This window comes from Dermacentor variabilis, chromosome 4 (assembly GCF_050947875.1).
Source record: "Dermacentor variabilis isolate Ectoservices chromosome 4, ASM5094787v1, whole genome shotgun sequence".
NCBI lineage: Eukaryota > Metazoa > Arthropoda > Arachnida > Ixodida > Ixodidae > Dermacentor > Dermacentor variabilis.
The window spans coordinates 190,641,983-190,786,161 of NC_134571.1; the positions used below are offsets into that span (position 1 = coordinate 190,641,983).

A 144,179-nucleotide genomic window follows, 5' to 3' on the forward strand; every position below is an offset into this window, starting at 1 on the left:
ACGTGCTAACGATTGTTTAGTATTGCTGCGGAGCGCGCGAGTCCGAGTAGCACGGTTCCGCGCAGCGCGGCGTGGTTTCGCGAGAAATGTAAAAAAGAGAGGGAGAGCTGGCCCGATAAGCGGAGCAACGCCATGAGCAACGCCAACTTCCGGCTTCACTTTCGCTTTGCAAAGAGTGACGTCAGGGCCTCTCCTGAGTTTCCTTCCTCCGTGCTAAGGACCCTAAAATAATGTACCGCCATTTTGCAGCGACAGTCGTTGCTCCCGTATGTATGACTAATGTGTCGTTTTCAGTTGATAAAGCGGGGGGCCTTAATAGCCTAGTGAAGCGCCTGCCATGAACAGCCGTACCGTGGCGCTGCGTTTCTATTCTCCTAATAGAGAAAGAGTGGTCATGACCCTCTATGGATCATGAATGGCTTTATCCGTGGACTTTATTGAGAATAGCACAGCAGCGCCCCTAGGCGACTTCTCACCGTATGAACTCCTTCGTGCGTGCGACCCTCTTCAATGTATTCGCTTCTAAGCTTTCGCCTCACTGTCGTCACTCGCGGAAAGAAGTGCAAAATTTAATAATTTGCTCGATCTCCGTTTGTCATCAGAAATTTCTAGCATTCAAAACGAAAACAGATACTTAAAGAAATAAAAATGTTCGTTATTCTATTGTGGTGTTTTAACGTATTCGTTTGAGTCAAAGTGTAGGTGCAAGAATGCGCCGCATGTACCCTGTTCGCATTCGATGGAGGATAGAAAGATTGTGCCCGAAAGAGGAGGAACGCCCTTGACGCGCCCGGGAAAGGCGTGGCAAGCGGCTCACGGCAAGTCTCTAGACAGACAGCGGGACAGTCACGGTATTGCTAAGTTGTGATAATCCGTTGATAACAATACGCGGCGCTGGCGCGTTTCGTTGTGCAGCGTTCTGCGCTTGAAACGTGGAAGCAGCGTGCAGTGCAGGATGCGCTCATGTTGTCACACGCGGCTTTTTGTCTACATATTTTTTTGCCTCTAGCTTTTGCGCATTCCGCGCTATCACCGTTCACTGACTGCCGTCGAGCAAACTCGGGTAAAACTAAGGTGAACGAGAAACTCGGCGCATCCTACATAGCATGTGAAGGGGTGAGATATTGTCAGGTGGTTATGACGTTGAAGAACACAGTAGCAATACTGTGAAAGACAAAAGTAACTTTTATTGGGCGAACCTGTGACCACAAAAACATGCTACACTTATAGCTCAACGATAGCGGCGAACACGGTCAGCGATCGTCTAAAATCTGACCAGCGGGTCAAGCGCGTCGGCTTTTATACATCAGTCGTCGAATGTTCCAGAGTAATCACTGGGACCCACGTGCCTTCCACAAAGTTCTACATTATTCGCGTCGCGCACACATGCGATCAGATTACGCAAGGTTCGGTCAGAGACAGCGGATATAGAAGCATCGATAACATTCAAGAAACTTCCGATACGTGCAGGCACGTCCTGCGCTGTGCAATAACATTTGTTAGGCGGTAAAACGTGTCGCCCGATAAAGACAAACAAGTATACGTGTCAATATGATGACCCTAGATAGAAGTACTGGAGTCCGAACTAACTGGAAAGCGCGAGAGGACATCGGCGTCAGAGTGTCTGCGCCCAGAGCGATAGACCACACGATTATCATATTCCTGGATTCGGAGGGCCCAGCAAGCGACGCGGCTCGACGGGTCTTGGACGCTAGACAACCAGCGAAGGCCGTGATGATCCGTCACCATGCGAAAGGGTCGACGATAGAGATATGGGCGAAATTTTTAAGAGCCCATACGATGGCCAGGCACACTTTCTGTTACTGAGTAATTGGCCTAAGGTTATGTGAGGGCACGACGGGCATAAGCGAGCATGTATTCGACGTTAGTGTTCTTATGTTGTGCGAGCACTGCACGAAGTCCGACACCACTGTCCTCAGTATCAAGTTTGGCAGTAGCGCTTGGATCAAAATGGCGGAAGATTGGCAGACATGTAAGTAGGCGGAGAAGGGTTGTGAAGACGTCTTCAGAAGCTTCCAACCAAGTAGAAACATTATTGTCGCCTTGGAGAAGTTGGTTTAGGGACGCGGTCACAGTATCAAAATTCCGAACGAATCGTCGAAAATAGGAGCATAGGCCAATAAAGCTGCGTAGTGCTTTCAAGTTAGTGGGCTTCGGAAATTCGGAAACTGGCCGAAGTTTAGGAGGGTCAGGAAGAATGCCTTATTTAGAGACAACGTGGCCTAATATAGTCAGTTTTTGAGCTGCAAATAAGCACTGTTTCAAGTAAAGCTGGAGACCAGCATTCGGAGACAGGTCGAAACTTGATGTAAGCGGAGAAGATCGATCGGAAAGTCTGGGGAAAAAACGACAACGTCATCCAGGTAGCAGCTACAAGCAGTGCCATAACGCAAAGCTGTTACAAACTTTTATATTCTAATTCTGCAATCATTCCTCACATCAGTGCTTGGTCAGAAAATTTTTGGGCCAGCCACACTCCGCCTGTCTCCCACGCGACGTGATGAAACCGCGAAACACATCTGAAATAATTTGTGCACACTGATTATGCATGATTAAATTGAATGAAAGAAGAACAATTATTTCTGATTCGACGCGTTCTTCGCCATATGACTCCGCCATTGGTAAAACGTTTTCGGGCTGCCCCCACTTCGCCTGTGTGTCCTGCGACGTCACAAAACCGCGAAAACTCACCAAATGACGTGTACGCCCAAAAGATGCATCAATATGCCGAACAAAACTGGATTTTTTACCGAATAGCTGGAGACTACCCCGTACCGAAAGGAATAGAAGATGACTGCCCGCCGATCACTCTGGCACTAGCTACTCGGACCGGCCGGGGAGCCTAGATCTATTTGCGCATAATAAACATTTTTCTGAGGCTGAATAACGTTATCGAACTCTTTCTGCACTTGTACGACATCACTTTGCCAACTCATTTGCGCATTTTGTCACGAAAAGACAATTGAAGATGTACCCGGCGTCGGCGAGACAGACAGTTGTACAAGATGGCGTACACAAAACTCAAGCTGGCGTCCTCAGCCTCTGCTTCTTCTTCTTTAGCCCCCACCTCGTGCCGAGCGCGCGTTCAAGTCACTTCTTTTTCAGCGCTGGCGCGTGACAACTAGCGGCAATATAAACATTTTTCCGAGGCTGAATAACGTTATCGAACTCTTTCTGCACTTATAAGACATCACTGTGCCAACTCTTTTTTGCAGATGGTCCGTGTGGTGGCTGTTTGAACGTTCCGTTGCACGGCGCCGCGATTTTATATCGGCAATCGCAAGCTAAATGAGGAGAAGCGGGCAAATCACAGACGCTGGTACCGCCATACTCATCCAGTCATCTACTTTCACTGTGCTGGCTCGGCCCTATCGAGCACCTCTCCACTTAAGCGTGCTCCTCGCCTCTTTTCAGCCCATTGTATAAGAAAGTCTGCTCAATGCAGGCAACGCTATTCGCTTTGCAAGGAAAAAAAAGCGACTTCCTATAAACGAGGAGCGCGTCCGATTGGGCTTTCCAAACAACGCTGCGGGTTACCGTCCGGTGCTTGCGTCGGTGCTTACATAAATTTGACGTCAGGAGATTGGAATAAAAACAGACTGGAATAGTTTTACTTTATAGGGCCTAAGTATGCGACTTCAGGCCGCGCAGGATGTCGTCCATGTTGTGTTCAAAGGTGGCGGGCGCGTTGCACAGACGGAAGAATTACAGTTAATTCATACAAGCCATCTGGTGTTACAAACACGGTTTCGGAACAGTCAGCGTCAGCCATGGGAACCTACCAGTAGCCATAGCGGAGATCTAAGGAGGAAAAACATTCAGCTCCTTGCAAACATTCAAGTGCGTCATCGATATGTGGCAACAGGTGTGCATCCTTTCGGGTAACCTTGTTAAGTCTTCGATAATCAACGCAAAATCGTATGGCTCCGTAATTTTTTTTAAACTAGGATGACTGGAGATGCCGAGGGACTACTAGAAGGCTGGATGACACCATGTTTGAGCACATCGTTCACCTGATCATCGATAACGCGTCCTTAGGTCGCCGATACTAAGTAGGAACGCTGTCGAATGGGTGCATGGCGCCCAGTGTCGATAGTGTGAGAAACAGTCGTTGTGCAGCCGAGTGATGTTGCTTGGTAGCCAAAAGAGGAAGAGAAGCCTTAGAGCAAGTCAAGAAGTTCGTCCCACTGCGTCGTCATAAGGTCACTGGCAATAGCTGGTGTAAAAGAATGTGGCAGTGACTGAGAAGGCGATGCCTTGAAAGTGGCAAGATGAGTGGACTTGCCCATCGTGTCAAAAATATAAGGTGACGCCAGTAGTTTTCTCTGCCAAGGCCCTCACGGCGGCGTAAAGGTAATCGAACCATCGGTTCGGCCGATGGTTTTACACGCGCATAAAAGGGGCACCAGTTTTGAACTCGAGGACGGCGAACGGCAGTGGTAGTGATCGGTGGCGAACTAAGAGTTCAAACGGTGCGAAGAGTGCTGTGGCGTCATCTACAGAGTCACAACAGATACTGACAAGAACAGAAGACCAGGCAGGTATAATGGCGTCTTCTGAAACGGCGATGTTGCGACGGCTTTGCGACGATATTGAAACGGCGATTTTGGACCCTGTGGTTAGCGATAATTACTGCCGAAAACGGAAAGAGTTAGATTTCGGCGGGGGCACAGTCGATGATCGCACGATGTGTGGTGAGAAAGACCCAACCTATTATGACGTTGTGTGAACATGATGACAAAACGGTGAATTCAATGACCTAAAGGACCTCCTGAATGACGACACGAGCGGTGCAGGCACCGGATGGCTCGTCGTGCTGCGCGCTGTCAGTCCGAAGGGATAGTCCAGACAGCGGCGTCGTCCCTTTTCCTATTGTGCAGCAAATAAGAGCATCTATTGCTGAAAGTGCAGCGCCGACGTCAACAAGTGGTATCGTCAATGTTGCGTCTATTGTGACTTCAATAACGTTTTTCGGGGAACTGTTAAATCTTATACATTTCGCCGACACCGCAGTTGTCGCCTGCTGAACTGCGATTTTTAATTTTCGTGGCGCAGAGGGCTCCGCCGACGGCACATGGGGAAAAGAGAGCGGCGGCGAAGAGAATGTGAACGGCGAACGAAGAATGCGGCCTTGACGGTAGGAGGAGCTTCCAAGCTGACCGAATAGTTGCGGGGTTGTTGGAAACGTAGCGCATATGAACGCACATTGGTGGAGACGTTCAGTGTAAGTGGGCGAAATTTATGTGCCACGTGTCTAGCACGGCCACATTGAAAACAAATCGGACGGATGTTTTCCGTGTTCTAATGGTCTTGAGGTCGTGCATACTGCACCCCCGGCGGGGTGGGAGGGGCTACGGGCGGGGGCGAAGGAGACCATAGGTCTGTGGTGCAGGTCTCATAGCGACTTCGGCGTACGTCATGGGGAGCGGCAGTCGGAGCCTGCTGGAGAGAAAGCGGAACGTGGTCGCCTACCTGCTCCTTGATGACGTATTGGAGAACTCGACTGGCCATGTGTAAGCAGTATCAGAGAAAGCTCACGAGCAGCCTCTTCACGGATAAACGCGTTAATCAGTAGCAGCAGCGAAGGTTTATCTGGTGCAACAGCCAAGCTCGACATTGAAGAGGCCTGAGGAGGTGATTGGCGGGTGGCTACGCGTTGTTTGCGTAGTCCATCAACACTTTGATAGAGACTGACGAGTTCAGACACTGTTGCTGGATTTTTCGCCTACATCTTAGGCGTCGTCTTCAATGCCTTTTAAAATATGCCTGATCTTCTCGGCATCGACCATTGTGACGTCAACGCGATTACAGAGGTCTACAACATCTGCTAAGGGTCTGCCCGCTCGATTGCGCACGACCACGCAACCGTAGCTCGGCGCGAAGCGTACGAACGGCGGGGCGCCCTAATACCTCCATCACGTTAGTTTTGAAGGCTGCCCACGTCGTGAGATCACGCTCCTGATTGTGGTGCAACACGCTCGCGACAGCGCTCAAATAAAACGACACGTAATTGAGTATTTTGGTGTCATCCGAGTGGTTGTGGATGCTCATCTGGTCGTAGTCAGCAAGCCAGTCTTTTACGTCACGGCCTTCTGTACCGCTGAAGATGGAATGGTCGCGTTGACGCAACGGGTCAGGCCAGACCACGGTAATCAACGGGGCAGCGGGCTGTGGTGGTCTTACTTCCGGCATTATGAAGACGGGTTGAGGTGTCCGATTGCGAAGTGACATATTTTCTGTTGTACCGAGCAGCTCCACCAATTGTTAAGGGGGTTTATTCGGGTCGTAGAGTAGCAGTGATAAATGTAGCACCAGCAGGTAGGGTGCAGCGAGGGAGCGAACTGGGTACGAGCACTCGATGGCAAAGGGACTTTTCAGCGTGCCGATCTTCGACATATGGTATTTTAGAGCGCAGCTCTTTGGCGTCCGTTCCTGGGTTTCGCGTCGTCGTCGGCCTCGTAACCAGCTCCGCCCCCCTTTCATCCCCCCAGCGCTAGCAGCGACCGACTGATACCGCTGGATGCCGCTGACGCCGCTAGAGAGTCAAGATAACGTGACTGCATAGAACACCGTCGCCGCCATGCAGAAAGAGGAGGAAAGGGTCCCCCCCCCCCCCTGTTCTTGTGTGGCGGATAGGGTGCTCTTCAGTTGCCGACGCGCCGGTTATTCGTTGTCCCTGAAACCAACTCCGCAGCTGGGGTTGACTCACTATCGGCGTCAGCGGCATCAGTCAGTCGCTGCTATCTCTTCCCTCCTCCCTTTATCGTGTTGTCCGCTTGCTGCGCGCGCTTCTGCCCCCATCGTTTGCCGCTGGGTGTACACGCCGCCCCCCTCCCCCCTCTTCCTGCGAGTCTCCGGTTGTCAAAGCGCCGGCTCGAACTTAATTCCTTTCTTCGCTCCTCCTCCAATGCAACCCCTGTGCGGTGGCAATCAGAGAGCCTGATCGGTGGCGGCGGATCTGTATATGTGCACCGCCCGAGCCGAAATTGCCGCTGCCGTTCGCCCTGTGCGGTGGCAATCAGAGAGCCAGATCGGTGGCGGCTTGACATAAAGACAAACAGCAATTTCCTAACACTTATGCGGGAGAACATCCCGTTCCTCTCGCTCGTAACGCGTCCCACGGCTGTGACAACCTCGCGAGGCACTTGTATAGATCTCGTCTTTGAGAATCAAGCATTGGTGTACCAAGTCGAACATACATCAGTCTATTTCTCCGACCACAAAGCTTCCTTCATGACTGTCAAGAACTGTTAGTGGAGTCTTTGTTAAAGGAATACGTGTGAAAAATAAAAAAAAAGTTCTGTGATAGTGCATATATGTGTTGCTCGATTTCTTTGCCTCAATCTATCGAAAAGGTGAAACAGCTTATTTGCTGCGCTCAAATTTCGCATTAGGAAGTAACGTAATCGTCGGTAATTTTTTTTTTATAACTCTCAATATGCCGGAGCGCGTTGCACAGCATAGCTTCACAGGCAATACGAAAATGTTACCACGCGCTGAGTTAAATACATCTGACCACGAAGCAGCTGAGGTAGCAGTCGTAATGCAGGCGACAGGTAGGTCGGTCATGCTTTGAGGCAGTTGATGAGGCTAAACCGAGTCAATTTCCTCAAGCAGAACCAGACATTCACCACGGAATAAAGTTGCTGGTGAAGACAACCAATTAGCAACATGAATGGCTGGCAAAAATTTTCAGTTGTGAGAACGGCAAAAGGAATCAGCCAGCTTTTGCCAGAAAGGAAGTCTTCGGAGTGTGAAAACGGAGCAGTAGAATAGCCAGCAGAGTCACAAGAGAGAGGCATGAGAGCGCATGAGAAAGGAGGTATGTCGGTGTTTGCAGCGACGATCACTCGGAGAAAATGGAAGAAACACGAATCAGATGGGACATCACACATCGGTGATAACGCAAGTTCGGTACGCGCACAGTCAACAAAAGCACGATGCGTGGAAGTCCCAGCCCAGAATGACGTCGTGTGAGCACGGTGATGAAAAGAGGACAGATTCAACGCCATGCTGACTGACCAGCCAAGCCGTGCACGACACGGAAGGCAGGACGTGGTGCGCGGTTGCCGTACGCAGAGAGACGTCATAAAGCGGAGTCGTAATATTTCTCAACTCGCGACATAGTTCCCCACTGAGCACAGGGACAGCAGCTCAGGTATCAACAAGCACTTGCAGAGCGATACTCTCAACATGCACGTTCGTCTCGTTAGCAGTAAAAAACCGAGGCTTTGAAGTTCTTCACACGAGCGCATTTCTTGCCTCGGGTAGTGCGACGGCCAGTTTTTCACTTGAACGGACTGGGGTCGACGGAGCATAAGGGAAGGAAAACGGCGACGTCGCGGTGGCGACCGGCAAGTGCCGAAGGTGCGTTGACCTGACGAGATATGTAGCTATAGATTTAGGCGCTGGGCCAGACAAAACTGGATGTGGTGGTGGCTTAGGACTAGCATGGCCTTGACTTCGGTAGCTGTCGCGTGTACCCGCCGTGGTTGTTCAGTGGCTATGGTGTTGGGCTGCTGAGCACGAGGTCGCGGGATCGAATCCCGGGCACGGCGGCCGCATTTCGATGGGGGCGAAATGCGAAAACACCCGTGTGCTTAGATTTAGGTGCACGTTAAAGAACCGCAGGTGGTCAAAATTTCCGGAGTCCTCCACTACGGCGTGCCTCATAATCAGAAAGTGGTTTTGGCACGTAAAACCCCAAATATTATTATTATTAGCTGTCGCGTGTGAGGAAGTTGCGGCGATAGCAAAAGCGTGCTACATGGCCAGGATGGTGGCAGAAATAGCAGACTGATCTGGTGTCTGCAGTGCGCCAAGTATTTGCAGGCGGTGGGTGCTCGCGCCACATAGGAAGAGCTTGGTCGTTCCCTTGGATATGTGGCGAATGAAGCGCGAGGCCTGGCTGCGATTTCAGCCTAGGTGAGAGGTGCGTAGACATGTGAATTCTGTTGTGAATTAACCAGTGGGGATTAGGCAGCGCCTCGGAAACTTGCTCTTAGATGACCTGTCGAAGCGCTGGAGCGAGCGGTTGCGTAGACTGCGGAACGCAGGGTACAATGAATAATTGTCGTGCCACTTCCTCGCGAACATACTGCTCTACTTGCGGCAGTGAGGAGGTGTGGTCACGAGACACATCACCAACGGCGAGAGCCGAAATGATTGCTGCGTGAAAGTTAGAGCTCTGCGTGGAAATGTGCTGTTTCGGTGGCTCGTCGTCCCTTTGGCAGAGCTGAATCACGCCGGCGGCCGCTTGAGGGTTTCTGGAAACGAGCATGTGCAAGGCGCCGTCCTCGATTCTTTTCATTATTTGGCTGACTTCATTACCTTCCGGCATGGCTGGGTTGATGCGGCGTCAAAGATATAAGACATATTCAATGTAGGCTGTTGTGGGTAGTGTGAAAAAAAAATGCTTCGTTCATCCTCGGTTTTTATCCCCTAACAGCATCGCCAGAGCAAACTCTTGATCAGGCGAAACTAACGAGCATGGGCGCATTGTATTGCACACGGAGAGGGCATATTGAGAAAAATCTCATTATTATCAATATTTCTAAGGTGTCTTTTAATTTGCCTTATCCATGGAGAACCTTAAGCTCTAGCAAAAAGACTACCGATTCAAGCACCAGAAAACAAAATGCACTTTAAATATGAGAAAAGTTCGCATATGCTGAACAGTCAAACATAGGCCCACCTATCCCACAAAGATCGGACCACAAAAATAGGACCACTTATCGAAATGTAGACCAGCCTTTTGGGGCACCTTATTCCTGTCTGTAACTTTCGCACTTATCTTTCACACTTTCACACATATTGCCAGTTATCATACTGGCATGCAATGTGCCAAAAACGAGAGGAAAGGGGGTTAACCGAGGGGCCCGATTTTTATTAGTCATATCATAAAAAGCAAACAAACGCTCACACGAAGCGGAACATAGGGGTAATTACTTGTGCTTAATAAACGAAAGAAATAAATGACAAATTAATAGAAATGAAACTGCATGAAAAAACAGCTTGCCACAGATGGAGAACGCTATGACAGCGTGATAACTGCAGGAATTCTTTTTGCCAGTTTCATGCTCATGTAAGTAGACTAAGATAAATACCAATATAAAGACGTTACCAGAGCAGAATAAAATACGGCATATTTACATAATCATATGATACATGTATGACATGTGATTATACATTAGTTGAAGGTGGCTAAACAGCTTAATTATAGATCAACAAGTGTCCAGAAATAAGCACGAAACACTATAGCATATTAAGTGAGCACAGCGAAGGAGCGTGGCACGGGAATACTTTCTATGCCACGTGGTCACATTCGCAAAACCCCGGTCCCGTCAGCGGCTGCACTTCGAGGCCTCGCCTGCGAGAGAAGGAAAAAAAAATAAGAAAGCGTACTTAAGATGCGCACATGCTGCAACAACTTTCTTCCTTGATCAATGTGCATCTTCCAAATATAACGATATCCATGGACAACATATTTTTGCAGCAACACTCCCACGATATTCGATGGGAAATCCAGATCGGAAATAATGCGACGTATTGCATATTTTACTTTGAAACTATTGACTCTTTCATCAAAAATATAAAAGAGCCGCATTAGTTAAAAATTTTTACATGTCAGTGAAGCATCTCAAGCGTTGGGTGAATTCTGAGGTTTTCCGTGCCATCTTAAAAGTACAGCTGTTGTCTATCGTACTTTTGTGTGCACAGCACAATCGCGATCAACATTATGATGCAGTGAATTCTATACGCAGTGACACTGTTGACTTCGAGTACTGGAACTGCAATGTGACGAAAGCCCCCACGTAATGGATGTTTTCCTTGAGTCCGAAGTCAGAAGCCTTGTAAATGCTACCTAATTTATACTTAATTCGCTCAGTTTCAGTCAGTACAATATGTCGCGCGTGCATTATCTGGTAAGCCAGCCATGGATGAATGATAGCCGATCAGCACATACCAGCTTCCAGGTTTCCTGACGTAGACATAACTTTCTAAGGACTGGAATAGTGTCACTTTCTAGCTGTTTTTCCCTACATAAAGCTTCAATCTTGTATAAAAGATTCGCCTGTTCGGCAACCTTCGTTTCACGTCCGCGTTCTGCAAGGCCTAGAAAGAAACGCAAGGAAGAAGCTTCGCTTCGTAAAAGACCGCCATTGATTTGTTAATATTTGGGTAAAAACTGCACCCTTTTTCCAATATCAATAGTTATCTTGTATTTTTTTGCGAAACATGCCATCAGGGGTTATAAAAAAGGAACTATCGAATGATGATCACAGCGCGCCTGATATGTCACTGCAAGGCTGGCTATATTAGTTTCGTCAGCACTAAAGAATCAAGGCTGCTTCATAAACTGGCACTGCGCATGCGCGGTGGAGCTGGTGTCAGTCCAAACAGTGCTTCGGCAATAACTCCGCTGACCTACGGAGTTGCACTGGCCTTGTTTATTCTTTCTCAGCCATCCGCCATGGTACGAAAAGCGCAGAATGCTAAGAAAAATATCTCTGGCGTCTGTGTGCAGTCTATGGTATGCTACCTGAGCATCCGACAACGCTGCTCCTGAAGTCTGGTCATGGCGGTGTTCAGGTCTGTTGTCAGATCCTTTGGGCTCCAAAGTCTCTCCGCCGCCAGTGATGCCGCAGGCCTTCAAGGGACAGATATTATAGTGTTTAGTTTTATGCTCGCTCCCTCAGAGACAGATATATCGCAACGGAATAGCATCGCACAGAGAACAGTAGTGATATGCTGCAGACAACTTACGCACCGTAAAAACACTCAGCGCACAGCGACGGGTTAATTCCCATTACCATGAATGCCAATCTGCTCAATGTCTTAAGCAGTAGCCATCCTCATTATATTTCATTTATTCCGCTAAGTTAATGTGAAATAAAACAAGTATTATAAGGCAAGAGAGCGCAAGGTAATACGAAACAGGGTGCGGTCTCAGGCACCGCGTCTCGGACAAATGTATGCGACCGTTCTCGGCCACGGCGGCTTATTTGGCAGTTACAGGCAGAGAAAGAGAGAGAGAGAAACCTTTAATGAAAGGCAGAGATTTTCGTCGGCGTAGAGAGGTCGCTGACATGGTGCTCTACGCGAGGACAGGAATTGGGGAGAGAAGGAGAGACGGAGAGAGGCGCACAAAAAGGAATAAGTTAAAAAATTACAGATCCCACGCACTGGGGGAATCGATGTAAGCGGAGCTTTCAGTGCTGCATGCTTTGATTGACGATAATAAGGGCTGATGGTGACGGCTAAAGCCTAATTTATACAACGTTTAGGCTAACACGAGAGTGGTGAGTTGATGTTACACGTTACCTTGCGTTCACCACTGCTGTTTGTCTGCGTAGTACACAGAACACACAGGGACAGGTGTTTGCGGCGTTGTTGCTTGTCATATTTCATAACCTCTGAGAGGGTTGAGCGTTGTCATTTCCTCACATGGCACATCGCATTCTGGCAGAAGTATCAAACTGGAATTGGATTGTGGGGCTGCACGTGCCAAAACCACACTCAGATTTTGAGGCAAGCCGTAGTGCCGGACTCCGGATTAATTTTGATACCATGATGTTCTTTAACGTGTTCCAAAAAATAAGTGCACGTGCGTTTTCTATTTCATCTCCGTCGAAAAGCGGCTGCCGCGATTGGGAACGAATCCGCGACATCTATCAATACCATCGCTGTAAAGCTAACGCGGGGGGCACAGAAGTGTTGATTTGACGGTCAACCGCTTCGGTATAGTGTCTCCTGGACCCTGCGGTGCGCATTAATTAATGCGGCTCTGCTTCTGCACGCACTGCCTCAGTTGTCCGCTTGACATACTTGCATGGCGTTTATTTTTCAGAAATAGCAGCAACGTAGTGTACCGTACGTTGAACTTAAGCTTATCCTGTTTCCCCGCAACTACTGTCGTATTGCAGTGGTATTTCCTTGCCTTCTGACGTCACCTCCCCCCCCCCCTCTCTTATATAGGAACTGCCTCTTCTCCTCTTCTTCCACTCTCTACAGTTCTATCTGCGTCCCCTCTGGCCTCGTACGTTAGTAGAAAGAGAAGCGCTGCAGTTTCTGCGATGCTTCTGAGGGGAATCACAGGCAATTACAGCTGTCAAGCGGCTAATGTGGCGACGGCCAGGGAGTTTCACAAAGCATTGTCCACATTCGACGCGGTGGGGTGAAAGCGAGTTTCTCCCGTCACATTTCCTCTCTTACTCGCGCTTGTCATTTATATACACGTTCTGAAACACCCCCCGAGGCGGTGTGCGTGACAGCAGGCTAAAGGAGCAGCACAGCAGTGGGAAAGTCGAAGGAATAGGCAAAGAAAGCTTGGTTTTAAAAAGCTTCGCTTAAAACAAATTGGCCACTGAGTTTTCTAACTTATGGGCAACGGCGTGCTATGGTAAGGTCCTTCAGTGTATGCACCGTCCTACAATCAGGTGACAGGATTCGTTGCGTGAAAGGTGCATGAGGGTGACAGAGTAGAACTAAAGTTTGTCGAGTTGACCAATGTTTTCTAAGTATGTGAATAAAAAGTTCATCGCACGCCTCTGTTGTATGAGGCAGGCTAAAGGGCCTAAGACACCGTCAAGTGACAAAGGTCTTTGTGTAAGCGAATGCATGCAATGCTCATAGAACGCACGCTCGTCAGCATACGCTCGACACTCAAACAGGATATACCCCATAGTTTTAATTAAACCACAGTTGTTGCAATGTGGACTTGTCAGTTGACCGAAAAGGTACCGTAAGCCGTTTTCGTAGGCGCTGTTCAGGCGAATACGATGATTAATTATCAAATGGCGAGGAATGTTGGATGGGAGTCTGGATCTGAGATTTCTGTCGATTGAGTAAAAGACATGGTAATGTTGGGTCGGCAAGCTCCATAGCCTGTCCTTTTCTTCCGAAGCAAATCTTTTAGCTAGTTGGGAAGCATCAGATCTAGTGAAATAAATCCGCTTATAGTTTTGGTGTTGAAGACCTTTGCAAGGCGCTTCATTACTTTTTAGTTGGCCAGAATACCGCAATGAGCAGTTATCTACTGAAATTTCATACAGTGGCCTGATGCAATGGCCAAGTGATGAAAGTACGCAATGTAGAAAGAAACAGGCTGATTATTTCTTTTTTTTTTTTGACAGACGGCACAATGTTTGTAGTGCTCCCTTAGAGCCAGGTAAAATAGCCCATTGATCAGGTACTCGGCGCAATATATAGAGGACCGCTTCTCCGATGCCGTAAAGCTCTGTTGTCGTTGAAGATGTTCTCCGCTGCAGGTTATCAGCTGCACTTGTCTTGTCGAGTGTACAAAATACCACAGGAGCAAGTCTCCCGAGTGGTTGTGGCATCAGTGTAGATGTGGGTGTGCTGAGTATATTTGTCGGCTAAGTAGAGGAGAGTGGTCTGCAGGAGTGCCGCCTGTGGCATGCGACTATTTGTCCCATTTACACCCTGTACAAACTGGTCTATATCTAGGGGCGAAAGTGTAGAGGGAAGAAAAGTCGGAGACAGTAATTTCTGTGGCTGAATAATCGGAGGAAGGGCCAAAATTTGTACAGCTTGGCCAAAGCCAGACTTAACGTGGGTTATGTGGACAGGGTAAATGAAGTGCTTCTTCCCTTGGAGCACTTGCCCGAGATGGGTACTAATTGTTTCTTGGGAAGCGATTACATCTAGAGGTAGACATCCTGCTTCCGCTACTGTTCCCGACGCTGATGGCCCCTCGGAAGGCCCAGATAAATTCGCAGGCAGTTGTTCCGCGCTGCTTCCAGAGTCCTCTTCTTTGCTGGTGATAATCTCTGAACCACCGGTAGGCAATAGCGCAATGTGCGTTCAATATAGGCTTTTTCGAACAGTACCGTTGAGCGGCAGTTGCATCCCCATCGTTTTCCCGCCATGAATTTGAAAACTTTCGATGCAGCAGCAATCCTCGTACACGTTTTTTTACCTGAGGTGACCAAGAGAGATTTCTGTCTATCACAATCCCAAGGAATCGCTAACACCGTACGTACGGCAGCGGTCGTCTACCGAGTAAGAGCGGTTATTTGCTCATTTTCTTTGTTGCGATTTTTTCTGGCGAGAGGTGAAGATCTCGGGGAGCCAAATACACGGAGAACTTCAGTAATGGTTCTTGAAGTCGCTGTTGATAGATATAGTGCGAACTTGATGCGCTTCAGGTGCAGATATCATCGGCATAGATAGTGATGTGTGCTCCTCGCGGCACGTTTCCTGTTATGTGACCAGGGTGAGATACAACAGGTGCGGGCTGAGTACAGCACACTGGGGTACGCCCTTCTCCACTGCCTAAGACTGTGTAGGTCTGTTCGGAGTACTCATAAATGTTTTCCGTTCTGGTAAATAGCGATTCCGGAACTACGAGGACAGAACCGTTTAGAAAACGTTGTCTATTGAGTTACCCACCGCGATCAGCTAAAGGCATCTATCGCGGACAAATAAAGGGAATTTTTAGGCACGTAGGATTCACGACATAGGCAGCAGAAAGTCCCGTTACGCGCCGCCGAGGCGTGCCAACTGAGTTGCATGCGCGCCTTTTGTGGTCAGGGCGAGCGCAGGGTGGACGTTATTTATGTTATCGTTTTTGACTAAGAGTGGCGCGTTATGAGCTCATAGTCGTGGAAAGATCCGGCGTCGCAGTCTTCCGAGTTTTCGCGCACACACACACACACACACACACACACACACACACACACACACACACACACACACACACACACACACACACACACACACACACACACACACACACACATATATATATATATATATATATATATATATATATATACCCGTGTGTACATAAGACTGAGCAGCTTATCCATTCCTCTCGGCTCGGCCTTCAAAGGAGCGCAAGATGGAGGGGCCCCTGTCTAGTTGCCTTTCCGGTGACAGAAGCGACCAGTTTCCCGCCATTATCTTACCCCTCCATGTTCTAAACTGTCAAAGGCGGCCGAGACGCCTTATACCTAGCCGTGTTCACGGCCGACAGCGCACGTGTGATTCCAGAACTACGAGGTCAGAACCGTTAAGAAATCGTTCTATCTTGAGTTAAGGTAATGAAATCAAGAATTTTTTTAGGCGTGTATGGCCCTCGGGGCTGTACTTGTCGGCGTTAACGTAGCCTCACCGCCTGGGGGAATATCTGATTGAGGTATGTCGAATGCTCGGTTGCCATAGACGGAAGCTTCAATCCCGCTATATAAGCTTTTTTTCTTCCTACGATGAAACTCACCTCCTCTAGCGCAAAACATCTGCAGGCATGGAGTGACGCCTGTCACCGGAAAAAGATGCCCGGAGCGAGTGGGGCTATACTAATTCAGGTACAACCAAATTACGAAGGCCCACTAAGCTTCAACAAGACACTCCCTCACCAGAACAGGAATTGGCCTCCCTGGTGCAGTATTGGGCCACCCTTTCCCACATGGCTCACTCAATTACCCAATGGCCCTCAGTCCCCAGCAGCTGCGGAGTAGCTGACCAAGACGGCGGTCAGACCTGTAACGCTAGGTCTTAGCGCTTAGCACTAGGTCAGACCTGGCACTAAAAATCTCTGGGTCCAGGCAGGCCGTCAATGGAAACTGACCCTTGCAACGTTTAACACCCGAACACTCCCGAGTAAGGCTAGCTTAGCAGGACTCTTTCAGAAATTTCAGACAATGTTTCGGATATCATCGGCCTTAGTGAGATTAGAAGAACTGGTGAGGCTTATACATTGCTGAATAACGGGTATGTCCCCTGCTATATAGGTCGCCCAGATAATAAGCAATACGGGGTAGGATTTATAATCCATAAGGACATAGCGGGCAACAGTGACGAATTCTACAGCATTAATGAGAGGGTAGCTGTGGCCAACACACACTTCGCAGCGCACTGGGCGAGTGCAATATGTCGATATGTGGCCATGCCTCTGCAATTTCTAACACTGTGTTGCTGCCTCGAGGTATTCGGTGACAGGGTAACTAAAGGATCTAAGCGTAACTCGTTGAGGTAAAAGTGAATCTTTGGCGAACTCTAATATAACAGATCGACGAAATGTCTCTTTGACCTTGCCGCCACATTCAAGGGCGTAAGTGGTGAGCCTCCTTGCTCAAACGACGCCTTGGTCGCGTAGACACACTTCTGGTTTTTATTTGAGTAGCTGAGAGGTACGTACATTGTGTATTTTGCCGAAGCTGGTAGTGTATGAATATGGGACACGGGCTTCTATAGTCATGCTAGCTAGCTCAGTTACCGTGAGCAAACGGTTGGCGACGAGCAGTCTTGGCATTCTAACCATCAGGCTGTCGTCCCTGTGAAGGCGATGGCTGAGGCAAAGAAACACTTCTCCTCACTTGCTTTACCCAAACGCGTCGTCTCACAGCTGGGGCCACAGAATGAGAACCCGAGTGCCAGAGAGCTGACGAGTACCACGAACCCAGATGGGGTGTGCAGGTGTGGTGCCTAATCTCCCTCTTCACATACGCAACATATGCTATATCACTTACGTTACACATTTAAAACCGTTTCTCGTTTCCTCACTAATGTCACAGCGCTCATTCCTTTCAAAAAGTATTTAAACGAGAACTATTAAGGCGTCCTATAGGGGCTCATTTACTAAGCATCAATCCAATCAAGCCGGCTTCCAATGAATTCAAAGAAGCATAAAAATTATATCAGTTTTATTATAGGGCATATTAATTACGCGTGGTCGTTAGATATGCGAGTAAGGATAAGAATAATGTCAAGTGGTAGTGACGGTAAAAAACACAGTAGCAATACTGTGAAAGATGAAACTAACTTTTTTGTGGGCACAGGTTTGCCCAACAATAGTTAGTTTCGTCTTTCACAATATTGCTACTGTGTTCTTTACCTCACTACCACGTGGTATCTGGATGAAATCAGATTACAGAAGGTTCGGTGCCGACAGACAGCGGATGCAACCATCGATAACTTTCGAGAAACTTCCGATACGTGCAGGCGCGTCCCGCGCTGTGCGATAACATTTGTTAGGCGGTGAAACACGGTCACGTGATAAATATAAACAACTACACGTGTCAATATGACAGAAAATACAACTACGTCTGCGGACTGGAGCCAGTTGCACAAACATTGTATTGTATTGGGTTTTATGGCGCATACGCAAATCAGGCTATCATGCGCCAAACACATGGTATAATTTATTTCAAAAATTGGGTATCCTCAGCGAAAGTCCTTCTCCGGACAAGGACTCTGAGGAGCCCAACAAATCAAATGGAGACCTCAGCCTTCTTCACAGGACTGAGAAAATGGGTGAGGTGCATCATAAGATGCGTGAAAAACTGGGTAAGAATTTTTAGAATGAGTAGTTATGTGATATATTATATTTCGTTTAGGATCGCTGCGTCTTTCAAAAAACTAAAAACAGATGAAGTTCCTACAAGTGGGCTATCTCCTAAAAGTAGACTGGGATGGAAGGGAATGCGTTCATTGTAAAATACAGTAAAATATTTTTTCCTTAGCCGTTCGAGTTGTGTGCACGAGAATAAAGTTTGATTTACAGTGAGTTCAGTTCCACAAACAGCGCCTAACGTGAATGCTACTCTACCAGTTGAGCTACACGACGGTAGCCCTACTTCCTACCACATTTTTTTGTTAATTAATTATGTCCCATCATGCTAGCCAGCATCCCCAGTAAAATGATCGAATATATACTATCATCGCAGTTTCTTGACTCCATCTCGTTCTTTTCACTGGTATACCACAGCTGTCGTAAATCTCAACTCAACTTTTTCTCTTCACACACAAAATGCACGTAATTTTAGACCGCTATTTGATAGCTGACTGCATTTGTCTCGATTACTAGAAGGCGTTTGATCAACTGTATCGTGAACTACTAGCCTTCAAGCTAAACAAATTAAATATAGATGCTCATCTCGCCAGTTGTTCCGAGTCCTTATTATTGACCGTATTCTGTTCGTTGCATACAATGACACAAAATGTTCGAGCAAGTCAATTCATTTTGGAGTGCCATAGGGGTCCGTTGTATCTGTAATGCTGAACTCTATATATTAACGACCTCCCAAGATGCGTTTAACCATTACTTTAGTTTACTGCAGATGAATTTTTAGACCCACTCTTCTGCTTTGCCTCTCCAGGTCAGTGAGCATGTATTGCAATTGGTCCCCTGAGTCCCCAGTCTCGGAAGAGAACAGTAATTTACAATAGGTAGCGAGACACTGGAAGTGGTAAGGGAATACATCTACTTAGGGCAGATAGTGACGGCGGATCCGGATCATGAGACGGAAATAATCAGAAGAATAAGAATGGGCTGGGGTGCGTTTGGCAGGCATTCTCAGATCATGAACAGCAGGTGGCCATTATCCCTCAAGAGAAAAGTGTATAATAGCTGTGTCTTACCAGTACTCACCCACAAGGCAGAAACATGGAGGCTTACGAAAAGGGTTCTACTTAAATTGACGACGACGCAACGAGTATGGAAAGAAGAATGATGGGTGTAACGTTAAGGGATAAGAAAAGTGCAGATTGGGTGAGGGAACAAACGCGAGGTAATTACATATTAGTTGAAATCAAGAAAAAGAAATGGGCATGGGCAGGACATGTAATGAGGAGGGAAGATAACCGATGGTCATTAAGGGTAACGGACTGGATTCCGAGGGAAGCGTAGCAGAGGGCGGCAGAAAGTTAGGTGGGCGGATGAGATTAAGAAGTTTGCAGGGACGACATGGCCACAATTAATACATGACCGGAGTTGTTGGAGAAGTATGGGCGAGGCCTTTGCCCTGTAGTGGGCGTGACCAGGCTGATGATGATGATGATGCAGATGATGATGATGATGAAGTAGCGTTGCTTTTAAGATTCACTTCTTTGCTGACGATTGCGCTGTAGTTAGTGAAATATAATGACGTGAACGACAGTACCGCCTTACAAAGCAATCTAGATGCTGTTTCTAACTGGTGTAACACGTGGCTCATGGAGCTTAATCCTAATAAGTGCAAAACGCTCCGTTTAGAGTGATTTGGAGTGTTTTCAGAATACTGGAGTGCCTTGCACTGCATGACTCTGGAAACAGTTTTGTTTTTCTTATCGCTGCCTTGGTGTCACATTACCTAGATTGATCTTGCACACCACCAGTACTGTTCACAATTTTAACCGCATGCTAAGTTACCTTTTTCTCTCCAGCCTCTTCTCTCAAATTAATCCTTGACAAAACTTTTATCAGAAGTAAACATGAATACGTGGCCTCTATATGACATCCGCCTAATAGTTAACTTGCTAAAGTAATTGAACTTGCTCAGAATAATGCTGCCAGATAAATCGTTAACAGCTATAACCGCATAGCAAGTGCTACATTCATGAAAAATGCCCTCGAACTGCCCTCACTTGCATCCCACCGCATAATCTTCGGGCCTTCCTTATTTCACAAGATCTCTTACTTTATTCCACACCTCCGATTTGATCTACTTCCCCCGCCCACTTTTATTTCTTGACGCCTTGATCATAGCAATAAAGCCGGTATCAACTCACGTCGCGCTAAAGCTTGCCTCTATTCATTTATCCCACGGACTGTGGGGGGCTGGAGTCACCTTCCCGGAACAATTGCCTCCATACGAGATATTTTTTGTTTCCGAGAATCATTAGCTTGCATTGCCTAGCCAAGAATTTTCATGTACAACCAATAGCTTCATGCAGGAGGTCATTAGCTGTGAATAATTAAGTAATGTTGTATAACCCGGTATTTCAATTCTTTTTCTCAATCCAACCACTCCCCTCCGTAATGCCCTGGTGCCTTGAGGACATAAATAAAGGAAATGAAATGAAAAAGTTAATGTTTAATCAACCTTATATTGTCAACCAGCCCCGCTCTTGTAATTGCGCTGCACCTAAATTTCTGCAACCTTAATGATGGAATCACGTAACGAGAACAAATTTTCTACGCAATATTTGAAAACTCGCACAGCTAGCATGGACTCGAAACGACACTAAGCGACCCGCCACTGTAGCTCGAGGAATATATGGCCCTGTGCGAGCACGAGGCAGTGGTTTTGACTTCCGACCGTGCTGGCCATGCTGCAATTATCGTAAAATACAAGACACGCTCGTGTTTCTAGAGAAAGGTGCATGATAAAAAGCTCAGCGTATCAAAATAAAACTGATTGTGTTTATCTACCTCTTCTTTTTCTTCTTTTTTGTCCGTTAAGAAGCTCTCGTAGCCCATAAGAAACATGAATGCAAAAGTCAATCAATCCACAATGCTCACCAAGTACTGGCTATCAGGTTAGTGCGATCAACGCTATCATCCCAGACACCGACTTCGCCTCCGACGACCAGGGCCTTTTGCTTGGCTGTTCCTGTGACAAAAAGAAACAGTGATGTCGGTCCGCCCACCGCCGCGGATTAACTTAAAGGAAATTACAAAAGTATTCGTCAGTTTAAGAATTGCAATCTTTCTATAGCCGCCGAGACGCGGAATGGACACGCGAAGTTATATAGAGAGGTCGAACCGTGGAAGTCATGAGGCTCGCATTGATGGAGCGGCGCCCAGCTTTGGTTGTTGGCGGACGCTTCCATGAGCCAGCAGTGAGAGACCAGGACCCGGTGTCCCTTCGCCGTCAGCTCGGAGAGAAGGTGAGCCGTCCCGCTTTTGTGGTGCCGCGATTGGATTACCGCGTGTCGAGGTAGCTGCGCAGAGTGGCAAGAACGAAGCCAGCCGATGGCCGTGAGATATCAAGCAACGAGGAAAACACCACCGATGAGAAAACGCCTCATTACAAAGGTGAAAATGATTCCCGTGAAGCGAATACCCTTTTTATGCTTACAAACAGACTTGCCAGAAGACTTCCGCTTAAGCCCAAGTTACAACACAACACAAGTTACCATAGCTTATAAATTTGTAGAACTCTCAAGCTGGCATCAGGTTCGCTGTAGAGTTGGAGTGCCCGACAAGTGAATTGTATTGGTGACATGAGCTCGACGCATTTCGCATGTTCTTTTGCCGGAAAACATGAAGAATATATGCATACAGTATACTATGTGACAAAATACTTCCCTTTTCTTAGCTAACTTGTCTGTCAAAAATACATGACCGGAAGTGTTCTGGGGTCATGGATGCACTGCTGCCACAGCGTGGACAAAAAGGGTCCATAGCCCTTCTCTGCGACTGGAGCATCGCGAGTTGCGGCACATGCTGCATGGAAAAAGCTACGTGCACCTGTTTCAGGTGCATACTGGATGTCACACTGGGCAAGTTACTGCCGATTTATTAAAAATGATTTCGTCGTTCACAATAAAAAGAGAAAAGTACATTCTATATGGAATCGTTTTTTCTTCCTCCTGTGCATATTTTTTTTTGTCGCTGGTTAGAAGAGATTTTGAATATTGGAACACCGAAGAAAGCGATTTCTTTAGTGGTGGTTTCGAATTTTCTGTTATGAGCTGGTGCGTGACGCCGACTGGTACTTATAGTGAGTATTCAGAGTCTATTCGCCGTTTTCAACAGTAAATGCTTAAGCCGAAAGTTCTACAGGACCCGAACTAAGTTTCATTCGTCGCAAAAGCCCAAATATCCAATCATTTGCCGGAAAGATTTCCTGCATAACGTCCCTCATTGTGCTATCAACTCGAATAACCTTGGCAGAAGAAGGAGTGTTTGGAGACATCATCACTTATTGGAGAAGCGATTTAGACAAGGACAACCGGTTGGACATGTCTTCCGAACACCATAATATGCTAATTAGCCCTAGAGAGGCGCGAAACAAAGAAAACAAACAAGTATGAGCGTAACTGTGCACTGCTGAGAAAGAAGCGAATTGTGCCATTTTTTATCGCTCTAACACGTTTCTTCACTATCGCACAGAATTGCAAAAAACCATACCTGCATATTACCACAACCTTTCGAGGAGTGACACTCACAAGATCGACACGCAGAACGCGCAAACTAAGGAAAGTTGTAAATTATTGACTTCTTAACTGCAATATGTGTGTTTGGCTTTTCGCAACTTTCTCAGAGATAGTTAATGTTGCCCATGCGTGCCAAAAGAAATAATATGACGCCATATTATTATCACCCTCGATTACATGAATCACTAAAATTGAAGTTCACATTCCCGGCGTCCAAAGTTTTTCTTGCACTTGCGCCCGGTAAAACAGCAGCCTAGGCTGGTCAGAGCAAAAATCAACAAACAATATTGAGTTTCCCGTATTTTCTTCACGTCATTAACACGGACACTGCCGAAGTGAGCCGAACTTTTACGCCATCCATGAAGGTATACTGCGTAGGATACGGCATAGGCTTGACTGAGACTGCGGATTGAGCACTGAAGACAGTAAGCAAAAGTGTTAATGTAGTGTCCCATTGCAAGTGTGTTGGCGTACGGCAACTGCAGCAGGCCGTAGACGCTGTAGAAATAAACTTACTGTAGCGGTGAAAAAAAAAATTGAGAAGAAGCGGCCGTACTTGACATAGTAGTTTAGATAATAAGTACCTAATTTGCAAATTTTCTCCAAGATACATGTGAGAAATTTTGTTGCAGACTTTATAGTCATAGACTCGCCAATGTGTTCAGTGTGCAACGTTCCTGTGGACTTGCAGCGCGATATATGCGAGTGCATTCAATAATCATCAAACCCACAATCTCTAAAGACTGCGTTGAGTTCCTGTCACGACTGCATAGTCAGAAACTGCGGTAAATCCGTGGCCCATGCTGAGAGACTGCTTTGCACAGCGTCCACGCAACGAAAAATGTTTCGGACATTTCTGAGAACCTCGTGGACCTCGATAAGACTTTATTATCAGTTTAAGTGTGTGCGTGTCTATAGCAGCATGTGCCACTTATGTGTTCGTCTGGTCACTCTGTGCATCATATTCTTCGCCCAGCACACAGTATGCCAGGCCCACAGACGGGTAAACAGCTCCAGCTTTCATGAAAGTTGGCATCTCTCTATTCTTTGTGCACTATTGGCTGGCAGCGCTACAGCATAGTGTTATAGTTTTCACGGTTTCGAACTGCCTGGTTCATCACCAAGCCTGACAGTACGCAGTCAACTTTCGTTATATTAACATGGGTTAATTCGGCTTTTCGCCTAATTCTAGCGCAATTCAACTGCCCGGGCGAAAAACCATACCGTTATATGGTAGGTGGAGTACTTTACTTGGAGCACAAAAGCACGGCGCTTCGGGTAGTTCGAATCCCACTGATGCCCCTTATGCGCGCATTAATTACTAAAAGCTTGGAAACAGAATAAGTTCGGCAGACAGGGCTTACTACTTCGCTGGAGGCGTGGAGCTCTTTTATTTGAAGTTACATTATTCTTTTAGTGGCCCACGCTCCTTTCGCCCGTGAAGCCATTCAATCCCACTTGTTTTACGCCATATATCAGGCTGAAGCAGCTTTCAAACATGTCGGCTCTCTCGCCTCATGCTGCTTCCGTTGTGCTTTAGGAGCCAGAAACAAAAACGTCTTACAGACTACTTCAAGTAATAAAAAAGATGTGAATTTATTCATTTCGCCGCCGTTCGTTAATACGACCTTTCGTATAATTCGGCAAAGTCTTGCGGCTCCTCAAAGTCCGAATTAATTGGGAGTCAACTGTATTACCTCGTCATCCCGTTCGCGCTGTCGTTATAGCGAATATCTTTGGATCCTCTCGGCCAGCAATCCGCTGACGAGGTATAGTAGGAAGCAGCGTACGCATTCCTCTCGTCTCTTTCCGCTGTTTCACTTCGTGTAATAATTTAGCAGGTAGAAGTAACAAGTCCGGCAAACGGAAAAGGTGAAACATCTTTAACGGTATTAGGAGTATTAGCATTTGCTCTAAATTTACTTTGTTATATTTTGCAGACCAACGCAAGAAGACACAGGTAAAAATGAAGACGAGTGAAGCGTCCTGTCTTCTTGCATTGTGTTTTTTATTGTGTACGGCTGCTACCACGTCCAAGCGAAGCATTTCCGTCGTTGTAATTGCATATCTTTGTTACTGTACAGTTTTACCAGTAGTCTATGGAACATACTGCCTCATTATGTGAGCACCAAATAAAATCATTAAGATGACAACAGTTAGCCTAAATCAAGTTGTACAAGAGCCACTGACATGCACGCTTCGTAAGACAATAATACGCGGCAGACTTACTCGGACTTTATTTGTAAATACGTCTTGCCAGAAAACAGGGCTTTTGCGAAACTTGTTCACAATAAAAAATAACCTGAAAGAAAGGGAAAGGTGCCAGAGTAAACGCTACAGGTAATGAATTTATAGCAATGTTTTAACAGGCAAACTATTCGGGCTTTCTCTTTAACCTGCAGTGCTACAAGCTGGGATATGCTTAATATTTCTTGGACACATTTTTTAGGTTGCAGTGCAAGAATAAAGCTCATTTTCTTATTTATTATTATTTATTGTTTATTTCTTACTGCAAACCCAGTTCAGGTCCAAGCAGGGTGGTAAAACACAACAATAATACAATGCTATAATCAATCACGAAGGGTGTTAAAACACAACAGTATTACAATGCATCAATCAATTGAAACAGGCAACAACAAGTTATTCCAATCTGTTATAGTTTGGGGAAAAAAAGAATGCTTGAATACATCCGTCCGTACAAAATAAGGTGTTACTAAAATCGTATGATGGTGTTGACTAAGCCTAGACGTTGAACTAGACAGATAGGATGCAGGATTAATTGATAAATCTGCATTAAAAAGCATGGAAAGAAATCGAGTTCTTAGGTTCCCCATTTTCGTAAGCTTGACATTATTCCTGCGCATCTACCTTTGATAAATTGCATACATGATTTATTAAAGCAACAGGCAGTAGAGCGTAAACTTCGGGCTCAGCTTAACGAGTGTCTTGTTGACTCACGCTTTACGCCTTACTTTCGTCAAGGCGGCTAAAAGTCATCTAACTTATAATGCACAGTTTTCCCCGGCCACTCTACATTGTGGACGAATAAATTGCTGCGTTTCAGAGATAAATGAGCACCACTCTGGGCCTTGCAGATTCAGCCACATGTAATGGCTGCACGCTCCGAGAAAAGCCGTAAACCCTTGGGAGCGTATCTAGTCGTCAAACAATAATCGTCATCAGCCGAGCTTTTGGTTCGTTTCTTCAAAACTAGGCACTTGCAACTTTCCCTTCAAGAACAATATGTGATAGTGACACCGCGCATGCCATTCGTGATTTCAAACTATACACCGGGCGTGCAGCATTACAGAAAGGAATTGCGCGCAAGATAGACACGATTGCTGTTTGGGGACGACGTAAGATCGAAAAACTGTGTACTTTTTTTGAGTGCACCCTCTACCATACGCTCTTAAACAAAATTGCGCCCCTTGGGTCGTATCTTGCCACGCAACAATAGTCATCTGTCTTGCTTGTGTTTCCTTTCTTTAACGCTGCGAGGCCCCGTAATTCTAAGTCACGAACGGCATGCGCGTTATCATCATGACAGAGTATTCTCGACAGGAAAGCTGCGAGCGCAGCGTTTTCAAGAAAGGAAAATCAAGCAACACTCATAGACAAAGGTACTTTGGGGTGTATATTTGCCACACAGCAATAATCTTCATCTGTATTGGCCGCATTTAATTTCTTTAACGCTGCGAGCCCGGTTCTTCCAAATCACGAACGGCATGCGCCTTATCAGCATCACAGAGCATTCTCGACAGGAAAGTAGCGTGTGCAGCGTTTTCAAGAAAGGAAAAGCAAGCGATACTCTTAGACAAAGGTACACCCTTTGGGGTGTATATTTGCCACACAGTAATAATCATCATCTGTCTTGTCCGCATTTCCTTTTTATTAATGCTACGAGCCCAGTACTTCCAAGTCACGAACTGCATGTGCGTTATCAGCACGACAGAGCACTGCAGGAACAGCGACACTCAAGCTTGAAGCCCTAGGAGTCCATAATACTATAAGAGAAATTATAGACGCCCACCTCACAAGCCAACGAGAACGACTAGCCCTCACACCAACAGGAAGGACAGTCCTAGCGCGCTTAGGCTACCCCACACACGGCAAAGGCCACGAACAAGCAATTCATCTGGCCCCCAACTTCCGGGAACACATCAAGGTAGCCCCTATCCCCAGAAGCATGCACCCGGAACATCATGCCGATCGTCGCCAAGCTCGCGCAAAAACTCTACAGACAAAATATGCCAGTCTCCCCACCACACTATACACAGATGCCGCGCAGTACCCCCAAAAGGCAGCCATGATGGCCAGCGTTGTCGACTGTAACCTACAAGAGGTGGTCTCGATGACGGTCCGCACTGCCAGCGCCCTCGTAGCGGAGGAGACAGCCATCGCCTTGGCCATCACCTCTAGTCCGACCAACGAGTACGTCACAATCATTACTGACTCCCAGGCAGCTTGCCGTAGCTACGCGAGAGGCAAAATATCTTCAATCGCCCAGCGACTCCTCAAACAAGCCTCCCAATTGCCGGACGTTGAAATAGTGTGGACTCCAGGACACGAGTCCCTCCATGGAAATCAGCGTGCGCACGCTGTGGCCCGAGCTCATGCCTCCCGGGCGCCACAAGAGAGGGATACGGCCGCCTCCATGGAGCCCGTACCTTTACAATACAACGCCATACTACAACACCACAGATTGAACAGACGACAATACCCGCCTCCACACAAGACCCTCTCACGTGAAGACGCCGTAACATGGCGACAACTACAAACCAACACATACCCCCATCTAAGCAGACTACACGCAATACACCCTACACTATATTCATACAAATGTCCCCTTTGCAATGATTACGCCTCCCTATATCACACCACATGGGCGTGCCCCAACGTGAAGGCGGCCCCGCAAATACCCAACCCCACACCCGAGCAGTGGGAGGCCGTGCTGACTAGTTCGGACCCTCGTAACCAGCAGCAACTGGTGCGGCGGGCCCGGGAGACAGCAAGAGCCGCAGGAGCCCTGGACTAAGGGCGCCTCCCGCACAAGCAGAAAGACACCTGCTTGTCCTTTCTTTTTAATAAATGTTTCTCGTCCTCCTCCTCCTCCTGTCTGCAGGAAAGTAACGAGAGCAACGTTTTCAAGAAAGGAAACGCAAGCAAGACAGATGACGATTATTGGTGCGGCAAGATACGACCCAAAGGGTGTACATTTGTTTAAGAGTGTATTACAACCCCCGGGTATTCATGAAAGTTCCTACACTCAACACCACACTTGCGCCTACACTTTTATATGAAGAGCGGCGGCCCTGAACAGGTGCGGTTACTACGCTTCATCGACAGCACATTCTTGAGAAGCGCAGCATCTTCCTGTGCCGAGGGCTGCCCCTGCCGGGGCCATAGCTGCCTTGGCGTGTTTTCTACACCATGAACCAAGAGCGCCAAGCGACCAGCTCTTCTGATGCAAATGTTCTAAACGGACGTGCAAAGGGCCTTCGGCCAATTCACCGCTCTGTTTCGATGGAGCATTTATCTACCGTAACGTCAACTACCGTAGGTCACAACAGGAGTTTGTGTGGTATCTTTCCTGTCCATCGATGTGTCCTCGCACTATAAATATAAAATGTCACACCTGCAAACCTGAGCATCCACCTCTACATTTCAAACACTTTTCTGAATGCTCGGCAGTTATACTAATAAGCACATTGTAATAGCAAGTCTATACCACCTTAACTTAAGTGCGATGTAAATGGTTGTTTGTGCATGGCGAAGCTGTTCTAGCGTAGCTACAGGAATACAGCATTGTCCAGTGGCACCGTATAGTCCACGCGTAGCAGTGAACAACTAGTAAACAAAGCGGCTGATAATACTAAGCTGACCCATATGTAGGAGCTTTATGTTATCTAATCCACACGCAAGGTTGCTTTCAGTGTACTGAAAAACCACAGCTTTGATTTACCAAGTTATATTACTGCACACACACAGCGCTGAAACAAAGTCTGTACAATGGTGAGCTATGTGCTAAGGAATGAAATACTACTTGTGATGTGTGGATTTCAATAGTAGATGGGAATGCATACCTAATTCACCAGTATACGTGCTTTCTTCTGGAACAATTTTACATTTGGCACAGAGGCTGAGGCACTACGGCCTCTTGACTGCAAATTTCTGTGCTCTCACAGTGCTAATGGGAGTATCATTCATTTGGCTACCTCAATAGTGAATAGGCAATAGAGCACTACAATCTTTCAGTTTGACGCAAAACACCTTGTGCATTATTCACAAAACTGAACCTAAGGAACTATTCGCTGGTTTGTTGTGGAAATAAAAAAATGGCAATGAATGTTTCCTCACTTTTTGTGTGGCCCTGTCTTCTGCCCTACGTGCCTTCATTTCATTGTAATGAGCATGTTAAAACAGCAACTAATTAAGAAAGACAAACACAAAACTACTAACTACATCAACTTTTTCACACCGCAAGAGGTCACTGAACTCACTGCTAAGCTACACTTGATAATCTCGGTTTGCTTTAAATAAATACAGGCACTGGCCAGCTGTTTATGTTAGGCTATGCATTTTTCATTTTCCTAAAACATGGCTGTGCATGAGCTAGCTAGGTTGTTACTGCATAAATACATAAATATGCAGCCCATGCCCAACTAACTCATATAACCTGAGTAGAGCTTATTTTTTATATGTAGAGCAATCAAAATAGAACACGCACGTATGATGCTGACAGTATCAAACAGTCTCAAGTCGAACATCCTTGTTTGGTGCCATGGGTGAGAGAGGGAGCATGCCTGTCAAGGTACTGCTGAATGTTGTGCGCTTTGGTAATGTTTGTACATTGTTGAAAGGTTAAATTAGGTATGTTAATTAGTAAGGTGGCAACATATTGGCCACCCAGGCTGGCAAGAAAGAATGTAATTGTTCGATTTCACTCAAAGTAAGTTTTCTTATCAGCAATGTAAGTTATATGCTTTCAAATAAATGCTCCCCTTGGAAACATCTCATGAATATACATATATCTGCATAAGGTCACTGCTACACATACATATTGCTTTAAGCCACTTATAGTGAGTTGTACACTCACTGCTTAACCTTCAATTCCTTGCTGCATGAAGTTAACCACTTATGCACAACCTTCTTGCACAAGGTGAGAACTTCATTCATCGCTGAGCACATATTTCAGGTTATATTTTGTGTAGAAAGTTTACAAGCAGCAAGTATTAAATTTCTAAGGTGCATGTTTCATGCCTCATCTTCGGTGCCTTTATATCTGTAAAAAAGGAAAAGGCATTCCATGCATCCAACTGCTTTAAGCACTCTCATAAAATTGGCAGAGTGAAAAAAAAGCACGAGCAAGCGTATCCTGTACTCGGACGCTGACACGCGTGCTCAGTGGTAAAAACGTGTGTCTCGGCGACCTACGCAAATGCATTCCGCGACAGATGTGCGTGTGTTCCCTACTCTTGCAAGCTGTCACTAGCACTACAGAAACCGCGCCACCGCGCTTCCGGCGACACTATCAGTTTCGCGTGACGCAGAACGCTGCACGTTGGATAATTAATGGGGTTTTGTTCAACCAGCATAGACAGCGCGCACTGAAAGTAATCATCCGAGAATACGTCGCGTGCGGCGACGTGATGCGATTGCAATACATCTGTAAACGGTGGCGCAGAAGACGACTGTGCAATGTTTCGAAGAAGGATGACGGTGCCAATGCAGCATATACGGCTGCAGAACAAAATGTGGCAGCCTAGAATCGCATTTTCATCGGGACGCGGAAACTTTAAATCCCACTGCCACATCTGCAAAAATATGCCAGTGTCGTCTGCTGTCAAAGGTCGTTGCCAACATTGAACACCTTTGCTCCGCCGAACGGTTGCCAGCTGTCAACAGGCCGCGTCGCCCAATAGGAGTGCTCGTGTCGTGCGGATTGAGCATGCATCGAATTTCGCGACACCTTCCGCCTTTTGGGCTTCCGCACGCGGGCGGGCTAGGGTGGAACGGACGGGCGGACTGACCATGTACGGGCCCTTAGCGACGCATCCGTCAAACGAGCGCTAAGACGCAACCCTCCGAGAACATCTTGGGCATTCCGGACGCCTCCCAGCCTACCGTACGCAAGCGCATTCGGAATCAGAACCTGCCTCAACTTCCTTTGCACGATGAAAAGATAATTCTGCGGCCTCACGGAGGACTTTGTCTCGATAAGTGGACGCGCCCAGAACTCGCCAGTGCTCTATGGAGTGCAGCCGGCTTGACCACCGACGATCGTCAGGACATCACATTCCGACTGCGACCTCAGCAGAACTTGGCAATCGTCAGCACACCCCAGTCACACGTAGCCGACGCATTGTACAAGGTGAGGGAGCTGAACCTTGGTCAGCTGGTCTATCCCATCACGACATATTTTGCGGCCCCTAGACAAGTCATGCAAGGGAATTGTTCCTGGTCCTTTGCCCGGTACACCGTCTTCCAAGCTAGTGGATGAGCTTGTGGCTCCTGGAACTCAAATGCTTCAAGCACGAATGATGGGTCAAACGAACGTTGCGTTGGTAACATTTGAAGGACATAAAGTGCCTCACTACGTGCGTTTCTATGGTGCAGAACTCCGCTGCTACCCCCATTGACCCCGCCAACTGGTTTGCAAGATATGTCACAAGCTCGGCCATTAGGCTGATTACTGTCCTACGCCGCACGTGGTCACTTGCGCGACGTGCGGGACTGACAACCCCACCCCGTCACATCCGTGCACCCCACACTGCAGATCCTGTGACGGGACCCACCCTACAGCGGATCCAAACTGCCCGCGGCGTGCTAGGCAGACACTGACAAAACTTGGGTGCGGAAAGCTCTCGAAAAAGAGCAGCGTGAACTCCAACCCTCCAGCGACGTGACAACTACCACAGATACGGCGGAGACCCGAACGTCGCGAGCCCCGACGAAGGAGACGAGAAAACTCCGGTCGGAGACCCGTTCGAGATCCCGTCGCAAGTTCCGGACCCTCTCCAAGTGTCGGTCCCGATCCCGCGAGGCATCGGTGCGCCTCCCAGAGAAGAGCCCTTCTTCCCCATCTTCCCAACAACCCTACAAGAAGGCCCTGCAGACCAACGCCCCAGCCAAGGTGACCCTGGTTCCTTCAGGGGTGCAGCAGACCCCGGAGAAGAAAACAGCAATGGAGGCGCCTCGGGAGGTAGGTCGGGCGGAGGGTCCCCCACAGCTCGCTCCGCCCCATAAATCTCTCCCTACCTCTTCCCCTATTACCAATTCGTTACCAAACCCCGATCCTCTAACAGAAATAGCCCGCCTACGTCGTGACATGGAGGCGCGCTGTAAGCGCCTGCAAAAGCAAATGGACGCGCTGGTGGCAGACATGAGCACTAGTATGCAGGCGGCTCCGGACAGGATAGAACGCCAAATGGAGGCCCTTCAAATAGGGATTACGGAGCAAGTGAAATCATGCGTAGAGTGCACTTTCGCACGCATGCAAGTTTCTGAGCTTAGCGGTAACAACGAAAGCGCGCTTTCCGACCAAGGCTCTCGGCCGCAACCTTCAAATGTGTGCACCCGGCGCCCACATCCCTATGCAGGACCGCCCGATTCCTCTCGCGATGATCATGGTGCCGCGTAACGCGAAGGAACTAGTGGTGTGGCAGTGGAATTGTAGGAGATTCCGCCGAAAACGAGGTTCCCACATCAGTATATTGCCACATCCACGAACCCTCCCGATGTCCTCCTCTTACAGGAAGTCAATTGCACGCCTTCTTTATCCGGCTACAGCACGCTCTCGGGTGTCTCTCCTCTTGTAGGAGCCTTAGTTTCGAAACATGTTACATGTCGCATGCATACCACTAACATTGACATTCCTCACCAAATATTGGAAATAATTACGCAAGGTAAACGCAGCGAGAGTCTGTTTATGCTCATGCATACAGTTCCCCCCGTTCGCGAACGCACTGTTTTCAGCACGTACTAACAGACTTTGGTAGGTTTGGACGGGTGTGTGGTGGCCGGCGACTTTAACGCTCCGTATACTGCATGGGGTTACGTTAAATCGCAGGCTAAAGGGACCCGCTTATGGAATGCCATCTGTAACATGAGATACACACTGCTTACCGACCCAGAGCACCCCACTCGGATGGGCAACAGCGTATCTCGTGACACCTGCCCTGACCTTACCTTCGTGCGCAATACTGGCCCAGTCGTAGCGCACGGCCTTTAGAGGAGCACCTTGGTACTGACCACTACATTGTTGCGACCAGCTTGTCATTACGGGGTGCGCGCAGGCCCGAGCGAAATGTGCGTATAACGGATTGGGGTGAAATTCAGGGAACGTCGCCAGGACCCATCTGAGCGCCAAGGGTACGAACGCCGGCTTGACTCTCTCGCACAAGATCTAGAAGCCACCACGAGCACACTGCGCACCACAACCGAGACACCAGATATAGAGCCGCATTTACTTCATCTTTGGAACGCCCGCAGAGGGTTGACACGACGATGGAAACGACAACTGCTCAACCGCAAACTTAGGAAGCGTATAGATCAAATCACACGGGAATCTCAGGAGTATGCAGAGATCCTTACGAGGAATAACTGGCGAGGATTTTGCGATCGCCTCTCAGGCACATTGAGCACAGCAAAAACGTGGTCGATTCTTCGCTCACTCACAGATCCCACCACAACAAAGGCAAAAACATTTGAACAGGTGCACATCCTAATGCACGAGTACAGAGACGATGTCTCGACACTCCTCAGAGAGCTAGAGAGGCATTTCATGCCCACAGGCCCACCGCCGCAGTACCCTGACTATCCTTATGTAGGCTAGGCCAACGAATTGCTCGATGCAGACATCACATCTGACGAGGTGCCGGTGGTCCTACAAGACCTACGCCGCAACACAGCACAGGGAGCCGACCACATCCGATTTGCCACACGGCTAGGATACTCTGCCCACCCCTTGAGTCTGAAACCCGTCCAACGATCTTGTCGTCAGCGATACGCCAAGCACTAAGTATTCATCCATTGCCACGTAGTATGCACCCTGAGCATGACAAAGGGCGGCGCAAAGCCCATGTACGATACATTGGCCGCATGCTTGCAAACATCCCGGAAACACATACTTTATACACGGACACATCACGCACTCAAGAGGGCTATACCTCAGTAGTTTTGGTTGGTACCGAATCCCTGAGAGACTCTGCTGCAATGCGCGGAACAAATGCCGCTAACGGAGGAATTCTCGGTGTTGCTCTTGCAATTCTATACGCCATCCGTTTTCCTGAGGAAGTGTATATATTGACGGACTCACAACAGGCATGCCGGGCGTTCCTATCAGGACATGGCATCCAGAGAGCGGCGCACCAAATTCTCAAACAGATCCCTTAAAATACGCCAGCCACACTTCCCCGCATCCAGTTACTCTGGACCCCTGGTCATACCTCGCTGCCGCGTAACGAACGCGCACATGCGGTTGCCCGAGAAATTTCCCTCCGGGCGACTCGGCGTGGTGAGGCGACTAGTTCAAAGTGGGGGGATCCCTTGCTCCGTTACAAAGACATACACCGCCATTATACACGCATTCGTCGCACCCACGCCGCACCACTGCCGTCCTTCTCGCGGGAGGAAGCAGTGGCATTACGCCAGTTACAAACCGCAACTTTTCTAAATCTTGTCTCTCTCAATAAATTCCACCCACACTGTTATGCAAATCGTTGCCCTGGCTGTGGCAGCTCGCCCACAATCTTCCACGTCACGATTGAGTGCACTGCAAACCTCTTTCCTCCCTTGCCAACCTCTCCTTTACCCCCTACGCAACAAAGAGCTGTGGGACAATGCCCTCCGCGACGGACCTCCCGAGGTCCTCCGAGCTGTGATACAACGGGCTCGAAACATCGCCGGAATCATCTTAGGGACCCTGGACTGAGGGTTCCTCCCACACTACTCTCGCCATTCAAATATTATTAATAAAGATGTTTTACTCTCTCTCCTCTGTCGAGGGGGAACGCTGTTCTAAACTTGGTGGTGTGGAGGAAGACTCTGAGTGGCGGATCCGTCGAGAGTATGAGGGTAAAATTTCGATATTGCGGTCTACCTAGCGGGACTCTCTGTTTGACCAAGTTACGAAAAATATAAGTTATGATGTAGATTTGGCCTTGTTCGTTCGTTCGCCACACTTTTTTCATCAGGGGTGTCACATACTCAAGGAAATGGAGCAGATTCAACGAGTTGGAATCTATATACAGCGAGGCTTTGTGCGAGTGCATAGAGTGTTGGAACACGAGTACACGCGCACACACGCAAGCGCAGGCGCGCACAAATTACACCGAACCTTTCGTTAAGCGGAGTTGCTGACTACTAGCAAGAACGCATCATGGTTTCAGAGGCAGCGAGCACATGCGTACATAGCACACTTTGAATCCGTTCTGTCCGCAAAAAGCGTTTGCTTCCTCATTACCTCAGTCTTTCCCCCGCACGGCAGGTGCCGCCGCGCATGCGCGGAGGTGAGCTCCATCTGGTGGTGTTGCAAGGAACCGAGGAGCCGCCCGCGAGCTCCGCTGTGATTGGTTGGCGTGTTCGGCAAGGGAACAGCCAGGCCGCAGCCACGGTCACGAAACCCGGCGATTTTCGCAAAGGAAAGCTTCGCTTTTATAAGATGTAATGGAGTACAACAGCCATGTGTTTGTTTAACACATTTGTGCTAACCACCCCGCTACGACCAATTAGGGCAAGAGAACAGGTAACCCTTTGCACTGGGCGCTGACAAACGCCGGTTGGTCTTCCCTCGGGCACATCACGTATAGCGTTGGTCTAAGGCTGTCGCCTGCCACGTGCCAGTGCGTTGCGCTCTTTCTTCGCTCCACCGGCGCTCGCACTCCGCTGCCCGTGCAAGATTCGTGAATTCGTGCCGCACGCGTGCAAGGAAATGCGCAAGTAGTGAACGCGCACCGAGTAAAAGGACACATCGCGGAGGGCTCGTAAATTGGGCTCTTATTACACGTCATACGATGGACGGCATTTCAGACAGCCCGCATTCGCTGCTGCCTGCAAGATCCATTCGTTTAATGTGAAGCTATCTTAGCGCACTGTCCCGGACTTTCGTGACCATGGCAGCTCTTGGGGGCCACTGCTGCTGTGTTGACGAGTAGCTCGCAAGCAGAAGAGAAAAAATATGCAGATAGAGTGCACGTACTGCAACCTATGCCAAGCAAATTTTTCGTGAATCGCTTAATTAAATGCTCTAAAATTGTACATCTCCTAAACGACGTATTGCACCATACTGACCCCGTGCCTGCCCGGCAGGACGGCGAGACGCGGAGGCTCCACCGCGGCGACCTACGTGATTGCGGATTACACTGCCATTTGGGCCACTATCTCCTGGATCGGCCCACATTACTAGTTCCCAATATGCACGATTACCTCCGTTTAGTCGGCAACAAAGCGACGAAGCACGAGCGTCGAAGAAAGTACGAAAAGTTTAGTGCCAACAAAATAATTATGTGCTCCAAGTCATACACTTGTTGCAGTGAGTACATTTATGGGTCGGTTCTTGATTCTGCGTTATTCCCTATGGAACTCAGCCGGCAACCAGCACATCTGGAAGACAGCCGTATGAGTGCTGCCCTGTATATGAGCTGCTTGGCAAGGCGTCAGCAGCACCCAGCAGCTGCCACGTTCATTAGAAGTTTAGCAAAGAAAGCGTTGCTTTAAAAGAATCACGTGCTCGATGGTAAAACCGAACCTCGGATTCGCAGTACAAGGCCGATTCCCAGTAGGCCACAACCGCAGTCGTAATTATCTCGTGCCTGCATCATTGCTCGTTCAGACGACCCACGCATGTGCCTCGTCTCGTAGCACGTGCGCGCTCGAGCACGATAAAGCACATGCGCGTGCTAATCTACGCGCACGTGGTCCCGCGCGAGCGCTTTGTGGAGTCCGAAGGTTTAGATGCTGCGGTTCGGTCCAGGCGCTGGGTTGCATTTCTCCGCGGCCTAGTGTGCGTCACATATCAGGATGCACTGTTTCGATTCGGCGGTTTACAAAAGCTTGAGCTGCACCAATTCCGTCAATGCGTGGAATCTGGCTTTTTTTATGCAAAAGTGTCAAATGGACCACTCAGCAAAAAAGCCGGCGTGTACCTGTAGCAGTGAAACGGCAGGTAAATTCCCATTGGCTGCGACGTCACGTCCCGAGCGCGCCTCGACGTAGCAGAGCGGGCGAATGGGAACACCTGACGCCTCCTTAGTGCGCCAGATGTTGCGTGAGGGGAGAGGGCATCTCCGCGACACCACGTCACCCTCGCTCACGAAAGCCTGTGTTATCCACGCGTTCCTTGTCCGCGCAAGCTCTCGCCTGCGTTCTAACTGCGCCCGGTAAGGCCAAATCAAAATGCGCCAAGCGTCTCAACGCCCTCGCTTGCCCGCGAGGCGTTCATAACTCGAAAGACCGCTCAATGGCGTTCAAGTGAGCATTAAGGGCCCAAACGTGGTCAATCCGCCCCTTCGTTCCGCCCTATTCGTTCCGACCACCTGGGGAGCTTTACCGTGCACCTAAATCTAAGTACACGGGTGTTTTCGCATTTTGCCCACATCGAAATGCGGCCGCCATGACCGGGATTCGATCCCACGACCTCGTGCTCAGAAACCCAACCCCATAGCCACTGAGCAACCACGGCGTGTATGTAATAACAAGTAACAAGTAAGTAAGTGTCACAGGTATGCTGATATATGATATTCAGCCAGCAGCCAGCAAAAATGCGTGGCTCACTGGCTAGCTATAGTCACGTTACCAATGCAGGCAGAATTGGGTAAGCGAAAGTTTGCCGTTACTTTGCATATCCACCCTATCTGATTATCTGTTTCGTGTCACGTATTTTGGCATGAGCCTTCAGTTTAAAGCAAACAATAGCACAAGTACCAGCATTATGTGCCTGATAAGTGTTTTACTTTCTATTCTCGTGTTCATTCTGCTAACGGTCATTAGCAAATGTGCATTAACCTGACTTGGGCTTGCAAGGTATGCGCATTAAATGTTTTTCCGGTGCACTTTCATCTATCTGTAAGCTTACTGCTACCTATAATTCGTGGATGTAGGATGTTGGAGGCTATAAGTGGCTATCTCACTGATCTTTGTTTTGCATAGGCCATGGTTTCACTCATTAAATGAACCATTTTCACCTGCGCTGCCAGACTTGGAAAGAGGTGCCTCGCCTCTTGTCATTCTTTAGCATGTTCATGGCCAGAGTGCATTGCCCCTGAGAAGTCAGTTGCCTTCACAATTTGAAACGTGTCTAATGGCTGTCATGAGTATATCCTGAACACACATTTTCACAGTTATGTCAACATTAGTTATGTGATCGAAGCCAGCCAATGAGGACGAATTGCAGGCAAAATTTTCAAGTGACTCTGCTGGCAGAGTGTCTGCTCCTTATATTATGTTAGCCACACTGTTTTGTCAGTCTGCATTTATCTTTTTTTGACACAAATTTACTGCCCAGCCAGATAAGATATCAAACCACCAATTTTAGGCCCGCACACATGGTCACTTCTTTATTTTATCATATTATGGAAATGACACCCATGTCTAGCTTAGATCAGCAACATCAGCTTAACTTATGCCAGAGTTGAGTTGCTCCACGTGAGAAAAAGATCACTGCAGAGCTAATAGGAATTACACTGGTACGAAAAATATATTTGGATTTATGTCTTGTTGTATAAGTTGTGCTGTTCATTTGATGCACACAGTAACATGTAAACATAGATGTATGCGTACCTTGCATTCACGTGAATATTTGTGTGAACAAAAACAGCACAACTTCAAATACCAAGGCATGTTGCACCAACTATACCCCATCAAAGACGGTGTATGTGGTATTCAGCTGATCTTATCTGAATTTTAGCGCATGGTGCACTTAAATTTCATATCTTTATGTAAACCAATTTATGGACTGTGTCCGCTGCATGTGTGACTGCATATTTTTAGACCAATGCAGTGCCTGAGGCAGCAGGTGTTTATTTACCTTTTGCCATCACATATTAGAGGGATCTTGTTGATTATGCCATCCAAACAACTCATATAGAGGTCTGTGTCTAGTATACCAGCAGTGAAATACTGAATGCAGCTGCACTTCTTTGTATACTACTGAGGTGAATTCCACTGCTCATCGTTATGTCACGTGTTGTTCTTCACTCATACACGGTGACTGTATTTGGCTTAATGAGTTCTAGGCTCATTTTCACTTGGGCCTTTTGATGAAGTGAAGTCTGCCTCTTCAACAGTCAGTTTAGTGGAAAGCCACCATTGAACCAATAGCTCAAAGACCAATTCCTGCATGCTTCTCGCGAATCTGGCAATGCGCAGAAACTATGCGATTCATCGCTTCAGCTACACCAATAATCACACAGCTGAACCTGCTACATATGTAGTTAAGTCATAGACATAGGCACAGGAAAATGTTGCACGTATGCAACAGTTACTCATCCCTTGAAATGTCAATGACACAAACCTTCGCGAGCATATCGGTCACAATCATCCGGCAGCACAAGACGGAACAGGTAGAATACACCGTCCCAGCTGGTTTGTCGTGATTACCTTGCCTACAAGTTTCTTGTTCATATTGGATAGGCTTCCTACTTTATAAATTAACAGCCTTCACAACGTTTACTGCGCTAATGAAGGCACAGCGCAGATACCAGTACTGAAGAAGGTATATACAAGTAGGGCAGAGAACTTATGGGTAAGTTCCAAAATATTCAGATAAAACTAAGTTGAACAAATTATTTTTACGTTAAAAGATATGCCACCGGTAATGAATGCACATTCAGAACATGCAATAAGTGCCCTGCGTGGAAGATTGAAACCTGTGATGCCAATAACTTGACTGCTTTTGAATATTGACATAAAGAAAATTTCTACTCTCTACTTCTGTGTTGTAGGGTAGAATGTCAAAGGAGAGGTGCAAGACGGATTTTGTATCTAGTAGTCCACTATGAATGTGCTACACAAGTCGTGCCAAACATAGCTATCTGTGTGCAAAGCATTGGACAAGGTACCATGCGTCTGACACATTAAAAATATTTTCCATTTAACATTCTGAGCTCTAAATGTGAAATGCATGCTGTTTTCAGCTACAAACAGCGCGTATACATATTTGACTTGCACCACAAAGAGCTGATATGACAAAAAAAAATACGTACACCTTAGTGTTACGCTGCTTTTCATGGTGTGTCAGTTTACTTAATACAGTTTTGAATTTACAGATTGCTTCACATGTTTATAGCTAAAAACCACAGAAAACTACTTGCGTTCTGACTGCGAGGTCACAACAGGAGTTTGTGTGGTATCTTTCCTGTCCATCGATGTGTCCTCGCACTATAAATATAAAATGTCACACCTGCAAACCTGAGCATCCACCTTTACATTTCAAACACTTTTCTGAATGCTCGGCAGTTATACTAATAAGCACGTTGTAATAGCAAGTCTACACCACCTTAACTTAAGTGCGATGTAAATGGTTGTTTGTGCATGGCGAAGCTGTTCTAGCGTACCTACAGGAATACAGCATTGTCCAGTGGCACCGTAAAGTCCAGGCGTAACAGTGAACAACTAGTAAACAAAGCGGCTGATAATACTAAGCTGACCCATATGTAGGAGCTTTATGTTATCTAATCCACACGCAAGGTTGCTTTCAGTGTACTGAAAAACCACAGCTTTGATTTACCAAGTTATATTACTGCACACACACAGCGCTGAAACAAAGTCTGTACAATGGTGAGCAATGTGCTAAGGAATGAAATACTACTTGTGATGTGTGGATTTCAATAGTAGATGGGAATGCATACCTAATTCACCAGTATACGTGCTTTCTTCTGGAACAATTTTACATTTGGCACAGAGGCTGAGGCACTACGGCCTCTTGACTGCAAATTTCTGTGCTCTCACAGTGCTAATGGGAGTATCATTCATTTGGCTACCTCAATAGTGAATAGACAATGGAGCACAACAATCTTTTAGTTTTACGCAGAGCACCATGTGCATTATTCACAAAACTGAACCTAAGGAACTATTTGCTGGTTTGTTGTGCAAATAAAAAAAAACGGCAATGAGTGTTTCCTCACTTTTTGTGCGGCCCTGTCTTCCGCCATATGAGTCTTCATTGCATTGTCATGTGCATGTTAAAGCAGCTTCTAATGAAGAAAGACAAACACAAAACCGCTAACTACATCAACATTTTGCCATCATGAGAGGTCACTGAACTCACTACTAAGTCATTTGATAAGCTCGGTTTGCGTTCAAATAAAATATAGGTACTTGCCAGCTGTTTATGTTATCCTATGTATTTTTCGTTTTCCGAAAATATGGCACTGTGCATCAGCTAGCTAGGTTATCACTGCATAAATACGTAAACAGCATGCTGCCCATGCCAAACTAACGCAAATAACCTGAATGGACCTTAAAGTAGTTCATGTATCATGTGTATCCTGTGTGAGCTTATTTTTTATATGTAGAGCATTCAAAATAGAACACGCATGTACATGCATGATGCTGACAGTATCAAACAGTCTCAAGTCGATCATCCATGTTTGCTGCCATGGGTGAGAGAGGGAGCATGTCCGTCATAGTACTGCTTAATCTTGGGCACTTTTGTAATGTTTTGTACATTGTTGAAATGTTGAAATGTTGAATGAGGTGTGTCTAAGTAGTAAGGTGGCAACAGATTGGCCACCCAGGCTGGCAAGAAAGAATGCGATTTCTTGATTTCGCTCAAACTAAGTTCTCTTATCAGCAATATAAATTATTGGCTTTCATGTAAATACTCCCCTTGGAAACATCTCATGAGTATATATCTGCATAAGGTCACTTACATACATACTTACATAAGGTCATACATACATATTGCTTTTATGCCAGTCATAATGAATTGTGCACTCACTGCTTAACCTTCAATTTCTTGCTGCATGATGTTAACCACTTATGCACAACCTTTTTACATACAGTGTAAACTTCATTCATCGCATAGCACATCATTTAAGGTTATATTTTGTTTGGAAAGTTTACAAGCAGCAAGTATTAAATTTCTAATATGCATGTTTGATGCCTCATCTTTGGTGGCTTTATATATGTAAAAAAAAAGGAAAGGCATTTCATGCATACAAGTGCTTTACGCACTCGCTTAAAATTGGCAGAGTGAAAAAGAAAACGCATGAGCAAGCAAATGTAACCATGTCTGCAAGCTGTACTCGGAGCCTCACACGCGTGCTCAGTGGTAAAGAGGTGTGTCTTGGCGACCTACGCAGCTGTATTCCGCGACAGATGTGCGTGTGGTCCGCATTTTTGCAAGCTGTCACTAGCACACTAGCACTACAGAAACCGCACCACCGCGCCGAACACGGAGATTTCGGACGAATCGCTTCCGGCGACACTAAAACATTCGCGTGACGTAGAACGCAGCACGTTGGATAATTAGAGAGGTTTTGTTCAATCAGCCAAGGCAGCGCGCACTGAAAGTAAAGGACCGAGAACACGTCGCATGCTGCGACGTCATGCGATTGCTATACATCTGTAGAACGTGGCGCAGATAAGACGACTGTGCAGTGTTTCGAAGAAGGATGACAATGCCAGTGCAACACATGCTGCTGCAGAAAAGAATGTGGCAGCCTTGAGTCGCATTTTCAGCAGGACGCGAAAACTTGAAACCACATGTGCAAAAATATGCCAGTGTCTTCTGCTGCAGCGCTTCCTCTACGTGAAGGAGGCGATGTCTGCTTCCAAAGGTAGTGGCCAACCTTGAACACCTTTGCTCGGCTGAATGGTTGCCAGCTTTCAACAGGCCACATCGCCCAATAGAAGTGCGCGTGTGATCCGGTCGTGCGGATTGAACGTGCACCGAATTTTGCGACACCACCTGCCTTTTGGCCGTCCGCACGCGGGCGGACGAGGGCAGAGCGGACGGGCGGATCGACCATGCTTCGGCACTAATGCTTTCGCATCCACAACTCGGAGTGCTTAGGTGTCCTCGGATTTTGTGTGTGTGCGTGTGTGTATGGGGGAGGGGCGGCTTTTAAAGATGTCGAAAACTGTTCAGGAGTTCGTCAGGCACTGGAGTCGCTGAAAGTCTTTATGAGTACCGAAAGCTCATCCCGTAGATCATGTGGGAGTTTCTGAAGGTGTCGGGAAGCCGCGAGCTCAGAAATGGTGTTTGTAATAATTGAGGTAAGTGAATGAAAAAAAGTAATCAGACTTTGCCTGTTGTCGTAAAATTGGTCTAAAATTAAGACAAAGTGTAGGTTGAAATGTTCGGCAAGCAAGAAAGAGTACTCCCTGTCGGCAGTTCTATACCACGAACATTGCGAAGAAAAGTGTAAAAGACTACACTAGAATTCCCACCGCGGCAGTCCGTTGGATATGGCTTTGCACTGCTGATCTCGAGATCGCGGGTTCAGTCCCGGACATGGCGGTTCTATCTTTATGAGGTCGAAATGCAAAAAGGCCGGTGCACATAGAGTTAAGGCCAGCTTGTGTAATTCTAAGTAATCAAAGGTAATTTAGAGACCCACAGTACGGCGCGATTTATGTGAAAATTGTGGTTTTGCTACATGAAACGCATACTTTATCAACTATACAAGCAGAGAACTGGGCGAATTGAAATACTTTCATAAAGAAGTACACAGAGAATAGCCACGGACAAGAAGTGAGAGCACAACCGTTGTCGCTCAGCTTAACTCGCGCTCGTGTTCAGTAGCAGAACAACGCTTTTTTCATCTTTTTCAGTGCCTATTGCTTGGGCTAATCAACTAGCTACTATTAGCAATCCCATCACACAATGTTCCGAGGAGAATACTGAACTACAATAAAATGTGACTGGCGACTCTAGGGCAACATAGGGGACTTATGTTATCGCATCTGTCTGCAGATGACTCTAAGTAGCAGAATCCATCACATCAAGAAGTCATCCTAAACACAATGGCTTAATATTTGGCATTATTACTTTCACCTTTTGTAATAGCGCCTCAGAAGGGCCCCGTAATTTCCGGAGATGTTCATTTTCTTCAAGTACTTTGCAACTTCGATGTCGGACTTCCTGAAAACACAGATGCAGCACAACGTGGGTGATGACTACGCACTTTGATGAGACACAAATTCTGTAGTTGCACTCCGTCAGGTTTTAACACCGTGACGCTAGTGCAATCGTTTCTGATCAAACAATTATAGCGTAGTCGAGTGTCATCTTCAAATAATATGGCGGCGACTAAAATGACGTAATGAAGTCCCGCACCACCGTTAAATTCCAATTCTGACGATTTCTCTCAATCGCAGAGAACACCCCAAGAGACCTGTCTGTTACGCCTTCCGCTTCAACGATGAAAACAACGCACAAAAATCTAGTAAGAAGAAGGCGACCGTCAGGTTAATATGCTTTTAACGAACTTCCTTGTTTGCACCAATGTTTTATATGCTGTAGCAAGCGTGCTTGCTGAGCAAATAAAGCTGTGAGATGAGACTAGCGCATTTTGCCTTAGTTTATTCTGTTTATTTCATTTACACCAAATGGTCTGACAAAGGTCAATCATTAAGCAGCGAGGAAATTCTTTGAAGTTTGAAGATTATTAGGACAACATAGAAAGATGTTGCCGAGGGATTTGATAAAACGCAAAATGACTCCCTGGCAAAGTGTCAGGATCCAGGGATACAAAATTACAGAGTAATCCCGGTGTGGAGATAAAAATGAGGAAAGTCATTTACATTGCAGAAGTCTGTGCTCTGTAAAGAACTTGCATTCCACAATAAATAAACTGAGTTACCCTGAATTCTTATAGTTCAGCCTCTTCTTTAATAATAGTAATAATAATACCTTATTGCACAAATTTACAAAAAGAAAAGTGCGTACGAATCAGCCTTGCCAAAGCCACATAGAGTTTGAACGGCAGTGCCTGGCAGGCAGCAGGAGCCACTAGGAAAAGGAAATGGCATACTTTTCACATTTTAATATTGTCCATAGGAAAAAAAAGAAAGAACTGTAACGAAAGTAAAGTACTGAAGGCGACTAATTGTCAATTTGTCTGAGTGTCTCTTTTAACTTGCTTTTACGTAGTTTGAGCGCTCAAGACGCATTGAGAAAAATAATTTAAGTATACAGAAACATAGTAGGCTCGCGATCTCTTGGCATATCTTCTAAAACGCCAGGGTGCGAGGTAAGGATCCGTAGGCCGCAGACAACGTGTGGGAACGTACTTGACCTTGAAGCTGCTGTCCCAGAAGTGCCTTATCGCAACATTTTCCAATAGTAGGTGAACAAAGTCCGCCATAAATAAGGTTTTGAAAACATCACTTCGTGACTGCTGGAAGCGAATTTTTGATTTAGGGCCTGCATTTTATTGAAAGAATTTTCAAAAATTCGAAATTTCGAGAAGGATAGACGCATGAAGTTTATAAATCAATAGCTCTGCATCAAGAATAGGTGTCGCAGTTCTGTAAACGGCATCCATTAGACCATTCAAAGTGGACAAATTTGCTATGTCAATTTATATCTTACTTGAAGTTGTTGCGTTGTGTACCAGGGTTCTGCAAAAGCTGTTTTTCAATATTAGTGAATTTTTTTAGGTTCATGTATTACATATAACTTTTGCCCGCTTTCGATGCGCTATAATATGTAATTCACAGAATTGTGATAATATTTTCCTTCTTTGGAGAATTGTAATTTGGATGGTTTCGCTTACTGAATATTTTCGATTTTTGCCAATTTTTAATAAAAATTTGACAATCTAAATCAAAAATTCGAAACAAAGAGCCACCAGATTTTAAGCTTTTTTTTTAAGATTCCGCACACCTGGTCAAACTTGGTGCAGTGGTTGCCGAGAAAAACGAATTCTCCTTTACATGTATTCAGATAGGAACACCCGAGCTAAAGCTTCCTCTTAGTACACTATAGCACAAAGCAAGCACGATAACTTTTCGAACAGATAATGGCATATACTATCTCAAACTGTACAACACACATGCTATTGCACGAAGTCGTTTGCATAGATAATCTAAATGGGAGTTCCAGGAAAGATCAATGTCGAAGTAGAAACGAGGGATCTTACAGAAGTCACGTAATTTAAAGGTTTACACAGACATGGTAAACACTTTGAATTGTGTAGCGCAAACGGATAATCGATATTTAGTTTTTCAGAGGACTGTGAAAACAAATAGGTTTTGCCTTAGACGCATCAATATTGATTAACTTAGCTGAGAACCAGTCCTTCATGGCTACTGCTTGTACGGAATTAATAGCATGCACATAGTGGGTTGACTGAGTTATAATGACAGTATCATCTCCGTACTGATACAATCCAACAGACCATACCAGAAAGGTCATTCAAATAAATATTATATAGCAGTGGACTTAGCATACAGCCTTGAGGGACGCCGGATTTTATTAGTAAGAAATTGTTCTTAGCCTGCCCGAGTGAAACCTGGTAGCGCCTGTGATGCAGAAATATTTTCAGGAGCGTCAAGAATGCGCCACGAAAACCTAACATGGAAAGCGTGGTTAACAAAATGCCTTGACTCACGCTGTCGAATGCCTTGCTGACGTCAAAAAAGGTTACGCATACAATCTAGTTGCTTTCAAAGGCAAGTTTAACACGTCAGACAGATCTTTAAGAAGCGCTTGCGTACCTTTACCTGGAATGAAACCACACTGGGAAGGGGATAGAATTCTTTGTTTATCCAAGAAGCTTGTCATTGTCAGCGATAAATGTTTTTCCAATACCTGAGACATGTAGGGCAACACAGAAATTGGGCGATAGTTGTCTATTCTATTATCGGCTTCTCCCTTAAAAAGTGGAATTACTACCGTAGTTTTCATACTTAAAGGGATTGTACCACTGGAAATAATATTGTTACGGAAGGATGAAAAGCGACAGCAACACATCTTTGATGACGCTAAAGATGGCGCATAGGTCATTTACATAAATAACATCAATACCTGGTGATTTGTTACACTTTAGACTAAAGATAAGTGACTTAAGTTCGTCTTCGGCTAGCAGAGATAGATGCGCATGACTCTAATGTGCTGTTATGCAACGTACACGTCGGTGGAGCGGTGACGCAGTACCCGACAGTCGAAAAAATAAAGTATTAAAATCATTAGCAAGAGTAGATCATTTGTAATAAAAGTAGTGAAATGACGTTCGCGATTAGCATGCTTACTAGCGCCTCTGACGTTATTTATTAATAACCATGTTCTTCTGGTATCTGCCCGAGCGGATTTAAATTCATCCCGTATTTGCATTCGCTTAGCGCGACGAAACATCCCATTTGCCTTATTTCTCGCTGCTTTGGATCTAGAGCTCATCGCTTCAGAAGCCTGATAACGTTTAGTCTGCGCCCAAAGAAGGTCCTTTTCTTTTATAGCAGCCAGAAGTTCTGACATCATCCATTTGTTGTCTTTGTTACGCTGTTTGACGAATACGCTACGTGTGAACGCCTTCTTAAGCTGGCGTAATGCATCAACAAGCCTGTGGCATATATCGGCTCGTGCGATATATTTTTCAAAAACGTTCCAGTAATAGTTCGATACTAACGTGTAAAAGGTTTTTGAGTCACAGATGGAAGCTTCTTTCTTATTGAACGCCATCGGGGGGGCCGGGGGGGGGGGGTACAGATGGGCTTGATTGCCGAGTCAACGAGCAACAGAGTAATGATCGGAAAGTTTTTTCTCCACGACGTAAGATTGCAAGATCAAAGTTTGAGCACGAATATTTATGTGATGAATGCAGGAAGCGGGAAGCCGGACAGATAAGTATTGTTCCCGTGTTGTCTTTTGAATAGCAGCCTGCAGTCCCCCTTTCGACAACGTATCAAAGTAATCTGCAAATAAGCCAACTGCAGGACGCAAGATGTCGATATTAATGTCTCCTAACAAGCATGCGTAATCTTCATATGACTGAGTCGAGAGTGCGTGATCGAGTTCGGCAAGGAACAATCTTCCGTTGAAACAAGGTGGCCGATAAACCGCAAACAGAACGAACGAGAAGGTAGGCGTGTTTAGTCGGAGGGGAATAAGTTCAGGCTGGTGAAAGCTAAAACTTAGCTCTATTACGATTAAGGTATCTCTAACAAATACTGCAACTTAGAACACGTATGGAAAAGTAATGTACACGTAGTTGACTGAAACAAGCAATCAAGGTAAAAACAGAATTTGATTGAATCTTGGAGATGTTGCAATGCCGGACTAAATTCGCGATACGCCGCAACCATCCTCCTGGAAGATTGCTCCTCACTGGCCACTTTGCGCGACGCTGCATTCTATGGTGCTGGTACATATCCTGCAGAGCACCTACACAGCTTATGCTGGGTCTGCCTCCAGGACAGATACCACCATAGTGTGCCAAGCTCTAGTGACACCCTTCTATCAGCCGAACATCCACTTGGATCACTATGACTTTGCATGTGTGAATCTGAGATGTGCGCTGCCACTTATTCCCTGTGTTCAAAACCGTTACGTTTAGATGTCAACAGTGCAGCACCTTCCCGAAAGCGTCTCCTCACTGTGACGTCATATAGGTATGCCGAGACTGCCGCTCAAACCCATTTTATCCCAAACATTTTGGATTGCACTCAGGATGTCTCATATACAAAAACTGCCACATATTGCCAAAACATTCTCTCGTCCGTTTTTTTTAAACAAAACTCGTTTTCCTTAGAAATGTACCAGCTGCCGACCACCACACGTGACTTCGCGGGTCAAAGCACGCAGCCCCTTTCATTCTTCTTAATCTGCCTTTCTATTTGTCATTTTTGAGCGCAACTCTTAGGCGCCGGTTCCTGCGGCAAGTGTCGGCGTCGGCCTAACCGAGCGAACGAGTGCAGCGAAAGATGAAAGCGCGAACACTGAGCGCTGCGGTGGATGAAAGACTTGAGGAGGAAAGAGGAGGAGGAGGGTATGCCGAAAGCGTGAGAAGCGAAGCGTAGGGCGGCGACAATGGTTACGAGATGGCGCCAGAGTAGCGCGCGTCGCCTGGGAGGCCTGTCTGCGGCGGCTGCTCTGACTCACATCCACGCGTCACCCACGCGCTGCCTGCCGCGATCTCTAGACGCGGCGAGTACAGGCGGCGATCATCGAAATCGATGGTAAGGGTCCGAGGCGTTGGCTATTTATGCATGACTCACTGAACCTACCCGCGCAATCGCTGGCGCTCGCGTAAGTTCTAGAATTTACTCTATTTTTCTTGTCGTGCGCGCAAGGCTCAGCGAAAGCAAAAACAGCTAGAACCTGCGATGGCATTCGAGATACTTTCGATAACGAAAGGCGCGTCTTGCGCTGAGCGATAACTTTCAACGCTCGTTAGCCGGTAAAAATGAAGTCACCGGATAAACAAATACGCGTATCAAATCTATAACACATCTTTTAGTTCGTTTCTTTTTTATTTTTTTGGCACTGCGTCTAACATAATGTGCTTGTATATCTCGTAGTGTGTTGTATATGCACGCTGCAAAGACGGGTACTGCAGTTGATGAAGGATGCTTCATAGCAGCTTTAACCCGTCTTCCCTAGCATATTTTGTGTATGTCATGTAGGTGTTGCGGGAAATGAACTGAACGCAACCCGTCTAGATATTGTCTCCACTTTGGTTTTTGCAATCGCTGTCTTATACTTTGCCGTCCTGCGGTACTTTGTTAATTCTTTTTCTTCTAAGCGATGGAAATGCTTGAACCGACTATCACGGTGGGAATACGGTATAGATTAGCCTTCGCAAGCATACCAGCAGTCGAGGCCTAGCTCGTCCCCGCCCAGGTGTAGGTAGTCATCGGGGAACAGGCGTGCCACTTCTGCCAAAAGCCTATTCAGGAACTCGAACGTGGCATTCTGTGTCGGGTTGAGCGAGCCCACGCTTCCGCTGCTTTCTTCCTCCTCACATCTGGCTAGCAGGTGAGGGAACGCTCTGCCCCACGACTTCGTGCGACCTATGAGGGCGAAGCGAACAAGAAATAAAGAAAGAAAAAGAAAGGGAGAGAGAGTTTAGAGCCGCATTGTATGCATGCGCTGTTTTCCCAACAAAAGGGTGCCCGTTCACTCAGGAATGAATGCACGTGCAGACTCTTCGCATGCCTGACCTCTTCGGTTAAAGCATACCGTTATCATGTTCTCCCTCTTGACGCTGTGATTTACATTGCTCAAAGTTGGGCTATTAGCTACTGGAATTATAAAACCCATGCCCTTCCTGTGTATTCTATCTTGGTTTATTTTACTGATCCTGCATATGTATACCCATTATAGGGGATTGGCCAAGAGTCGGGTGACGTTTTAAACATTCGTCTTTGTACCACACTGTAACCACGTTACAAACACTTAACTAGCTTCTTTTTCAACATATTGGTCTTAACAGACGCCCTAGGACTGCCGTGCTTGTCTTGTTAGGTCAACGTCGTTTCGACCTGCCCCTGTCACTGCCAGCCACATACTATACTTAAACCTAATTAATCAGTTCCGTAGAATCCCACTTCTTGAATTTTTCTTCAACGGCGAAGCTTGTTGTCTGAGAAATTTGTGTGGGTTTTCTTTGAAGATTCGTGGCACTCCTGGCTGGATGACAATTTTTCCTTTTCGAACACGTGTATCTTAGTTGCTAAGAATATTTATGCACAAAATAGGTAGTATACAAAACCAAGGAGCAATGATATCTCCAGGTCCGCTGATTTTGAAAGTTCACAGAACTTAATAAAGACTGGTGCTTTGGCAAAAGTAGCATCTGCTACCGCGCAACAGGCGGTAATAATTTTCAGCTGACTAGGTCACGCGATCTGGCTGTGTAGTTTATTCGTTTCCGCTAGAGAAGATTACTGCCATAGTGGTGCCGCTTCCCATTGACCATGGTCTTTCGCACTTGCTTTCACATACGCTGATATCAGAGGAATAGAATAAGATTCATTTTCGATTCCTCGGAAGCCGGCGGTGAGTTGGCCTTCTGGATTCTTCGTTCATGTGTCTCTCAAATATACACAATAAAATTAACAACACCCTAATGGCTTCGGCAGCCTGTAACAAAGACACCACAATTAATCAGAAGACGCACCTGCAGAGGTTCAAGTATTCTTATTGAGTAGACACATTACTAGCAGTAGCGAGCCTCAGTAAATGTAAGATAATCACTAAAGCACTCCGTAAATTTGTTACCATGATTTGGAATTTGAAATTTTATTTTAAGCACGTTGTAAATACGAATGTGAAACAAGCCAATGACCTAGGCATCTCCACTTGCTAGGTATCCTGAATTATAAGATCAGATTAGAGATGGTCATCCTGCAACTCTATCCCAAAATATATATATTATGGGGTTTTACGTGCCAAAACCACTTTCTGATTATGAGGCACGTCGTAGTGGAGGACTCCGGAAATTTCGACCACCTGGGGTTCTTTAACGTGCACCTGAATCTAAGTACACGGGTGTTTTCGCATTTCGCCCCCATCGAAATACGGCCGCCGTGGCCGGGATTCGATCCCGCGACCTTGTGCTCAGCAGCCTAACACCATAGCCACTGAGCAACCGCGGCGGGTTATCCCAAAATGTGTTAATATTCCACGCAGCTTCGCTCCGCATTGCCAAAAGAAAGCTTTTTGGCATATTATTAGCAGGAGGAACGCCAGTGCATTTCTCCACAGGTTTACTACATATCTCGGCTCTGGGACTTGGCACAAAATTTCTTATAAGTGCAAGTTTAGAGCACTAGCTGACTTCCATCCCACAATGCAACCTGTGAGCCTAACTCATTAATTAAAAGCCGGCTAACCATTCTTGGCGTAGCTTATAGGGTTTCAGTGACCCCACATATTTACAAATGTCCACCACTACTATAAATCCGTCGCAGGAAAGAAACATTATCTGTACCGCAGTGTCTTACAAAAAGGCAAAGAGAAAGCTTCGCTTTAAACAGATTATGCGAATACACATGTGTGCGCCCCAGTGTATTAATATGCATTAACTGTTTACAAGAGTAACATTTGGAGTGTAGGACAGCCCTCGAAAATAGGAGGACAAAGAAAAGGTAGGGTGACATGCGCTTTGTCAGCTCGTGTCACGTCCATTTTTTCTTTGTCCTCGTTTTTTTAAGTGTTGTTTCACATTCGAAACGAGAGTATACCAACCCGTACAAGTTGCGGCACTTGTCAGGAACATTTTAGCACAACTGCGAATTGCTGTCATGAGAAATGTGCTTGTTCATTTAAAAGTCATTTAACGTTACGCTTAACCTACGATGAATACGTTATTGGTATGAAATGTGCACTATATGTTGTCCTATGGCACGTTCTCCCATTTCTTCGTGGAACTGTTCCTTTCTTGATTCAGTGGTTTAGCCGTTCTTAGAGCTTAGCCATAATAATTGCCTCCCTTTTGGACGTCGCTGCAACTATTGTCATACCGAGAGAGGCTCATACGGGCTACTTAGAGGCTCAGTGGCTACGGCTTAGGCCCAGAGGCGCAGTGCCTCTTATGCATTGTGCTCGCTGGCGATAGGCTTCAATGACCCTTCGGACTGCACATGTGACACCTATATTGAACAAGCACACAAACAAGGTAGTCACGCAACCAAATTAATTACTAAGAGAAAGCAATGCAGCTCGGAGATCTTATTTCTCTCAGCTAATAAAAAAACTCACGTTGAGCATTCAGATAAGCATCCAGACAATACTTGCCGGGGTTGTCCAGCTCAGGTACTATCCGGATTCCTCGGTCCCTGGCCTCGTTGATGACCCGCTCAACGTCCGAAGGCTGGTACACCAGTGTCTCCGGGTTGTACGCCCCCTGAGTGGGCGGTAAATCAAGATAAAGAAAAAGCTTCTGAAGAACAAGCATCCATCATGGCCGAACAAAGGGGCAGCAGCATTATGGAGACAGAGGAAAATGTTTAAGCTACGCTGGTTTAGCCTTTTATAGGTTTCGGTGTGTTTTGGTGAGTAATTAATTGCTAGCGTGCAGAGTTGTTGGATGACGCGTGCCGATTGATTCACTGGCTAATCTTTCATATTTTAGTCGATTTTGCGTGCAGTGAACAGTTCTCAGTTAAATATATTCATTTGAACTGTCTATCCTATTGACGTTGCAAATCATCACTACCGCTTTCTCTGTTTTTGTTTTCTTGGGCGAGAGTTGATCAATGGCAACGTGCTCAATCGCAACATAAAAACTATCAAGGTAATATGTTGGAAAATTGATACATTATTCAAATAGGTAAAGTACAATGTATATGAGCACTAAGAATATACTGGACTGACGGGCCCTCTATCCCTTACATGCTTTATATGCTCGTTCATTACCTATCAAAACACCTTACGACCTTACCTTTCTGACTTCGCACTTAGCGTTCGCTGCACCTCCTGTACCGGTACAGATACAATGATTTATAATTGGCAGCTAAATATACCTTTCGTACTATTTAGCAGATAATGCAATTACTGGATTTTACTGTAATTACTACCTCAAATTGGTTTCACGAAGAATATAAAACTGAGGACGATGAAAATTTTTTCTTAGAATTAAAGAAAGCAAATATTTAAATCTTAGTAAGGGAGGCACAGATTTTTAGTAAATAAATATATAAGCAGGCTCAACTTCAATTGCCATATGAGTATGCCAGGTATTGAGAGGGTGGCCGAAAAGGGTTCTTATATTTCACACATTTCTTCTGCAGCGAAATGTTAATATTTTCGCGAACGGTTGTAAACTAATGCAGCGTGCAGGGCATGGTATTGTATCATTTATTATGCTGTCAGACAAGTTGACTGAAAAACTACACGTAACCAGTGGCCCGAGGGGCCCACAGTCAGTTCTCTTCAGGATCGACGTACATTTTAGACTACACTATATTCGGGCTGCTTAATGCGGATAGCGACGTTGGTGTGTCACACTGACACTGTATATCCCTCGTAGGAACTGCAACGAGCCCGGCGGCAACGCGGCGTAGACTCCCACGCTGCTTCGAAGCCACGCGCCGAATGACAAGCTAGTGTCCGGTCTGATCAGAACCAGCCGCTCAATTGTGTGCCTTCTCCATCTTCTGCACTTTCCCAGCCGCCAGTAACACACCCATTTTTGCCGAGAGACAGCTTCGACGCGAGCAGAACTACGCGTGGAGGGGCGTAACCTGATCAGGCTCGATTCCCAGCCTAGCTGTGCCATTCGGGAAGTTGGCGTCGGGGAGGTTCGTCGTAGAGCGACAGACACCCAGTGACCCTCGCGTTCGGCCTACATTTCTGTACTGCAATATATGCACGACCGGCACACGGTAATGCCCCAAATTGTCGCCAGATAGTCGCCGGATAGGTGTTACAAAAACTGGACTGAACACGCCGAGAATGGTTCGCATTAAAACAAAGTACGCTACTTCATTGAGAAGTTATCGCAGATATAATGAAGCTTTCTTTGTGTAACCGAGCAGCCGTCACGCCAGTGCAATGTGCCGTCTTGGACCCGCCCCCAGCCTTAAGCACATGTTCCCCTTCAAGTAGTATAAAGAGAAACGGCCAAATTACTTTCAAGGTGTCCTATTGGCTAAATAGACGTGTCTCGCATAAAAGCGACTAATATGACTCGATGTTCGAGGGAAAATCTATTTGTTACATAAGAACAAGTACCATTACAATGCGCACATCCCGAGTAGTCTTCCCTTAAAAGTAAATTCCGTGCCCGTTTTCATATTGCTTATGGCTGTACTCTAAAGATTGCATATAGCTTTCTCACAAAACGAGGGCCCAGAAACATTAGATTGCTCATTTAATAGTCCAAACTGCTATCAGTGATATTGATAAATGAAGTAACAACGAATCACCGACTGGAAAGCCAACGCCAACAGCAAATTGAAGAAACTACACTAGAATTTGACGTATTGTGTAATAATATTTCCGCAATATTAGGAAGAAATATGATAATCCTGCCAATGATTTCACATGCTCAGCGCATTATTTGGTTCATAACTTCTATTCCCACTAAAATAACATTTAACATGTGTTAAAGCCTGTAACCTTTGTTTCAAGGCACACGGAAGGCGAAACAATGCGAAAAACATACTTTGAAAACGATTAAATCACCCTTGTTAGCGGGTGAAGAGTAACGTATAACCAATGTTACTCTTGATGATTTTCGGGATGCTGCTAAGCAAGTTGATTTTACGCATACTGCTTGCCGTAATAATGCCAATGAAGCCTATAATAAATTTACTGATATCTTTAAACAGCTATACCAGTCCTACTTTCCCTCTAAAACATGTAAACAATCTCGAAAAACTCGCAAACCGTGGATCACCCCAGAGTTGTGGAATGAAATTAAGTATAAAAATAAGCTATACAGAAGGTTTATAATGACAGGTGCGGCAGAAGATCTGCATTTATTTAAACAGTGTCGAAATAGGTTAACAAAGAAACTGCGATAAGCTCGAACGGAATATTATACAACATATCTACACGTGAAGAAGGGCCGCCATGATGTGATTTGGACTCGTGTAAACTCACTGCTACATCGTAGTCAGTCACAAAACCATGTGCACAATTTAAATATTGGTGGTAAAGAGCTAACGCGAACTGAACTCGCAAACGCCTTCAATTATGCTTTTACAGAAAGAAACAACTAATGGGTCGTTGTCGGAGATATAATAGTACATACACTTTCATAATGATAATACAATATTTTTTAGATCCTGTGACAACGGATGAAATACTGTTATACTCAAGCTAAAAAATAGTGGATGCCGAGATATCGACGACATTCAGATAAAGCCTGTAAAATATGTTGCAGATATCATAGCGCCAACCATCACACATATTTTTAACCTTTGTTTAGCTACATCGATATTTCCAGAACAAATGCAGATTGCAAAAGTAACTGTTTTATTTAAAAAGGGAGATAGAAATGATTTCGGCAATTATAGACCTGTGCCCATACTACCTGTCTTCTCCAAAGCACTAGAGAAAATTTTGCACTCTAGATTTACAAAATTTATAGATAAATAGAATTTGCTAACACCCCCCCCCCCATGTCAATTCGGATTCCGAAAAAAAAAATCTACTGAACTGGCGCTTTTAGAACAAAATGAGTATATTCTGTCACAATTTGAAAACAAATCTTTTGTGATTGGAATGTTCGTCGACTTCTCAAAAGCGTTTGATCTTGTAAAGCATGAATTACTTCTAGAGAAACTATGGTACTACGGAATCCGAGGACAGGCTGCAAAGCTAATAACACCTTACTTGTCTAAAAGGCAACAAACGGTTAACATACATAATGCGTATTCAGAAGTAAAACCTGTTTATTCTGGTGTTCCACAAGGGAATGTATTAGGACCACTAATTTTCAAGATTTACCCTAATGACATTGTAAACATTAACCGAAATGCCAGATTCATAATATATGCAGATGATACAAGCATTTTTTTTCTCCGGAAATGACATTCACGAACTGATACAATCGTGCAACACGACGATGATCTCGCTGAAAAATATCGTCCCAGTCTAATCATATGCGTGTTAATGAGGGCAAGACAAAAGCGGTAATCTTCAGGACGAAAAATAAACCAGTTGCTCATCACAAAAGCATCTTATTTAACTCCAAACAAATAGAAATAGTTGACGATTTTAAATGTCTTGGTGTAGTATTTTCTTCAACTATGTCATGGACAGCGCATGTGGACCAAGTTGCAAGCAATTAGCTAGAATAACTGGCGCAATTGGCTGAATTAGATACATTATTCCTAAACCAATTAAACTGCTTCTTTACAACTCATTATTTTATTCTCACATTAACTATTGCGAGCTGGTTTGGGGCACTGCAACACCGTCCTGCCTACAGAAAATTAATATTTTGCAAAAAAAAAAAAGTTTCTTCGCAATGTCTTTAATGCAAATTACGGAACAACCACCAAACGCTTTTTTTCTTGAAACTGGTATAATCAAAATCTTTAATTTGTGCCAGCAGCGGCTCAGCGTTCGTTTTAAAATAGGAACAAGAAATAATATAAGTAACATTCGGCATCTAGCAAACTTACAAGAAAATAAACAGAGTTACACTTTCAGGCACCCCGAAAACTGGTTGGTGCCAACAGCACGCATCAACACCGGGAAAGAGCGCCTTCAACACACACTTCCTTCCCTACTCAACGCGTACGAAGCTGCTAACATCAACTTGTTTGCCTGTACCCAACGAGTTATACGTGCCATATGCAATTCATGTGCAAAGGAACGCACCACTGAGTAATCATTAGGTTATAGGTAATGCTTAATATAGCATGTTTTCTTTGTTCTATATTTATCGCGTCCATTATTCTTTGTCATTTGTCCTGTTATTTGATGAATGTTATTTGACGATTATGTTAAGTATAATCCCGATTGCGACGAAGTAACTTGGTTTCTGCACATGTAAGTGCAGATAAGATTTTGTTTAGTCTTCTTATGTTCTTGCTGTATTGTTATGTTCTTTTTTTTTTCTTTATCACGAAGCCATCATGTCTGCGACGAGATTACCTGTCGCTGCTGCTGTGTATTTCGGGGCTGCGGCCGAGTCAAGCTGTTTATGACAGCTTTTTCTGCAGCTCCCCCTGTCTGTATTTTTTGAGGCAGAAATAAAATTATTATTATTATTATTAATATTGTTCACGACTTTATGAAGCGCAGTCAGTCGTATTCACGATCATTAAGAAGAGACGGAATGTGCCGTGTAAATGCAATCTCTCGGTTTTTTCATCACCCGCGACGTTTAAACGTCTTTTTTTATTGCAAACAAACTACGGAGCTGGTCGATGCTCTTATAGCCGCCGTCTCTAGGTAGTCCTGAATACCACGTTTGATGAATTACAACTTTTGTGCGGCCTAAATTATGGAAAGTAGAATCTAACCATATGTTATAAGCAGTTCTACTGCTTAACAGTTCGCCACATGTGTCCGCCGCAAGTATCGATGTCTTCTCGTTGCTATTCCTACATCATTCCTTGGGGAAAGAAGCGCTACATCAAAGCAAAAGGTTAGAAGGTGCAGCAAACGGTATGAACGTTCTGCAGTATCGGCCTGACCCACCTTCAAGCTGAGGTCCGGGAACGCTTGGCTGACGAAAGGAAAAGAATATTCATCCACGATGCGCCAGTGAAGCACGTTCATCTTGTTAAGTGCCATGGCGTCCTGTACGCAAAATGAAAATGGAGCATTGCGACAACCAGCGTGCGGCTTCCGACGAAATGCAGCGCAAGAAATGGCGCTTAAGAAACTTCCATAGCTCAGTCTCGTACCTAAACGAATATGTCGGTGTGCCCCAGCATAACGTAGCGTTCACACATTTCAGTCATAGCAGAGCACCGCAAGGTCAATGAATGTACGTTTCTGTCGAATCGGGATGGCCGGGAATGTGAACAAAGCCTCGGTACTTTTGTTAGTTGAACATTTATAAGGCCTGGAACTTCTGTGTGCCTGTCGATCTCTTGACAGCTTGCAGCTTTTTTTTTTATGAACAAGGCTAAATATATGCTGCGATATAGATTTCACAGAATTTGAACAAGTTTGATCAGTGGTCCGACCACAACTTAAGTGACACTTCAAGAATAAAGCGGCAAGTGCCTTTCAGAGGGAACATGTGTGCATGCGCCAACGAACCGCCTTATCCCACTCTCCTGCCTCCTTCCTTGTCTTTTCAGCCAATGTCTCCAAGTTCGCCTGTAAGATTCCTTGCGGTGAAACTTCTCACCCTTCTCTGCGAACCAGCCCAGTGTGAAGGAATCAACGGAGCCATAGAACTTCCGCAGCGCATATTCTCGGCAGTTGCGCAAACCTACAAACTTGGAATTGCGGGAGTTGGCAAATAATTACCTATCACACAATGAAATAAATAAATAAATAAATAAATAAATAAATAAATGGTAATTTATTTCTAATAGTGCCTTTACAAACAAACCTGCTTCAGTTGTAAGCATTGTTTATTCCCTCACTTGGCGATTTGGGATGCTGGCGAGTGTAGTACCGCTAAACGGGTGGTTTCCTGTCTTCACCTGGTAGATTCTGCAAAGACGCTGTTTCGTGACGCGCGCAGGGGTACGTGGCATTCACACTATGCTTTTTCGGAAGAACTCGTCAAGTATTCCTGACTTGAAATCGACCATAGCTGCAAATGACTATGCGCACGAGCGCGTACGACATAAAAAGGGCACTCACCAGCGCTTCGACGATAGTGGCGACGGGAAGAAAATGGCTGCCGGTGTTCAGGAGTAGACCACGGTGCGAGAATCTGGGAGCGTCGACCACCTCGCTTTCATTGGCCCAGAACTGCAAGTACATGGAAGAACAGTTTCCACAGCCGTGGTAACCATGAAGCCAATGACGAAGTCATCTTCAGTCGTTAGTCTTTACATGAGACGGCTGACATGTTCTAGCTGTCCCTGTCGGCATGTTTAATCGTTCCGATTTATGAACGTCTCCTCTAAGCCCGAAGCAATCAGCGCTATACCCGCTGCGGTTGCTTAATAGCTATGATGTTGGGCTGCTAAGCACGAGGTCGCTGGATCGAATCCCGGCCACGGCGGCCGCATTTCGATGGGGGCTAAATGCAAAAACATTCGTGGTGCTTAGATTTAGGTGCACCTTAAAGAACCCCAGGTGGTGAAAGTGTCCGGAGTCCCCCACTACAGCGTGCTTCATAATCGGATCGTGGTTCTGGCACGTAAAACTCTATAATTTATTAATAATTAGCCCTATTTGGTAACTTTACTGATTCTCGGCGCTGACCAAGACAAAGCTTGTAAGAGAAAAAAAAACACACAACGCATTACGACGCAAGAAAAGCCAGTACTAAAGAACATTAATCGTCAGGGTGGGCTTCATAGTCCTGTAGACGTAACCTCGTATCTTCTGTCCTCGTCTTTTTCTTTCCACAAAACACCACTACTAGCATGTCTGACAAGCTATCTCAATCGAAAGCTCTGCTAGAGCATACAAAGGCCCGAAGAAAGGAAAACGCTAGAAGGAAGGTCACGAGATCTTTTTCAATCCCAGTTGTAAAAAGTGCAAAAGAAGGATCACGGGAAAAGGCCGTGCCTGCGGCGACCGGGTAAAAAACGTCAACGTTCACCCATGAAGCTACATCCTATGATGTCACATCCGTCTGTTTGCATAGAGTTTACCTTTCGGGACCGGTCGCACTGTGAGGTGTTCCGTATTCCGTGCCCACTTACAGCGTAACTTATATTTCCACACTGTATACGTGTAATTAAAGGTTGGGGCTGTGGCCTGCTTGATGCGTTACGTCTAAATTATTTTAATTTAGGTTATGGTGTTTTACGGGCCAAAACGACGAATCGATTATGAGGCACACCGTAGTGGAGGACTCTGGAGATATGGACTACCTGAGGTTCTTTAACGTGCACATAAATCTAAGTACACGGGTGTCTTCGTATTTCGCCCCCATCTAAATGCAGCCGCCATGTCCGGGATTTAATCCCGCGACCTCGTGCAGCAGCCCGGCACCATAACCACTAAGCAACCACGGCAGGTTGCGTTACGTCTACTGCCATACTGCCATACCTGTCATATGAATACCATTATTACATTTTCCTGAACTTTGTAGAGCGCAGAAGTACATAACATTACATAGCAAAGAGGTGTGTAAATAGTGGCCGTATAATGTTCAAAGACCAGTGTGATGGTCTTCTAAAGAGAGGTTGAGGTTAAGCTCCTCTGGAGACTTTTTTAGAGAGGTAGATTTATAGGCAGAAGTCAGACAACAAGAATATACCTATGTTGCCCTGGGTTGGAGCATTTAACTGTGGAAAGGCTGTATAATACATCAGTATTTTTTGCATGACACGAAGAAATAACTGAAATATGTAAAATATTTTAAGTAGCATCAATGAGTAATTGCAAGCTGCGCACACCTACACCCAAAACGCAGGCCATCAGCTGCTCCGTTGGAGCTTCTAGCGCATTTTCAATGTCGGAGTAATTTTTGTCTGCCTTTTGCTCAAGTGCGCTCCTTGACAAAATGACAAAATGGAGTGATTTCTAATTGCAACTGAACAGCGGCGTCGGCTTGGCAGAACAGCGGTACAGCACGTTTTATAAAATTAGCCCGCACTTGGTATCACGACTTGGAGCAGAGACCTGTTTAAATGTGTCACCTTTAAGATCTAGATTTTGACTGTGAATTCACAAAAATCTCCAGCTCACTAAGCTCGTAGAGATTGAAATGATGTATAAGTTGTCTTTTTATTCACTACAGTTGCACTTGGCTTCTTTCTAAATGGGAGAGTACTTTTGTAGATTGGTGCCTCGCATACTCCTGTGCATGCATCTGCATATGATAAGACTCAGCTACTCTTTCTGCACGATGACCATTGTGTATCATGACGATATTTGTGAAATCCGGTGGACAACCACAAGAATGGCAATGGCTTGACAGGTGGTTGACCTTTCGAGGAGTTACCGTGTTCCATAAGGGGGATGCATGCACCCTTCTGGCCAATGTACACATTACAACATTAAAATGAGTATATAAACAACACCAACACCGTACAGCACAAATTATATATTTGCTACGTGTAATTAAAGCTACATCAATAATGTACCTCACAATTGGTACAGCAATTGCAGCACAATACGTGTACTTACTTTAAACAATCATAAATACGGCAGGATCTTGGCACATGCTTGAAACTGCTTTCGTCATACGCGATCAGTCAAGGCTTCCTTTTTGGCATCACTGACTCTAACGCTTTTCTTTTTCTTTCAAGTGATGCATCGGCAAGGTTCGTGCCATGCTCTCCGACCGTTATTTATCTTTGTTCGCACCTTCTAAAAGCGCACGGGTGTGGCCCCAAAACAAGGAGCTAAATCGCCATAGTAACGGTGTGGCCCTTGTGCACATCAGATATAATTCAACGCAATACATTGCCTAAGTTTCGTCGCATAACTTACTGTATTCGGGCAAAGCTGACTTCATGGATCCGATATCATTTAACGGACCTTTGTCATTTTGCGGCTCGCACGCGCATAAGTTGGCGCAACCACAAAACGCATACTTGAGTTGATGCTGGTTGATTTTCTAGTTAAATTTCGAGACCTTCACGATCCTCACACAAAAACCGGTGAAGCTTCTCGCACTCGTACGCGCTTCTAGAGGCAGCGTGGTCACCTATAGTTAAAGCACTGTGATAGCGTCGACGACATCTGCATAAATTACTTACACAAAGTTCCTGGCAAACGCGATCAACGATGAGCAAAGGCGCTACCCAAGAACTGATAAAACGGCGACGGCAACTCAAACCACATCAACTTCCACAAAGCTACTGGGCAACACGATCAGTCATGCGCACATGCAAAGTCCGCTAACCCCTACACGTGGAGAAGGACAACGGCCACACTTGATCACTTCACCTGCAGACTCTCGCATAACTTCACCAACTCCACTCATAGCTCTTGTCGCGTTAATCACTTTAGAGCCACCTATTTAAGGATAAGCGGTAATATACGAAGCCAAATTAAATCAGTATTTATCCAATTACTAATTACCGATCTCCAATTACCCCTGTGCTGCGCCAACCGATTCAAACTTGCGTCTGCGAGCTTCCTAATTTCATCATCCCACCTAGTCTTTTGCTGTCCTCGACTGCATTTCCCTTCTCCTGGCACCCATTCTGTAACCCTAATTTGAAATTATGGGGTTTTACGTGCCAAAACCACTTTCTGATTAAGAGGCACGCCGTAGCGGAGGACTCCGGTAATTTGGACTACCTGGAGATCTTTAACGTGCACCTAAGTCTAACTACACGGGTGTTTTCGCATTTCGCCCCCATCGAAATGCGGCCGCCATGGCCGGGATTCGATCCCGCGACCTCGTGCTCAGCAGCCCAACACCATAGCCACTGAGCAACCACGGCGGGTTCTGTAACCCTAATGGTGCCCCGGTTAACTATTCTACGCATTACAGCTCCTGCACAGCTCCACTTCTTTCTCTTAATGTCCATTAGAATATCGGTAAGACCCATTTGCTCTCTGATCCACACCGCTCTCTTCCTATCTCTTAACGTTACGCCTACGTCTTCGTTCCATCGCCCTTTGTGCGGTCCTTAACTTGTGTTCGAGCTTCTTTGTAAATCTCTAACTTTCTGCATCATATGTTAGCACCAGTAGAATACACTGATTGTACACCTTTCTTTTTAGTGGTAATGGTAAGCTTCCAGTAATGATATGAGTATGTCTGCCGTATGCGTTACAACTCAATTTTATTCTGTAAGTTTCCTTCCGATGATCAGGGTCCCTTGTGAGTAATTGTCCTAGGTAAACGTATTCCTTCGTAGAATCTAGAGGCTGACTGGCGATCCTGAACAATTGTTCACTTGCCAGGCTATTGATCATTACCTTTCTTTTCTGCATATTAATCTTCAACCCCACTCTTAAACTCACTCTCTTAAGGTCCTCAATCATTTGTTGTTACTCGTCCTCAGTGTTGCTGATTAGGACAATGTCACCTGCAAACCGAAGGTTGCTGAGATATTTGCCGTTAATCCTTACCCCTAAGCCGTCCCAATTTAATAGCTTCAATACTTCTTTAAAGCACACAGTGAATAAGATTGGAGAGATCGTGTCTCCTTGTCTGACCCCTTTCTTTATTGACATCTTCCTACTTGTGGAGAATTAGGGTAGCTGTCGAATATATGTAGTTATTTTCCAAGATATTTAGTAAGCCTCCTCTACTCTTTGATTACGTAGTGCCTCTATGACTACTGGTATCTCTACTAAATCAAATGCCTTTTCGTAATCTATGAAAGCCATGTTTAAAGGTTGATTGTGCTCTGCAGATTTCTCGATAACCTGATTTATTACATTGATGTGATCCATTGTACAGTATGCCTTCCTGAAGCCACCGTGATCTCTTGGTTGACTGAAGTGTTGTTCTTATTCTATTTGAAATTATCTTTGTGAACATTTTTTAGAATACTGGAAGTAAACTAATGGGCCTATAATTTTTCAAACATTTAATGTCTTGTTTTTTGTGGATTAGCATAAAGTTGACATTCTTCCTGTTCTCTGGGACCCTTGAAGTCGTGATACATTTAGTATAAAGGGCCGCAAGGTTTTCAAGCATGATGTCTCCTCCATCTTTGATGAAATAGACTGTTATTCCATCTACTCCTGCCGCCTTTCCTCGTTTCATGTCTTCTAAGGCCTTTCTAACTTAATCGAAAGTTATAGAAGGAGCCTCTGTAACCTGTTCATCACTACTTTCAAAGCCTAGTTACGATTTCCTTCATTACAGCTTTGTCATCTACATCTCGCTCCTCTAAGGCTGTGTATTCGTTTGCAACTACCAGCCTGAATGGGTCTGCTTTTATCCTTACTGCGTCTAGGTTGGCGTGTTTCTTCGTGACCAATTTTAGCCTTTCTCTCTTCAAATTCAAGTGAATCCTAGACCTCACTAACCTATGATCACTGCACTTTACCCTACGTATCACTTCTACATCCTGCACTATGCTGGTATCGGCAGAAAGTATGAAATCGATTTTATTCCTTGTTTGACCATTAGGGCTTTTCCAGGTCCACTGGTATGCTTTCTGAAAAAGGTGTTCATAATTCGTAGCTTATTGCTTTTCGCGAATTCTTCCAACATCTCTCCTCTAGCGTTCCTAGAAACGATGCCGTAGTTGCCAAGTGCTTGTTCACAAACTTGCTTTTTCCACACTTTTGCACTGAAGTCGCCCATTACTACAGTATACTCAGATTGCACTTTTCTAATCGCTAATTCAACATCTTCATAAAACTAACCTACTTCATCATCATCGTGACTGGATGTTGGTGCGTAGGCTTGTACCACCTTTAATCTATACCTCTTATTAAGTTTTGATGCGACCATTGCTACCCTCTCATTAATGCGGCAGAATTCACCAATGTTGCCCGGTGCGCCCCTGTGTTTAGGAATCTTACCCCGTATAACTTCCTATCTAGGAGTTCTCTATAGCAGAGGACGTGGCCGTTAGTGATAGGCAAGGGGAAACATCCAGCTGCCCGGAAAGTTGTAGAGAGCAGAATGGAGACAGACGCAAGGTGACAGTGACGCCGACGGGACTAAGAGCTACCATTGACGAAACGCTACCATTATAGGTTCAGCAATCGTATGGAAGGCCTCTTTGCAAAAAGTCGTCGCGCATGCACCCATACGGAAGCAAAAAAGTAGGAGGTATGGTGTCAGAGAAGGTTGGCGATTCGGGGCTAGCGGCATGGCGTCATACTCCCTCCTCGCTTCTTTGTTCCTTGGTGCTCAAAAGTAGCTCGTATCTATAGAGGCGCAACCTGTGGCGTTGGTAGCGAAAGCAATGGCGAGTGCATACGCTCGTGTAGATTATCCACTGCGTCTCAAGGCTAGAACAGCGGTGCGCCTGGCCAGTCTATAACACTGGTTAACGAAGGTATGAGGTATGTGATATATGACGAAAGTGGAAATCGCCTGCATCTGCCTGCTGCCTGTGTCTCTGCGGCACGTATGTCTATGGGCGCTGGTCTTCCCGATTGAAAAAGGAGTCGTATAGCGACGCACTGCAAAACGCTTCCAAAGAAGCAGAGCTGCACATTTAGACTGTGAAAGAAAAGCACCATCAAAGTATTCAGTAACAGCTGCAATACCTGCTCTCTGAAGAAACCACGAACGCGAATTTAAGAGATGGGATGGCATGAAGAGAATCGGCTAATGGGGGAAGAGTAAACTGAAATGGTAATCAAACGGACAAGGGCGGCATGGTGGCTGACATTGTCAGAGAAAGTGGACAACATTCTCACTGCCGAATTTTATGCATATCGAAGCACTCATAACTGCCAAGCGTAAATTGACAGATGTCCGAGTCATCTTGAAAAATGTGACGGAATTTTCAAGTTTTGGTCGGCAACTTATTTGAAGGAGTAATCAATTTTAGCACTTTACATTACTGCAGTACCATAACCGAAGTATGAGGAACTCACATGTGTGGCGTTGTACCGGCGCACGAGTTGACTGAAGGACTCCAGGCCGCGTATAAGGCCCCATGCAGAGCGGGAGGTCAGTACCGACGGTCGCGAAGGTGAGAGTACTAGGTGGTCTGCAAGTTATGACAGGTTTGCAAGTGACCCACAGAAATGGCGTGATGGCTACGACGTTATGTTATAGAGCACAAGGCCGCGGGTTCAATTCATGGCCGCAGTCGTTGCATTAGGAAAGGTTTCGACTGAAAACGCTTAATTATACTAACTCTCAAAAGTAGTTTGTAGCCCTGTGGAAGCTGCAAGACTCCTTAGCGAATAAAAAAGCATGATGCCCCTTGAGGTGCGTCCATCCGCGCCGCGTCGTCTGCTCAGTGCCTGCTGGTTTCGCGGTGTACGTCGTTCATGCGCAAATGTCCTAAATGACACGTCTCGCTGTAGAATATATTGTACCGAGAACAAACAAAACTGTAATCCTGCGGCTAATCAGACAGTTACGCTCAAAACTGTATTCTGCCGCGCAAGAATATTGCCTATGTACGCCTCGTACCTTCGGCAGTGGGGCAAATGACCTGTCAGATAGAGTATAGATACTGATGTTTCGGTGCACAATATTTGACCTATTGCAGTGAAAGTAATTCTGAAGCGCTTCTCTATTTGGTGCCACTCAAATCTTGATATAGAGAGGCATACCTTTTGTTCCTTTTACATCATCAGCAACAAAAAATAATACGCTGCTTTGTTCTTGCTCAAATTTCGCCGCAAGATCGCATTTTACAGTCCGGATGGTTCATTAAACGCTTTGCCGTATTACCCGCCTAATAGAACATATTCAGAATACATAGTCATCTGGCAACAATGGCCACGTCCGCCATGTTCTTTGCGGCGCAATTGCCAGCTGGCTGCACGCTGTGAGGCTCCGCGATCGGTACCGTGCGGCTATCTAGCAACGGTGGCCTTGATCATCCAGCGATTAACAAACGCCAAACTTCTCTGCGCTACCACTAATAAAGGAAGCCAGGCCAGCGGGTTTTTGCACCTTCTACTATTTGTGCGGACGGCATTATGAAGAAGCATATTGATTTGAAACTGAAATTTACCCGCCGAGCCTCTTTCCTCGGTAACGTGTGCTTCGAAAATGATCGAAGTGCCCCGAAAAATTGCTCAATCGCTCCGGAATTTTGGCGCCCAGCCTCTAAACCAACCTTGCATTTCAGCACAATGCCCCAGGTCCGTTGCGTCCGCAAGCAAACGCGCCGCACGAGAAAGATCGAAGCAGTTCTTCCGAGGCTGACAGCTGCGTGAGCAATAAGAAGTGTGGCTTTTCCGTTCACAGCAGAGGGTCGCTTCGAGCCTGCTGTTTGAAATTGTGCGTTAGGCAGCACAAGCATGTCCTACTAAAATAGAGGAAATACGTGATCGATAACTCCAGTGACAGGATTTGGTTCCGTGCGCTGCTTCTTTTGCCCTCCGCAGCGTGAACGTATCGATTTTCCGCGCGACAGGACGTTGCGCGTTTGCTCTTTCGCTAGCGCTCTGCACACTGCTTAATTCGCACACTGATTTCTGCTTCGGACGCATGCACCTCGAGGACCTTAGAGTTCACACGGCGCAATAACACCAGCAACGCTGCAAAACTGCGGCTAGGCCCACCTAAATCCGGGTCTCGATACAGAGTCTAAAACTAAGAAGCCTAATGTAATTAGATACCCAAGAAAAGTGTCGAAAATGAATGCACATGCGTTTCTACATCACGCTGTGCTGTCAGGCAGCGAAAGTGCGAAAGCTTTTGAGTAGAGCGCTTGGGCCATCGCCCATCTCTATCGGTGGCGCGCTTCTGCGAATAAGTACAGCAGCAACGAGCACCAACGTTGTCGCACCTCATTCATTGTTTTCCAGAAACTGCTTTGATGAACACTGCTGAGCTTCCTTAACGTTTTAGTGAATTCATGACAATATAAGTTGGACGCATAAGTTTGAGACAAGCACCCTCAAGCCAGCGATAAAATGTTGTACCACTCTTTAGCGCCCATGTCTTTTTTTTTATGCAGGGGACCTAATTCTTACGCAATGAAGCACATTATCTTAAAAGCTGGATGTAGCTCGAGATTCCGGGCTCCATCCCGAGATTCCGTCGTTTGGAAGGCGCGTCATATTTCGCCTACTGTCAAGTATTTAAAAGCCGGTATAGCCGACGGTCTGAGGTGCGTTGTAAAATGGTGCCAGTTAATATGCCAGCAAATGTGATACAAGAAAACATATATATTACATACATACATGCTAACACACAGTAAGAAGAGGAGGGAGGCAGAGTATGTCATTTGTCCCCGCCCCCCTTCACTGTTGCAAGCGGGCGCTTTTGGCTACACGCTGAAAAGCCCAACAAAACTACAGCTGAAGCTAACTTTTGTTTCCGAATAGAGTGAGCACATAAGTAATGCTTTTTTTGCTACGCATACCCTGCTTGGACAGCGGAGATTGCCTTTTGTGCCTTCTTGGGACGCCCTGTACCGGACGAAGCGCGGGATTCGCCTTACAAGCACGCGTTGTGGAGAACCCCTAGCGCAAGGCAGTACCCGCCCTAACAAATGTCAGCTTGCGCAACTTGCATTGTGCCCAGGTTTTTGGGACCGCTGCATCCGCATTCAAAAACACAGTTAGCTTCCTACATTTAATCTGCGGCCAAGTCGGAGGTCAGTATAAAATATAATCAGCCGCAACCAACGACTGTTGCGCCTTACGGCGTGAAATCGTCGGATTATCAATTGCTGGAACTATTTAATCTCTCTCCAGAGATAGCCTACATAGCGTTACAGTCTCAGTATCTTATCACCATCAAAAATCAAATGAAACCTCTTGCAGGTGTAACTGCCTAATTTTATTACATAATCAGGAGTTATCGTAGATATGCTCATGAAAATGACCTTTGTCGAACGTGCAGAGCCATCTCAATACGAATAGAACACTGACTCGGATTTTTTCTAAAGGCATGTGCCACTTCTGATTTTGACGATTTCGTTTTCAGGCTGTTTATAAATCAGAGCAAGACTATTACTTGTTTCCCGGCAGGAGCAAAACGGCAGATATTTCGTATTTCGAAAAATTTAGGGCCACTTTCTGGCGATGTGTACCGAAAATTTGCACAGTGTAGGTTGCTTATGTCCTTTGAGAACATTTACTGAAAAAGTGACTTTTTATCTATTTTTATGCACTATAAGCAGCGTTTAGTTGTTTTGCCTCGGTATCCTCAGTAATATACATCTAAATGCGGCGCACGGTGTCCATAAATGTTCTGACTGACGAGCGATATATGTTTATTCTGTGTAGATTCATCACAGCCTTTGTAGATAGTTGCTCATTGAAGCATTATAGGGTGTCATACTGCCGCTAAACGAAATGTTTCCCAGACTCCTAAAACAACAACATGAGAGACGGTCGAAATTACGTGACATTAGAGAGCACTTTAAAAGCAATGCTTCGCGAAACTTTCACTTTCTTGCTTTAAATGCAAGTGTTGCAGATTAGCCTACCAAGCCCCCGATTCGCATGCGTTTTCGTGCATCATACGAGATTCGTAGTTTCCTTTTCCGGTGTCCTTCGGGAGATAAACAAGGCATCTTGTTTATATCTGGGAAAAATTAGGGGCATGGTATGGCCAATAGGTAGGCAATGTTCCAAATGGGTGGGCTAAATACTCATCTTCCAGTAGAATATGTATGCAAGTGGTCCATAGCGTTATTAGTCTGTTTTACGAGTGGTGTAGTACTTAGACGGCTGCGCTAGCATAACCAGCTACAACTGAGGTCATATTTTGCGAACATAAGGACAACAATACGCCAAGTTTCAGTGCGATGGTAAACGCGTGTTGATCAAAGACAGCGTTAAAAAATATGTAAGCAAGTGCTCGAAAGTGTCACGCTGCTGCTATTAGCTAGGTTTCCCCTTGTCCAAACTGTGCGTTTCAGGTATATTGTACTTTGAAGCAATAGGCTGCATTGCAAGTGCAATGTGTCGCGTAGATTTAACTTTACGAATCGTTACGAATAATTATTGAAGCCTCATGTTTTTTTTTTCTTTTTCATGCGTGATATATTACTTTCCCCTGGTGTCCTCACTGAAGGAGGCAGATTCGTTATGTCCGGTGACTGTAAGGTGAAGGTAATGGGTGATGTGTAGGTGAAGTTTAAGACAGATGGGCGATTCGAGCTTTCGCAATAAAATGTGTATGCAAGCACTCTAGATTGTTATGAGCGTGTCTGACGAGTGGGGAAGTATTGAGCCCGCTGCCCTCGTAGAGCTTTATATAAAAGCCGCCAAGACCAAATTTAGCAACAATTGGTGGTACGCTATGGAAACTCTATGTGCGAAGTTAAATACGGTTGGATCAAACACAGCCTTTGTAAAAAATATCTTATGTGTTAGACGAGACAAGTGTTAGAGCATGTGATATGGCCGCTATCAGCTATGCTTTCCAATGCCCCGGCATAGCTATAAGTTACTCGTTTATATTTTGTGGAAGGGGTACGGAAGACATGGCGAATGCAAAGTACTACAAAATTTCTGTTCCTGGTCTGGTTAGAAGCGTTGCAAATTATTACTGAGCCGTCGTTTTCCTTGCCCTATCTTCAGGTGTCATAACATATTCCGACTTGGTTTGTATGTTCTTGGAGAACTATACAAGATATTTTGTTGATATTTCGCAAAAGTAGAGGGCACATTACAGGCAACAGGCAGGTAAACTTCAAAGACATGTGACTAATAATGACATTTGCAGTAAATTGCGGATGCAAGCAATTCGGAGTTTAATCAATGCGTTTTGCGAACAAAAGACTACTCCATTGCCCAGGGAGAACCGTAAAATCAACTGATATCAAATCTAGCAGAAATTAACTAGGGAATGGGGAGGAGTGGAGGACACCATAATAAATAGTATGGCGGAGTAGCATGTGTGTTGATGAACTACTGGCTTTTGAAAAATTCCCCACAAGAAGCGCGCCAAACAAGACAAATTTTTATTTTATTTTATTTATTTTTATTTATAACATACTGCAGAGCAGGAAGGGCATTCAAGCATACGAGGCATATAAGAAACAAGGCAAGCAAAACAAGACAACGCAAATATAGAAATATAGACACTATACAATAAATACAAATAGATTTGCATAACAGAGAACATATGAGTAACGCACTTCATTAGAACAGTTTTTATACATCGGGGGCCGAGAGTTCACTCAGACACTGTTCGGGGGAAAGCTCACGAGAAACCTCACACATAGCAACTTTAATCTGCCACCGAATAATAACATCTACAGTGAAAGATTGGTGCAGTTTTCAGGAGCCAAGGTTTGGAATGCTTTACCCCCAGAAATAAAGCAGTCCCACGAAACCAATAAAGCATTAAGAATATACTTTTTGAGCCTTATTTGATCTATGCGACAGTCGTTCGTGGTTTGTGTTTGTTGTACCGTGTTCTTTATTACAGATCTTTATTCATTCTGCTGTAAAATGCATATTATTTTACTTTCTCATTGTATGCTGTGCTTTGGTCTTTCGCCGTGATTTTCGGCTTTCCATTTTACACAAGTCCTGTGTCATTGCCATCGTGTATTTTTGTTTCTGAACCCCACACTAGCCTCTGGGTATGGGTTCAGTCAGTGTTTTGATAATTTCTACGGCAAGAGTAGCAATAAAATGAAAAAGAAATGAAATGAAATGAAAATTTGTATGTATTTGTCCTGGCGAAAATAGAGGTTAATTCATATGCGTGATCATGACGTGTGCACGCTGTGGACAAAGGGGTCACGTGTGCCTAGGGGTATAAGGGTAATTCGCGATTAATTAGTTGCTGTAGGATATTCCGGCCATGTACCTGCCTCTGTGTCTCGAGGAAGGCAATGTCGTTTGGCATCACGGGTGATTCGGTGCGCTTAAACTTGGAATAAATGCAACGAACAGGCTTTGTATGAATTCTCTTTATGATTTTAATGTTATGGTTAGTGTATCATCATCATCATCATCATAATCATCATAATCATCATCATCATCAGCCTATTTTATATGTACACTGCAGGACGAATGCCTCTCCCTGTGATCTCCAATTACCCCTGTCCTGCGCCAACCAATTCCAACTAGGGCCCGCGAATTTCCTAATTCCATCGCTCCACCTACTCTTCTGCCGTCCTCGACTGCGTTTCCCTTCTTTTGGTACCCATTCTGTAACCCTAATGATCCAACGGTTGTCATACTCGGCGCATTACATGACCTGCCAAGCTCCATGTTTTTCTATTAATGCAAAATAGAATACCGTCTATACGCGTTTGCTCTCTGATCCAAACCGCTCTCTTTCTGTCTCTTGAAGTTATGCCTAGCATTCTCGGTTCCATCGCTCTTTGCGCGCTCCTTAACTTGTTCCCAAGCTTCTTTGTCAGACTCCAAGTCACTGCCCCATATGTCAGCACAGGTAAAATGCACTGATTGTATACTTTCCTTTTGATGATAACGATAAGCTTCCAGTCAGGAGCTCACGATGTCTGCCGTATCCGATCCAGCCCATTTTTATTCTTCTGTGAATTTTCTTCTCATGGTCAAGGTTTTCCGTGATTAGTTAACCTAGGTATCTGTTTAGCGTATGGATCCCATGTAATGCAAGCGTACTCTAGCTTAGGTCTCATGAAAGTCAAATAACTTAATTTATTTATTTTTTGTTTAGTACATACTGCAGACCACATTGTCGTCTTTGCAGGACGGGCAGACATTAAGTACAAGGCATATACAAGGTACGTTCGTATACACTCATAAATTATATAAAATTTACAAAGAGATATTGCTCACAGAAACACTTAGTGAAAACATCAAAACGCAATACCTAAATCAATCCCTGGTGCAAAAAGAACGATGTAAAAAAAAAAAGGCAAGGGAATTGCGCATCAAACGCAAGCGAATTGCACATCAAAGGCAAGGGAGTTTGAGCGTCGGGGACTTGCCTTGCTCATTCAACAGCAGGGAGAACACATTCTATGCAAAAACAAAAAAGACATTAAAAACTTACACAAAACACAGTCACATGTTGTAAGGGGAGGGCAGCGAGTTCCATTCAGAAATAGTCCGGGGAAAGAAAGAGAACTTATAGCTGTCTGTCCTAGCATAGATAGGTGTCAGTGTATCCGGACGATGGTGTCGTGTATACCTTGTGGAGAGATGACTTACATATAGTGAAGGGTCCAGAGCCAATTTGTGATTAATGAGATTATGTAAGAAATCTAGCCTGTGTTTCTGTCTGCTCTATTCAAGAGAAGGAATGTCGTTAGCCAACATCAACTCTGACGGCGAATCCGAACTTTTGAACTTGGAATAAATAAAACGAACAGGTTTTCTGTATTCTCTCAAGTTTGTTAACATTGACTTTAGTATAGGGATCCCATGCAACGCAAGCATATTCAAGTTTTGGTCGGATATAGGTTAGGTATGTGAGTAGCTTAAGGTTTGAGGGGGCATTTCTTAGCTTGTGTCGCAGATAGGTTAGCTTCCGAAAGGCGGAAGACCATGTGTTGTCAGTGTGAAGGTTCAAAGAAAATTTACTAGCGAACGTTACGCCAAGGTACCTGTAACTCTCAACTTGCTTTAATGGAACAGATGCCATTTGATACGCGTATTCCAGGGGATTATTTTTATGCGCTATGCGAAGAGAGACAGTGCTATCTATGTTTGCAGCCATGCCTCATTCTTCGCACCACAAAAATATATTATTCAAGCTGGAGTCAGGTTCTTTCCGATCATCCACGGACTTAATAGTACGAAATACAACGCAGTCATCTGCAAACAGCCTTATTTGTGTTGCAGGTTTGGCCACGGAAACAGTGTCATTAATATATAAAAGAAAGAGCACCCAGGACACTGCCCCAGGGAACACCTGAAGTGACTGGTAGATATCCCGAGTTGTGATCGTCAACCGAAACATACTGTTGGCGATTATCCAGATAGTCTGTAATCCAGGTAATTATGATGTCCAGAAGGTTAATGTTCCTTAATTTTAGAATTAGCTTTATGTGAATTACCCTATCGAATGCTTTACTGAAGTCCAAAAACACTGCATCAATTTGACCACTGGCATCCAAAGCTTTGGCAATTGAATCAATTATTGTTACTAATTGTGTGGTAGTGGAATAGCCTTTTCTGAAGCCATGTTGAGCCCTTGTTAGTATGGAGTGTTCAGCTAAGAATTCATCAATGCGAGTTGCGATTATGTGCCCGAAAAGTTTGCAGCACGATGACGTTAATGATATGGGGCGGTAATTCTCGAGTAATAATCGATCACCTTTTTTAAAGACCGGTACAACTCGAGCCATCTTACAATCTTCGGGCACTCTCGCGCATAACAAAGATGCTCTGAATAATACCACTAAGAACTTGGCAACAGTTTCGGCGTATCGCCTAAGAAACACATTCGGGAGGTTGTCAGGGCCAGGAGTTGTTTTGGCTTTTAAATTGAGTAACACAGACACAATGCCATTGTAAGATATAAAGTTCACCTCATGCTCTTCAAACACTGCACAAGTCAAAGATGGGCCTGATCGTGCACGGGAGAATACGCTATGAAAATAAGTGTTAGAATGTTGTGCGATTGCGTTGAGGTCGTTAAGAATGGTTCCATTAACTGCAATTTCCGTAATATTCTTCTTGCTATTGCCAAGGTATCCCCAAAATTTATCCGGTGCGTTTTTTATAAAGTTGGGCAATGTTGTCGAAAAATAAAAATTTTTTGAATCGCGCACGGCGCATGACTGCTTTTTTTGGAGTTCCGTGATAGCGACCCTGCGTGGATACTTCTTTTTTATTCGTTTGATTTTGTGCTTTAGTTTTACTATTCCACGCGTCATCCAAGGCGTACTTTTATTGACTGTCTTAGATTTAGTGGGTATCAATGTATCTATGCAATGCCTGCACATTGTAGTAAACGTGGTCCAAAGTGTAGACACATCACTACACTTTCTGCAAAGCGCGTAAGACAAGTTTTCTGGTAGTCAACTATGCTGGCGTCATCCGCTCCGGTGTAATCTTTCAAGGATTTGGTAAGGGCAGTTTTAGGAACGGTAGTTTTGACAATGGGCAAGGAAAGTGCAATAAGGTAATGGTCAGATAAGCCATCTTGGACTGACACGGTATGCTCGGAAAAGGTTCGGTTTAAAAAAAACTATCTAATTTAGAAAATGACGACCCTTGCACATGCGTGGGTTCATTAACCACTTGAATAAGATCATGTGTTAGCATAATGTCAAAAATAATGTTAGCATTTGCATCAGCCTTATTGTTTGCTTGGAGGAGCTCCCAATTGACACCAGGCAAGTTAAGATCGCCGATCAAAAAAATTTTCTTATTTTGGTAGAGAGACATGTGCTCTTTAAGTTTATTCAAGTAGTCTGGTGTAGCATCAGGTTGTCTATAAAATGCGAACAGCACAAAGGATTGACCCCAGCACGATAACCTAACGCATAGGTACTCTAGTTCGGGAGTATCACCGATAAGCGTGGCTCTAATTTAATCTTTAACTAGAACAGGTATACCTCCACCTCTGCGCAGTCTATCCTTACGAAATACTTTGAAATTGGGTGGAAAAACAAGTTCACTTGTTATATCGCTGCGCAACCAGGTTTTCGCTATGACTGCGATGTGCGGATCGTGTTGTAGCAAGTGAATTTCTACGGAATCTGTCTTGTTCACCACGCTACGAGCATTAAAATTCATGATACGCAGACGCTTATCCTTGGCTGAACCAGAATGTCTGCGGATGGCAGGTTAGAAGATTTCTAAACATGAAAGTTCTGAAACATTGTTTGGATTATCGGCGACTCTCGTGCCTATTTCTGCGCTTGCGCGTGACGGCGGGTCGTTGGGCGGTATGGTTTTTCTGCGTCGTATTTTTTAACAGGAATTCTTGCAGTTTTTTCCTCGCTCCAAATATAAGCTGTACTATTGATGTATAATTTGTCAAAAGCTAAGGAAACTTTATCACCCTTCTCGTGGTTTTCTGTCGCACTTGCCCAGAGCTTCCTTCTAAATTCTCGAACTTTCGCGAATAGTCTTCACTTATTGATATAGTATTGTTCTTCAGTTTGTGGCATTGTTTAAAAATTAACGCTCTGTCTCTTGTATCGAACAATTTTAGGATGACAGGTCGTTTCTTTTTCGTGGACGGACGACCTAATCTATGTATTCGTTCAATAGCTATCGGGTTCAGTTTGAGAAGTTCTTGGAAGATCGATACCTTTATTTACGGCTGTTTCCAGTGATTCGCCGTTTTCACTCTCTGGATCTGTCAGGCCAAAAATAATCAAATTAGGTCTTCTACTGTGGTTCCCAAATTCATCTATTTTCTTTAAAGGGTCAGAACAACTTCGTTAATATGTGAAAGCCGGTTTTGGCATAAAGTCACCTTGTCTTCAAGTTTCGATAAAGCGTCAACCTTTTTTTCAACTTCAACCAGGCAGTTTCCTTTGATATCCTTAATATCAGCTGCGATTTCCTTCAGTTCTTTCAAAATCTGAGCAACTTCGAGCCCGGGGTTAGCTTCAATGTCCCCTCCTAAAAGCAGTAACTTCCGGAGGCAAAAAACATCAAGCAAGCAACACAGCCATGGGCACGGCAGCACTAGTAGAAAAGGATCACGTGAACGGTAACACTTGGCGTAATCCTTTTTTCACTTGCACAAGGAAAAGCAGAGGGTTGGACCGCATTCTTTCGGTGCCACCGTGCCCTGTGGTCGCGTATTCCGAAGGGTGGCCCTTTATACTTTTTCCGCACGGTTTCGCCAATTGCAGAGGCTGGTTTGACCCAGCCTCTGAATAATTTTATGCTGGCAGCTGAATTTCTCAGTTTGTGTTTCAAGAAGCAAAGTTTACGGAATGCAGAACAAATATTACTAATATATAAATTCCAGGAAAGGTTATTAGAAAATGTCATGCCTAGGTATTTATAATTTTCTACTTCCTTTAACGGTGAAGCGACCGATGTGTACTCATATTTTAAAGCGCTTTTCTTGCGAGTAAAATAAAGGCAGTCTGTTTCGTCTTTGCTCAAGGCCATGCTCGACTTATCGCCCCATTCTTGTATACTGTGTAAGCTTAGATCAAGTCCGGTTTGGTCATGTACTGAAGATATCTCCCGCAATAAGACGCAGTCGTCCACAAACAATCTAATTTGTGTGCCTGGTGTAACAACGGTGACAATGTAATTTATGTAGCGGTGAAACAGCAATGGCCTCAGGACGCTTCCCTAGGGTACGCCGGATGTTACGGGAAGAGAGCTGGAGTTGTTACCTTCAAATGAGAAAAACTGCGCGCGATCCGAAAGATAAGCTGCCATCAAGAAACTATAATCTTAGGAAGATTATTATATCTTCATTTTATGAATCAATTTAAAGTGAACTAATCTCTCGTGTGCCTTACTAAAACGCCTTAATAATGCCTTACTGAAATACCTTACTAAAGAAACGGAACAGTCATAAATATACGGTAACCTTCATAAATTAGGCGGTATAGTTACAAGAAAATTAAACATCTATTGCAACTGTTCGAAAGAGACAGCTACACTGGAAATCGCGTTGTAATTCTCCAAATTCGCACACATCTGCTGCCTTTTTTGTTGTGAATACTCCAAATAATTAATGTTGATTTTACAACGTTGCGTATAAGCGCGACAATACAATTACCTAAACTAGCGATACATTTTTGCTGTGGACTTAGAAACCAAGTAAAATTCTTTGTTCTATTATAAAAATTGTTTGCGGTAAATGTGCACTTCTTATGTGCGCTGCACTGCTTCTACTGGGCAGGATCTAGAACCTGTGTAAGGCACTCATTACCTTTTGTCCCTGCAGTATCTTGAGATTTTATATAGTTGCAAGAAACAAATGCAAATTCAAATAACCGGAGGGAGGTGAGATCGTGTGCGGTCCCTCCCCCCTCCACTAGAGAAATAGTTGGTACGCCACTGCCATCAAATCAACTTGGGTCACCGAGTATGAGTCAATGTGTACATACGTGCCTTCTTTCAATGAAGCTCTTCCCCACAGACATGGGCCACTGTAGATGGGGGACTGTGTAGGCGCCGCTGTTGAAACTCTTTGACGCCTGCTTGGGGTAGCGGCTATGTGCCAATCGGTCTGTGCCGGTCTCTAACTGACGTCCTTGAAGCCAACTTGATTAAGTAGGTGCGTGCCACTGGCAATGTGCCGCTCTACAATGACGAAAAATATCCCTTAGATTTGTCCGCCGATCCTGACTGAAAACAAAACAAACCCACGTCACAAGCTTCCCTGAAGGACAAAAACCTGACGCATTACCATGCTGCGCCACAAATGCCCCGAGTATGTGCCGCCTTTCAATGAACGCCTTTCACGCCAACGCTTTAGCGAGCCGCGCATCAATGCACTGGGTGTGCGCCGCTCGTCAATGAACGCCTTGCCAGCTTGGGTCGCTGGGTATGGGCCACTGAGTTCGCAGGCAAGCAAGGGAACGATTCCAAGCGCTCGCACGCACCGACGCGCCACGCTTGTCGTATAGAAGACCACGCGTGAACTTCTCGGCAGCGCCTCTAGATGGAGCAGCATGTCCTGAAAGAAGGGTGAGAGTGGAGCCCGATTGCCACATGGCGCGTTTCTCAGCGTTCGCACGCACCGGTGAGCCATGCATTTCGGAGCCCAGTCTTCGCGGTGGCGGCGCTAAGTGGCGCCGGGTGTCCTTCGGGAAGCGCAAAAGAGGAGTCCCGCTGCAGTACACTTCTCATACATAACTCTTTTCGATGGCGGCAATACATTGCGTGGCTATATTGATTAAATGCGAACGCATTAACGCATGGTCGCAAGTTATCGCTCGTGTGTCTCCTGTCTTTTTTTCACCGTCCTAGTCTGATAGATCGCTTAAAGTTTTTATGGCATTACCTTCGATAGTCATCACGAGGTGGATTCTGCCAAATTTTGGTGTTCTTTCCTTTTTTTGTAGGTGGGCGCGCCAGGGCACGTAGTAAACGATTATAGAGAAAGCGTTTCATTCGCTGGAATTGGAGCAATGAATTGGACCAGTTCCGCCACTCCAGGAGTAGGAATGTTCTAACTCTCACCATTCCAAAGAGTTAAAACGGTGTAGTTAACGGAGCTTTCCACTCTCCGCAATGAAGTGGAAATGAAATGGGAGGCTTCACTCTGAAACTCTATTGCCCACACCCTGTCCAAACTTTTCTTATCAGCCCTCGTGACAAAGGATAGGGGGTGTTCGCCCACGTCCATGTATCGGCTACGGCGGCAAAGCCGGGCGAGAACGTGAGCAAATGTACGCGCCGATTTCCCGGGGCTATAAAAGCTGAAACTATAGAAGCGTTAACTTGGATAACATTTTAGCGCCAGCAGACGAGGACAGAAGGAAGGCGTGTACAACACAATGCGCTAATTTTAACAATTTATTCCCAGAATAAATTTACCTTTATACACTATGCACAGTAGCGCCACAGCTTATCAATTCGTCAAACTGCGCTTTCCAAAGAGGCCGTTTCTTTAACAGTTCCATAGACGGAGTGCTTACACAACTTTGATCACTACGATTGATAGCCTGTGCCTCAATAATTTTGTGCATATCTCTATCTCTGTGTATGGCCAGAAACACACAATTACCAAAGAAAGGAGTACATCTGTATTCATGAAAGTGAACAGACAGATGGCCGTCATGATTTTTCACATTTAAAGTACGCTTTCTTAAGGGATCATTAGGGCACCGTCGTCTCTGTCCTATGTATTTTTTACCACAGGGCAGCGGCAACTCGTACTCCACTGATTCTTCACAATCCACAAACAGATTTCGATGTCTCTTCGAACACCCAACAACTGATCTCCGACACGGGTCTGTCAACCGACACACACTGTTAATTTTTTCTGTAGCTCAAAATAAAAACTTTTGTGTTCACGCGACTAGCAATGTTTAAGACAGCGTGACATCCTATGTACGCGCGGCACAACCACTACCCTTAGTTTGTTTTGCGTCTGTTCGCTTGCTGTGTCCCGAATGCTGCTTTCTACACGACAACGTTTCAGCAAACCCTCGGCTACGGAAACCTGCAAGGACTCCGGAAACCCTGCTGTGGACAACCGTTCCGATTGATCAGGCTTGTGTAAATCCCGCGATCGCACGACCTTTTTGCGAGCATTTCCAAGACATAGGTTAGCAATGTTCCTTTTAACAAGGTTTGAATAGGCGGCGTTGTACATTAGGTATGGCTTATTAGCTAGGCCTATATATCCAGCACGTGCGTTGGTTTTAAGGTGGATATCTCAAAACCGCAGTGCTCCTTCGGCGGGCAAATCAACCGTCAGTGTTAGTGGATTAAGGGGTCCAGTAAAAACTTTAAAAAGTTTATCCACTGTAGGATCTGCGTACAGATTAAAACGAGATAAATAGTAATGCACACATCAGGACAGTGTAAAAACGCTGAAATCACTCAATGCATCTGACAAGCTTTTGTTGTCGCGCGCTAAAAATGTCTATAAGTGTAGGTGCCAATCACATGAGCCAATGCAGACTCCTAGCGTCTGAGTAAATACACCATCATTTCATTCTGCGTATGTAGAGTTAAGACAAAAGCGAAGAAAGTCTAAAAGGCCCTTGACGGATAACCTAGATGAGTTTTGAAACACAACTGCTCCAATGTCATCAGTGCACTCTTCTACGCAAACTAGTAGTTCAATAATGAGGCAAGTAGGAATAGAAGTCCTTTATGTCAATAGAACATGCAGAAAAACTTGCCTGAATTTTCTTTCAGGAAATGTACTACTTCCTGTGAACTTTTCCTCCCAAAACGGGTCGGCAAACTTCAGAACTCAGAGTTTTTTCTTGCAAGAGTAAAATCGATATTTGCCAGGTCCCGTTTTTCGAAACTGTTCGAAACTGGGTGAGTCGTTGAAGTTAGCGCATTGCGTTGTCAACGCCTCCCTTTTGTCCTCGTCTGCTGGCGCGAAAAAAATGTCCCAAAATAGAGCAGCAACACGCGCAACACGCTGCAGTGCTCTAGAAGCGGTGGACGTGCTGCGCCCCGGGAGGCGAGTGCTGACGATATGGCGAACGAAGCGCGGGCTGTTTCGGCTGTTCCGTTGCGAAGGCATGAAGGTTTGATTTTTATATTTCAACGATGTATTTGGCGGATGCTTTCGACAAGTGGGTAGCAGCAAGGCCACACCCTCTACACTGGAAAGCACAGCTAAACAGATATTGGACAAGGACACGACTTTGACAAAGACACGAACAAAGGTAGTGTGAAAGCTATAAACAAGTTAGTTCGTTTTTCTTTTGCGTGCTGTGTAGTTGCGAATTTCGGGCTGCTAAAGGTTCTTAGTTCAGGCAATGTCAGTCCTAACCGACCATTCTTGTAAGAGGCTCTGTAAACTGCCTTCCGTAAATCGAGCGAACATCGAAAATGCTCACAGCTTTCATCCATGTTTTCGTGTGGGCTGTCTTCGCAAGGGCCCCTGAGGTTGACGATCAGTGCCTCCATGAGCGTGCCCCAGAGAGATGCGTCCTCGCCGTGCCTGCCCCGATCCCAGCGTAGCTTCGCCTTAGCCCGAGCGCTTGCGACGTCGGCCTCGCTCGAGTGCCGGGGGGCGCAGTCGCCGAACAGCCAGCGTTCGCGATAGCGCCGCATCGCTCGCTCCACCAGCGGACAGGGCGAGTGTGCGCCTGGCCGTGGCGTTGCTGTCGCTGTCACCGAAGTCGGCGAAGGGTCCGTCGGCGAAGGGTCCGTCGGCGAAGGGTCCGTCGACGAATGGTCCGTCGACGTTGACGACACTGACGCTGAGAATGTGAGATAAAAGGTGCCCGCGTCCAAGAAGAGCACGCCGGATCCGACCTTGTGGCTCTGAGGCAGCGGCCAGATGAGGCCTGCGGTACGCGCCGCCTTTCGGCCAAGGCCGGAAACGTCAGACATTAAAGCGACACTGTAAAAAGGAATATGAAGTAAGGCTGTTCGAATCGAGTCGAATACGAATATTCGACGAAAATGACCACTGAATACTAAATCGATAGTCGAATATTCGCTCATTTCTAAAGAAATATGACATAAAGTTGGTCAGGGGTCCGTTTGGTAAAAATGAAATCAGTCTTATTGCACTAACGCATGCGCGCAATTGTGATCACAATAACAACTCCGCACAACTCAGAAGCTTGCAGATGATGAACAACTGCTTTTAATTATCTGAGGCACCATGAAAATGACAGTAATGGATCAAAGAAACAGCATGTTACAATTTGTACATACAGTGTTGTGTTCGTTGAAGGAGAGAACTGTCATACCACAGCACCGCATGTACGAGAAGAAATGGGGAGGAAATAATTTGTTGTTTTAAATGAAATCTGCAAATGATACAGTAAAGAGAAATAATAGTGGACGAAAGAACTTATCGCCGGTGGGAGCCAAGCCTACAACATCTGCATGCGGGATCAAGAAATGTTTCACTGGCATATGACAGCTCATTTATACACTCCGGGCAACATATTTCTTGCAACATTGCGCAACTGGATTCCCAGAAAAGCTGCAAACAAAATGAACAAAACAAAGCTCGAGGCTACACAGTACAATAAAAAATTTACATAAGGGAGTATGTGAATACATAGTAAACACAACTGCCCCGTGAGCCAAGGCTCCATTGTCAGGAGTGTGCTGGCAATGAAGAAACGCATTCCCGGGGTATGTAGTTACATACACAGAGGAGACAAGCTTGAAAACGACGTAATCACAGGCGCACAGATTATCAGTAGCATGCTTTTTCAAAACCATAATGTGCCGTGAATGTATACAATAAAGGCAATAGAACATCGATGCAACCTCGCGCGACTATGAGCAAAACGAGAACAAGATAAAAGCGGGAGCTAGCGTCTCGACAAGTGGATTTGTCTTCTTCAAGGCGACATATGTTTCCCTCGGCGCAGTATACTTGGGTACGGTCCTTGTCAAGGGCAAAAGGGTTAAGGCGGGTAGGTGAGGCAACGACCGAAGGTGTGTTGGCGGCGTGGTTGTAGAAATGAAAAGAAAGGAGTGCTACTCACATGGCCGCTGACACGGCCGTGCGTCAGCCGGTCGTGTGTTTCTTTGTGAAAGGGGCCTTGACCACGGCGTAGACGTAGAGCTTAAGTTCATCTAAATTGAACTTAAACTCTGCATCTTACAGACAGTCAAATTTCCCCTCTGCGCGAGAAGGAATATACAGATAATAATACCTCATCCATAAGTTCAAGACATTGCAACCAATAGGTATTGACACGTGTACTTATCTTTATCCGGCGACCGCGTTTGGCCGCCTAACAAAAGTCATCGCGCAGCGCAGGACGCGCCTGCATGTAAAAGAAGTTTCTGGAATGTTATCGATGGTTCCGTCTACTGTCTTTCACCGCAACTTGTGTAATCTGATTGCATGTATGCGCGACGCGAATAGTGTAGAACTTTGTGGAAGACATGCGGGTCCCATCGGTTAATCTGGAACATTCGACGACCGATCTATAAAAGCCGACGCGCTTGGCCCGCTGATCGGATTTTCGACGATCGCCGACTGTGTTCGCCGCTCTCGTTGTGCTTTAAATGTAGCATGTTCTGTGGGCACAAGTTCGCCCAATAAAAGCTAGTTTTGCCTTTCACAGTATTGCTACTGTGTTCTTTAACGTCACGACCACATGGCATCTGGTGGAGGTGCTTTTCGTTCATGTACGGGAGCCCCCGACAAGCCGTGATCCCAGCCCTGACCGCAAAGAGAACACCATCGTAGTCCCGGACCATCGAGCAAGCCGCCATCTTCAACAGCTGCCTCCGCAGCAAGGACTTCTACCTGAGAAGACCAAGAAGATTGTGGCCAAGGCAACCACAATGGCAGCCCTAGCGTCCCCCATCGTGCTGCACCAGCCCAGGGAGCCTCCGAAGTTCCGCGGTTCAACATTCGAGGACCTGTAAACCTGGCTTGAGACGTATGAGAGGGTCACTGCATTTAACAGCTGGAACAGCGACGACAAACTGCGACACGTCTTCTTCGAATAGGAAGGCGCTGCCAGGACGTGGTTCGAGAACCGAGAAGCCACCTTAACGACGTGGGACCTGTTCCGCAGTGGCTTCCTGCAGACCTTCACAAGCGTCGTACGCCGAGAGCGAGCCCAAGCACTACTAGAAACCCCAGTGCAGCTGCCTAATGAAACCACCGCGATCTTTACAGAAGAAATGAGCCGCCTATTTCGCCACGCCGACCCGGAAATGTCCGAGGAGAAGACAGTCCACTTACTGATGCGTGGTGTAAAGGAGGAACTTTTCGCCGGGATGGTACGAAGCCCACCGAAGACCGTCGACAAGTTTCTTCGCAAGGCCACTAGCATCGAGACGACACTGGAAATGCGGAACCGGCAAGTCGACGGCCGCATGAACTCGACAAACTACGCCGGAGTTCAGTCACTGGCCACCGACGACCTACGCGAGACTATCCGAGCGGTCGTGCGGGAGGAGCTACAGAAGCTGTTCCCATCATCACAGCCTCAAGTGGCTTCGATTGCCGACGCCGTACGGGAGCAGCTCCAACAACTCCGAGTAGCCCCGGAATCGCCGCAGCCTCAGCCGCAAGCGGTGACCTGCGCCGCCGTCGCCCACCGTCAAGGTCCCCCTCCACGACCGCGCCAGGGCCCCGTAACGCCACAATTCCGTGAACCACCGCCGCCGCCGCCAGCATGCCCCCCTGCCGCCCAGCGCGCCTACACGAGGAAGACAGGCGTTTGGCGCGCTCCTGACCACCGCCCTCTCTGCTACCACTGCGGAGAAGCGGATCACGTCTACCGACGATGTCCATACCGGGAGATGGGACTGCGAGGTTTCGCCGTCAACGCTCCGCGCCCGCAGCAAGGTGAACGCCCTCGCGATATCGCCGACTACCTCGCCGCTACTCAGTGGAGCTCTCGACGACCACCGCGTTCGCCATCACCAGGCCGCTACCTGTTGCCGCAGCGCCGACCATACACTGGCCCAGCCCGGGGCCGGTCAGCGAGCCCATATCCGGAAAACTAAAAGCAGCAACCGATGGAGGTGCGGTTGCTGTTCGTCGAACTGACGAAGAGCCTCCGCCGCCGACGAAGACGCCGAAGAAACTACCTCGACGACATAACGACACGCCGCCGTCCCGACGAAGTCGGGAAGCAAAGAATACGACGAGGAAAGACGATCTGACGACGTGACGTTCCAGCTTCAGTTCAACACGACGCAGCCGTGATCTGACGCCAAGACCTAACTGCAACGCCAGACAATAAACCACGGACCTCGACGTGCTTCTCGGCGGTCACGCAGTTACCGCCTTAGTGGACACAGGGGCCGATTACTCCGTAATGAATGGACACATCGCCGCCCAGTTGAAGAAGGTTAAGATTGCATGGGAGGGCCCTCAAATTCGGCCCGCTGGAGGGCACCTCATCACGCCGACTGTAATCTGCACGGCAAGAATAACCATTCACTCCTGGACTTACCCTTCCACCTTCGTTATCCTCCAACAGTGTTCACGAGACGTCATTCTCGGTATGGACTTCCTGAACCAACACTGCGCAATCATCGACCTGAAGTCGAAGTCAATAACGCTGTCGGAAGATAAAGCGATACTGCCGGAGAGCCCTCGTAGTCACCACGTGGTGCCTTGAGTGTGCTCGAAGATCAAGTGAGCATCCCGCCGCGCTCCACCATTGTTATTTCGGTCGCCACCGAAACACCCGCTGACGTAGAAGGCGTCATCGAAGGCAACCAACGTCTACTGCTAGACCATGAAATTTGCGTCGCAAGAGGGCTAGCTCGACTGCATGGAGGGAAAACTGAAGTGTTGCGGACAAACTTCAGCCAGGAGTTCAAGCACATCAACAAGGGCACGACGATCGCGCACATCGAGGAAATTCTGGAAACCAGTAATGCGTTTGTCCTTTCGGATTCCGCCGCATCTACCCCGACGACGATGGTTCCCGAACCAGACTACGAAATTGATCCAAGTCTCCCCGTGATTAAGCAACAGCAGCTCAGAAGTCTGCTCCGACGATAGAAAGGCTGCTTTTCGACGTCATCGAGGATTCGACAAACACCAGTCGCCAAGCATCGCATAATCACCGAGGAGTGCGCTCGACCACTCCGCCAAAGCCCTTACCGAGTTTCGCCGCGAGAACGTGCAGCTATAAGAAAACAAGTCGACGAAATGCTGCGCAACGACATCATCCAGCCGTCGAGAAGCCCGTGGGGATCCCCTGTTGTCCTGGTAAAGAAAAAGGACGTAACCCTACGTTTCTGCGTCGATTATCGCCGTCTGAACAAGTTCACGAAGAAGGACGTATACACCCTCCCACGGATAGACGACGCATTGGATCGGATCTGTAACGCTAAATACTTCTGGTCCATGGACCTGAAGTCTGGCAATTGGCAAATAGAAGTCGACGAAAGAGATCGCGAAAAGACGGCCTTCATCACCCCAGAAGGCCTCTACGAGTTCAAGGTTATGCCATTCGGACTGTGCTCGGCGCCTGCAACGTTCCAGAGCGTCATGGACACGGTGTTAGCAGGATTGAAGTGGCAGACCTGTCTCGTTTACTTGGATGACGTCGTCGTCTTCGCCAGAAATTTCGACGATCACCTCAAGCGGCTTGCGACAGTACTAGAGGCCATCAAGTCATCAGGGCTTACTCTGAAACCGGAAAAATGCCGCTTCGCTTACGATGAGCTTCTGTTCTTAGGCCACGTAATCAGAAAGTCTGGTGTCCGTCCAGACCCGCAAAAGACAGCTGCAATCGCACAGTTCCCGCAACCCATCAACAAGAAGGCAGTGCGTAGATTCCTTGGCATGTGCGCCTACTACAGGCGCTTTGTCAAGGACTTTTCACGCAGCGCCGAGCCGTTGACACGTCTAACTAAATGTGATGTTGAGTTCAAGTGGGAAACGCCGCAGGCCAACACATTTGAAGAACTAAAACGACGCATGCAGTCGCCGCCGGTACTTGCGCACTTCGACGAGTACGCCGATACATAAATTCATACTGACACCAGTAGCCTAGGCCTCGGTGCCGTTCTAGTCCACAGGAGAAACGGAGTCGAACAGGTGATAGCTTACGCTAGCCGGTCGCTGTCAAAAGCGGAAGGCAACTATTCTACGACCGAAAAGGAATCCCTCGCCATCGTTTGGGTTACAGCTAAATTTCGCCCCTATCTTTATGGCAGGCCATTCAAAGTCGTCAGTGACCATCACGCGTTGTGTTGGCTAGCAAATATAAAGGATCCTTCAGGACCACTGGCGTGGCGGAGCCTCAGACTACAAGAATACGACATCACTGTAACCTACAAGTCCGGACGAAAACACTCCGATGCCGATTGCCTATCACGCGCCCCCATTGACCCGCCGCCGCAAGACGACGAGAATGACGACACCTTCCTTGGAATGATAAGCGCGGAAGACTTCGCTGAGCAGCAACGGGTAGACCCGGAGCTAAAAGGCCTCGTCGAATATTTGGAAGGGCACAGCGACGTTCTCCCCAGGGCATTTAGGCACGGATTATCTTCCTTCACGCTTCAAAACAATCTACCCGTGAAGAAGAGCTTCTCACCAGTCCGCGCCAACTACCTTCTTGTTGTCCCGTCAGGACTTCGTCCAGTAGTATTGCACGCCCTACATGACGATCTGACCGCTGGACACTACGGATTTTTCCGGACACTATCGAGGATACAAGAAAAGTATTATCGGCCGCGCCTGACCACTGACGTCGCCCGTTATGTCAGAAGATGCCGAGACTGTCAGCGACGCAAGACACCGCCGACAAGGCCAGCCGGATTACTACAGCCAATCGAGCCTCCTTGCCGACCATTCCAGAAGATCGGGATGGACTTGCTGGGACCCTTTCCGACGTCAACAACCGGAAATAAGTGGATCGTCGTGGCGACGGACTACCTCACCCGCTTCGCTGATACTAAAGCACTGCCGAAAGGTAGCGCAGCCGAAGTGGCGAAATTCTTTGTCGAAAACATCCTTCAGCGACATGGCGCCCCAGAAGTCCTCATCACCGACAGAGGAACGGCCTTTACAGCGGAGCTCACCCAAGCCATTCTAAAATACAGTCATACAAGGCACAGGAGGACAACGGCCTACCACCCGCAGACGAATGGTCTTACGGAGCGGCTGAATAAGACCCTCGCCGACATGCTAGCGATGTACTTCGACGTCGAACACAAGACCTGGGATGCTGTCCTGCCGTTCATAACATTCGCTTACAACACGGCGGTGCAAGAAACAACACAGATCACGCCGTTCAAGCTGGTCTACGGCAGGAACCCGACTACGACGCTCGACGCCATGCTGCCGCACGTCACTGACGAGGAGAACCTTGACGTCGCTACCTATCTCCAGCGCGCCGAAGAAGCCCGACAGCTCGCCCGCCTGCTGATCAAGAATTAGCATAGGACCGACAGCCGACACTACAACCTCCGACGACGCTTCGTCGAGTACCAGCCCGGCGATCATGTTTGAGTATGGACCCCGATACGCCGACGAGGACTCAGTGAGAAACTGCGACGCTATTTCGGACCCTACAAGGTCATCCGACGTATTGGCACACTGGACTATGAGGTCACCCGCCGTAGTTGCTCAGTGGCTATGGTGTTGGGCTGCTGAGCACGAGGTCGCGGGATCGAATCCCGGCCACGGCGGCCGCATTTCGATGGGGGCGAAATGCGAAAACACCCGTGTGCTTAGATTTAGGTGCACGTTAAAGAACCCCAGGTGGTCAAAATTTCCGGAGTCCTCCACTACGGCGTGCCTCGTAATCAGAAAGTGGTTTTGGCACGTAAAACCCCAATTATTATTTGGACTATGAGGTCGTGCCAGACGGCATTTTGCATTCACAGCGGCGCCGCGCACGATCTGAAGTGGTCCACGTGGTGCGCCTTAAACCCTTTTATGGACGCTGACGAACTTCCTTATTTTGTTTTCTTTGCTACGTGTGCTTCTTTTTTTATTACTTTCGTTTGTTTGCAGCATCGGGTCGATGCTTTTTAAGAGGGGGTAATGACACGCGTACTTATCTTTATCGGGCGACCGCGTTTGGCCGCCTAACAAATGTTATCGCGCAGCGCAGGACGCGCCTGCATGTAAAACAAGTTTCTGGAATGTTATCGATGGTTCCGTCTATACTGTCTTTGACGGCAACTTGTGTAATCTGATTGCATGTATGCGCGACGCGAATAGTGTAGAACTTTGTAGAAGACACGCGGGTCCCATCAGTTAATCTGGAACATTCGACGACTCATCTATAAAAGCCGACGCGCTTGACCCGCTGATCTGATTTTCGACGATCGCCGACTGTGTTCGCCGCTCTCGTTGTGCTTTAAATGTAGCATGTTCTGTGGCCACAAGTTCGCCCAATAAAAGCTAGTTTTGCCTTTCACAGTATTGCTGCTGTGTTCTTTAACGTCACGACCAGATGACAGTATTAACGTCTCAATAGGTGCTTTAGAATTTATTCACTACACTCTAAGAAAAAAAGTAGCGACCTTTTCTCCATTAAGGGAAAAACGGCGATGTATCCCATGTGCGTCTTTAAATGGAGCGAATTTCCTCCCTGATCCATGGGAGCAACGGTTTCTCCCTCTTCAAAACCAACATGGCCGACTCCAGGCAAGCCAAGGTATGGATACGACTAGGCCTACGAACTGCGGTAGTGCGCTGCTGGAAAACAACGTACGCGTCCTAAGCGTAGTGTATGTTACAGAACTTTGCAAGAAAAGAAAAAAAATTACCGACGATTACGTTACTTCCTAATGCGAAATTTGAGCGCAGCAAATAAGCTGTTTCACCTTTTGGATAGATTGAGGCAAAGAAATCGAGCAACACATGTATGCGCTATCACATAATTTTTTTTTTATTTTTCACACGTATTCCTTTAACAAAGACTCCACTAACAGTTCTTGACAGTCATGAAGGAAGCTTTGTGGTCGGAGAAATAGACTGATATATGTTCGACTTGGTACACCAATGCTTGATTCTCAAAGACGAGATCTATACAAGTGCCTCGCGAGGTTGTCACAGCCGTGGGGGAAGCAGAGGCTAAGCGCCGCCGCCGAGAAGACCCTGCCGTTCGCGCCGCCGAAGCGGAGGCTCATTGCCGCCGTCGAGAGCAACCAGCAGTAAGCGAGGCTGAAGCAGAAGCTCATCGCCGCCGCCGAGAAGACCCTGCAGTTCGCGCCGCCGAAGCGGAGGCTCATCGCCGCCGTCGAGAGCAACCAGCAGTAAGCGGAAGCGGAGGGGGGCGGCGTGTACACCCAGCGGCAAACGATGGGGGCAGAAGCGCGCGCAGCAAGCGGACAACACGATAAAGGGAGGAGGGAAGAGATAGCAGCGACTGACTGATGCCTTTGACTGATACTCTTTCTGCATGGCGGCGACGGTGTTCTATGCAGCCACGTTATCTTGACTCTCTAGCGGCGTCAGCGGCATCCAGCGGTATCAGTCGGTCGCTGCTAGCGCTGGGGGGATGAAAGGGGGGCGGAGCTGGTTACGAGGCCGACGCCGACGACGACGCCGACGACGACGCGAAACCCAGGAACGGACGCCAAAGAGCTGCGCTCTAAAACAAGTTCGCTAAGCTTTCTTTGGAGCATACGAGGAACCAGGTGCAAGTAGGACACGATTTTGCAGCGATGCCTTCCGCTCGACTGCCACGCTTATCACCCACCATTGACGGCTGGCTGATCACGTTAATAACGCGGGCGGAGCGTTGCTCTAAGCACTGTCGAAGCGCGAAAAGGAATGACATCGCTAAGGATCGCAGCGTTGAAATTACGTAAACATAGGGATATCTATACATTAATCCGTCGCACACATACACACACGCTTATGTAAACAACGCCCTTAGCGCCACGTGGAGAGGCTTCAAATTACTAAACCGTATAGTTACTGCTCGGCTCGATAAATGGCGCTAAAAGCTAACGAAAAAAAAACAAGCTGCCGTTCCATTTTGCACTTTCCCTTGGGCAAGGACACACAACACTTCAAAGACATACTGTGCGCAACAGTATCAAAAGAAGCCAGCAAAGACACCAAGGACAGCACAAGGGAAATTACTTGTACTTCATAATTGAATTAAAGAAATGATAAATTAATGGAAGTGAAAGTGGATGAAAAAATAACTTGCCACAGGTGGGAAACGATTCCACGTCTTTACATTACGCGTGCGTCACTCTGCCGATTGAGCTACCACAGCGCCGTTTTCCGATCCACTTTATGTGGTATTTAGGTGTCACTACTAGAACTAACCTTGGGAGTGTTAGCCAGCGCCACCACTCACACACCTTGGCGGCGGACGTGGAACATCCTTTCTCCCGCAGGCGTCGCGAGTTTCTGGGTGAAGGGAACTGGTCATAGTGGTCAACCAGTCTAAGTGGATGGGCAAAGGCTCCGCGGTAGCTCAATTGGTTAGAGCATCGCACGCGTAATGCGAAGGCGTGGGATCGTTCCCCACCTGCGGCAAGTTGTTTTTTCATCCACTTCCATTATTTTATCATTTCTTTCATTCAATCTTCAAGTACATGTAATTTCCCCTGAGTTGCCCTTGGTCTCTTTGTTTGTTGGCTGCTTATGCTATTATTAACAGATCGCGCCCCGCTGTTAACCCTTTTATTCTCGTTCTATGTACAACAGAGCAACATGGAGCATTTTCACACGTACTGCGCAGAACATAGCAACCACAAACACACAACACACGGCACATACACAAACACTGCTCGAGCTGTCTATATCCATACGCCTTGTAACCTTCTTATAGTTTCGACCTGCATTCTGATACCAGTGAGTGACACTCTGTTATACGTAAATGAGCAATAAATTTCTATAAAATACTTGTTTAGGTATAGTCACATGATAGGCACGGCAAATCCACACAGACATGTTAATATAAAACCACACTGTAATTAATGCTTCTGACTAGCGACTTTCAATTATTAACACGGTGGCGAAGGCGATCTGAGCCTTTCACTTCGAAGCCGCGCTTCAAGAACCGCTGGCGTTTAGAAAATACATTCTGTTGAGATCACTTCGCCGTTTTCTCGCCTAATTTAGAATAGAATAGAATAGCTTTATTTCCATCTACTTGATGGAGGAGGCTGCAAGTAAAAGCTGCTCCAGTAGAGGCAGCTTGACCAGGCCCGCACCTCCCCTACAGAATATTCGGCACCAGCATACATGCAAACACATATGCATCATACATTATTCTCATGAACCCACATACTCGCATATACACATGCACACCCATATTCATACAGAGCCACTGGTGACTAAATCAAAAATACTTAGGGTAGTTTGTGTGGTTCTCGTGGTGAATACAAATGAAACAAGAAGAGGTCGCTGAACATTATTTACACACATATATATACACACACATGCATTCATATACCCTTATATGCATACAAACTCGTATGGATACCTACATATATACGCACACATATACAGAAGCATATATACACACTTTATATACATATTAGCCGAGATAATGTACACTTAACCAGTAATTTAAGAATCCTGCACATACAAGTCTCAGTTGTTGGGCCGTTATTTGCGTGACATCAATGCCTAGATTATTATATTATTTAGTTGCATTGGCATTGTGTATGAAAGCTTTTCCCTTAAATAATTTGTTCTGGGTGTGACCACCCGCCATATCTTTTTATGACGGGTAACATAAAATTTGTCATTAAGTTCAAGGTTACAAAGTTCTCGTAGAAAGGAGCAGCTCAGTTTTACTTCCCGCCTAAATGTAGTTGTTAACTTTTACTGGTATAACTTTAACACAGACATTAGGTTGGCTTCCTGAAATAAGCTTATAGTATGGGAATTGTATGGGGACATTAAAGAACAGCCGAACAAACTTCTTTTGCAAAACAAATAGTTTATGCAAATTAACAAAAGTAGTTGTACCCCATACCAATAAGCAATAATAATAGAGGTGCGAATAAAAAAGGGAGTTATAAATGAGAAGTTTAACATTAAACGGCAATAGTGATTTACATTTCCACGTCAAGCCAATTACCCTAGATAACTGGATTGTGACTGCGTCAATGTGTTCCGTCCCAAAGCATATTACTCGGAAACGTTACGCCGAGAGTTCTCACACTAGTAACTATTTCTGTCGTTTATTCCCCGTACATAATGTTAATATTCGAATTCACTGGTTTATTTTTAGGCCTGAAGAGCACAGCGTTGGTTTTTCTTGTATTTATTTCGCATTGGTTCATTATTGACCAGTCTCTCAGCTTAGAGAGCATGAGGTTCGTTTCATACTCTATATCTGTACAGTTTGTTCCTGAAACAAATATACTGGCGGCATCAGCATACAGGACATATTTCGCGTTTAGGTAAATATTCGTTACATCATTGATATAGGCGTTAAAAAGAAGGGGCCCCAAAGCACTTCCCTGCGGAACTCCTTTTGAAACAGGCTTCATAGTTGAGCAATGCATATCTATCTGAAAATATTGCTGCCTGCTTGCTAGGTAAGATTTAATTAGTCCTAAAAGATGACCTCGAATGCCATAGCTATGAAGTTTTTCAATCAATGTTAAATGGTGAATATTATCAAATGCTTTGCTAAAATCCACATAGACGCCAAGCACAAGTCTTCTTTTTTTCGAACTGGGATATGAGTTCCTTTTGTTCCAACAGTGCATATTCGGTGGATTTAAGCTTTCTGAAGCCAAATTGGGCAGGTGATATTATATTGTTCTTCTCGAAAAAGTTAGTAAATTGGTGATGTAAGATTTTTTCCACGCCCTTAGAAAAGGTAGGCAGTATGGATATAGGCCTATAATTTTGGATATCATTTCTGTCTCCCTTTTTTAAATAAAACACTCACTTTAGCGATTTGCGTTATTTTCGGAAATTTGCACTGGACAAACATAAAGTAATAATATATGTAAAGTACGGTGTGACAATATCTAACACGTGTTTATCGGTCTAATTTGCATGCCTTTAATATCACACGAGGAAATATTTCGCAGTGATGTGAAAGCAGCGAAAATTTCATGTTCAGAGACAGGCCCAAGAAATTATGAGAAAGGGCTAGCAACAAGCTTCAACTTAAAAAATGTCCGAGATGAACTGTTTTGATTGTTGCTAACAAAGTGATCATTAAACATAGTGGCGAGAGGGATGCAAGATATCTCAGTGCCATTTATGCTCAGTTTTTCTATACGAGAATGCGATTTATTACGATTAAAGACAGTATTTAACCTTTTCCATAAGATGTCAGGTTTTGGTGCAGATCACACAAATTCAGACTGAATGTGTCGCATTCTACTTAGTTTTATTTTTTATTCGGTTTATTTCGATAAATTTTGAATTGTTTCAGTGTGTCTGGGTGCTTATTTTGAATAAATTTATGATACAATTCGTTTTTGCGATGTATTTTTGCAAGCTGTTCAGACGTTACCCAAGGTTTACGAATTTTTTTGTCTAGGGTAGTTCTTTTTTCGGGAAAGTGGTACTTGCATACACCAGAAATCATATCTATGAACTTTGTATATGCCGCTTCAGCGTTCGCGATTTGACCGATAACTTCCAGGTCACAGGTTAACATCTGAGTTCTAAAAGCCTCAAGGTTGGCTGCTGTAATTGGCTGATAAGTGAAGCATCTCACATCCCTCTTGTCTCGAAAACTATGTTTAGGTGTCATAATAAATTTTGGAAGGTGGTCGCTTATGTCGTATGATAGCACGCCGGCGGTTATGCTTTCGTTTTGCATATTTGTTAAGAATAAGTCGAGTAGAGTTTCACTGCTGTCTGTAATTCGGTTTCGCGAAGCAATCAGATTTACAAAACCGTTTGACGTTATTATAGTGATCATTTCTTTCTGGTATGTGGAAGTTACAAACAGATCTATGTTAAAATCACCACTAGATATCAAGAACAAGTTATTCTCGGAAACAAAACGCAGAAACTGCTCGTAGATACAAAAAAAAAACCAGGAAGGCTGCCATTTGGGGGCCTATAACAAACAGAACAGGTATTTGCCAGCACGTGCCGTAAGTATTTCGAAGTCGTCACAGACACTAGAGAACGATGGAAGCAATTCGCAATTCATTGCATCTTTCAATAACAACGTAACACCGCCCGCTCTACGATTTGGGCGACTTAAAAAAATAACAGCATGAAGGGCCTCGTGTCGAAAAAAACTCGGTGCCGGCGTGCAGCGTCCACCGTCCTTTCACAATTTTCGTATCGAGCCAGGCATACGCAGGATGACCTGCGTAGTTACGCAAGTGCTCCATGTAGCGCAAGGAAGTTCATCATCAGCCTGGTTACGCCCACTGCAGGGCAAAGGCCTCTCCGATACTTCTCCAAAAAACCGGGTAACGTGCTAATTCTGGCCATGTTGTCCCTGCAAGCTTCTTAATCTCATCCGCCCACCTAACTTTCTGCTGCCCCCTGCTACGCTTCCCTTCTCTTGGAATCCAGTCCATAACCCCTAATGACCATTGGTTATCTTACCTCGTCATTACATGCCCTCCCATGCCCCCCATTTGTTTTTCTTGATTTCAACTAAGATGTTACTAACACGCGTTTGTTCCCTCACCCAATCCGCTCACTTCTTATCCCGTAACGTTACACCCATCATTCTTCTTTCGATACCTCCTTGCGTCTTCCTCAATTTAAGTAGAACCCTTTTCGCAAGCCCCCAGGTTTCTGCCCCGAAGGTGATTACTGGTGAGACACAGCTGTTATACACTTTCCTCTTGCGGGATAATGGCAACCTGCTGTTCATGATCTGAGTATGCCTGCCAAACGCACCCCAGCCCAATCATATCCTTCTGATTATTTCAGTCTCAAGATCTCGATCCGTGGTCACTACCTGCCCTAAGTAGATGCACTCCCTTACAACTTCCAGTGCCTCGCTATCTATCGTAAACTGCTGTTCTCTACCGAGACTGTTAGACATTACTATAGTTTCCTGCAGATTAAATTTTACACCCAGCCTTCTCCTTTGCCTCTCCAGTTCAGTGAGCATGCATTACAAACGGTCCCCTGAGTTACTAAGCAAGGCAATATCATCAGCGAATCGCAAGTTAGTAAGGTATTCTCCATTAACTCTTATGCCCAATTCTTCCCAATCCAGGTCTCTGAATACCTCCTGTAAACACGCTGTGAATAGCATTGGAGAGATCGTATCGCCCTGCCTGACGCCCTTCTTTATTGCTATTTTGTTGCTTTCTTTATGGAGGACTACGCTGGCTGTGGAGCCGCTATATATATCTATCAGTACTTTTACCTACGGCTAGTCTACATCGTCACTCCGTAATGCTTGCATGGCTGCTGAGGTTTCAATTCAATCAAACACTGTTTCGTAAGCAATGAAAGCTATACATAAGGGTTGGTTATATTCTGCACATTTCTCTGTCATGTGATTGATAGTGCGAATATGGACTACTGCTGAGTAGCCTTTACAAAATCCTGCCAGGTTCTTTGGTTGACAGAAGTCTAAGGTGTTGCTGATTCTATTTGCGATTAGCTTAGTAAATAGTTTGTAGGCAATGGACAGTAAGCTGATCGGTCTATAATTTTTCAAGTCTTTGGCGTCTCCTATCCTATGGATTAGGATTATGTTAGCGTTCTTCGAAGATTCCGGTACACTCGAAGTCATGAGGCGTTGCGTATACAGGGTGGCCAGTTTTTCTAGAACAATCTGCCCACCATCCTTCAAAAAATCCGCTGTTATCTGATTCTCCCCAGCTGCCTTCCCCCTTTGCATAGCTCCCAAAGCTTTCTTTATTTCTTCCGGCGTTACTTGTGGTATTTCAAATTCCTCTAGAGTATTCTCTCTTCCATCATCGGCGTGGGTGCCACTGGTACTATATAAATCTCTATAAAACTCCTCACGCACTTGAACTATCTTATCCATATTAGTAATGATATTGTCGGCATTGTCTCTTAAAGCATACATCTGATTCTTGCCTATTCCTAGTTTCTTCACTGCTTTTAGGCTTCCTCTATTCCTGAAAGCATGCCTAATTCTATCCATACTATACTTCCTTATGTGAGCTATCTTACGCTTATTGATTAACTTGAAACGTTCTGGCAGTTCTATTCTATATGTAGGGTTAGAGGCTTTCATACTTTACCGTTTCTTGATCAGCTCTTTCGTCTCCTTCGATAGCTTACCGGTATCCTGTCTAACGAAGCTACCACCGACTTCTATTGCACGCTCCATAATGTTGCCCATAAGATTGTCGTTCATTGCTTCAACTCTATGGTCATCCTCCTGAGTTGAAGACAATTCCCTATTCTGTAGCTTGATCCGGAATCCCTCTATTTTCCCTCTTATCGGTAACCCTTTGATCGGTGTCTTATGTATCAGTTTCTTCCCTTTCCTCCTCAAGTATAGGCTGATTCTAGATCTTACCATCCTGTGGTCACTGCAGCGCACCTCGCCGAGCACGTCCACATGTTGTATAATGCCAGAGTTAGCACAGAGTATGAAGTCTATTTCATGTTTAGTCTCGTCATTCGGGCTCCTCGACGTCCATTTTCGGCTATCCCGCTTGCGGAAGAAGGTATTCATGATCCGCATATTATTCTTTTCTGCAAACTCTACTAATAACATCTCCCCTGCTAGTCTTAGAGCCTATGCCATATTCCCCCGCTGACTTGTCTCCACCCTGCTTCTTGCCTACCCTGGCATTGAAGTCGCCCATCAGTATAGTGTATTTTGTTTTGACTTTACCCATCGCCGATTCCACGTCTTCATAGAAGCTTTCGACTTGGTGGTCATCATGACTGGATGTAGGCGCGTGGACCTGTACGACCTTCAATTTGGACCTGTCATTAGGTTTCGCAACAAGAGCTGCCACCCCCTCGTTAATGCTATAGAATTCCTGTATGTTACCAGCTATAACCTCAATAATCAGGAATCGAATTCCTAGTCCCGTCTCTCCTCTTAGACCCGGCAGCACAGGCCGTGCCCGCTTTTCTTCCTAACTTCACTGAGCCCTAATATATCCCATTTACTGCCCTTTAATTCCTCTAATAGCACTGCTAGACTCGCCTCACTAGATAACGTTCTAGCGTTAAACGTTGCTAGGCTCAGACTCCAATGGCGGCCTGTCCGGACCCAGAAATTCGTAGCACCCTCTGCTGCGTCACAGGTCTAACCGCCGCCGTGGTCAGTTGCTTCGCAGCTGCTGGGGTCTGGGGGCCGGGGTTTGATTGTTGTATTCAACCAGGCTTACGCAGGAGGACCTGCGTGTTTACGCAGGTCCTTCATGTAGCGCAAGGAAATTACCGAACTAATTTAATTTCTCAAGGTGAAATATGTCACAACAATTGTAAATTGCGACTGACACACCACCTACCGACATGAAAGCGTCTAATTTATATGTATATACGAGAAAACATGTCTCTTGCTCACAAACTCAAAACGAACTCCTTTCGCATACCTCAAACGTCAAAAAGCGGCGCGCCCGGTTCCATGCCGAAGCGACAGATGGCGCTCGTCTCCGTCACATATAGATATATGGAAACATAGGAAAAAAATTGCTGTGGCTTAGCTAAGCCCAGGATGTGAAGCATACTAGCCTTTATTTTAGTTGTTGAACCACTGTTTAGCCTGGTGAACTGCTGTTGCTTGGCTATATTTGGTTCGGCTAGACGAAGAAACAACTCATGCGTTACTCTACTTCGCCTTCAAGAGTGGAATGCGACAGCGTTCCCGTCGACCTAAGACAATGGGCTACGGCGCAGCGACTACGCGCCCCGCATTGGACGCGGTGAGCGTCGAGCAACGCAGCGTTCGGCGCGGCAACGAAATGTGCGCCTGGGCAAGCGACGCACGCCTGAGCTTAGCTCGTTTCTAAGGCAACACCGCATTCACTAGAGGCGCTTTTGTACCGCTTTGAAGCATCGTACTCGTGGCTCAGTGGTAGCGTCTCCGTCTCACACTCCAGAGACCCTGTTTCGATTCCCACCCAGCCCATCTTGCAAGAGTTAAGCCAAAGCCACCTAGAAACAAGCGCAGCTGCTTATACTGCCGCGACGCCGCGAGCGACAGCGCGAGTTCGAGCCCCGTTTCTCCTTTGTCGTGACGTCACGGTGTCACGTGGTCAGCCGTGAAGGCGACGGCGCGAGTTGGAGCCCCGTTTCTCCTCTGTCGTGACGTCACGGTGTCACGTGGTATTGAAGGCGACACCGCCGCGCCTGAGGAGCTGGGTTGAGCTCTAGCAATATGCTTCGCATAAAACAATAACAGTAAAAGGGAAGAGAAATGCAGCCTTAAAGAAGCACAGAGCGCTATGGGGATACAATAGCTACGAGGCGCTGCGCGGTATGTGGAAATGTGTAATGGTTCCAGGACTTACTTTTGGAAATGCGCTTCTTTGCTTGAAATCATGGGTACAATCAGGACTCGATGGGAACCAAAGGTCAGTGGGACACCTCGCATTGGGCGCTCACGGGAAGACTACAAATGATGCTCTACAGGGTGATAGGGGCTGGACTAGTCTTGATGTGAGGGAAGCTCACAATAAAATCGATTATGAAGAACGACCGAGGAATACGGAAGAAAGTAAATGGGCTAAGGAGAGTGTTGAACTACCTGTACAGTTAAAACATTGATTCACAGAGGAGCAAACGAGCTAGGAAGCTTACCAGCAAGTATGCGGCCTGTAGGGTGCGCAACACAGCAACAAGGAACGTCAAGCGGAAAGTCAGAGACACTAAAATGCTCTCATGGGTTGCGGTGATGGAAAAGAAACCTGCCATGAGTAAGTACTTAAGAGGAAAAAACGAAATCAGGAACGAAACAATTTATGATAACACAAAGGGAAGCTGATTACTTTTCGAAGCCAGATCAGGATGGCTTAGAACACGCACCTCTAAAGCGAGATATAAGAAGGAAGAAGAAGCATGTGCTTGCTTCGCTAAAGCTAGGTAAACGATGGCGCATGTTTTATTAGAATATGAAGACATGTGCTCAGAGGTAGATTTAGGCACCACTGGCCTCATTGAAGCCCTTGGGTTCAGCGAGAGGAAGGGAAAGGTAAACATGTCTGCAATAGAGATTACTAAGAGGCGACTGCAAGATTGGTGGAAGAAAAGTAGGGAAACCACAAAAATGGAGACGTACAAACGCAAAATTCGCAATAGGGAGACAGAATATTTTGTTGTAGGAGTTTATTGTGCTTTTTTTAGCCTAGTTAGGACATTAGGCAGTATAATAGCAAGAACTTGGTGGCGCAATCCACCGCCCCGTTTCAAAGGTGACGCTCATCACATCCATCCATCCATCCATCCATCCATCCATCCATCCATCCATCCATCCATCCATCCATCGCGGCTAACACAAGAGGCTGCGTTTCAACCAGAAAGCTCGCCTTCGTGCATAGCGTTCGCCGCCAGTGCTTCCCGCTAAACATTGCGATTGCAGAAACTGCAAGCGTGAGAGCAGTCTGTGATCTTTGAATGCTATCGCGTTGCGCTGCTGAAGACAAAGCTTAAAAACTTTTTCAATGGCGGCCGGACAGGCTGCCATTGGAATCTGAACCTGGCAACGTTTAACACTCGAAGGTTATCTAGTTAGGCGAGTCTAGAACTGCTATTGGAGGAACCAGAGGGCACTAAATGGGATATAATAGGGCTCAGTGAAGTTAGGAGGACAAATGAAGCATATGCAGTGCTAAAAAGCGGGCACGTCCTGTGCTACCTGGGTTTAGCGGAGAGGCGAGAACTAGGAGTCGGAGTCCTGATTAATAAGAATATAGCTGGTAACGTACAGGAACTCTATAGCATAAACTAGAGGGTGGCAGGTCTTGATGTGAACCTTAATAAGAGGTACAAATTGAAGGTCGTACAGGTGTACGCCCCTACATCCTGTCATGATGACCAGGAAGTCGAAAGCGTCAATGAAGACGTGGAATCGGCGATGGGTAACGCCAAAACAAAATACAATGTACTGATGGGCGACTTCAATGCCAAGCTAGGCAAGAAGTAGGCTTGAGACAAGGCAGTGGGGGAATATGGCATAAGCACTAGGAATAGCAGGGGAGAGTTATTAGTAGACTTTGCAGAACAGAATAAGATGCGGATAATGAATACCTTGTTCCCCCAGCGGTATAGCCGAAAGTGGACGTGGAGGAACCCGAATGGCGAGGCTAGAAATGAAATAGGCTTCATACTCTGCGCTAACCCTGGCACCATACAAGATGTGGACGTGCTCGCCAAGGTGCGCTGCAGTGATCATAGGATGGTAAGAACTCGAATTAGCCTAGACTTGAGGAGGGAGCAGAAGAAACTGGTACATAAGAAGCCAATCAATGAGTTAGTGGTAAGAGGGAAAATAGAGGAATTCCGGATAAAGCTACAGAACAGGTATTCGGCTTTAACACAGGAAGAGGATCTTAGTGTTAAAGCAATGAACGACAATCTTACGGGCGTCATTAAGGAGTCTGCAATAGAAGTCGGTGGCAACTCCGTTAGGCAGGATACCAGTAAGCTATCGCAGGAGACGTAAGATCTGATCAAGAAACGCCAATGTATGAAACCCTCTAACCCTACATACAGAATAGAACTGGCAGAACTTTCCAAGTTAATCAACAAGCGTAAGACAGCTGACCTAAGGAAGTATAATATGTATAGAATTGAACATGCTCACAGGAACGGAGGAAGCCTAAAAGCAGTGAAGAAGAAACTAGGAATAGGCAAGAATCAGATGTATGCGTTAAGAGACAAAGCCGGATATCTTTACTAATATGGATGAGATCGTTCAAGTGGCTGAGGAGTTCTATAGATATTTATAAAGTACCAGTGGCGCCCACGACGATAATGGAAGAGAGAATAGTCTAGAGGAATGTGAAATGCCACGAGTAATGCCAGAAGAAGTAAAGAAATCCTTGGGAGCTATGAAAAGGGGGAAGGCAGCTGGGGAAGATCAGATAATAGCAGGTTTGTTGAAGGATGGTGGGAAGATTGTTCTAGAAAAACTGGCCACCCTGTATACGCAATGCATCATGACCTTGAGCGTACCGGAATCTTGGAAAAACGCTAACATAATCCTAATCCATAAGAAAGGGGACGCCAAAGACTCGAAAAGTTATAGACCGATCAGCTTACTGTCCGTTGCCTACAAAGTATTTACTAAGGTAGTTGCAAATAGAATCAGGAACACGTTAGACTTCCGTCAACCAAAGGACCAGCCAGGATTCCGTAAAGGCTACTCAACAATATACCATATTCACACTATGAATCATGTGATAGAGAAACGTACGCAATATAACCAAACCTTATATATAGCTTTCATTGATTACGAGAAAGCGTTTGATTAAGTCGAAACCTGAGCAGTCATGGAGGCATGGCGGAATCAGGGTGTAGACGAGCCGTATGTAAAAATACTGAAAGATATCTATAGCGGCTCCACAGCCACCTTAGTCTTCCATAAAGAAAGCAACAAAATCCCAATAAAGAGAGGCGTCAGGCCGGGAGATACGATCTCTCCAATGCTATTCAGAGCGTGTGTACTGGAGGTATTCAGAGACCTGGATTCGGAAGAATTGGGGATAAGAGCTAAAGGAGAATACCTGAGTAACTTGCGATTCGCTGATGATATTGCCTTGCTTAGTAACTCAGGGGACCAACTGCAATACATGCTCACTGACCTGGAGAGGCAAAGCCGAAGGGTGAATCCAAAAATAATATGCAGAAAAATAAAGCAATGTTTAACAGTCTCGGAAGAGAACAGCAGTTTACAATAGGTAGCCAGGCACTGGAAGTGGTAAGGGAATACATCTACTTAGGACAGTTAGTGACTGCTGATCCGGATCATGAGAATGAAATAATCAGAAGAATAAGAATGGGCTGGTGTGCGTTTGGCAGGCATTGTCAGATCATGAACAGCAGGTTGCCATTATCCATCAAGAGAAAAGTATATAACCGCTGTGTCTTACCAGTACTCACGTACGGGGCAGAAACCTGGGGGCTTACGAAAATGGTTCTACTTAAATTAAGGACGACGCAACGAGCTATGGAAAGAAGATTGATAGGTGTAACGTTAAGGAATAAGAAAAGAGCAGATTGGGTGAGGCAACAAACGCGAGTTAATGATAGCTTAGTTGAAATCAAGAAAAAGAAATGTGGGCATGGGCAGGACATGTAATGAGGAGGGAAGATAACCGATGGCCATTAAGGGTTACGGACTGGATTCCAAGGGAAGAGAAGCGTAGCAGAGGGAGGCAAAAAGTTAGGTGGGCGGATAAGATTAAGAAGTTTGCAGGGAGAACATGGCCACAATTAGTACATGACCGGGGTAGTTGGAGAAGTGTAGCAGAGGCCTTTGCCCTGCAGTGGGCGTAGCCAGGCTGATGATGGTGATGATGATGATGAAACTTTTTAATTTATTCGTATATTTATTCCATTATAGTAATTTTTCCCATGACCACTGACCTCCAACAAAGCAGATAATCTCCCTCTCCCCCTGCGCCGTCGTCAAGGCCCCTTCCTCGAAAGAACACACGGCCGGCTGACACACGGCCGTGTCACCGGCCTTGTGAATGCCACCCCTTTGCTTTCATTTCTACACCCTCGCCGCTAATTCAGCTACTGTGGTTTCCTCACCCACCCGCGGAAACAAAAATACAAGGAAAGAAATAAAAGAAAGGCACACAGAGCGAGGCCGGGTGCCCGCGCCCCTTGTTCACCTGACCTCACTCCGTGCAACTTGTTCTTTGTCTCCTTCGATGAAGAATGATATTAAAGCCCTGCGATATCACGACATAGAAGAGGCGAGGGAAAAAACGAGAGAGGAACCATTAAGCCATCAAACTAGACAAGTTTGAAAAATCGTCCGAAGGGTGGAATCGCAGATTTGACAAATGTACTAAGTTTAATGGAGAGTACCTTCAATGTGATAAGGTTGTTTGGTAAAAATAGCTTTTTAAGGAGAATACTGGCTAGTCGTGGGTGCCCCCTCGTTTATATATATATATATATATATATATATATATATATATATATATATGTGAGTAAAAAACACGCTTCAAATACAAACACCATCAGGATACGATTTCTTTGTCACTACTATTTGCACCATCTATTCCTTTTATTAGCATTTATTCAACAAAATATCTTCAAGACGTAATTTAGAGCTAATTCATGCAAAAATTTCTTTCGCTCGATTCGCTGTTCTTAGCCACCGTCCATGGTCGGGGTGTCCTAGTGATAACGCATGCAGATCTCCGGACAAGCTATACTGACGAAAGGCGAAAAAGAAATGGTACTACAATGCATTCGTTACATTATCTCATCACTAACTGTTGACGGCGCATGCACAGTATTGTCGTGGTAAGTAAACGTCAAAATAAGCAGCAAGTTTCCAAATGTTACATATATTATCGTACCTTCCATTGTCGACCTCGGTGTTTTGTTCCTGCAGTGCAGATACAAAGAAAATTAACATGAGCCACGCGATAAGTTTTCAAAGCATGTCGAAGAGGACGCAAACTTCTTAATCCTAAACTATTTACACGATATGCGCTATATTGATGTAGTTGCCGAGGGCCTTTCGTGGCATCAAATCGATCGTCAGTAGATTATCGCCAAGTCTCGAATTGATAAACTTCTTTATCGTCCGCCGCTTAACCAAGCAAGAAAAAAATTAAAGGAGCAGGAAAATCTTAGCAGTGTCTTCAGAGGGGCTGGTTCGTTCACCATTGGAGTAAAACAGAAGCGGCGCGACAGAGCTCGGACGAGTAAATTGCACAGGACGGAGCGCCGAGCAGCGACCAAATGCTTTATTTGCAGAAGCACTATTTATATGCTGGTTCTGCAAACAAGGCATTTGGTTGGCCGTCAGCACTCTGTCCTGTTCTCTTTACTCGCTCTGTCCTGTGCCGCGCTGTTTCTGTATTACTCCAGAAAAATGTGTATCACTGTGTCACGGTGTATACCAATGCTTCCGCCGACGCATCTGTGAGCTTGCCACAATCCCTTCGCGAATGAAGCTCGCAAATCGCGCGGCACCTGCAGGGAGAAGTCCAGACGAAGAACAATGCGTTTATCACGTTCGCCTTTAATCCACGGTCAGATACACTTCGTAACAACAGTTGCATCTCTACAAATTCTCGCGAACAGTGTTTTTCGTTTGTCTGTGTTGGAAGGAGGGGGAAGCATCCGCGGTTACTGCTTAATGCAGCGGTCTGTCTTGGACGGCCTTGTTTGTCTTCAGTGCGCTAAACGACAGCGCCACTTATGATTACACTGAGCGTTGCTACACCGTAGCTTTCCTTCTTTAGTTCCTCGAAGATGCCTAGGACTTCGTTTTAATAGAGTAAATGGCCGACAAGCTTGGAAGGAAGTCTCGACAACGCCTGTAGAGCTTTGATACGCCAATAGTACGTTACCATCTTCCAAGGTAGTCTTCTTCGTTTTTCGAATACGCAGAGTTCCAGGGACCGATCTTCGGGCACCTATGACTGCAAGACAGAAATCAAGCTCTCTTTTGATTGCTGACTACAAAATTTATTACGATTGTCGTCAAAAACCGGGGTCCCTAAAGAGCCTCCAGCATGCTTATTTGAAGTAAAATTCAAAACTATTGTAGATTCTGATGCTTACGTGGCACGGAATATAAGGAGTAGAACGGAATTCATAAGAGCTTTTCGCGAATATGGCCTGCGAAAATTTGCAACTGCCGAGGCAGTTTCGTGAAAGAAAATGTTGTTAGCCATCCCTGAGAACAGCTCGAAGCCCCAAAGGAAATCCGTACGGGTTGCCCAGAAAGTGTTTCCTTTGTACCTTCGTCTTAGGGTGAACAACAACGTTTATTTTTTGTCCCCTTTCGATGAGCGCTTTTTTTTCACCGGTGTCGAAAGCACTTAGGTTAAGAGAAGAAAGTGAGAACAGTGAAGAATGGTGCGTATTCTTGAAATCCAGCACACCGCGATAGTTTTATCGCGCGGTAGTGACAGTGATAGACGAGGAAGTTGCAGCAGGGTAGAAGGTGGTCAGTCAATAATTGATGTACTCGCTGTAGTAGCTTCATGGCTGTGCTATTTCGCTGATGAGCTCGAAGTCGCGGGTGCGACCCCGGCTGCGGCGGCCGTTTTTTGATAGGGGAGAATGCAAAAAACGCTCGTACGCTTAAATTTAGGTGCACGCTAAAGAAACCGATGGTGTCGAAATTAATGCCGATTCTCTGTCTAAAATGGACCTCGTAATCACGTCTTGTTTTTTGGCACTTAAAACACAAGAGTTTAATTTTGTTTTTAATAATTGATCTGACCGTCAGCTTAGAAGAACGAAAGGACTCGTAAGATGGTGTAACCATATTAGGCACAATCTTTGAAAGCCCACACTTCAAAGAAGGACATACAGGTGGAAAAGTTGAATAACGAGGCGGCTATTTCGGCCATTTCAAGAAGCAGGTACCAGATATACTCGACTAAGGGTCACACTTATGTAGGAGTCGCAACCCCAACGTGATCAGCCCTAAATAAAAAATTGAAAAAGCTTTAAATAACGAATACCAAAACAGAAGGGAGCATCGAATCCTGTGTGCATGCTCGTGGATTCAAAGCGAGTGGCCTGCGATATCTTCGGACATCGTTGTGAAAAGCTTTGATGTCACAGCCACATCTAACAGCGTGGAGGGCACTGAATACGGCTGTATACACGAGTGTGTTACCGAAATGGAGCGACAATATATTGGTGACTATATACGGGCGCCAGCTACGAAGCGTGCTTCCTTGAACAAATATACGCGTTATGAACATAAAAGTATTCGCTCTTATTATACATATAAATCAGCGGTATTACACACGGCCAGAAAGAATTACACCGCATTGTACACCCCCATGTAAGGGACGCTTTGCGAAAATATGTATGTATGGCTCTTGCGCGAGTATATACAGTAATTAGTCAAAGTGGCCGAGTGGTCCAACATCGCCCACCACCCGCTGCGACAGCGGCTGTGGAGTTCCGCTGTTGGGCACGAGTTCTCGGGTTCGATTTGCCGCCGAAGCGGCCACATCCTGGTGGCAATGCGAAAAGGCTGCCCTTACATTTAGGTACACGGAAAGAACCGCAGATGGTCAAAATTTATCTTCAGTCTCCAATACGGTACCTCTTATAGCCCACTGTGCGGTTTCGGGACGTTAAACCCAACAATATTTTTCTATTGTTCACCGGGGTTCAGCGAAATATTGCCGAAAAATTATCTTAGCTATGAGAAGCCGAAACACAGCTCCCCTTTCCAGACTGCTACATCTCGCCGTCGTTGTCTGCTTCAAGAAGTTTCGGCACATCATGAGCGCTACACATGCTCACAACCAAGTGCTGTTCTACACCGAGTGTGAATATAAAAGAGGGTTTGTGAACAGCACACAAAGAATACCAATGGACGGATGGCTTGACTTTTGTTGGGTTTCCCCACATTGATTAATCAGTCATAAAGTTATCTGGGCATATTCTGTTCGGAGTACAAAGTGGTAGATTAGATTAAATGAGGCTAATGAGGTCTCTAGTTTATAAAATGTTATAAAAAGTCTAAAAAATCTTGCAGATCTTTCTCACAGATACCCCAAGGTATCCGGAGCTGATGCTTCTTCTGGTTTCATGAGACTGCTCTGTAGTTTGAAGCGCTGTATTCTAAAAGAAGAAAACAAAAAATACACCGCCATCGCAATGACGTCGTTCTTGTGTTACATGTCGTGCTTCATTTGTAATCTCGAATGTTAGGCCTACAAGGCACCCGGTCTACATAAGCTTGTGCCCGAGAGCTCTACTGTGTATTGCGTTATCGTTCGATTTCATTCTTGCGATAATATATCCTTCGCGTAACTGAAGAAATGAGTGATGTTCTTACCATGAAAGCGTAGGTCCTCGCCTGAAAAAGAAGAAATAATTACTTTCTTATTGCTGCTTTTCTTCATGCGTACACGCGCGTGTGTGTGCGCGTCTCGTCGCATCAACGAATGCCAGGCCACAGCCTTCACTAATTGCTAAACAATTGCAAGCGATTACTACACGCACATTTATTTACTCATGAACCCCGCAGGCTCCAGAAGGATTATTGCGGAAGGCAGGAGGGTGTGCCATAATAGGAAGGAAAGAGCAAGAAGTGAAGGTATGCACTGTTAAAAGTACAAACAGTGGCATGGCATAAATTTGTACAATATTGACACGTGGACTTGTTCATCTTTATCGGGTGAACGCTTTTCACCGTCTAACAAATGTTGTCACTCAGCGCGGGACGCGCCCGTATGTATCGGAAGTTTCTCGAATGTTATCGTTGGTTCTGTTGTGACCGAAGCATGTGTAATCTGATTGCATGTGCGACGCGAATTGTGTAGAACTTTCTGAAAAACACGCGGGCATCACCGATTACTCTGGAACCTTCGACCACGTACTCGTGTATAAAAGCCGACACGTTTGACCGGCATATCAGATTTTGACGAACGCCAATCGTGTTCGACGCTATCGATGTGTATTGAGTGTAACTTCCTTTTAAGTTCGCCCAACAAAAAGTCAGTTTCGTCACTCATACTTTTACAGCTGTAATATTCACCGTCACTACTACGTGACAATATTTTCAAAAGAACTCAAGTTATGCAATCCCAAGGTTATTCCAGCAGAAACAAGGCTATGCAGTTAATGGGACGGTTGCATACTTACAGAAAAGAACAAGTTATACACACCCAAAATAAAAACACTTGAACACTACCCACAGCTTACACTCATTCCTTACTTGAAGGCTGCATGATCGGCAATGTAATGGGAATAAGACAAGTGTGCTCAAATATTTCGCGGATAAATCATACAACGTTCTCAAACCCCAATTGCTCTCATTAATTAGACTAAGCGCCAGGGATCCTTAACATTGGCATAATTGCATAGTGAGTGGTCCTATCGAACGAAATATCTGTGACGTGTACTCGCTTGATGCACATAGAAATCAACCATTTCAAAGATCTATTTGAATCACCGCATGTTACGGCGGTTCTCCAGAAAATGCCCAACGCCACCATAGAAGTCTTCATCATCATCCTGGTTGCGCACACTGCAGGGCAAAGGCCTCTCCCATACTTCTCCAACTACCCCGGTCATTTACTAATTGTGGCCATGTTGTCCCTGCAAACGTCTTAATCTCAACCACCCACCTAACTTTCTGCCGTCTCCTGCTACGCTTCCCTTCCCTTGGAATCCAGTCCGTAACCCTTAATGACCATCGGTTACCTTCCTTCCTCATTATATGTCCTGCCCATGCCCATTTCTTTTTCTTGATTTCAACTAAGATGTCATTAACTCGCATTTGTTCCCTCACCCAATCTGCTCTTTTCTTATCCCTTAAAGTTACACCCATCGTTCTTCTTTCCATAGCTCGTTGCGTCGTCGTCATTTTAAGTAGAACCCTTTTCGTAAGCCTCCAGGTTTCTGCCTCGTACGTGAGTACTGGTAAGACACAGCTGTTATACACTTTTCTCTTGGGGGATAATGGCAACCTGCTGTTCATGTTCTGAAAATGCCTGCCAAACGCACCCCAGCCCATTCTTATTCTTCTGATTATTTCAGTCTCATGATCCGGATCCGCAGTCCCCACCCACCCTAAGTAGATGTATTCCCTTACCACTTCAACTGCCTCGCTACCTATCGTAAACTGCTGTTCTCTTCAGAGACTGTTAAACATTACCTTAATTTTCTGCAGATTAATTTTTAGACCCACCCTTCTGCTTCGCCTCTCCAGGTCAGTGAGCATGCATTGCAATTGGTCCCCTGAGTTACTAAGCACGGCAATATCATCAGCGAATAGCAAGTTACTAAGGTATTCTCCATTAACTCTTATCCCCAATTCTTCCCAATCCAGGTCTCTGAATATCCCCTGTAAACGCGCTGTGAATAGCATTGGAGAGATCGTACCTCCTTGCCTGAAGCCTTTCCTTATTGGGATTTTGTTGCTTTCTTTATGGAGGACTACGGTGGCTGTAGAGCCGCTACAGATATGTTTCAGTATTTTTACACATGGCTCGTCTACGCCCTGATTCCGCCATGCCTCCATGACTGCTCGGGTTTCGACTTAATCAAACGCTTTATTAATCAATGAAATATATATATATATATATATATATATATATATATATATATATATATATATATATATATATATATATATATATATATATATATATATATATATAATGGTTGGTTATATTCCGCACATTTCTCTATCACCTGATTGATAGTGAGAATATGGTCTATTGTTGAGTAGCTCTTGCGGAATCCTGCCTAGTCCTGCGGTTGAAACAAGTCTACGGTGTTCCTGATTCTATTTGCGATTATCTTAGCACATACTTTGTAGGCAAGGGACCGTAAGCTGTTCGGTCTATAATTTTTCAAATCTTTGGCGTCCCGTTTCTTATGGATTAGTATTATGTTAGCCTTCTTCCAAGATTCCGGTACGCTCGAGGTCATGAGGTATTGCGTATGCAGGGCGGCCAGTTTTTCTAGAACAATCTGCCCACCATCCTTCAACAAATCTGCTGTTACCTGATCCCCCTCAGCTGCCTTCATACTTTGCATAGCTCCCAAGGCTTTACTTTTTCCGGCGTTACTTATGGGATTTCAAATTCCTCTAGACTTTTCTCTCTTCCATATACAGTACCGTGGGTGCCACTGGTAATGTATAAATGTCTATAGAACCCCTCAGCCACTTGAATTATCTCATACATATTAGTAACGATATTGCCGGCTTTGTCTCTTAACGCACACATCTGATTCTTGCCTATTCCTAGTTTCTTCTTCACTGCTTTTATGCTTCCTCCGTTCCTGAGAGCCTGTTCAATTCTGTCCATATTATAGTTCCTTATGTCCGCTGTCTTACGCTTGTTGATTAACTTAGAAAGTTCTGCCAGTTCTATTCTAGCTGTAGGGTTAGAGGCTTTCATACATTGGCGTTTTTTGATCAGATCTTTCGTCTCCTGCGATAGCTTACTGGTTTCCTGTCTAACGGCGTTACCACCGACTTCTATTGCGCACTCCTTAATGATGCCCATAAGATTGTCGTTCATTGCTTCGACACTAAGGTCCTCTTCCTGAGTTAAAGCCGAATACCTGTTCTGTAGCTTGATCCGGAATTCCTCTAGTTTCCCTCTTACCCCTAACTCATTGATTGGCTTCTTGTGTACCAGTTTCTTCCGTTTCCTCCTCAAGTAAAGGCTAATTCGAGTTCTTACTATCCTATGGTCACTGCAGCGTACCTTGCCGAGCACGTGTACATCTTGTATGATGCCAGGGTTCGCGCAGAGTATGAAGTCGATTTAATTTCTAGTCTCACCATTCGGGCTCCTCCACGACCACTTTCGGCTCTCCCGCTTGCGGAAGAAGGTATTCATTATCCGCATATTATTCCGTACTGCAAACTCGAATACTAATAACTCTCCCCTGCTATTCGTAGAACCTACGCCATATTCCCCCACTGACTTGTCTCCAGCCTGCTTCTTCTCTCCCCTGGCATTGAAGTCGCCCATCAGTATAGTGTATTTTGTTTTGACTTTAGCCATCGCCGATTCCACGCTTTCATAAAAGCTTTCGACTTCCTGGTGAACATGACTGCATGTAGGGGCATAGACATGTACTACCTTCAATTGGTACCTCTTATTAAGTTTCACCACAAGACCTGCCACCCTCTCGTTAATGCTATAGAATTCCTGTATGTTACCAGCTATTTCCTTATTAATCAGGAATCCGACTCTTAGTTGTCGTGTCTCCGCTAAGCCCCGGTAGCACGGTACGTGCCCGCTTTTTAGCACTGTATATGCTTCTTTTGTCCTCCTAACCTCACTGAGCCCTATTATATCCCATTTACTACCCTCTAATTCCTCCAATAACACTGCTAGACTCGCCTCACTAGATAATGTTCTAACGTTAAACGTTGCCAGGTTCAGATTCCCATGGCCGCCTGTGCGGAATGTCATTATTAATAACCTACCATCAGCCATCAACAACTCTGTTTCAGCAAGCTTGCGTGAGCTTTGCAAAAAACATACTTAAGAAGGGTGTAAGATTGGGCTTGTTGGTAAAATACGCTTTAAGGTTTGATTAACAGGGCAAGCACACCATAGGGGACAGAAAAGAGAACAGGCGGGTGCACCACAGTGCGACCTGGTTTGCCAATAGTTTGATCTGTCGACGATGTGGAAAGAAACAAGTACATGTCTTGTCATTCAACCGCATCGTGTATGTTCATGCTTAAAGAAATCAAAAAAAAAATGACGTTTATTTGCTTGTGGTGGCTCTTCATAAACGGTGTCAGCCATCGACCTAGGCGATACCATCTTCGTCGGAGGCTGTCGGCGCAGTCGAGAGAACGGAGCGCCGTTTGAGACTTTCACATTTATCGCGCGCAAAGGAGGACCGTCGCAATAACACAAATATATTTGTAAAGCTTTCAGTTGTTGCGCACGCGCTAAATTAGTACGGCAAAGACTGAGCGCGGCCCACGAACTTCGCCAACACCCGCCGTTCGCTGGAGCCTGCACACGTTCCAGCACCCCGTTGTCGGAACAGCCGACGGCGCTTGCGATGAAAATGCCGCTTACCGTGCAGCGTTTATTTTTGGTCAGCACCTCAGCGCCTGAACAGTTATGTCGCGTTTAAATGAGCATACAGTTGGTTTGCTGGACATTATCGGGAGCAAAGAACAGAACAGGCAAGCCACGCACCTCGCCTTACGGTCACTGCCCCGTCTGCGAAACCAAATGCTCTCGGAACGCGTCTTCAGATCTCTCCAGTGGTCTAGTGCTGGGCATCACATGCCAGATGAGGCGCAATTTCGACATCAGTTGGTCATACATTCATTATAATTACGCTTCAGACAAATTGTTGCCCGAGTTTCGCGACTCCCTCACTGGCGACAAAAGTGCGCAGCTCGACTACGCCAGCCGGTCGGCCGCCGCGGCAGCGCTGGACAAGCGTGCGGATTCGCGCATGCGTAGTTGGCCGGGTCGCGGCCGGGCTGGAAGGGAGATGCACGCGCGCTCAAAAAGCGCACGCGTCTATCCTCTAGCCAAGCCATGGCTGGGAAACGTGGCCCCGTAGCGACAGTGGCGCGTGGATGGAGGGGCTTCATCTTCAGTTAGCACCGTCGTCGGCAGGCGAGTTCATTCATGCGCAGATGCTCTTCACGGTTGTGGATCGCAGTATGCGGAAGTTCGTCATGCTGAGCACGCGGTCAAACGTCGATTAGCCAAGGTGGTGCGAAATACTAAGAACAAGAGGAGAGATTAAAGAGCTTGCGCCGAATCGTTTGATGCGATAGGTACAGAACGTGCTAAGCATTTCCATCTCCATAACGCAACAAAGCGCCAGCAGTGGGTGATCTCATAGCGAACATTTGTTTGTCGGTGTTTTCCTTTGACAAAGTCAAAGGAAGAGAAGGGCAATAGAAGAATAAAGTAGCAGTGGGGCAGGGGAATGGTTGGTTTTGAGACGGCTGAGATTTTCGGTTCATTGTGTACCGGTTGGAAACCGTTCAAGGCTCCGGAGTCCCTTCACGTTTTGATGGCGGCGGTCATGTTAACCCGCAGCAAGACGTTCCCTAGCACGATGCCTTCGCTCGCATCGGAGCCACAATCTGTGCGGGCACCGATGCGAGCGAAGGAAACTGCGCCACGCCCTTTCTGCGATCGACGTCACTACTACGCAACCGTCGCCGCCATCCCAGGCTTCAGATTATCGTGCAATAACTTCAAACATTCAGCCTGCCGATTCGGATTCCACTCGCCGTCAGCCTGCGCTCGACTTAGCGGCTCTCCTGGACTCTTTTTAAGCACGCCTTAACCAGCAACTGCTCGCCACTGTGAACTGTTCAGTCCAGCGTACGTGTTCCGCGGAGAGTCGCATCGCCAAAGTCACCTCACGTGTTTTTGCCTCGTGTCGCCTGCTTCCACTGCTCAAGCTCCGGCTGTCTCGGCACTTTAATCTTTCCCAATTCAGTCCCACAGCAATGTCAGAGATCCTTCCCAGATGCGCCTACCTATGACGGTACAACGTCAGGGTCTGTTTTTTGCATGCAGTTTAAGACTGTCGCTGCTCTCCACTCCTGGTCACCTCACCACAAAGCTCGAACCCTCGTGGCTCAGCTTCATTATGCTGCCACTGAATTTCTGAAATTCCTGCCGGCATCCTACCGTTCCAACTACGCAAGTTTCGTCTCGGCACTCGAATCCTGCTACAGCGATGCCCATCATTAGCAATACCATCTTACAGAATTACAGTACGTGCAACAGGACCATTACAGCCTGCAAGAGCTCGCTCCTCATGTCAATCACCTCTCGTGGAAGGCCCTCGCTTCTTGTCGTAACTCCCCACCGCCAACTTTATTTCTACCAAAGCCTTCATCGACGCCAACCTCAACGTTCTATACTTCGGCCTCCTCACCCGCCCGTCTGCAGTTCACGCTGTATTCACTCTGGCCTTAGAGGCTCACACAGTGGAACGCTCCACTGCAGTGGCCCACTTCCTCCGTTTAAGAAGCGTCTGCAGGCCAAGCCAGTCGCTCCGATACATACCGTCAGCACTCTCCAACCATGCGCTGCTATCAATGCAAGGGGATCGGCCATTACAGTCGAGACTGCGTGCGTCGTACCCCTTCGTCGGAGCGCTTCACCGCGGGCCACCCAGGGCAGGACCCCGCGTAAGTCGTCCAGTTCCTCTCCTGTTCCTGGGCCCGTTTACAGGTATGCCCACGTAGCAAGTCCCCCAGCTTGGTGAGCCACCGAAAAACGTTAAAGCCCCAGTGAACACCAGTGCAACTTTTAATTTAATGACTCCAAATTTGCTCCCCATTCAGTGCCATTTGAAGAGGCTACGGTAACATCAGCCGACCTCCTCGTTCCTGAAGGAACTCGTTACCATCCTTCGGGGTAATCGCGATGACTGTGACTGTTTTTGGCAAAAAAATCTCAGTGCCCTTCTAGTCTGTGAAGAAGGATAACCAGTGAAGCTGTGCATGTGGGCCCCTGAATGGTGAACTGTACCTCCGCCGAGAGTCGGCCCGGCATTGCACTATCTTCGGGATCTACCGTATGGGGAGTGCCCAACGCCTGCTTGAACTCCGCCGTGGGTCGACACCCGACATTGCACTGCCTTCGGTATCGGCCATCTGGGCAGTGCTTAACACCTGCTTCACCTCCGCCGCTGGTCGACCCGGCATTGCGCGATCTCCGGGATCGGCCCACGTATAGGGAGTTTTTTTTGCTTACCACGCCCACGACACGAATATTTCCTTGGATGGTAGAGCTATACAGCTTCGCTGTAAAAGTGTATCATTCATTGTGGTGCAAAACCTCTGCGCACCCTTAATTTTGGGCTGCAACTGGGGCTGAACGCTGGGCTTACAGAAGAATTTTAACCACGGTCGGTACATAATAGGACTGCTCCCTAACGATCCGGCACCTGACCTGGCAGCCAACAATGTCGCACATAAAATGATCCTCGTGTGTGCGCTCTATATTTAAGTTAGCCAGCTACGCAGCCGTAGGAGCTCACTCCTTTGCTAAAGTATTTATCTTAGTTTTGTACGAGAGTACGCGCCATGTCAATATGGATATGTGCGCTAACGACCGTGCTTCAACCAACGGCCCACAAAAATTAACATGTTCGCCCTCCACGACGGCTTTCTTTTCCTGTGCTGGCAACATCTACGCTAACTATACGCTTGTCTTCTGCTTCGTGGGTACCCGTTCGTTGTGACATGGACGCATACTTACATGCGGATGTCTTTGTTGACAACACTATGTGCTCGCGACCGGGCAATGAATTTGCTATCCCACGCTCTTTACTGCACTCTCCTTCTGCATTTGCTGTCCTGGTGTTCAACCTGCAACACTGTACTTCTTCAGTGAGTGGCGATGACTTTGACGACTTAGATTTGTGCCATTTAGGCCGAAACTTAAAGTCATCCGAGAAGCCCAATATCTAAGCAGTGCTGGTGAAAATTCAAGGATGCTTGGCGTTATCACCGAGCGAACTTGGCTGTACTACTCGTATTCGTCCGAAAATGAACACTGGCTACCGTGCACCCGTTTTACACAACCCTCGTCATGTTTCTGCTTCTGAACGCGCTGAAATTACAACTCAAGTGGAAGTCATGTTACAGCGTGGCATCATATCTCGCTCGTTCAGTCCTTGGTTGTACCCAGTAGTTCTCGTGAGAAAGAAGGACGGCATTATGCAGTTTTTCGTACACTATCGCCGTGTAAACAACAATACCAAGCCGGATGTACACCCTTTTTACCGCCTCAACGACGCCTTAGATCGGCTTCACGGGGCCCAGATATTTTACTAGACTCGACCTCTCCAGCGACTGGCAGGTCGGACTCAACAAGACCGACGCAGAGAAGACTGCTCTTATCACACCGGACGGGATGTACCATTTTGACTGCCTTCATTTTGGGTACTCTAATACATGTGCAACGTGCATGCATGGACCGGGTCCTTAGATACTTGAAGTGGTCAATAGCGTTCGTGCATTTGGATGCCATCATTGTTTACGCTCCCACGTTTTCCAAACACCAACGACGATTGGAGTTCGTCTTGCGCGCTCTAGTGATGGTGGGCCCCTTATAAAGCTTTCAAAGTACTTCGGCTATTCATAAGTTACCTACATGGGTGAGAGCCCACGGCATCAGCCCTGACCCTTCGAAGTTACAGGGTCCAGCAAATATCCCGCCTCCTACAACGGCCTAACAAGTTTTTTTGGGCTTCGCTAACTTCCAACTTCCACCGCCTTGGCTGCGCCGCTCGCGCTGCACCCCTCAATAAACGTTTGAAGAAAAATAAGGAGTGGCATTGGGACCCCGAACAGGAATGAGCCTTCCAGAGCCCTGAAGACTCCACGGACGCTCGCACAATATCGAGAGGGCGCCCCAGCATCATCCACACTGACGCCAATGGGCCTCGGCGGTTTCTTCTACAATCCGACTCCGAAGGGAACGAGAAGCGCGTTGCCTACGCCAGTCGTCGCCTCAGTGAAACAGGAAGTCAGTACCAGGCTTCAGAACTTCAGTGCCTCGTGGTAGTCTGGGTCACTGAGAAGTTACGGCCTTGCACCAACGGCAAGCATTTCAGTATTGTTACTGACAACGTTGCACTGCGCTGGCTTCATACAAAAACAGATTTAAATGCCAAGCTTGCCCGGTCGCTCCCCCCCCCCCTTAAACTTAAGACTGCAGCTTCACGGTCATTAATCGCCGCGGTTCTTGTCACCAAGACACCGACTACCTTTCACGCAACCCTTTCGTTACTAACTACTCTACGCCGGCATTTCGGGTACTCGATCTCCGAGCTGCACAATCAAAGGTTACCGAAATCTGCGACATCGTCCGGCTTTTCTCTGGTGATGGATGGATGGATGGATGGATGGATGTTATGAGCGTCCTTTTATGAGGGCCTAAATCGACCGCTGGGCAGATGTATTCACATTCTAATAAAACACGCTCAATCGTTTCCCTAGCTTTACCGAAGCAAGCACACGCTTCTTCCTTCTTACACATCAGTTTATAGGTGCGGGCTCTAAGGCATCCTCACCTCGATTCGAAAAGTAATGAGCTTCCCTTTGAGTTATCATTAGTTGTTTCTTTCCTGATATCGTTTTTTCCTCTTAAGTAGTTACTAAGGGCAGGTTTCTTTTCCATTGCTGCCACCCATCAGATTATTTCAGCCTCTCTGACTTTCCGCTTGACGTTCTTTGTTGGTGTGTTGCTCACCCTAATGGCCGCATACTTGCTGGTAAGCTTCCTAGTTCCTTTCCTCCACTGTGAGTTACTATTTTTCCTGTACAGATACATCAACACTCTCCAAGCCCATTTACTCTCTTCCATATTCCCTCAGTCGTTCTTTATCATCAATTTTATTGTGATGTTCCTTCACTTCAAAACTCGCTCGTCCAGCCCATGTCACGCCGCACAGCTTCATTTGTAGTCTTCCCGTGAGCGCCAAATGCGAGGCTTCCCACTGACCTTTGGCTGCCATCGAGTCCTGATTGTACCCCTGATTTCAAGCAAACAACCGCATTTCCAAAAGTAAGCCCTGGAACCATAACATTAGTCCACATCCACATAGAGCTCTGTGTTTCATTATAGCTGAATTTCTCTTCCCCTTTATTATTATTGTTTCTTCCTGTGCTTCCATATATCTATTACCTTCGTTTATCCATATACCAAGGTATTTATTTTGTTACGCGAAGGGCGAGTTTGTAAGACGAGCAACTATTTACAGGTTATATTTACAACAGCGGTTGCAGCGCTGACCGGTCAGATTGACAGCGCGAGCCCAGTTTGTTCTTCCTCCTAATTTCTCGAGTGATGGCGCCCACGCACCTCGCTCAAACAGGCAAATATCACACGCTTGTAGCATAATCCCCCGCCGGCAGCGGCGACGCCCCGGTGCGTCTAAATGTCATCACTGGGAGGGTGATACTGCTTCAGCCGTGTAACGTGCACGATATCACTGGACTCGGAACCAGGGGTGCTATGCAGGATGCGCCGAGTTTGGCGAAACTCGGGATCTTCCCGAGCTCTGGCGACACCCCAAGATGAAAGCACGAATGGTACCGAGACACAGTTTATCTTTCGACAAGCCTCCAGTTTCATTGGTTTATCTAGATTCACTCTGGCTGGCTATCATTCCTTGGGCGTTGCCTTCTGGGCGGTCGACAAACTGGGGCTCACGTGATCATACCGTCGGTGCATGGTCGTGCCTTCTTTCACTTGTTTGTCGTTCCACTGAGTGCATTACATGCAGAAGCAAGTTGTAAAACAAATGCATTTAGTACAATATTATTAGTTACTTTAACGTGGTTTAGAAGCATTTTAAAGCTTACAATATGTACGCTGAATATGCATTAGACTAATTTGTAATTTAGTACGCTTCGCATTATACCACGAGGGAACGCTGTGGTGGCGTCATCACATCCATTCACCGGGTAAGCATGGCGGCTAAGCATCATAGAGGCCCAGTGTAAACAAACCCGTACAACGAGCTTGCAGTGCGCGACGTAGTGATCAGGCTCGACGATGGCCACTATTTCTTGGATAGTTCTGTTCCTCCGTGGGCAATCTTCCCGTGCACCTGGTAAGACTGCCAATAGCTTCGGCGATTTTACAGATCGCAACGCGCACCTACTGTTCACGGCAAAGTGCTGAAGAAACAACTTGTCCCGTGCTGCTTCTGCGAGTGCGCAGAGTTCCCCCACTCTGCGTGACTGCGAGCGTCACGAACATTACATAGTGTGGGCAAAAGGCGGACATCCTATATAGCTACGATGTGACAAGGAGGTGGTGCCGACGATGGATCTCGCTACCAACACAGTGAAGGAGACATCGACAAACTGCAGATAAGTATATTTCTACTGTTTCATATTTAACATAATAAGAGTGCACGGATTAAGCCACTTTCGTAGTAACGAACTGAATGCCCAGCAGTTTAAAGAAGGCAGTGAGAACCAATGAGTGTTTGTGCTTTTACATGCAAGTGGGCCCGCGAAAATATGGAAAAGATGAAGGTAACCTTCACTAACTTGGTGAGATAACAGAAATTCATGAGCGACATTAACCCAGCAAAATTTATGGAAGAGTATCTTTATCCAAGTGAAATATCAATAGCAAGTACTGATATAAAGCAGGAAACTTATACAAAAATTTCATGGATTGAACAGCACATGGAAGGCATTACCGAATCGTGATCGCCACGTTACCGATATCCTTGAAAAAAAGTCTAGAATCATTGCATTCCACCGGTTATGCAATATGGGACATAAACCTGGAGGTGAACAAAGAAACTTGAGATATCAAGGACTGTGCAGAAAGCGAAGTAACAAAAATTGTTGGAGATAGCATTAAGGCAGGAAGACAGTGGCGTAGTAAACCGTGGCAACTGATATGCTAGTTGAGATTAAGAAAAAAGAAAGGAATCGGCAGGCAGGTCATGCACGTATTCGATCACTTGTTGCTAATTCATATCAGGTGATTACATAAGCATGACAGAATGGATGTCAACGAGAGAGAACTACAGCCGAGGATGGTAGAAAATTGCGTAATGGGACAAAATATGATGTTTTTAGGCATAGGATGCAATCAGCTCGTATAAGACGGGATTGTAGGGTGAGGAATTTGTTTTGCAGCGAACAAAAATGGGTTTGTGGTGCTGACAGTAGAGACTCGTGAAGGTGCGGGGCCACCTCAGCTGCTGGCACACTAATCAACATGACAATTGGCTCTGAAAAAGAAAACCCCAGTTATGAAAAATAAAGCAACGCTGTCCCAACGCATTCTTTTATTATGCATACTACACTAGAGGCTTCCATAGTTAAGGGCACTTAGTACTAATAGTGCAACGAGCATTTTTCTTTGTAAATAATGGTTTGTATGCGGCTGATTCATTCCAATACACTTTTTTGCAGCAGAACATTCTGCTGCTGGAGGCACTCAACCGCCTGGTGGCAGTAGGCGAGCGCCAGGCACGTGCTCTTGAGAGTGTGGCAGAGGTCCAGAGGGCTGCTCTGCAACAGTAGTATCGGTGTCCTCACTGCTCTCCTGTCGAGCCCACAGAAGGCACCTTATAAAGGAGCTTTCAGTTTATTAATTTGTTCATTATTCAAGAACATGAATAAAATTATTGCAGTAAACATTGTGCTGTGCATATTAGGAGACTTGTAACATGCACTTGGTGTCCCTTCAAAACAGGCAAAAACGTAAGACAACCTGTGCCACTCTTGGACCATGTAAATAAAAAATACAGTAATGCAGCATACACGTCATCGTGCTGTTTGTTTTTTCTATGTGCGAGAATACAGTGCGTGTTGATTAGCCACAAGATGAACGGTGTGTGTAATTCACAATGAAGACAGGAAACAGCAGGAGCTTAATAATGCTATCACCTATAGACTGTGCATATGACTGCAACACTCCCCGATACAAATGTGCCATTACATGCATGTTCGATACCACATATTCTTTAACATTGTCTTATAATTGCATGTACCATATTTCACACATCTTAAGCCCTTGCATAGCACACTTCTGATGTATCCATTTCATAGGCCAAATAATTGCACACTTTGTCCGTTTGTGTTGTATGAAAAGCAGCATCCTTTACAGTCGGATAAACCTTCAGAAGACAGGAGAGGCCCCACCCAGATGACCAAAGTGCAGCAGCCGATTGCCTACACGTCTAAAGAAATAGTCCCTCTCCAATGAGCAGGTATTAGTCTGTCCGGCGGCACGATGTCAGTCTAGAGTGCGTGCCCATTGGTGCAGGCTTGTGTTCACCTGCCTTAAAGTGCAGATTCCGCAGCCTCCTAAAGTTGTATCCGACTATAGAAACACGTAATGCCTTGCACCAGTTGCATAGACTTCTGCAACTTGATAGCACACAATGATCAGGAGCAGAAATCTATAAAGGCATCCAAGCAAAGCTGGCTGGCCACACTTCCATCATGAGGGGCTGAAAAAGGTCTCGCCAAATATTCCCATGACGTCCTTGAAAAAGAGGTGGTGTTTGGCACTTCTTTAGAATCAAAAACAGATTACACTGAATGCTGTGTAGCACGTCAAAACAAACTGAGCTTGGTTACTTGCACAGCATGTAATGGGAGGTTGTGCTTCACATAGAAAACAAACTGCCCTGTCCAGTACAATTTTGAGGCCGGTATGGTATGTCAACAGTGTCTATATACAAATTACACTTTTCACAGGCCATTGATTTCACCATTATTTTTGTGTGATGGTTCTTTCAATCAGCGCTTGTATTACATGAGCAGGTCGATTTGAAAGGAAAGCTTTGTTTGCAAACCTTCCGACTTCCATAATTGTGTGGCAAGGCACTGGCATGTTGTCGAATAGCTCACACTTCCTCGATCCTGCACCAAAGAAGCCCAATGCTCTATTTGAAGTTGGATCGCACAACAATTCAACGGCACACAAAGAAGTGTAACACACACAGCAAAGCATTCTGCTGTGTGTATTTCTCTTTGTGTCCCGTCGAATTGTTGAGCAATTAAACTTCAAGCTTCTATACCAATACACCGTCTTCAACCTCACCAATGCTCTAGTTACTAGGCCACAATGGTGCACATCTTTGAAATTTCCCAACACAAATTAGATCTCCAAAAAATCACAAATGTTAAATTTTGCAACACAGCTGTATGTATGCACGTGCCATATTCTTTACCACTAAACTCACAGGAATCAAAGAGGCAAGCATTAACCAGCCTTGCTGCTGCCGTTACCATCATCATCATGACACCAATGGAAAGACAGTTCCACGTTTCAGTAAAGGGAGTGCTGGAGGGAAAGGTGCGACAGCGAGGGCTTACAATAAAAATAACGGTTACGAGACATGTTCAATGCCAATATATGCTGCATGTCGCTCAGCCTACTTTGGCATTGCGGCAAGCGTTTACTCGTTTGGGCATAGCACGTTTTGTGTAATCATTGCTCTAAAGCTGTACAAATGGTCTATTTGCTCTGCAATTTTTATTTTTATCATGGTGGGTTAAAGACCCACTTTTCATTGGCATCTGCACCACATTTCTCCCGATATGTAATTTTGCCTTGGTGGTGGTTCATGACATCTTCATGTACAGAGAGTTCTGCAGAGTATCGGATGTGCATTGTTCTACTGCTTAAGAATTAGAATCCCATGATGAGACGAAAATATACAATTTATCCATCCAGAATAACGCCACCCCCCAAAAAAAAGAAGATGCACTGAACCTCTGGCACATGCATCGACAGTGAACAGAGCAAACAATCTCAAGTATTTTCTTCATGTAAGCCAAGACACTAAGATTCTCAATGCATTTTCATTTCGCCACAAATGCATAGGCACAACCGGCTTGGCGCAACATCCACATCTCGCGCTGCAACAAATTGTGCAATGCCTCGCTGTTTCATAGTGCGGCCGATAGATTACGCATGACCAAAATTCAGCATTGTGCATACTTAGTAACTTCACCAATGAAGAACCCCAAGTTCTTTATGAGATTAGGATTCATAGGTTACTTCACACAATTTGTGATATCCATTTATCTATTTATGCTTAATTAACCTCTTTCCCAAGAAAGTGAGCCATTTGGAAGGCACCCTGACAGACAAGTAGAACAATCGGCAAAAAGTGATCAACCAGCGAAAAAGTCTGTTCATCACAGTAACGCTGACATTGAAGGCGCCTTAATTCCTACGTACGTTCCGTCGACACACCCGACTACGTTCGTAATGTTCCCACGAAGTAGGAAGCATTCGTTTATATATGCCTGCTCCGCCGCAGTATTCTGGAAAGCTAGCCACCGCTTACGCACTGCGGCATCGATAAGCGCGTCAGACACATCTCTGACACAGTTGCTAACAGTAGTTTGATGGCGTCCAATGTAACGCTCGGCGCCGACGATTCCCTGAAAACTCCCAGTCCCGTAGAAACGGAGGGCACAGATGACTTGCTCTACGACGGTGAGCGAATGAAGCCCGCCAAGCTGTCTCCGCAGACGAGAGTCTTCGCCTAGCTCGTCACACAGCCAGCACACTGATGTCTTCGACAGGCGAAAATGACGCTGAAACTCCCCGTCGGTCATGCAGGTGAACGGGTCCGGACGGTCATACTGACGCTTGCTGCCGCTGGATGCATTGACACAGGCTGCTGCTGCCGCCGCCATGTTCCCGAGTTGAACTCGGAGGGGGTTTCGCGATGTACGAGTTTAGCACGAGTTCGCCTGTCAATCAAAACCAGAGGTCACGCCCCGCGCGAGGCATGTAACTATTGCGCGCGCACCCACTACAGCTGGGCCACGCCCAATTTATCTTCCGGCAACAGCGACACGGTGTCGAGCTGAGAGGCATCAACAATCTTGACCGCCGACATAAAACACGCACAACGCACTGTCATCGGTGATGTACTGAGCACTACTATCAAAAACAAAGCGTTGACTGTCGCTGGCTTATGCATACATCTTCTCGGGCTGAGATGGCCGCACAACACGGTTTCGTTGCCTGCATTGTGTCGCGTAGCGCACAGTAAATAATTATCGGCACGTCACCGTAGCTGCTTGCAAGGCGTCGATGCGTCGAGGGGGACGACGATGCTGAGGAGTGCGTATTGCAACAGTCGTTTGAGATGGCTGCTCTGTCATCGGTGATGAAACGGAGCCACAGCGTCGTAAACACGATCAGCGTCCGAGAATCGCTCGCTCTTCTAGACCCAGTGCAATGGCATTTCTTCATCACAAGCACTGCGCACTCAACAGTTCCAACACCTCTCTCCGTTCGAAATCTGATTTCATAACTGCACACAAAAGCCCTCACCTGCCAAAATGCGAGTGCTGCGGTGTCGTTACGATATCCATCTGCGATCGCTGCTGGCTCCAGCAGAGGTAATCCGCAAGCACCTTCGACTGCACAACACACTCATATACTGCGTACATGCGCTCAGAGGCGCCTTCACTGGGCAAGCGATGACAAGCGATGAATTGTGTCGCTGGGGAAGCACGTACTTTTCGCAATGTATCGCAGAGGCTTCGCGCACAAAGATAAACTGGTACATTTTCACTGAACTGCGTCACTACGCACTCTAAAATAACATACCGCCATTTTGCAGCGACAGCTGTTGTGTCGTTTTTAGTTGGTAATGCGGGGGCCTTAATAACCTAGTGAAGCGCCTGAGATGAACAGCCGTACCGCGGCGCTGCGTTTCTATTCCCCTAATAGAGAAAGAGTGGCCATGACCCTCTATGAATCATGGCCGACTTTATTGAGAATAGCAGTGCAGCGCCCCTAGGCGACTTATCACCGTATGAACGCCCTCGTGCGTGCGACACGCTTCAATGTACCGCGTCTAAGCTTTCGCCTCCTTGTCGCCACTCGCGGCAAGAAGTGCAAAATTTAATAATTTGCTCGATCTCCGTTTGTCATCACAAATTTCTAGCGTTAAAAACGAAAAACAGATACCTAAAGAGATAAAAATGTTCGTTATTTTATTTGCTGTATTTCAACGTATTCGTTTGATTGAAAGTGTAGGTGCAAGAATGCGCCGCATGTACCCTGTTCGCATTCGATGGAGGATAGAAAGACAGTGCCGAAAGATGAGGCACGCCCTTGACGCGCCCGGGAAAGGCGTGGCAAGCGGCTCACGGCAAGTGTGCAGACAGACAGCGGGGCAGTCACGGTATCGCTAAGTTGCGATAATCCGTTGATAACAATACGCGGCGCTGTCGCGTTTCGTTGTGCAGCCTTCTGCGCTTGAAACGTGGAAGCAGCGTGCCGCGCAGGGTGCGCTCATGTTGTCATACGCGGCTTTCTGTCTACATATTTTTTTGCCTGCACCTTCGGCGCGTTCCGCGCTATCTCGGTTCACTGACTGCCGTCGAGCAAACTCGGGTAAAACTAGGGTGAACGAGAAACTCGGCGCATCCTGCATAGCACCCCAGATGGGGCATAAGGTGCGATCTCGTAGGTGACGGGAGTCACGGCACGAAGCACTCGGTATGGGCCTGTGTAACCAGACAGCAGCTTTTCTGACAGGCCGACCTGACGCGACGGAGACCATAGAAGCACCAAAAAAACCAGGCGGGAAGTGCATGTCTCGGTGTCGCTGGTCGTACAAACGCCTTTGACTGTCTTGGTACTTCAGAAGGCGGTCACGGGCAATTTCCCTTGCGTGGGCACAGCGGGCGATGGCGTCAAGTGCATATTCACTGGTTGGTGCCGCGTGAACAGGGAGGGCTGTGTCGAGGGGCAGCGCTGGATCTCGGCCGAACAGAAGTGAAAATGGGGAATAACCGGCTGTGTCATGGCGCGAAAAATTATAAGCAAATGTGACAAATGGTAGAGCAAGGTACCAGTCAGTGTGGTCTGAAGAGACATATTTCGCGAGCATGTCGGTTAGAGTGCGATTGAGACGCTCCTTGACGCAATTTGTTTGTGGATGGTATGATATGGATAGCTTGTGCCTCGTGGCACAGGACTGCAGGATGTACGCGATAACTTTTCATAGGAATGTCCGGCCACGGTCAGTGAGAAGTTGTCGCGGAGCTCCATGTAATGAAAATCACGTCGCGTAGAAGAAAATCGGCGACATCTGTGGCGCAGCGTGTAGAAAGCGCTCGGGTGATGGCGTAGCGCGTGGCTCAATCCCTGGCCACAGCGATCCACCTGTTCCTAGAGGTAGAAAGTGGAAAAGGGCCAACTAAGTCCAAACCAACCCGAAAGAATGGTTCCATGGGAATGTCGAGTGGTTGAAGGTATCCAGCAGGGAGCGTTGATGGTGTCTTGCGTCGCTGGCATTTCTTACACGCAGCTAAGTATCTTCGAACGGAGCGAGCAAGCTCTGGCCAAAAGAAGCGTCGGCGTATCCGGTCGTAGGTACGTGACACACCCAGGTGACCGGCAGTGGGGAGGTCGCGAAGTTTGTGGAGAACAGTCGAGCGAAGTTGTTTAGAGGTCACAAGGACTGATGCAGGGCTGTCGCGGTGAACGTTGTGGCGGTAGAGTACGCCATCTCGAAGTGTGAATGAGCGAAGGGAAGTGTCGGCAAGTAACGATTCCAGGCGGTCAATGATCACACGAAAGGACGGGTCACGGCGCTGCTCCTCGGCAACATAGAGCAGTGGAAAAACAGAGAGAACACAGGCGTCGGTATCAGTATGAGATGTAGAGGTCGCGTCTTCGACTGGGTAGCGAGAGAGGCAATCTGCGTCCTGGTGCTGGCGTCCAGACTTGTAAGTCACTGCGTAGGGATACTCTTGTAGTCGGAGGGCCCAACGACCGAGCCGGCCAGTAGGATCCTTGAGCGACGAAAGCCAACAGAGCGCATGATGATCTGTGATTACTGAGAAGGGCTTGCCATATAAATATGGGCAGAACTTTGAAACAGCCCAGACGAGAGCAAGAGATTCGCGCTCGGTAATGGAATAGTTGCTCTCTGCAGTTGTCAGGACCCGGCTAGCGTAGGCTATAAGGCGGTCGTGTCCATGTTGGCGTTGCGAAAAGACGGCGCCGATCCCATAACCACTGGCATCTGTTCGGACCTCTGTAGGTGCGGACGGGTCAAAGTGGGCCAAGACCGGTGGATTGGTGAGAATCGTGTGAAGGCGTGAAAATGCGGCAGCCTGAGGGGAACCCCATGTAAAAGGCACGTCTTTCTTCAGAAGCTCTGTGAGTGGTCAAGCGATTGCTGCAAAATCTTTCACGAACCGTGGGAAATAAGAACAGAGCCCCACAAAACTCCGAACGTCTTTGACAGACTGAGGTACAGGAAAAACCATTACCGCTCGAACCTTCTCCGGGTCGGGTCCTACACCGAAAGCATCGACGAGATGGCCTAGCACTGTAATCTGTCGGCGCCCGAAGTGGTACTACGATGAATTTAATTGGAGCCCAGCCTAGCGGAAGACGTCAAAGATAGCTGCGAAGCGCTGAAAGTGCGTCTCAAATGTAGGAGAGAATACGAGGACGCCGTCGAGGTAACAAAGGCAAGTTGACCATTTGAAACCTTGAAGCAGACAGTTGATCATCAGTTCGAACGTGGCAGGCGCATTGCATGAACCGAACGGCATAACCTTGAATTGGTAGAGGCCATCTGGAGCGCCGAAAGCGGTCTTTTCTTGGTCTTGCTTATCGACGGAAATCTGCCAATAACCAGATCGAAGTATTTGGCACCGTGAAGACAATCAAGAGCGCCGTCGATTCATGGTAAAGGGTAAACGTGCTTTTTAGTCATTCGGTTTACGTGGCGATAATCAACGCAGAAACGCCACGTGCCATCTTTCTTTTTGACGAGCACCACCGGCGACGCCCATGCACTCGACGAGGGCTCAACAGTGCCTCTAGCGAGCATCTTGTTGAGTTCCTGCTGAATAACTTGCCGCTCTGCCGTGGACACGTGATGCGGTCGGCGGTGAATGGGAAAAGCATCACCAGTGTTTCGCCGATGCTTAACAAGGGACGTCTGACGACGTGATCGATTGTCAGTGTCAAATAAGTCGCGGAAGCAAAGCAAAAGGCGATATAGGGCGGCTGCTTGGTCAGGTGCAACGTCCGGAGCAATGATGGGACGTAATGGGCCGCCGAGGTTTAAGGCTTCCTGCGGGTAATCAGGAGGATCTGGAGACGCGTCGGCTGCAAAAGCAGTGACGTGGTCGTCTGTCACTGACCAGAGCATGACCACCGCTATGCCTTCAGGTAACACTTGCTTTGTCAAGCCAAAATTTATAACGGGGATACACATCATAATAATATTTGGGGTTTTACGTGCCAAAACCACTTTATGATTATGAGGCACGCCGTAGCGGATGGAGGAATCCGGAACTTTTGACCACCTGGGGTTCTTTAACGTGCACCTAAATCTAAGCACACGGGTGTTTCCGCATTTCGCCCCCATCGATATGCGGCCGCCGTGGCCGGGATTCGATCCCGCGGCCTCGTGCTCAGCAGCCCAACACCATAGCCACTCAGCAACCACGGCGGGTCGATACACATCCTATTAGCGACAAATTTTACGACCGAGTGTGGCACAGAGATGTGGCGCGCCAGAAGGACATCACGAATAGGTGCGACGACATAGTGGCCATCAGGCATGGTTGCCGTATGAGGTCAATTCCATGAAGGTTAAGGCTTTTCGAGGTAAGCGAACAAACGCTGTAGTGTAGAGGGTGTTCGGTTGTTCGGGGCGAACGTCTGAAAGAACAGGAAGCTCTAGGCACAGCGCACTGGTGGCACAGTCGATGGGTGCAGAAAGCGCCGTCAGAAAGTCGAGCCCGAAGATGAGGTCATGAGGGCAACTGGTCAGCACGGTGAACAGGACTGGAACTTGTCGGCCAGCAATTCCTATGTGAGCAGTGCACATACCCCTGACGGCAACAGTGGCGCCATTGGCGACGCGTACGGCTCGAGTTAAGACAGGCGTAAGAACTTTTTTGAGGCGACGACATAGGTTAGTGCTCATTATGGACACTTGGGTTCCAGTATCAATTAATGCCGTCAACGGAAAACCTTGTACGTCTACTTCAATTAGGTTCGTGTTGGTGAGGAGCGTCAACGGAGGATTCGGACAGGACGAACGTGGTGCAGCACTACCTACAAGAGCTGCATGGCCTAGCTTTCCGTCCGTTGGTTTGGCGAAGAAAAGCGGCGCGACTGGGGTGACGGGGAGCGACGGCGTTAAAGGGAAGCTGAAACGGTTTTCAATTTCCATGAATTGCTGGGATTGGGAAGAACAGACCTAATAATTTACGGTTCCGAAATTTTTTTTCGTTTTGTTAATATAAGGGGCGGAAATCGCTTTCTAAATCACCCGCGCGGACACGCCCCCATCGCTTTCCGGAGCGCCGGGTGAGGTTGTTGCCAGAGGAGAGAACCGGCGAGAGCGACGTCATGGGCGGAGACCGAGCAAACCGAGCTGCGTGCCGGCGTGCTGACATGTGCTGGCATGCCTCTTTCCGTCCTGCGCTTTACTGAACGACGCTACGAGAGATCTGCCGCCGCCGCCGCTCACGTTTGTTTTGCGATTTTCGTAAACTGTTCTTTCTTTCTGTGCTGCGTGAGTGCCTACAGCCAAGGGCGCCCAAGATGCCCTCGTTCTGTGCAGCATTCGGTTGCGCGAACACAGGCGGGCGAGACGATGTGGTGTTTCACAAATTCCCGAAGGAAAAGAAGCTTGCAGCGCAGTGGATACGTGCGGTGAGGAGAGATAAGTTCGTGCCGACGAAATCAACTGTGCTGTGCTCGGACCATTTCCGCGACAGTGACTATCATCGGAGCTGGACAACGATGCGGGCAATCGGTATTCCAGTTAAATCGGCGCGACTGAAGCCCGGCGTTGTTCCGTCTATATTCTCCTACAAGAGAAACACCTCGCCACCTCCAAAAGCGGCCTTCGCCAAGAGGAGAAAGCGTGAGGTAAGGGTTTTAACGTGCACACGGGCAATTTTTTACCAGATGATCACCTTAGTGTCGAACAAACGGTCTACGACGAAGCGAGGTGGAGGCACCGCCGGGAATATGCACCTACGTGCAAAGTGCTTGCCGTTTTCATCCTGTTTTGCCTCTCCGCTTTGTCACGGAACACTGTACTACAGCTGTTTGTTCGGCGCTGTTAAATAACTGGCCCGGGGTACGCTTGCGCATTCAGTGATATTTGTTATTCGTCCTACCTCGCGGTGCCCGCAGATTTAGCTGTTCAGCATTTGTGTTCAAATCGCACGACATGAGGCGTTACGGTAATATTTTCATGCTCGCGTTAGAGTAGTTGAACTCGGCGTGTAAAAACTTCGTTCCGTAGATTTATACTTATACGGCTGCTAACACGTTCTTTAAAAAAAAATTTCTTTTCGGTATTTTTTAATTGCAGCCCGTCGCGGTAGCTTCACGTGCATGCTCGCGCGAGCAAACGCCGCTGGCACGCTGCGAAGCATAGACGGAAACGCGCGCAGTAATAAATTTTGACCGGACTTCGAGCGTAGCTTTCACAGCGTTGCACCTGAGGTATCAAATGGAGTGTAGGCTTGCCTAGTGACATTCGACGTACGGTTAAGTTATCGTGTTTACCACACGGCGGTGCTAAAACTGCCTAATATCTTTATGTCAACACTAGCATGGAGCACGCATACCGATTCTTGATCGAGCCACACTCGCAAAGTTACCCGCCGTGGTTGCTCAGTGGCTATGGTGTTGGGCTGCTGAGCACGAGGCCGCGGGATCGAATCCCGGCCACGGCGGCCGCATTTCGATGGGGGCGAAATGCGAAAACACCCGCGTGCTTAGATTTAGGTGCACGTTAAAGAACCCCAGGTGGTCAAAATTTCCGGAGTCCTCCACTACGGCGTGCCTCATAATCAGAAAGTGGTTTTGGCACGTAAAACCCCAAATATTATTATTATTACTCGCAAAGTCGTCGAACCATAGTATGAATATTTCACATATAATACCTCTGGTCATCTCTGGATGTGTATGATAAGCAACTTCCATGACTGTACCTCACAGCACTGCATGTGCGCGCTTTGAAACGCGGCACTTATGTTCGCGATCGTGTATCAACGCTGAAAAAACCACGGGACTTTAGACAAGCAGCGGCAAGGTGCATGACATCGCGGAATTGCACCCGTGTTTAGAATCTAATGAGAAGTTAGTGCTTCGGCATTCTTCCAGCAGCATGTTCCCAGTGACACTTTAGCGCATTTTTTCTCCCGTCATTGCAACGTGCAGCTACATGAAAAAAAAAAACATACGTACCAGCTAAGATTTCCAGCGCGCGAGAAGGTGCACACATCGCTCTCGCTGTTGGCACACTCAACATCGCCGTTGCCGCCATCGTTTTCCGTATCGGCTGTGGGTTCAAACATGTACGGGGAAAATACAAGCTGTCGGAGTCAGCGAGAACGTTCCATCTCACAACTCAGCTATGAAGCCAGAACAGCAGAACCGCGTGCTACCAGAGAGAAAGGAATGGTGCTACGCTCTGAAACGGAGACATGCGGCGGCGGCGACCGGCGACTACCGCCAACGACGTCACAGCGGCCCCGACCAATCACGGGCAACAACGGCGTTCGCGCGATGCCCTGAGGCGCTGGTGCGCGTTTTCTTGAAAAAAACAGCCGCTTGCGTTTGTTTCCGCCCTTTTTGAACCAGATATTCGTGTTCAGGGGACTCAAAACTGTAGAATGCCGCAGAGAACTCATTTTTTTCGAAAAGTGTTTCAGCTTCCCTTTAAGGCGATGGTGATCGCACTGAGGAGCGGCTGCCAGGGGCCTCAGAAGTAGGGTACAAACGGCGAGGTAAATAGCGGCGAGCGTCGGCGTAGGGGCGAGGAGCAGGGAATGAGCTCCAGTACGGCGGTATCGATGTGGTGCGGCAGTGGCCGGATACATGACCAACGCGGTGGCAGCGGAAGCAGATCGGTTTGTCATCTGGGGTTCGGCATTGAGTAGGATTGCGTGATCTGGGAGCGAAATACTGGCCACAACAGGTTGTGGACAAGGGAACGGGTGCCGAATCAGGTCGGAAGACAGAGCAGGCGGTAGGGATGCCAAGGTTTGCAATTTCTTGCCGCACAGCTGCTTGGATAACGGAAATAGTGGGGGCCGCTTGGTCAAAGGTACTTTCAGGGGGTCGTGGATGAAGGGGGGCCGGACTCGCCGCTTCAATCTCACGGCGAACTATACGGGTGACGTTCTCTTGAAATGATCGTGTGGCGCTAAGAGCGGAGGAAGAGGACGTGGCAGGGGTGTTTGGGAGCCCGGAAAAGTGTGGGACAACGCGGCGGCTTTTGGCTATATCGAAGCGGCGGCATTCTTTGACGATGGCGTCGACGGTAGAAACGTCGTTATAGGCCAGCAAATTGAAGGCGTCGTCCGCGATCCCTTTTAGGATATGGCCCACCTTGTCAACCTCGGTCATGTGCTCGTCGACTTTCTGGCAAAGCGCGAGCACTTCCTCCATGTAGGAGACATACGATTTGGTCGACGACTGGACGCGGGTGGCAAGCTCTTTTCGCGCAGCCTGTTGGCGACCTCACGAGTTGCCAAATAGGTCGCGAAGCCGCTCTTTGAAAATGTCCCAGCTGGAGAGCTCGTCCTCATGGGTGCGAAACCAGACCCGCGGTGTCCCGTCCAGATAAACGATCACATTGGCAAGCATGATGGTAGGGTCCCAGTGGTGGCTTTGGATAACACGCTCATACATGCCGAGCCAGTCGTCGACGTCAACGTCATTTTGGGCGGAGAATGTCCCAGGATCACGGACACTAGGAACCGTAACGTACGTTGTGGTAGGCGGAGCAGGTGCAGGTGGCGACGGGGTGCTTCCATCGGAAGCTATGGCTGAGAAGACCACAGTGCAGCCACTTCGGAGCTCCGTGGTGAGGACAGTGAAGGTTCCACTTCCTCCACAATGTTACGCGAAGGACGAGTCAGTAAGACGAGCAACTATTTACAGGTTTTACTTACAACAGTGGTTGCAGCACTGACCGGTTAGATTCACAGCGCGAGCCCAGTTTGTTCTTCCTCCTCTTTCCTGGCGTGATGGCGCCCACGGGCCTCGTTCAAAGAAGCAAATATCACACGCGTGTAGCAACATTATTTTGCCCGAGGTTTTTCCTGGCCCTTTATTGCACGATCTGTTCACTGTTTTTATTGACTATCATAAGACCTGATTTTCTAACCCTAAATTTCAAACCTAAATTCTCGTCTTAATGCCCACAGATATTAGCCAGACGTTGCAAATCCCTTTGCTTGTTAGCTAGCAAAACGATGTCCGCATAAAAGAAACCTGGAAGCTTCTGCTCTGCTACTGTAACCACCTGTTTGCATGAGAGAATAAACACGATATTACTTCCTTCTAGCGTCCTCTCCACCCTCACCATGAAAATCATAAACAGCAGTGGGGATAAAGGGCACCCTTGCCTCAGTCCTTTGTACCTTGCCCCTTGAACGTTTATCAACTTTCTTCGGCTGGCGTATAAACGTGATTCCACGCGACTCTTCGTATAGGATTTTTTTCGTATTACATAATCTCCCTTATGGATCATTTTTGTCACTTCATGCTCGCGTCGTATGCTGACATGTGCTAAATTTTTGTTTGCATCCACCCATGCAGTAAAGTACAACTAGAAGCACACTGCCCTCTCACTTTCCACCTCTACCAGTAGCCAATCTAACCTAACTTTCCTCTCTCTCAGAGAACGATGTGTAAAAACTGCGGAGTCCTGATTCCCGAACTGCAAGTTGTTTAAACTATAGCTGATAAATCTTACCTCCAACGGGAAACGTGTTATCTGGAAAAATAAAAAGGCAGAATGAATAATTCACAAATATAACTGGATCGCGCAAAATAGACGAAATGTAGCGCCACTTATGACGTCATTCGTAGATTGAGTTGCGGAGAGGGTACGTTGACGCGAGACTGTTCAGTCACTTGATAAATTGTGTGCAGGTTGTGTTTAACCGTATGAATTGAGCAGCAAGTGGACTTTTACTGACTACGACATAACCCATATACAGGGCGTTTCTATGATGAAGTAATATACAGGGTAGTGACGCAGACGTTGGCTGTGTGATTTACGCCAGCTACAGTTATCGCTCGCGCTGCAATAACGGTTGCATTGTCACCTTTCAAGCTGCAGCGCATCCGGCTAAATGGAAATAGTTTGTACGCGGAACGTTCGGGAGCACTGCAATCACGGCGCGCAAGCAGGCATGTCATGTGTTTTTTTATTTCGCAGACATCTGCAGCAAGCGCAACAAAAACAAATATTTAATGGGTAGAAAATTAGAAACCGTTTAATCGGACGTTTTCCAAACAGCTCTATACAACTTTCTAAATGTATATCTTGCCTAACTTCATTTCTTCAGAGGTTGGCTAATTTTTCTTGACTAACTATGCAATTAAGGAGACTAGAAAAGATCGTGTGCCTTACTACGTGTAATAGTCAGCAACATGACTTTGGTCGCCTCGTATTAGAGTGCATCATCATCATCATCAGCCTGGTTACGCCCACTGCAGGGCAAAGGCCTCTCCCATACTTCAACAACCCCGGTCATGTACTAATTGTGGCCATGTCGTCCCTGCAAACTTCTTACTCTCATCCGCCCACCTAACTTTCTGCCGCCCCCTGCTACGCTTCCCTTCCCTTGGAATCCAGTCCGTAACCCTTAATGACCATCGGTTATCTTACCTCCTCATTACATGTCCGGCCCATGCCCCCCTTCTTTTCTTTTTCTTGATTTCAACTAAGATGTCATTAACTCGCGTTTGCTCCCTCACGCAATCTGCTCTTTTCTTATCCCTTAACGTTACACCTATCATTCTTCTTTCCACAGCTCGTTGCGTCATCCTCAATTTGAGTAGAACCCTTTTCCTAAGCCTCCAGGTTTCCGCCCCGTAGGTGAGTACTGGTAAGACACAGCTATTATACACTTTTCTCTTGAGGGATAATGGCAACCAGTTGTTCATGATCTGAGAATGCCTGCCAAACGCACCCCAGCCCATTCTTATTCTTCTGATTATTTCCGTCTCATGATCCGGTTCCGCCGTCACTACCTGCCCTAAGTAGATGTATTCCTTTACCACTTCCAGTGCCTCGCTACCTATTGTAAATTGCTGTCTGTTAAACTTTAGTTTTCTGCAGATTAATTTTTTAGACCCCCTCTTCTGCTTTGCCTCTCCAGCTCAGTCAGCATGCATTGCAATTAGTCCCCTGAGTTACTAAGCAAGGCAATATCATCAGCGAATCGCAAGTTACTAAGGTATTCTCCATTAACTTTTATCCCCAATTCTTCCCAATCCAGGTCTCTGAATACCTCCTGTAAACACGCTGTGAATAGCATTGGCGAGATCGTATCTCCCTGCTTGACGCCTTTCTTTATTGGGATTTCGTTGCTTTCTTTATGGAGGACTACGGTGGCTGTGGAGCCGCTATATATATCTTTCATTATTTTTCCATACGGCTCGTCTACACCCTGGTTCCGTAATGCCTCCATGACTGCTGAGGTTTCGACAGAATCAAACGCTGTCCCGTAATCAATGAACTCTATATATAAGGGTTCGTTATATTCCGCACATTTCTCTATCACCTGATTGATAGTGTGAATATGGTCTATTGTTGAGTAGCCTTTACGGAATCCTGCCTGGTCCTTTGCTTGACAGAAGTCTAAGGTGTTCCTGATTCTATTTGCGATTACCTTAGTAAATAGCTTGTAGGCAACTGACAGTAAGCTGATCGGTCTATAATTTTTCAAGTCTTTGGCGTCCCCTTTCTTATGGATTAGGATTATGTTAGCGTCCTTCCAAGATTCCGGTACGCTCGAGGTCATGAGGCATTTCGTATACAGGGTGGCCAGTTTCTCTAAAACAATCTGTCCACCATCCTTCAACAAATCTGCTCTTACCTGAGCCTCCCCAGCTGCCTTCCCCCTTTGCATATCTCCCAAGGCGTTCTTTATTTCTTGCGACGTTACCTGTGGGATTTCGAATTCCTCTAGACTATTTTCTATTCCATTATAGTCGTGAGTGCCACTGGTACTATATAAATCTCTATAGAACTCCTCAGCCAAATCTCATCCATATTAGTAATGATATTGCCGGCTTTGTGTCTTAACGCATACATCTGATTCTTGCCAATTCCTAGTTTCTTCTTCACTGCTTTTAGGCTTCCTCCGTTCCTGAGAGCATGTTCATTGCTATCCATATTATACTTCCTTATGTAAGCTGTCTTACGCTTGTTGATTAACTTCGAAAGTTCTGCCTGTTCTATTCTAGCTGTAGGGTTAGAGGCTTTCATACATTGGCGTTTCCTGATCAGATCTTTCGTCTCCTGCGATAGTTTACCGGTATCCTGCCTAACGGAGTTACCACCGACTTCCATTGCACACTCCTTAATGATGCCCACGAGATTATCGTTCATTGCTTCAACACTAAGGTCCTCTTCCTGAGTTAAAGCCGAATACGTGTTCTGTAGCTTGATCTGGAATTCCTCTATTTTCCCTCTTACCGCTAACTCATTGATCGGCTTCTTATGTACCAGTTTCTTCCGTTCCCTCCTCAGGGCTAGGCTAATTTGAGTTCTTACCATCCTGTGGTCACTGCAGCGCACCTTGCCGAGCACGTCCACATCTTGTATTATGCCAGGGTTAGCGCAGAGTATGAAGTCTATTTCATTTCTAGTCTCGCCATTCGGGCTCATCCATGTCCACTTTCGGCTATCCCGCTTGCGGAAGAAGGTATTCATTATCCGCATATTATTCTGTACCGCAAAATCTACTAATAACTCTCCCCTGCTATTCCTAGTGCCTATGCCATATTCCCCCACTGCCTTGTCTCCAGCCTGCTTCTTGCCTACCTTGGCATTAAAGTCGCCCATTAGTATAGTGTATTTTGTTTTCACTCTACCCATTGCCGATTCCACGTCTTCATAGAAGTTTTCGACTACCTGGTCATCATGACTGGATGTAGGGGCGTAGACCTGCACAACCTTTATTTTGTACCTCTTATTAAGTTTCACAACAAGACCTGCCACCCTCTCGTTAATGCTATAGAATTCCTGTATGTTACCAGCTATATTCTTAATAATCAGGAATCCGACTCCTAGTGCTCGTCTCTCCGCTAAGCCTCGGTAGCATAGGACGTGCCCGCTTTTTAGCACTGTATATGCTTCTTTTGGCCTCCTAACTTCACTGAGCCCTAGTATATCCATTTACTGCCCTCTAATTCCTGCAATAGCACTGCTAGACTCGCCTCACTAGATAACGTTCTAGCGTTAAACGTTGCCAGGTTCATATTCCAATGGCGGCCTGTCCGGAGCCAGGGAGTGCATCGGCATATTCCTAAGCTGTGCCTAAAATCAGCTGGGGCAGCGTGTATAAAACTAGCAGTTTCGAAATGAAAGGAAGGCTTCGTCACAGCCAGCGTCCTGCGGCCTCCTTGCTGTCGAAGCGCGCTGGCTGCCTGTTGCTGTGTTTCGCGTGGCCTGATAGCATTAATCCGTCGTGCCACAGTTTCAATGGTAATGGCGTTTTTCCAGACCCAGAAGTTGGTCTAGCTTGCACAGGGGAGAGCTCGGTCCAGTTTCCCTATTGCGATGAGCCCGATAAAACAAATTTGAAAAGTCAGTTAATGGGATTTTGTTATTTAGTAACTAATTCATCCGTACTCCGTGATCGGCACCACAGACGGCATGTCTTCGAAGGAACTGTCCTTGTATTTTAAAACGGCTATTTTTAAATACTAAACGCTTCGTAGAAACACCCGGTATTGCACCATCGTTATGCCCATCAACACTGTGCACAGTAATTTTTTCAGTAGGTATGCCCAATGCCTTTGTTCCTCTAGGCACGCGTAATGCGACTTCTCTCAGCCAGTTAGGAATTGCGAATGTCATGATAATCACGATTTGTATGGAATACTTACTGATAAAACTCAGGTCTACTATATTGGTAGTCGTGTCTGCAAAATATGAACAGATAGCTCCTCAGTCATGCGTCTAAAACAATTGCTGCAACGTGCGCGTGTACACTGTAACATACCAGCCATCACTTTAACGACCACGACTTTATCTTTTTTCACAAGCCATTGGCGTCGCTCCGACAAGTCCTTTCTATCGCTGTGAACAAGGAGGAAACGAGAGACCCGCGAACAATGTTGCCAACTAGAAATAAAAACCAGCTAGTTGAGGCGCCAAAGAACTCCAAAATCCGAAATACTAATATCTAATATTGGCTTAAAACCTACAAAATACAGACAACACATAGTCGCGTTCAAAACATGTTTTATTGCGTCTACATAGAACCCAATGAAAAAAAGTTACACTGAACAGAAAAGTATGTTTCTTCTTTTATTTTTGTCCATGATGGGATACAAAACATAAATTATCAATATTACAGGCGCCCCTTTGTGCGACTCTCAAGTGCAGAAACGGGTATTGCGAAACGAAAAAAAAAAAGAGGCTGCTGTGAACTAGGGCAGTCCAGTGGGCCAAGGAAGCCGCCGACAGGCAGGAACTTTTGGCCGTAACCTCGGCGGGTGCCCCAGCGCACTAACTCGCCGGGCGCGAATCGTTCTGATTGGAAATAAAGTTTTCTCACTCACTCGCTCACTCTATGAACTACAACCACTGGCTGAAAATCGGGTCATCAAAATTACAGGAAAATGTCCCCTGTTTCATGTTGGGTAAGGTCGCGTGTCGTCTTCGTATATTTGTTCGCTGGCGTGGCTGGATCTAGGGTCGGTGCCATCGCTAACCCTGCAGATCTCCGTTGCGCCGATGTTGCGAACAACGTGCTAGAGGCGCGTGTAACTGTAGCAGCATTTTATAATTTCTTCAGAAACGAGCTCGCACAGTAAAGGAGGCGTTTGTCGTCCCAATGGCCAGTCTGTTGTTTGATTTCTATTTAACCACGTTCAGGTGGCTGAAAACACGCTGCATCATCCACGCTGGGCCACGGTAGCATCAGTAGTGAGAAAGCGGCATGAGTTAACCGAATTTTTGGATATATATTTCTCCGGAGCCATTTCATTATGCAATATCCCCTAAAGCGCGTCTGAAAATGTGGCAATGAGTGAAACTGCTACGACACGCCTCAACCGCTGGAGCTCAGAGAAGGCATGGGGGACACGGAGGAAGAAATGCGAAGCACGCTGTTTGCGGAAGATGATAATAATTCCCTCTTTCTTCCAAAGCGGAATGGGTAAGCTGCATGTTTATGACACGCGAGGCACGAACTCTCCGAAAAAGAAAATCTAAATTTTTTGTACGGCCCCCAAAAAATGCAACATTACACGAAAGCTGCAAAAACACGCGCCGTCTGTGAGCGAACAATTTGTTCCGCTAGACTGCGCAAGCAAAAAAAAAAACCAAACATTAAACCTAGCCGGAAAACCGCTTAACTGGGAACACTGCATGACCAAAAATACCTCCCGAGTAAAACAAATAAACGGAATTGTTTGGGATAACGCGGTTCAATTGCCCGCCATGTGAAGTACGTCGCCGTGTAATCCTTACAAAATTACGAGCTGCCGTATCAAATACTTGGAAGCAGAGCTGCCAAGACAATTAACGTAATTTACTTTCAAAAATTTTAGTCTACACTGTCTGATAAGCGGATTTTTTGAAAATTTATTTCTACGCTTTCGTGTAACAGTGAGCATTTACTTTGATATCTGCAACCAGAGGAGTGCTTTCCCTGTAGCGCTTTCTCTGCCTCTTACGAAAGTTCCAACATTTGGGACACTGGGCCATGTGAGGACATGATACGAAGATGGCGGGATCCAAAAGTATCTATCAATTTCTTTCTTTAAAAAAACTTACTCCATGGTGAAATTTTTGTCCCTACAAAACGCTGCAATTTTAGCTGAAGAAATAATAGTCACACGTTTGAAAGAAAAAATAAAGGGGCCGAAATCGACCCATGCACAAAATAAGCCGAAAGAATAAAGACCACTGATGGCGACGTACACTCTTAGGATGTCTCACACCGGCAGCTGACGTGCTCCAGACTACTTCGCATTTAACACTGCTCCACATCGTATGTGAACCCATTCTCCATCGTGCCCGTATCATAAGGCGCTATTGTGATCAACTAGCTCTGTCGAAGTTGGGCGCTGGCACCCATACCAGAAGCGTTCGGCGCAGATCCATGATCCCTTGCTTGAGCGGTAAGGAAATAGATAAAAAATATGTCGTCTGTAATTTGAAACAGTAACAGTAGCAGCTTCCTTCTGGATGTCGTCGTTTACTACCTGTTGAACGATGCACACGTCACACTGGAGGGTGGTCACAAAGAGTGAAACCCTCCCAACCGCTACCGTCAAAGTTGATTAATCAAGTCGCAAGAAGGCGAAGCTAGACAATGGAAAAGTGCAGCAACTGGCCTCGAACTAGCGAACAGCAAAGCACGAGTTCTGCGCGCTGTGCCTTCACAGAGAGCGGAGTGTTGACCGGGCAGTATCGAGTTCCTCCATCGCGTCTCAATTTTTTTTTTCAGAGCTAGTCAACGATTATGTCGCCGCCGTCTGAGTACTCTGAAGCAACCGTAACAGGAAAAGCACAATCGACAGCGTCGAGGGTTCGTATTTTGAAGATTACCATTCAATTTTCTTTTATTATGATGCGGTGCGCATATAGTCGCGGCGCAGGGGTGTGCGAGTCGTTCGCAAGTCAAAGGCTTCAGACGAAGGTCGAAAAGAACAGTTGCAAATTACGGGCACCAATGCGTGGGCGCCCCCAAAGCTTAGAATGACTTAAAGAGGCCGTGAAGCATTTTTATTGAAGAGGGAAAATGCACTTGGAATTAAAATAGGCTATTTCAGAAATACTTTGCTGCAAAATGTACTTCAATGCGTCCAGCAGAAGTGGAGTTATTGGCAATGAAACACCCCTTTCGCTGTGCTCCCGTTCCTACTTCAATGACTTTTTTGGATGTTAACGTAGACGCCACTATTGGGGGCGAGGACTTACGGTGTCGCCATCTGTTGGAAGCGCCTCCTTTTGCGAAGTATGAGGGATCACGCAGCACGCTCCTCACAGGTTTCGCTTACGGCGCTCAATAAAAAACACCATGCGGCAGCCGTCCTGGACATTTCTGGATGTAGTCTCGAAACGAGGGAAGTTTGCTACTGTCGAAATAATAATCTTTGGTCAAATGAAAGCTCAGAATGGTTTGCAGACGATATCACTTTACCAAATACATACAGTGAACGCCACAGCGCGCGGTCGCCGCGATGGAGTCTCCCGAACCGGCTTCTTGCGTGAAAGGTAGGCAAAGGCTGAGAGAAAACTATGCGAAATATGCTCTTAGAGTTGGCTGTCTGGATAAGCTAATGGAGCATAGCAGAATGAAGCCTTAATGCAGCGATCGCACGGGTTCGCAGTCAACGACTGCGCGCCTGCATGCACATCCGCGCACAATGTTTCGCTTTCACTGCGTGCGCGTTTTCGCGCCGTGCCGTCAGATTTAGTCCGAAGAATGAGCATTTGACATTACACAAAAAACCATTGTTGCGTGGACGCTATCAGAAATGTTCCAAAATAATTTCGTTATACAGACTTCGACGCCTACGGCGACTGTGGCGACTACGGCGACGATTCAGTCTTTTTTGTCTTGTAAATCTTGGATGTTTAAATTTTATTTCTCAGGTTGCGTGGCGCTGTATCTTTATCGGTCTTCTCAGCGCGCGATTTCCCGATGCTTCGCTTCCATAATCGCACCCGCCGTGGTTGCTCGGATGCTATGGTGTTAGGCTGCTCAGCACGAGGTCGCGGGATCGAATCCCGGCCACGGCGGCCGCATTTCGATGGGGGCGAAATGCGAAAACACCCGTGTACTTAGATTTAGGTGCACGTTAAAGAACCCCAGGCGGTCGAAATTTCCGGAGTCCTCCACTACGGCGTGCCTCATAATCAGAAAGTGGTTTTGGCACGTAAAACCCCATAATTTAATTAATTTTTCCGTAATCGAGTGCATTACATCATAACACAACCATGACCATATGCGTTGCCTTCTTTTAATGTGCTTCTTACCACTTCCTTTCCATTCCAGTGAACTTGCCAGTATCTAGCATCAACAAGTTTATTGACGAAATCGTCATCAGATTAGCCGAGCAGCGGGCGCGGGCGAGTGTCTCAGTGCGCGTTTTCTGCTACTCACCGAACATCGCAGTCCCGGCGCCATAGCAGAAATCTTGCTCGCGTCTGTGCTTACTGCATACCCGAGTTGTAGCCGATGGCCGTCTGCCGGTTCTAATTCTCGCGAGCCAAGCTCCACGCAGCTGCTTGTCCTGCGGCTACGTGTGAGTAAGGCTGACACCAGGCTCCATTTGCGTACGTCCGGTACTGCGGCACCGAGCAGTAGCCTGCCATGCTGCACGCCTCCAAAATCAGCCACCATCTATTATAGTGCTTTCAAATGCTCTCAAGCAGATACTCAAGGCGGGAAAACACCACCACTTAATCCGAACTCCAGCGCCGGTCGGAAATTCAACTTTGGCTTTCAGTTGGCGTGGGCAATTTCGAAGCAGCCGACGGGGCCGTTGTGTCCACGTGATCCCTCATGCCACGTCACGCCGACGGTGGCGCCAGCTTTTCCAGTGGTGGAGCTCGCCCCCAATACTTCAGATTTTGGCGCCTACAGCACTGTAAACGTAAGCCAAACGCGCTTGTCGTCAGCCAGCGCCTCCTCTGCGGTTCATTGCTTCAGCGAGCCGCAGCGCACTTAGCCACTGGACTCATGGCGGAACACTGCGGCGGCCGTAGTATCAACGATACGCAGAAGGCCGCAGCTACATGCAACTGTAGTGCATATGCACAACGTTTGGTTTGTGCGCGAGTGGGCTTGAGTTCGTGCACACACGTATACACTGTTTTTTCGCGTGCGCCACCATATTCCTACGCAGTGGCGTCATCTGTGGACAGTCGGTACAACTGCTTGGAATAGTATGTCCAAAATAGAAGAAGGGGGACCAAATTCGGAGGAGGAGTTGGATTCCTTGCACAAGCCACACAGAAAATCTATACTGGAGAGGACCAGAACTCCTGCCAAGAACACAATTGGGTAAAACTAGGAATAGAGAAACGCAGCTTGTACCTATGTGCAACAGCAGCATGGCTACAGCATCTGAAGAACACGAATAGACTAGAAAAATATATGAATGAGTCGCTAAGGATATAGAACAAAAATAGAGTGGTCACCCTGTTTTCCTCCTGGGCGACTTCAACTGCCATATAATGAAGCTTGAAGGCAAAGAAAAGGATGCAATGGGCTTCCGTAAACTAGTGGAAGAATGCCACCTGTCCATAGCAAGCCTAGACACAAACAGCCAAGGCACCTACACGTGGACACGACACACTCAAAAATCAGCCCTTGACTATGTGTTATACAACCACTACGCCACCGCACAAGAGATTCAAATGAACTCAATGCACATTGACGAAGACAAAACTAACAGTTGTGGTAGCGACCGCAATAGAATTCAAATACTTCTAGGTACCCCTCCACCTCGCACACAAAACAAGAACACAACACACACAGCAAGACACTGGCAGATGAGAGAAAAAGACAAATTAGAGGACTTTGCATCACAGCTAAAAGAAAAAAATAGAAAACACCCAGGTCTATTAAGAGTTCATAGAACAACGTCTACAAATGGCAGATAAAACTCTTGGCAAGAGAAAAGGGATGACCCCAACACGACGAACTCCCTGGTTCGACAAGGAAGTTAAAGAAGAAATATCAAAACGCAAAAGACTATCCAGACTACACCGCCATACAAATGAAAAGGAAACCACTGAAAAAGCCAATGCTTGGCAAGCCTACCTAAACAAGAACCAAAAAGTTAAACACCTTGTAGCCAAAAACGTCGACAGCACCTTGAAGCAACAAGAAAGCCACATAATAAAGGAACGACAAGATTACAGTCAAAGGTTCTGGATGTATATCGACTCCCTGCAACCAAGAGACCACAATGAAAACAACTGCGCAACACACTACCTCTGGACTTGTCTTGAAAGCACAGGAAGAGATGGAAGCATACCTGACATCACACTTCAAAACACTCCAAGACAATCCGCAAGATCACACACCACAAACCTTAAACACAGCGACTGATAATATGAAGAGAACAATAAAAGAACGTAGAATACTGAACCCAATATCGACAACAGAACTGAAACGAAGCATCAGCGACCTTCAAAATCAAAAAGCAGCAGGCCCCGATGATGTCTCCAACGAATTCCTAAAAGCACTAAAGACAAAAG

General features: G+C 46.4%; 1 protein-coding gene, 1 long non-coding RNA gene and 1 other non-coding gene across 3 annotated transcripts; 1 reads left to right on the forward strand and 2 right to left on the reverse strand.

Annotated features, from left to right (window-relative positions):
• Positions 1-21,520: 21,520 nt before the first annotated feature.
• On the reverse strand, positions 21,521-43,988 carry LOC142578113 (uncharacterized). The gene is made up of 3 exons (XR_012827172.1): positions 43,907-43,988; positions 25,138-25,210; positions 21,521-21,690 (listed from the first exon to the last, which is right to left on the reverse strand). It is a non-coding gene; the product is annotated as an uncharacterized LOC142578113 (long non-coding RNA).
• Positions 43,989-49,642: 5,654 nt separating this feature from the next.
• On the reverse strand, positions 49,643-81,826 carry LOC142578481 (beta-hexosaminidase subunit beta-like). Its single transcript, XM_075687863.1, has 6 exons — positions 81,328-81,826; positions 65,870-65,985; positions 59,081-59,191; positions 57,956-58,057; positions 52,556-52,700; positions 49,643-49,863 (listed from the first exon to the last, which is right to left on the reverse strand). The coding sequence occupies exons 1-6, from the start codon at positions 81,824-81,826 to the stop codon at positions 49,643-49,645; spliced, it is 1,194 nt and encodes a 397-aa protein (XP_075543978.1).
• A 9,501-nt stretch (positions 81,827-91,327) lies between these two features.
• TRNAT-CGU (transfer RNA threonine (anticodon CGU)) lies at positions 91,328-91,400 on the forward strand. The gene has a single exon. It is a non-coding gene; the product is annotated as a tRNA-Thr (tRNA).
• The last annotated feature ends 52,779 nt before the right edge of the window (positions 91,401-144,179 follow it).

Bases quoted from the DNA above. Each gene is read 5' to 3' on its own strand.
- LOC142578481 (XM_075687863.1), bottom strand. From the start codon at position 81,826: ATGTCTGACGTTTCCGGCCTTGGCCGAAAGGCGGCGCGTACCGCAGGC. The intron at 65,986-81,327 runs GTGAGCATTTTC...CATAACTTGCAG, and splicing joins CGAAAACATGGATGAAAGCT to ACCACCTAGTACTCTCACCT. The intron at 58,058-59,080 runs GTGAGTGCCCTT...TTTTGCGTACAG, and splicing joins CCACTATCGTCGAAGCGCTG to GACGCCATGGCACTTAACAA.